The 121,896-nt window shown below is 39.8% G+C and overlaps 3 protein-coding genes and 1 long non-coding RNA gene across 6 annotated transcripts; 2 read left to right on the top strand and 2 right to left on the bottom strand.

Moving 5' to 3' along the window:
• Positions 1 to 14,344: 14,344 nt before the first annotated feature.
• On the bottom strand, positions 14,345 to 21,843 carry MSTN (myostatin). Of its 2 annotated transcripts, none has more exons than XM_063342007.1 (3): positions 21,414 to 21,843; positions 18,875 to 19,248; positions 14,345 to 16,455 (listed from the first exon to the last, which is right to left on the bottom strand). In XM_063342007.1, exons 1-3 carry the CDS (start codon positions 21,784 to 21,786, stop codon positions 16,075 to 16,077), a joined length of 1,128 nt encoding a protein of 375 aa, XP_063198077.1. In that variant the 5' UTR covers positions 21,787 to 21,843; the 3' UTR covers positions 14,345 to 16,074. The 2 variants fall into 2 exon arrangements, with proteins under 2 accessions (XP_063198077.1, XP_063198078.1); XM_063342008.1 differs by having other exon boundaries at positions 18,875 to 19,116.
• LOC134518798 (uncharacterized) lies at positions 21,682 to 44,805 on the top strand. The gene is made up of 6 exons (XR_010072064.1): positions 21,682 to 21,753; positions 23,432 to 23,499; positions 24,023 to 24,137; positions 34,659 to 34,806; positions 35,122 to 35,202; positions 42,875 to 44,805. It is a non-coding gene; the product is annotated as an uncharacterized LOC134518798 (long non-coding RNA).
• A 4,875-nt stretch (positions 44,806 to 49,680) lies between these two features.
• On the top strand, positions 49,681 to 60,161 carry C7H2orf88 (chromosome 7 C2orf88 homolog). 2 transcript variants are annotated; one of them, XM_063341299.1, is made up of 5 exons: positions 49,681 to 49,819; positions 50,125 to 50,294; positions 54,818 to 54,891; positions 55,187 to 55,263; positions 58,890 to 60,161. In XM_063341299.1, the coding sequence occupies exon 5, from the start codon at positions 59,056 to 59,058 to the stop codon at positions 59,317 to 59,319; it is 264 nt and encodes an 87-aa protein (XP_063197369.1). In that variant the 5' UTR covers positions 49,681 to 49,819; positions 50,125 to 50,294; positions 54,818 to 54,891; positions 55,187 to 55,263; positions 58,890 to 59,055; the 3' UTR covers positions 59,320 to 60,161. The 2 variants fall into 2 exon arrangements, with proteins under 2 accessions (XP_063197369.1, XP_063197368.1); XM_063341298.1 differs by having other exon boundaries at positions 49,729 to 49,851.
• A 4,320-nt stretch (positions 60,162 to 64,481) lies between these two features.
• On the bottom strand, positions 64,482 to 106,669 carry HIBCH (3-hydroxyisobutyryl-CoA hydrolase). The gene is made up of 14 exons (XM_063341297.1): positions 106,546 to 106,669; positions 105,519 to 105,561; positions 104,607 to 104,747; positions 103,051 to 103,135; positions 102,068 to 102,148; positions 99,929 to 99,981; positions 86,570 to 86,648; positions 81,448 to 81,593; positions 80,460 to 80,546; positions 79,270 to 79,328; positions 78,402 to 78,483; positions 71,092 to 71,211; positions 69,853 to 69,886; positions 64,482 to 65,103 (listed from the first exon to the last, which is right to left on the bottom strand). The coding sequence occupies exons 1-14, from the start codon at positions 106,575 to 106,577 to the stop codon at positions 64,988 to 64,990; spliced, it is 1,158 nt and encodes a 385-aa protein (XP_063197367.1). The 5' UTR covers positions 106,578 to 106,669; the 3' UTR covers positions 64,482 to 64,987.
• Between the last annotated feature and the right edge of the window lie 15,227 nt (positions 106,670 to 121,896).

The raw sequence follows: 121,896 nt of genomic DNA, 5'->3' as shown, positions 1-121,896 counted from the left end.
AGGCCATAGGGATGGTGATGAAGATGTGTTATCCATCCTTGTCCCGTCAAGGAGTGATTCATATTCTCTAGATATTTTTCCCTTTCTTCTGTATGTTTCACTCGAGAGGAGTAATTCTTCCAGAATTAAAGTGCATTTTGTCCTAAAAACAAACATCCACCTGCAGAGGACATTCTGAAATAGCCCTTCAGTAATGTTTTATTCTGAAGGAGCATTTGCAATTTGTTGTCTTGACAAGTATCACTAAATCTCTGCTATTAGTAAGCCACTTGCAACAGTGTTCTTGGAGCAGTGGGGCTTTTTTTATCACTTGATAGTTTTTAGCTCTAGGAATGGAAATTGAATTTCCAATTGAATATAGGATAGTCATCACTTGGTGACAAACAGCTTCAGAAAAAATGGTCAGATTGTAAAATGTTTGGCACTCCATGCTCTGAGATTAGGTGTCGACAGCATTCCTTTGGGGTAATGTGAATCTCGCAGAAAACCCCCTGGCAGGTTTTTATCTAAATCATAAAGGAGCGTTTGGAGGCAGTGCAAATCCCGGGGGAATCTTTGCTGGTGCGCTCAGAGTAGATGTATTGCTTCAAGGAGAAGTATTGGGCTTGCCCCGGTCGCAGCTTAGTTCAGGTTACTTGATTTGAAATTGGACTTCCACAGATGGGGTCCCATACGTTGCCCTACAGGATGGGTACGCTATTGTAAATTATATTGATGTGGAGGGAGAAGGGAAAAAAAAAAAAAAAGTGTTTTAGACAGGGTATTGCAGTTTCCTACTGCTCTTGGAGCCAATTCACCTTCTGGAATAGTACTTGCAAAAGCAAGCGTTGTATTTCCATTATTGGTGTATCCTCACTGAAATGCTTAAGATATTCCAAGTTTCTCATTCAGGTCTATGGTAGGGAATTTCTTTTTTCTCAAAGGCATCCGGTCGTGTAGGATGCTTCTGCTAGAGCGGTGTGTACATACAGTAGGGAACATAAATTAGTTAAGAAGTGCAGAGCTAGTCAAAGCTAGCAAATCTTAAATGTGCTGTGGAGTGTGCATTAAAAGTTGGAAAACTTATTTCATTTTTATTTCTTTAGAGTTTTCATCGCTTTGTGGTATTACGAAGTTATATTGTGTATCGTGTGGTATAGCAGGTACGTTTCTAAGATGTGTAAGTCACTGTGCTGTATTTTACAACTTCTTTGCTCTGGAATTTTCACATATGTGCACATCTTTACCGTCATACGGGCTTTAAGAGCTGTATGCGCTTCCCGATGTGGTTTTTTTTTTTTTTTAGTACCAATATTTTAATGCATTTTGAAAGGATTACTTTTTTGTTGCCTGTCCTCCACTGTCTTGAAGATGAGAAAGCTTACTAGTATTTGGGTTTTTCTGACTCTGCTTAATGGTCTCCAATCTGTTTGCCTTAACTTTTCTCCGTCTTCCTTTATATTGCTTCTTCATTTTTCCATGTACCAACAGGAATGGGGATGTTTTGGGGTGTAGCTAATTAGGATAAAATCTTCTGTATACACAAATACTTTCTTTAGCTTTAGGAGCGGTTTCTGACTTGCCTGTTGCAGGGCAAAAGGAGATGCAGTTGTCCTGGGAAACCTGTCGAGTGTGTCACCAGAAACTGCAGCCAGAGGGGAGGCTGTTTGTGTCCCACCCCTTCCAGTGTCACAGTTGCCCAAAAAGATCATGTCACCCAAAAAAATCAAGTCTGCAGCATGCAGTAGCTTTTAACCTACCTTTCAACATCCTATGGTCATCATAGTTTCAAATCTTTATATGATTTAATCACGAAGGTAGACTTTTGCATAGTTTTGCTTTAAAAGTTAGCTGGGAATCAAAGTGTGAATTAGATTAACACAAAGGATGCTGCTTCTAATTTTTTAACACTACTGATGGGGTTAAGAACAGCTACCGCAGCCAGAAGTACATTTCCAGACCTCAGCATTTCACACAGGGTGCTCTCATAAGAGGAATGGAAAATCTTCAATAAGACTGTTTCAGTGACTGTGCTGTTGGTATAGGATTGTCACAATTTCATTGTGAAATTTCCAGTTGGAAAGAGAAGCTCTTTTACGTTTCACTCTTTCATTAATTAGTGCCATCTTGTGATGATGATCTGTATTTGTATCTAGGTGACCCATTTAGAAAGGATGGACTTTCTAAACAAGTAACTTACAGATGTTCTCTACGTGAATCAAAACCTAGGTATCTAGTGTTTTTAGTTTTCAACAGGGAAATTCTTAGACTAATTGTTGGTAAAGAGAACGACACTGTTAAGTAATTTGTGAGTTATTTGAAATTACATCTCTGTTTCTTTGTCCAGGGCTTCATGTGGCTCTGCAGTCATTAGTACTGAAGTCTACTTCTAGCATCTGGCAATAGTCTGGAGGTTTTGAACAGTGGCACAGAAGACAATGGGGTTATCCCTTTGGTCAGAGTGCGTGTGCAACCCAGCCTGTGGCAATGGAAGTTCATGCCCACAATGATATGAAAAATATACCCTTGAAATTTTCAACTAGTTATGTTTATGATTAAGGAGTAATCGTTCTACTAATATCATATGCAGTTTTAGTGCAAATGTGAGTTGTGGGTGACAAATACACATTATCAACATTATCTTACAATATTTATTTCAAATCAAAGATGAGTCTTTCTTGTTTTTTTTATTTGTGTAGCACCGTTCAGGGTAACGGGAACAAGAGTTCATTGGTTTTCCATTCTTAGAGCAAGCCCTGCACTGATGAACGAGGCTGTGCCTTAGCTGAGAAAAATCTTCTGTAGTTCTTGAGGGGTGCTTGGTCAGCAATCTCAGAATGGGGTCATTTAGTGCATTTAACAACACAGGAGTAAAACCGACAGAATTTTGCACTCTTAGAATAATTGAATATAAATTATAGCTGGCTCTGGGTTGAACTCTTAAGCAGGAACGAGACTATGGAATGATGCTGAAGTAGACGTTTCATACTAAAGCCGCTTCCCCACCCAGAGGTTTATGTGCAGTCAGACTTCCCTTTAATCTCAAATATGTGAAATGCAAAAAAAACCCCATTAAAAATATCCAACTAGGAATTTCAACTTTGAACAGCCAAATTTCACTACCTTGCTGGCAGCAAGAATGAGTGGAACTTCTTTTTTTGTTAACAGGCGTACCTATGTCAAAGTAGAGCTAGTTGAGAATAGGTATACGAAGAACTCAAACCAGAAACCTAAACTCCTGGTTTCTGAATAGCAGGTCAAGTAAAAGTTTTTGCGTTTTCATCCAATTGCCCATGTAGCTTTCTTGGTATTCCCAACTGAATTGCTGGGATGAAATATATTTATTCGTAGTAATCTCTGTAGTGCGCTAAAGCAAGCCACCATAATGGCAATATTATCTTACATTCTTTCCACGTGTCTAGAATAAAAATTACTTGAGTATTTTAGCACAACTGAAATCTGGAATTGAATACTTTCATCTCGCTTATGAAATAATGGTCATGAAATTCAGATTCCAGTCTGTGATTTTGTCATTGAGTCCAAGGAGGTTTTATTCATTGTTTTACTGTTTCCTTAAATAAGAACATCTGGGCAGACAAAAGAAAGAATCTTTCTGTGACTTTTTTTTTTTTAATAGCAATGCCAATAACTCTTCCAGTTATTCATGCTGGCCAAGCATTATTGGAAAATGTCAAATATTTAAAAAAATAATAATTTAAAAAATTATTAAAGGACATAATTAGACTGCAAAAATTTCACTGGAAGAGTTTCAAAATTTTTTTTTTTACAAAAAAATCGCAGAACATTCTTTACTGTCTGAAGCCCACATAACTCATGAGTGGGGGGCTTGTTGGAAGTCTTATGACCTGGACCACTGATGAATGGTGAGAGAAGACTTAAAAATTAACTGCAACAAAGGATGAAAGTATTATTCCTCCTCCTACCTGGTAAATGAGTCTATACCATTCTCTCCTTGCCCCATGTAATGTATAATTACTTATTCCACATTGGGTAGTAGTGCTTTAGTAGAATTATCCCATAGCTTGAGAGTGCATTCATCTAGGAGAAAAGAAACACAGAATTTAGAAGGCTTCCCAAACATACACACGCAAACCAAATTATCAACAACAACAAAAAAACAAAAAAAACCACACAAAAACCCAACCAAACCACACACACACACAGAAAAAAAACACCAAAAAAAGCGAACAAAAAACCAACAGCAGCACAACACAGTTAGGTAAAAGGGAAGGAGGACCAAATAAATTTTGTGTTATGTAGTTGTACCTTTGCAGGACGGATTTGGTGTTAGGGTTAACAAGGCTTAGGCAGTTGTGGATCCTGACAAAGAAACGTAGATGCTTGTGAGTTAGACTTAACAACCTGAAATGTCTATTCGGAATTTACTGTTTAAATGTTGTCAGGTTTTCAAGGTTTGGGTTGAGAAGGGGATTTTCAGGGATGTCTTTTGGAAAGTATTAATCCACTGTATCCCTCTCCTGTAACTTAGAGAGTGAATATTAATGCCAGGAGACATTCAAAGATGCTGATCCATGAATCATTCCACCTTCTCAGAAGAAAAGTTACCAAGTTACTTATTCTCCAAAAGATCATCCTGTTTGAGATAGTATTTGCCTGATTTTAGAGAAACAATCATTTTTGGTGTAAGACAGCAATCAGTTGTCTCATGAATTTATTATACTTTTTTCATATGACCTTCTGAATATTATCTGTAGGATACTTGAAAACTTACATTTTGTGTAGAATGTAAAATGTGTGACTCTGTTGAATACAAGAATTTTAAAGCCAGATGCCTCAGCGTGGTAGGAGGACCAGCGGAACAGGGGCTTCTCAGATCCAGTAAACACATATTTTTCCTGTCATCATTTCAGTAATAATCAAAAACGTTGCCAATTCAAGGTGTCTGACTCCTTTTTCCATGAACATAACCTTGACTTTTACCAAAGTTTCACAAGCTTTTAGGAAAGCAAGGGTTGATAAAGTTGTGCTTGGCTTTTGGGTTTTGGTGTGGGGCTTGATTTTTTTTTTTTGTTTTTTTTTCCTTTGTTATGGTAAGTATTCGGCGCTTATAGAAGAAAATCTGGCCTTGGCTACGGATGCCTACAAGTCTTCAGTAACTCTGGAGACATTTACTGAAATTCTGTTAAGTGAAGGGTATCTAATGTTAGTGTGATTGCAGACCGAATGCGAAAGAAAAGGTCTGAGAGCGGTAAAGGTTCTGGATGCAGTACAGTGAAGTGCAAGAGGTGCTTTCATGGAATGATAACTTTCCGTTATTGTCATGTCATACTTGCATGGATGGTTGGGAACTGCTCTATGCATGAGGCCTTGATGGTTTGGCTCAAGAAAGGGTCATTCTTGAAATAATTCCCTTTGACCTTATCTGTTTCTGTTTTCCAGCTTCACACTTGTTTCAATTTGTTTAGCACTCTTGGACAGGTGAAGCACATAGAAAAAAATACTCTGAAAGAAAAGGTTTTAAATCATTTCACTGACTTGAAACATCAGTTCTGCCTCCTTGAGTTTGCAAACAGGACCCAGAAATGTTGCAGCTAGAGGAACACCTGTCAAAATATTGAGTCAACGTTTTTAATTATGTGGTTATGTTCTTTTCTGCTGCCTGCACTCATAGTAGTAACTCTTATCTAACAGAAACATCCCTTTCCGCTCACCGGGTGGGACCATTCCCAGGTTGTGCAGAGGTTGTCCTTGGGGATCAGTGAGTTCTCCTCAGACCCTTTGCCTCTCAGGGCAGCTTTCCACCATGATCTCACCAGCTGGCTGCTGAAACAAGCCATAAGCCCAGGGCTGCTGTTATTTTGCCTACCTCATGTCCCTTGCCCTGCCATCTCATAGTCACTACAATGGTTACCTTCAGTCATCGCGTTCCAATCCAGGTGTGAGTAGCGGAGCCAGTGGAAAATCTCTCTCATGCAGCCCATCCCACACCCGTCTCGAACGTCCTCCAGAAATCTCTAGGATTGCTGGTGCCCTGCTGTGTTGCCCTTCCAGCAGGTGCTGGGGTGGTCAAAGTCCCTATGTTAACCTGTGACCATGCAGTTTCATCTAGTTCTTTAAAGGAGGCTTCCTCATTTTTTGATGAGATGTTCCATAAGAGACACCCACCACGATGTCTCCCTTGTTGGGACACATCTCTTTGATCCCAATGTCTCTGCAAATACTTGGAGAATCCTAATTCCTCCTGCAACTTTCCCACTATGTGTGATGTTTTGTATGGGCTCTGGAGATGGACCTGATGGTTTTGCAGCTTGCCTGGGGGCAGTACCACCCCTCTGTCCATGCATAGTTCCCCTATTCCTCCACTCACCGAGAGGCTTGGGCTCCACCCCTCAAATAACCTGTTTGCAAGCCTGCTGGCAAAGATGCTCGTAGCCACTTTGTCAGATAGGTCCCACCTCTCTCCTGAAGTGCTCACCCTCAAAGATGGTCCTGTCATCACAGAAACCAATGCCCTGCCTGCAACCGGCCATGCAGTCAGTAACAGCAAAGGAGGCATTTGCAGCACTCTTGCTACTTCTCCCTGTTCGACCTATGTAAGCCTCATACAAATGCAATCATCTTCAACTGTTTAAATGAAATGTTAATAGTTTGAGTTTTTTAATGAACTGTTTATGAGTTGGCGTCACTTCTAGAACCATGCAGTAACTATGTCGGTCCAGTATGTATGCGGAAGTCAGGTCCTTATCTGCACACGGTGACCCACTTGGGAATGAAGCTGGCTTTTGAGACCTGGCTTCCTTCCTGCTGAAGTACCGACCACGTTGTCTTGCCTTTGGTACGTGCCTTATACAACAGGGATGGTTTTGTCTCTGTGCGGAAGAGCGGGAAGAGCAAGCTGCGATGCTTGTGATGCGTTAGATCAGCCCAAGCTGATTGAACCCCAACAGCTCTAGTGAGAGAAGCTCAAGAGCTCGGTCCTGGTCAGCTGACTTTTTGCTGCTGCATCTCGACTGTTGCTCTCCCACCAAGTAGGTTATGCTTAGCTCAGGTATGTCTGTGTCGTCTGTAACCGCATATTCTACTTACAAGAAGCTTTAACTTTTTATTGTGAAAATACAGTATCGGGGATGGTTAGAATAGCTCGATCTCAACTGACACAGCATCCCACCCTTCCCGTCATTGTAATGGGCAGGATCTAATATGGGTAACTTACAAATTGTGGTTTAAGCAAGTGGTGGGTGTACTGGAGACGTTGGTGTTTGCTGTAAGCCGGTGGAGAAGGTGTTGCTAAATCTCTGAGTGAGATCCATGGCAACGCTGCCAAGGAACAATTGGCTTCTGAACCAGAATTAGGGTCCGTGGGAGCGGATCTGGAAACGCCTCGTGAAGGCTGCATGGCCAAAACCGAGTAATTGCATTTTGTTCTAACTAAGCTCCTTCTTAATCACAGTTGAGAGAAATTTGTGGAACCAATTTTTGGTTCTTTTTCAGCGAAAGATCTGAAGTTTATCCATATCTAATCCAAACAACAGATACCCAGCGTTTTGCCTTCTGGAGGGATAATTTGCTTTGAGATCCACTCAAAAACAGGAGAAAAAAAAAAAAGAGGACTGGCGTATAGGATTACGTGGTAGGAACAATTAATGCAGATCTAGTCAAATGAGATCTTGTACAACTGAGGTGGGAGAGTTAAAGAAGTGGGCAGTTATGGACAGCTACAGATTTCTGAAGCGTTTTGTAAAGGCCAGCGGTTTTAACACAAGTGCACAGATAAACGTAAGGTAACAGGAGCGTCACTGTCACCGTAACAATCTGTTACTAGACCAATACCTTGCTGCCTAAAACTTGTGCCCCCAAATAAGAACCAGTAAAAAGTCATTCTCTATTGCTCATTACGTATGATGAAATATGTAAGAATAAGTAAGAAAAAAGTCACCAATAAATATCTTGTTCACCAATGATTACGATGGAAAATGTCTTTTACTGAAAAATACCTTCCCCCCCCCCAGTGTTCCTAAGACTGCTATTTTTAAACATAAATAAGTAAATTAATTCCTTCAGAAGTATTTTTTTAATATGGATAAAGCACTAAAAAGATAGGATCTTTTCTGAATACTTTCTTCCCTGGAGTCTGAAAAATTCTATGTACTTTTTAAACTTTACTATGAATGTTTTCATGAACAAGGAAGGAACTTTAAAAAAAAAAGAAAAGAAAACAAAAAAACCACAAGGAAAAAGATCGTTTCAATAGCAGATAAAATTTTTGACAAGAAACCTAAGATGATAGTAAGCCCAAAGATGACTATTGTTTTGTGGCAACGTGAGCTTGAGTTTAGATCTGAGTTGGTTGATAAGGAAATTTAAGACAATTGTTTGGGAGCAAGGACAAGATGCTCTTAGAAATCAGAAGAGAAATCTGTGAGGATGCTTTAAATAACATTTGCAGTTTTGATAAGATGTTGGAAATCTGAAATAAAGAGAGATCAGTACAAAAGAGTAAATCAATAGGTGTGTAAGCCACAAGTTATACATAAAAGCTAACAAATAAAAGGTGAGACAAGTAGAATAAGAATATTTCAGAGACACCATGGCGACCTCAAAAGAGAATATTTTGGGCAGCTGCATTTTCTGTCTCCCTAGGAAAGAAGCATCACTATAAAGGCAACGTTCTGTCTGAATGGGTGTCTCCTCTGGAGGGAAAAAACAACCCCAACACCCCAAAACCAAATTAAATGAGTTTTATTAGTTTGATTTATCGAGTTTTTTGGTGGCTGTTGATATATGGAGTCTCATGGACGCACATCCATGATATCTGACTGTGTGTAAGTGTGTAAAATTCTGATGCTGTGGCTGTATATTGTGACGTGACTTTAGGGGAATGCTTCTGCCATGGGGAAAAGCCCCGTTTTAATGTGCTCTGAGAATAATTCCTGTCTAGAAGGAAAATACTCAGTAATGATAAGGCAACGCTGCTGTTAGTTGGAGTAACCCGTGCTCTTTGGCACCTCTGGGCATACTGTGGTCGCTGCTGCAATCTGATGGCGTTTGTTGTTCCACGCTGCAACGGGTGAGCAGTGCAGCCGAAGGGAAGCCTCAGGCCAGCTGGGGAGGTAGCTCTCCAGCGTATTGTGGGCACCTATAGCAGCGAAGCAAGGTGCTTTTTTGGGGTTGGTTCCCCACCCCCCCCTCCCCGGACTAGCACCTAGGCCGTGCTATCCCACGCGACAGCAGCGTACAGTAGGCAGCTGAGCTCAGCCCGAAGGCACGCGTTTGACGTGCCTCCCGCTCCTCCGCTGCTGCGACCACCTGGCGCCGCGGGGCTGCAACCTGATGCTATAATGCGTGACAGCCAGGTGTTCAGTTTTGCTGTTTCATATGTCAGCCTTACCAAACTTGATGAATAACAGCATGAAAAGCATTGACAAAAATGCTAGCAGGAGGGCGGGTCGCTGCTTGGCTCAAATCAGAGTAAACCTCTCATTCAAAGGTGCAGATGCTGGAGATAAGGAAAGGCTTTGCTCTACGTGCTCTTGTGTGCGGTGCTTAAGAAAGAGCCTTGCTTTAGAGTGCTTTATGGCACTTGAATTTGCAGTTCTAGCTGCCTAATACTATTGCTGGGTTGGGAAGGTAACTGCTCCTCTCCTAGGTGAAAAGCTAACGAGGAAAATAAAAATTTTGACTGCATTTCTGCAGGAAGAGTTCATGAATTCAATAATCTTAACCGCAAGCTATTAGCCAAGTCATCAGCAATTATATTTTCGATTGCTTCATATTCAGATTATGACGTGAAAGATTGCAATTAAGTTAGATTTGCCTTAAAACCTCTTTTAATCTTGGCAAAGAATAAACCTTTTCAGTTTAAGCATTTTTATGGTAGAGGTAGTCAAGGATTAGCAAATACCTCCAGTATCATCCTGAATTTGGGAAAATAAAATCTTTCTTGCTGTCTTGGTTACATCCCATCAAATTATTTATCTCCTTTAAATTTCTGGTTTTTATATTATGCTCAGTTCATTGAAAGTTATAGAAGCAGACCATCCTTTGCACATGACTAGTTTACCATAAGTATGGTACGCTTTACAAACTGCCTTTTCTAAGTTTTGCGGAAGCTGCCTACTAAGTAACGCCTCCGTAATGCTTTCCGGGCCAGTCTTCCCCGGAAAATACCATCATACCATCATAATCTTTAAGGCCTCTTGTTAATTTTACTGGTGAAACATGGAACACAAGGTGCATTTCCTGCCAAAACCGAACATCAGTTATTATGCCTAACCAGATCTCACCCAGAGGTCATACAGCATCCATCAAGAGTAACAGAAAAGACAGTGCTGAGCCAGGACTTGTCCTTCTGTCTTTCCGCAGGTGGGATTCATTCGACCTGAATCCTTTGAGCTCTTGAAGAGGGATTGGCTTTACTTTTGCGGACTCAAGATAGTATGATAAATATAATGGAAAAGCAACAGGTTTGAAATTAAACTTGTTTATTGACTTGTAAGTGAAAGGCATTTCTATAGGGAGAAAAGGTAATAGCTTTTAGGGTCACTGGTTACTTTGGACACGTAATTAGATTTAGAGCACAAATAGCCTCTAGGTTAAGAACTGATGCATCACAAGGTGATGGACACTAAGCTATTTTATTTTCTCTGGAAACAACTATTTTGAAAGCAGGCTTGGTGTGAATTATGTCCACTTCTGAAGAAAAGGAATGGTCTTTCCTGAAACCTCAGAAAGCTTTAACAATCAAGGCTGGTGAAAGTCAGCCAGTTTTACAGCCAAAAGGCTGTAAAGCTTGTGGCTGATCTTGTCACCTCATCTACAGAGGGGTTCAAGGCTGTCGTCATCTGTACTTCTGGAGTAGTGAAAAACAGACAGCAGAATATCCACTGTAACAGTTCTTCATACCTCAGTTCCCCCTGTCCAACTGTCAAAGAGAATGATTCTGCTTTATCTATCAACACATCCAGTAATTAATTGCAGTAGTTTACTGTTGGAGGAACTGTATGTTTGCACTTCGCCATCACTTTTTTTCCACAAGATTGTTTGCAGCAGATGCTGGCACTATTGCTTATTTTGTGATTATTTAGAAATAGCCAAGAGTGAACAGAGCTGCACTTCTTGCCTATTCATATTCAGAAGTTGGCCTGTAGCCCTAACTTCTTCCTTTGGGTCATGTCAGGCTTTTTATAAACTAACCATAAGAGTGAATTGGCACTTTAGTGTTTCCAGAGCTTGTTAACATCTTGTTTTTATGGATTCAAACAGGCTACACGTGCATTTCAAGGGAGAGTTACGGTCTTGCTGCTTGCAGGGGAAGATCGCATAGAGAAGCAGATACGGATGCATTAGTGATTTACAAAGTGCTTTATAAATTTTTTAATTTATAAAGTGGTTCTTTGCCGTGTGTCTTGGTATTAAATCAATGCGTAGATAGATACTTGCGATGTTAAGAGACATGCTGTTGCTGTAGGTAACATTGTTGGGATGAAGCTAAAGTGCAAGCACGTGGCTCGCTGGGATCATTAACGACAGATAACTAAGGTTCTTTATGACGATTTTGCTGAAGTACGTAGGTACAGTGTTATTTTGAAGTAAACCTGTCACATAAGTTTAGTGTCTTCCATAACCTATCTCTTAACTTTTAAAATTATTATTGACTAAATTTATAAGCGGAGGTGGGATTGTTTGATTAAGTTTGTCCAGTACTTCACATTTTAATACCTTGCTTTGTCTTGCTGTAACTTTAACAAAATGTAACTGCCTGGACTGAACTGTGCAAGCCTAGTCTCAGGCCGATTTCTTTTCTAAGACATTTAGCCAAAAGAGCCCATTCGCATCCAAGAATGAGTCAATTCAATAATCTCCTTGATTAAAAAAGAAACCACCCAAAAAAACCTACAAAAAACCCCAAAACACCAACGAACAACCCCAAACCTAGACTCTACAGAACTGAGGAAAAGCTACCTAAAACTGTGAATGGATTTGGCCTTTGGTTGTTCCTTTGAAATCTGCTCGCAATTAGCAAACCAGTACATCTGTGAGAAACTGCAGTTCACATGTGCTTAGTGGTGATGACTCCTGTGTCAGCTGTTGAATTCCCCAAAGGCCCCATTCGAGCACATTGCAAGACTCTCCCTCAAAGCGCAGCTTTCAGCAGAAGCAGGATGTGTTGGAACTGCTTAACGGGCAGGAGGGCAACGCTGCAGGGGGGGCTTTTCCTTCCCTCTGCCGAAGGGGCCACGGGGCAGAGCGTGGAGTGTGCTGTGAGCTGGGGAGGGACATGGGCTGGGGTGGGGTGGCACGGGACGGGGGAAGCGCTACTTCAACCCCGGTGTACTGGAACAGGGTAAGAGGTAGGGGTAGAACAGCATGGGCAAAGAGATGGGCTGATGTCACCTCGAGTCCTGTGTTCAGTTCTGGGCCCCTCTGTACAAGAGGGACATTGAAGTGCTGGAGCGTGTCCAGAGGAGAGCTACCAGGCTGGTGAGGGGTCTGGAGACCAGGTCATATGAGGAGAGGCTGAGGGAGCTGGGCATGTTTAGCTTGGAGAAGAGGGGGCTGAGGGGAGACCTCATGGCCCTCTACAACTACCTGAAAGGAGGTTGTAGAGAGGTGGGGGTTGGCCTCTTCTCCCAGGTGAATAATGACAGGAGCAGAGGAAATGGTCTGAAGTTGTGGCAGGGGAGGTTTAGATTAGATATTAGGAAGAATTACTTTACTGAAAGAGTGGTCAGGCACTGGACCAGCCTGCCCAGGGTGGTGGTTGAGTCACCATCCCTAGAGGCATTTAAGAAACCTCTAGATTTGGCACTTCAGGGCATGCTCTGAAGGGCAGAGATTGTAGGGGTTTTTTTTGTGTGTGTATGGTTGGACTCGATGATCTCAAAGGTCCTTTCCAACCATGAAGATTCTATGATTCTATGTTGGGAGGGGGGCTGGGCAGTAGGGCCGAGAAGATCTGAAGCAAAACTGAGATGAGGGACCGCCCCATTGAAGGTGCACACACGTCTCAGGGCACTTGAACACTGCCTTGGAAAGCTGGATTCTACCTGTGTCATTCCTTTGGGGTTCTCAAAATGCTCGGCAAGGAAAGGAGGCTGTTTATGTCTTGGAAATTATCTCTCATTGCCTATCTTCCTTTTTCTGGGTACGCAGCTTAACAGTGATATTTGAGTGACACATAAAGCTGAAGTCTCTAGGACCTGAGCCTTGGAAATATAAGGATGTAACGATAAGAACTGAATGAATCATTGACATCTCGAGCTGTTTGCCAATAAACACATTAATTATGAATCATTTGGCAGCTAAAATCAACAAGGACAAAGCCCAGTGCGTGTTCCTTGAGGTGCCACTTGCATGAGAGGTCAATATTAGAAACATGGGAGCCAGGACTGTTCTACGATAACTTCCAGTTTGGCAAAATACAAAGGGCAAATCCTGCATAAAATTTCCATGGAATAAAATTTATCTGAATGTCAAGATGGAATGATGTTTGGAGTAGATGCTTTTGGAAATTCATATTATTTCTTTTCTCGGTTTTGGTTTATTTTTGTTTTCAGTGATACCAGCAAAAAAAAAAAAAGTCCCATCACTTGTGCACCGCATTTGTGCAGGGTACAGGTATCAGTAGGCAGACAATTATGTCACTTATATGGGGGTAACTGAATTTGTGTTAGCTTTAGTTTAGCTATCGGGAGTAAAAATAATCATGCAGGTGTTGTAACAGGACTCTGGTGCAGAGTGGGGATATATTTTATTTGCTATCAATCAACTCCAAAATCCATGCTGCTGCGTCTCTGCCGCTGTTGCTGTATGAACTGACCCAACTAAAGCGAGTGAAGGTGTAACCACACGGTATATGATGGAAGTTCATTTGAAGTCTCCGAATGGTTTAAGAGGCTTTTGGTATGCCTGGTGCAGAGAGATACTGTTCACAGTTCATATGAGCAGGATGGTGCCTGAATGTCACAAGTTAAAAGTCCAAGGGGCAAAGTGTTGGTCTCCCTTAAAGCCAGTGGAAGTTTAACTTCGACAAACCTAGGTTTTCTCCCATAATTCTGTAACCTTGATTTTTGGAGAGGAAGTAATCGAGTTGTACTTTTACTTCTTGTGGCTTCACCAAGACTCCGTATTCCTAAGCGTTTTTAAATTATCTTTTATTTACTCTGATTGTGTTTTGTGGGAAACTAAATTGAAAGTGTATTTAAGGGCCCCAGAGACCTGCTCTGATGAACTCCATCAGGAGAAGCTGAACATCTGCTTGATGCTCGGACACAGCTTTAGCAGAACTCCTAGTCATTCAAAAGAAACTGCAGAAAATCTGTTTGCTTTTAAGTTTCAAACCTCATCACTCAAATTTTAAATTTTAATGTCCTTGCATACAAATAAAAAAAAGTAGAAAACTCAATACAAAATTATTACCACCTTGACAGAAAATATATAAAAGAAGAAGAAGATCAAGCATTTGTGCAGTTTTAGGGTGGTTTTACGCAAAGCAAAATTCAAAACTGAATTCTGGAATATAAGAAAATATGTATCGTACTAGCATGAAGATGTTTTAACAGTGATTGTATTGTCTTAACAAACACCTGTTTTATCAGTTGTCTTTCACATGTGAAATGAAATGGACTTTATAGTAAATAGAGTTTTTAATTTCAGTTAACAATATTTTACCATAAGGAAACTGTACAGAATTTGTGTGGTAATCCATGTACTATGTTTACTCAAATAAAGGTAATACTTTGCTGCAAACTTTTAAATATAATAAAATGCATTTAATAGCAATCTTTTGTGGTATCATCATTATTTATGGACGTAACATTCAAAGTACAGAAATTAAGTTGTGGATCAAAATGACCATAAAAACAGTAACCCAAAGAACCTTATAAACATGTCAACACCCATCATTTATCACAGATGGCTCATACCAATGTAAAAAACATATAAAATGCAGTATAATTCTCAACATATGGTTTACTTTGTTGCATTGTTCCTACATATTATTTGTGTTAAAATCCAGGAAATTATATTAGGAAGAGAATATTGGTTTTGTTTATTAAACTAAAGTACAGGTGAAAGTCATTCTTTTCTTGCGATGAACATATACCAACAGTGATTAAAAAATAAACATTTATTTACAAAATATTGATGCATACATATTACACAAGTCAGTTATATCAAAGTGGTTTTTTAAACAATATCTGTAGCAACCAACTATTTGCATTGGTTTATCATAGTGCAAATGGTAATGTTGCAAAGGCAGGTTATAATGCGGGATTATGATTTGAATGCTAGCCTTCTCTGCTGCCTTTTGTTTTACTACATCTAGAAAACTATTCCCTTTCATTTAAAAAATATCTATTTCTTGCGAATGTTGAATAGTGTACCTGAGGATAGGGCAAATTCATTATTATTCTAAATTCTTTCACTTAGATAACTATCTCTCGATTTACTCAGCCTGCTTACATAGCACCATTGCCATTGATTACTAACATACTAATGAGAAAAAGGAATGGAAACACGCTAAATACACTATGCCATCCCTAATTTCAGGATTTATCCATTTATGTGGAATTTCACAATTCTGCACTATATATTCAAGTGTTTAAGGATGATTCTGGTGGTATTGTGTGGCGGTGTATATGTTACCGGTATATATTTTCCTGTAAGTACAATATTAAGAGAAGCTGTGAAGAAATGGACTTAAAAGCCCGCTCCTTCTGTCCTCAGGTGAGAAGGAACTTGCTTTTAATTACCAACATGTACTGAAACCTGCATATAAATTTGCGTCTGAATGACTGAACATTGATTCCCTCGCAATGTAAGAACTTCGCGTATTAAATCCGGTGATTTTGATTGTAGCTTTTCTTTTTCCCTGGCTCAAAGCCAGCCGTTAGGTAACTATATCGTCCTTTAGTTCATGTTCTGTAGCTGGTGCTGCACTAAATCTGTACGATTGTAGGATAGCCTATCATACAGCATATAGGATGTCGGCAATGCCTAGCATACGTAACTTCACAGTTTCAAAGACTGGTAAGTGGGTATAACTTTTTTTTTTTTTTTTTTCCCCCCTCGGTAGCTTCCACAATTTACGAAGCGGTGGATCCCACGACGATCTCATGAGCACCCGCAGCGATCTACAACCATGGCCGGTATCTTGCCGTATATTATTTGTTCTTTCCCGTTGAAGTACAGCATGTTTATGGGGGACATCTTGGTGGGCGTGCAGCAAGGGCCTGCCGAACCTCGGGGGTTTGCTTGGTGTACAAGGTGAGTGTGCGGGTATTTTTGTAAAAATACAAATTCGCATTCTCCGGAGCAATAATTGGCTTTGTATCTTTTAGGTGCGATAATCCAGTCCCATCCGAAAGCTTCAAAATCCACTGTCAGCGGGTAGCGACAACATCGGGATTCTGTCGAGTGCTCATCGCAGTCGAGGCCAAAATCTCTGCGGGACCGTTTCGGTGTGTCTGTAACTCTGACCTCTAAAAATGGGTTCTGTGAGGAGAGGAGAAGGAATCAGAAGCACTACGGAGGTAAACCTAAGTTCAGTAAGAACATGCAAACAGATAATATCTCAGACAGATGTATCAAATTAATATCCTCAAATAATTTTTGTGAACAACACTTTGTCCTCCTGCAAATCTCTGCCACAGCTGATCTCTGCTCAAGGATTATTCCTCTTTTTCATGCTGAGGACCAGCATTTCCCTGCTGTTTCTCTATAAAGAGCTGTAATTTCTGAGTATCTCTTTCTGAAATCACCATCATCTCACTGCTAGCACCGTTTCTGTTAACTGCTAAAAGGTTCCAGAAATTTGGAGGATGCTGAATTTTTATTTTTGATGTGGGTTTTGTTTGTTTGTTTTAAATAATAGTAAGAGCTACTTTTTTTTTTTTTTTTTTTTTTTCCTATGGAAGAACTCCCAAAAGGAAAGAAAGAAGTCCAGAAACTTTTCAAGGGCAAGATCAACTGGTGTTGGTCTCCCTTTTGTGAGTCCTTCTGAAATTCCCTCCGTTAAAGTCATATTCAGTTCAGGCTCTCTGGATAACCAAGGAAGGCTTCTTGTCCAGACCAAGGAGGAGAAAAATCACTCCATAATTGCTGTCGTTCTTGAATGACTGCAATGGCAGTAGAAATGAGCGTTTCACCTGCTGGTACAGGTTACTTGTACTTCACAGCTTTCCCCTCCACCAGAGGGCTGAATTTGCCGTACTGAGTCTGGAGGAGCAGCAATATTTTGCCTCCTGAAAGAGCCCTGTGGCCAGGAATGTACTTTTGGCAGATCTCTGAGCCACGTGCTTCCTAGCGAAGGTGTGTTTCCACAGTCACCAACTGAGAATAGAACGAAATTACAACCTTCACAATCACGAGTTTGAAAAAGTTCCCAAAGTTTCCTCCCTTCCACTCACTGGTTTCAGCCCCGTGTGCCGGTTTGGCACTGACCGGGCTGTCCCATGAAGGAAGAGCGTTCCTTAGGAGTAAATAACAGCCCAGCTAACTTTGTTACATGGATTTGTCCCTTCCAAGATACCCGCCTCTACAGCTGCAAATTGTCCAGCTGCTGGAGATGCTCCTCCCAAAGGTAAATGATATGGAGCGGGGCTTGGCGAGAGGAGCATCCCCTTGCTGGGAGCTGCCGGAGAAGAGAGGAGCCAGAGGGAAGAGAAGTTTCCTCTCCCGTTATCAGCTGTGCATCTAACCCTGCCCTGCTGCTGAATCGGTTTGTTTTTACAGATGACGATAACCATGGATTATCCACACGTGTGAAAACACAGTGTTGCGTGTTTGAAGGGATGGAGGAGGTGAGGACGTTCCTTATCCTGATATCCAGCCGGCCTGTTTCAAGTATGGGAGATCCACATCTATACTGGATCTACAATTAAGATACCACCGAGTTTTTCCTTAAGTTCTTTTATCTGCATTATACTGCTATGAAGTTAAACATTACATAGCTACATAAATGCAGTTGGACTCGATGATCTTAAAGGTCTTTTCCAACAGAAATGATTCTGTGAGTCTATGATATACAGATTGATTTACTGCATAGAAGCGAAAATACAATAATATTCTTTATACTTTGTTCAAAGGAGGGATTTCTTGGTTGTGATTGTTTCAGCTGCAATAGGTTCAGGAATTTTTACAGGTGGTCGAGGATTAGTGATTTGCAGAAACAGATAACGAGGAAAATGCTGTAGTTTAACTGGTACACTTCAGATTTTATTTGTTCATCTATACTTACAAAAAGGAACCAGATAGTTATTTTACGCTCTTTCTCACGATTATGACCCATTTATTGTAGCAGGCAGAATTTCTCTATTCAGACATTTCTAAAAGGTGGAATGATGCCCTCCACCACATTATCACACACACTCTATGTACTGAAAGGTACACAGCATTATGAAGAAGATCTGTTCTCACATTCATTAACATAGATAATTCTGGCTGTTGTTAACAGAAAACATATGCATACAGAATAGGGAGAAACTCCCGGACAGTTTGAATGCAGAAAGCTTCCTCAGCACTATCAGAGGCAGCTTGCCTATCAATGAAATTATCCAATGACTACACTGTTTAGATTTACTGCTTATTAAACAGTATTTGCTCTCAAATTTGAAAACAAGGTTACTTTTAATATTACCATCCATCAATAATTACCAAAGTATTTTCCAGTTAATGCCTCTCAATGTCTTAGTGAAGTACTGCAATTTTTCTCACTTTTTCAAATAGGAAACAGAGGCACAGGAATGCTATCGATTTTGACACGATCAGAGAGCAAAGAATGAAAGATTTGGCTATACAGAGCTTGTATCTTCCATTTCCTATGCAATGCTTCCATTTTATCCTTCAAACACAACTTAAATGCTTTCCAATAAAATGCAAGATATTTAAATGGGATTTTTCTGAATAAACTTACCAATCCATCTTCACCTGGTCCCGGGAAAGTTACAGCAAGATCTCGTCCATTCTCATCGAAAGCTTTTATTTCGATGCCTAAATTGGATTCAGGCTGTTTGAGCCAGTTTTGCAACACTGTCTTCACATCAATGCTCTGCCAAATACCAGTGCCTGGGTTCATGTCAAGTTTCAAAGATCGGATTCCAGTATATCTTGTACCGTCTTTCATGGGTTTAATAAGTCTCAGGATCTGCACAAACACTGTTGTAGGTTTTTGGACTTGCCTCAAGTATATCCACAATTGTGCCTTTACTACTTTGTTATATTGTATTTTAGAGCTAAACTTAAAGAAGCAACATTTTGGTTTTCCCTCCATTTGTACAAGAAAATCAGCTATAAATGAATGGAAAGAACAGATTACTGAACAGGGAACAGAAAGAAATAGGCATATATAAACCCCATTATTTTTTTTTTCTAGACCATGTAGGAAGTCTTACAATAGGTTATAAACAGTATCAGTAACAAAGTGGATTTAACATAGTTCATTTTCTGTGGTTTATGCTCTATGGCAAATTTAATGGATATCAACAAAATCATTACGCTACCCCCTGAAAGCAACATCATGTGACAAGGAACCGACGATTGCTTTGTAAACAGGCTAAAATGAGGTTTGGCTAATCATTTTCTACATAATTCTGGTTGCTGTCTTGTGCTCCGTGGGCTAAGCCGAGCGGAGCTGTGCTCGGGCTGAAACTCGGAAACGACGGGCAGTCAGGAGAAGGTGCACGCTGTGGGGGACCTTGGCGGTCCTCGGCGTGCTCGGGGCCCTGACCAGTGGTACCGGTGCCGTGGGCTGACCCGCACAGCTGCAAAATTGCCTCTTTCCCAAACACAAACTGCCCGGGGAGGGGGCACAGCCTATTCCACTTCACAGCGGCTACTACCCGCTCGCTGCTGGTAGTCATCCCCTGAGGACCGTCACAAAGCATGCAGAATAGCAACTTTGCATAAGCTGACTCAACATGTATGTGGTGATCCAGCTATTTCTGGTTTACTAAGTAGCCTTAGTGAGCTTCCCATCGTACGGAGACAGCCATGGGCAAACTACACGAGCACTTTAATCTCTTTTCTAGATGGTAAAACAAATAGTTAAAAGAGGTTTTGCTTTCTTTTAATTTGAACAATATTATAGCAAAGTCACGTGGAGCGCTGCGTTCCTCCTTCCTGTGGACTACGATGCAGCTGTCATACCTAGTCATGGCCATATCTTTCCATGCCAGGATAAAATGGGTAATACTGATCTTTAACGGTGCGGGGCTTTGACATTCATAAATCTCACCACTTAAGATACCTGTCTCTTTAGTGCATTTAAAATAGTTTGAGGGCTTTTTATAAAAAGCAGGACATGAACTCGGATCAATGAAGTATAATGACTTTTTTTTTCAGTCATTGTAATTATATAATGGTTTAATTAAAAATAGTTATAAAGCCTTGGACGTAATAGGCTGGGATGAAACTGCTGGCAGACCTCAACTTTGTGATAAGGCTGCAGTAATATATCGCTATTAAGTACACATCTTATTAATGAATAACTTAAAAAATTTTACAGATGAAGTTACTTTTTCATCAATGCATACGTTTTTAGCTGGCTAGAGCAGCTGGTATGTTATTCCAGTGTGTGTATTGTAACAATATCTGTAACTGCTAACATGCCTTGTATGTCCTGTCATCTTTTTCCTTTTTGACATCATATTCGTAAGTGTTATTTAAAAAAACAGCTGCCATAGCCAAATACTTTAGCTGATGAAGAACACGAGATACCGTATGTATTAGCCGTGCAAAAGATACTTGATAGGAGCCATAGCAGATGTTTAGCACTCAGAAGATAACTCAGAATCTGCTCATTCAGTAAATGCCTTCATTCTTCCTTGGCACGACTACTGGAGCTGAGTGCTATAGCATGGACATTTTAACACTTAAATCCGTTACACACATATTTGCTTTAAATATATAGTTTTAACTCAGAGGTAGGTGGTGCTAGTTTATGGGATCAGCAAAGCAGCAAGAATTTAACTCTATACTTGCACTTGCTGCAACGTGTTGCAGTGAGGTAGCTCTGGTGCTCTAAGCTGGATTTCTGCTGATTTCTATTGCTTCTAAAAATACTGGCCAGTGAAACCTCCCTCAGGAAAATACAGTTACCTCGTTATCTGCACTAGTAGTTCATATTTGTGATAGGAAATGCCCTGCGTACCGCAAATAACGCAGTCAACTAAACTGCGGATCTCCCTTTGCTTTCTCAGGCAACGGGCAAATCCTAAGCGCTACAGGGCACCCGCGTTATAAGGAGCCGAAAACCGAACAGTAAAACAAAGGATCACAACAGGGTCATCTGAACCTGGCTCAAATTCTTTAGAAATAACGCTCTCCTCCCTCCCTCTAGCAGAGTTCAGCCAGCAGCCTGTTGGGAGAGCCCGAGGAGGAGTTGCGTGGCTCTACAGCAGGGAGACAACTCTCTCGGAGGAGCGGTGGGAGGTGAAAGCAGCAGGGTTACTTACACTCCGTAGGCATTGTGATAATCGTTTCGGTGGTGGCATGATAGTCATCGTCTTCCAAAGAGCCATCGCTACTGTCGTCTCTCTGGACGTCATACTGATCAATCAGTTCCTGTAGTGGAGGAGCTTTGGGTAAAAGTTGTTTAATAACGTCCCTGCTAATGTTAGGAGCTTGTTCCAGACGCAGTTTGCTGAGGATTTGAATTTTTATGGCTTCTATTCTGGAAGATTTTGTATTCTGTCTCCACATACAAGCATTGCACAGTCCATCTTTTTCGGCGTTCTCTGTGGGCTGACTACTGTCATCCAGAGCCACCGGATCAACTGAAATCAGCATGAACAGGTAAATATAAACATAGATCGCTAGCTTTTGCATGATCTCACATTCAGTGCAGCTTTTTTCTTTTTTTTTTCTTTTTCTTTTTTTTTTTTCCCCCCCTCCCCCTTTCCCTTTTCCCTTTAGTACTAAACAGATCCGTGGAAGCAAATGCAATCTGAGAGACAGCTTGCCACACTGGTGTACCTTATATATTCCAAGGGGGCTTTTTATACTCCAACTTTGATTAGGCTCATGTCGTCAAACCCGACGATTGGTTGCTGTCCCAACAATGAATCTGGCTGTCAGAGGGTAAAGCCCTGTCGATCACAAGTCACTAGACAGCATTTAGTTACAGCCAAGGGTGAACTGATTTATCTGGGTGATTCGTAGAGGATATGTCTTCGCATATTGAAAGGATATATTTCCAAGTATTGTGGGCAGCAGTACTGAAAGACAGCACTGTCATTCTTAAATATATACCAACCCTGTATTTGTACTATGAATCAAGACAGGCATCTCGCTAAACTTGCTTTAGGCTTCTACCAGGTTTTTTGGACTTGAAAGTTTGTGCTATTTTAAAGAAAATCCCAGGGGATTCCTGTTAGCAGGCAGGGAAGAAATGCTTTAGAAATGCAGTGTGAACAGTGCTAACTTAGGTTGTTCAACAACTAAAATATATAGAGCGGTTCAAATTTCAGAAAAAACCTTAATGGGTTTTCCTGCTAGGTGCTTGCTAAAGCAGTAGTAAAGATTTTGTGCATGTATGACTCTATGTAAATGCATATCTTATCTGTTTGTCCCTTTAGCATATAAAAAAATCAACAGAACAAATCCCTTACTGAATTAACAGTCAGTTATGAAAAATGAGTCTGTCCTCTTCATACTGTCACTAGGTCAGCAGAATCCTGGGCAGTAAATTAAATATTGAGAGATCTTTAGTAGCAAAAGTATTTTTAAGGAATATCTTTAGCTACTTACTGTAATATTATACAGAAATAATAAAGCTTGCTTTTTCCATTAATAGTGAAAGTATTAAAAGATTTAAAACATTTAAATCTCTACTCTGACCATTTCTTCTTTTTGCATGTCATCCTTTATTTTTGTTCAAAATGCCTCTGTGTTATGCCAGTGTAAGTGATACCTTTCTGTGCTTTCTTTTGCTTTCTGCTCAAATATTTGTAAGTTCTCTAGATAAATTACAGTTTTAATATGCTTTCTGCATGAGGCAGATACCTCTAGGCATGGTTTTATACTTCCAGGTTATGGCTTACAAAAATCTTACAGCAACGCAGTTCACATTTGATGTGCTCTTAGCAAGAATTATGGAATTCATGGTTAGTTGGGGAGGTGGGAGGCTGGGGGTTACTGTTCAGCATAGGCTGTATATTGCAGCAAGAAGAAACCCTGGAACTTGTATATGTTGTGTATATTTGTGTATTTGGAATCGGTATATTACAGCCAACAGAAATCCTGGTATTTCATGCGATATGCCAAAGTTTGCCTATCTAAGTTAGGACTGAGTTGTCAGTTTCTCATTGAGTTTCTCTTCTTTTTCCATTTTCAGTACATTTAAACATGTGGCAAACAGGGTTTGGGGTTTTTTTGGCATATGTTCATGCAGGAAAAATGTTGGTATACAGGAAGATGTGGGACAGAACTGTTTTCTGCCTGGTCATTCATATGATTTGTATCACCTCCCCAGGGCGTGCAAATTCACTGCCTTGCACACAACTGAGCCTAACATTCAGCTCATGACCAGTGATGTAAATCGTGAGTATTCAATTGAAATTGATTTTCCTACCCTGGTGTAAAGTTGATGCAAGCAATAGATGTATCACGCTTGCACGTTCCAGACCTATGGCTTTAGGGTCAGACCCTGATATTCTGATTTCAGTCAAAATCTGTGTTTAAAGCAAGCAGCTGGACGACTTAGCTCCTGGGCATTTGCTTTTTACACAAGATACTGGTGCAGCTACTCCCAACGTGTGGCAACATCAATGGGCTCGTGGCTCACTGGAACTAGAAGTCAGGGTAGATCCGAGTTTGCAGTGAAAACTGCCTGCCATGTCTATAACATGTTTTAAACAGATTCTTAGGGCATTTCAAGTGCTGGAAATGTATTTTTATGGAAGATGCATAGCATGATTCACAGTAAGAAGCTTTTTGAAAAGCACTGACCCTGTTGGTGAATTTCTGGGGGGTTTATGTTGGGGGGGTCTTATTTGCTTGTTTACTATTATGACAGTGAATATCATAATAAAACTATTTTTAATTCTTTTTTATTTTAAACCAGAATGATTTAACCAGTTGGGTATAAAAGGATATCCACCCCGAGCGGAAACCTTGACAGGCACCAGGCTTCACACCAGAAATAGTTTTAAAGAGAACAATGATCCACCAGTAACCAGGTGGGAATAATGATGCAGTCATTAATATGAGAGTAATTAAATGCTCTGGCAGGCTGTGGCTATAAGCCACTCATGTTGGAGAGGGGACAAGAGAAGTGCTCAGCAAAGCGATGTCCCTCGCACCATGACTCCTCTTTGAATGTGCTCTGCAGCAGCTCGCCCAGTGCCCGCGCTGGCACCTGGCCTGCTCCTTCTTGTTCCAGGTCTTCCCACGGGTACTGTGGCTCATCACGAGCATGCAGAACCTCCATTTATTTTATTTTTCCCAATCTTCTGCAAGGATTCTGTTGGTCTGCAAAAAAGGGCCCCTTTCGCATTTGGTGGTGGCTGCAGGACCAAAGTCCTCTCTTGTACGCCTGAAACCCCAGTGAGCTCTGAGCAAGAGCTGAGCTTGCTCTCGGCCACCAAGGTGACAAGTGGTGGTGAACAGACCCTGTGGAGCACCATGCCTCTGCTCCCTGGTTAGAAGGAGGAAGCAGCAACAGCAGCTGGAGTGGTGGCATAGGGACTACTGACCAAGGATGACAAAAGGGCCCCAGAATTCACCAGCAGCCGCATGACCAAGAGCAGTATTTTTCCAATGTTTCCCTCATAAAATGCACTTCGTATTGATGCACTCTGCATAACTCTAGGCTGTCAGTAGAATACCTTTCTCTTCCTCTTTTGCTGTTGCCGGCTTTTTCTTTTCTATGAGGCTGCAAGAACTTGGAAGAAAGCTTAAACAGTTGCACTTGATCAGGAGCCTATTGCAGGATCTAATTTATTTAATAGTAATTATAATACAATATGCATTTTGCTTTTCTTTCTGGCTTTCATTGTAATGTTTTCGGAAAGTGATGACTACAAAAGTAGGTGACAGAGGTGTGAGAAGTAAGCGATAAAGTGACCAGGCAAAAGTTGTTTCAAAAATCCATTTGGCAAAAAATAATTTAAACAAAAAACCCCACCAGCAAAACTAAAGAAGAGTTAAAAATGAAATGCATATTTTACTGAACTTTATGGCATTTTAATATTAACTTTGGGATTTGTGTCATTCTACCCGCCGTGCCTGCCAATAGTGAATAGTATTCCCAACCCGAACTATTCAAAGATCATGGCTCAGGCCCCCAAAATCAAGCAATGTAAGAATGTTCCTTTCTGAAGGAAAGGAACTGTCTACCTGTCAACTTCTCTCCTTTCCCTCTTCCACCAGCAGCTTTTGTGCTCGTTGGAAAACCTAAAAAAAAAAGAACGAAAAAAACCCCAAACCCACCCCCAACAAATTTGACCACTATAGAGGTTTCAAAGACACTGCGTTACTGTGAGTTTTATGGAAAAACAGTGACTGTGTAGAGGAAAAGGAGATTACTAATGCCCTCCCTGAGGAGAAGGCAAACGGAGCCCAACTATTACCCATCCTTTTTGGCAGCCTCTAATTAGCCAATCAGCTTGTGCGTCTTCGTCATTAGTCAGCATGCTGATAGCTCTGGACCATCTACAGTGTGTCATCCCTTGCTGGGCCAGCAACCCAGAAAAGACAGATAGGGAGCAGGATGGGATTTGAGCTTGTTTTGGAGGTGGACCAAGTGGACATGGAAGGAAACCAGGACGTTTCTGAGAAAAGGGAGAGTTACAGGGGTATGGAGGAGCTGCTCTCATGGCAGGGAAGGAGAAGGACATGGGTTATAACCCTGCCAGAAATCAGACAACTTCATCCTGTTGTAGGCTAGATTTCCAAACACATCCTTACAGCCTGCAGGACCAGAAATTCACTCTGCTTTTTTCTGTTGTTTAAGTTAAATGGAATAGTTCCCATAATCGATTCTACCTCCGAAGGTAGCACTTGAAGAAAAAATCAGGTGGTGTGAAATGCACTGCAAATCTGTGATTCCTGTTTACATTGATGTCAAGTCCTACCTCTGAAGCAGCTGGCTTCTCTCCCGGCTTTATTTTATAAGGAAGATACAACATTCCTCTTGAGCCACTGAGGACGATCCTCTTTGAGTCACCTTTTCTCTCACTGTTGTCAGCGCAAAGCCTGATTTCTAGAATAGCGTATTGAAATGGATAGAAAATTCCATTTTAAATATTTTTGGGCCAGATTCATCTCTCACTTAGCTGCAATAAGTTGGGAATAATGTTTGTGAAGTAATTTTGGTTGGTTAAATTTGAATAGAAAAATTCAGACATATAATTAAATGCAATGGAGTTAGGGTTTTTAAGTGTTTAACTATGAGCCCAGCTGCCTTAACTTACCAGCTGCTTGAATTGCAAGATAAATGCATTGCTTTGAACCTCATAGCAGATATAAGGTCATGTCTATAAAACACCTAGAAAGAAATCTTGCAATAACAAAAAGCCTATGAAAACATCATCCCAATCACGTTATGAAAACTAAAGCTGCAGCTACTGTAAGGCTAAAGTAACCACTTTTAAAATTCAACTTATTGCCATGAACTAAAATATGAAGACTGGAAGTAGTATGAACTCTTGCTCTGTAACAAATGCCCTGAAACAGTTTGTCCCCTGCTATACTTTTTTTTTTTTTTCCTAGAAAAGTAGTCACATATAACGTTCTAAACGTTGTGCTGTATCAGCTACTGAAAGTCAACTTTATTTTTTTTATTTTGATGGTATGAACATTTAATTACTGCAACTTACCAAAAAAATAAGTAAGTTCATCTTGTTTTCACCAGTTTTGAGTTCCAGGTATCGGAGAGCGTATTTCACTGAGGAGAAGAGTGTGCACGGGGCAGGGCACGGATGCCCTGTACCCTGGCATCTGGGTGGGGGTTCTCAGCCCCTGTTCTCAGGTTGTTTTCCCAGGAAAACCCTGATGTTCAGGGATTTTGAGTGGTCTCCCCCAGGGTATGCTTGGGTCTGTGTCTGCAGTTTGAGTACGAGGACAAAACGTCCCTCTGTCTGGTGGATGACTCAACTCAGGAGCTATGGGAGACAGTAGTGAGTCCTACCTGCTAAGGAGCTTCTTGTGAGCCATGGTATGTAAGCATGTGATGGATAAAATGGGAGAAACAGGTAAAACTGATGGCAAACTGGCGCTGTGGCAACTTCAGCCCCTGCTGCACCTCTTAGCTTGGCCAAGAGATTCTTCTGAACCTCTTGGGCAGGGAAGTCATATGGGGTCCCCTTCAACTTCTGGCTTACTCTTGCCTTTCTGGCCATCTCCTTCCTGCCCACAGCTTTTGTGCTGCCATGCATAACTGTGCCTGTGGAATGGGCCAAAAATGCCCCGTCGCTTTTTTCTCTCCTACGTATCCCAATACTTGTTAATTCGTGTTGCTCCAGAACCAACGTGATACACTAATGGAAATGAACTTTAGAAACAGACAGGAAAATATATTCCCATTAGGCTCATTAAAAAAATTTAAGGAAGGATGCAATTATAGTAAAAGATGCCAGTTTTTCTGAGCTCTTTTGTGTTTGGTATTTTATTCTGTAGCCTTCGCTATGGCATCTAATTACCAGTCTTATAATAAATCTTATAAAAGAGCCCTGTTAAATACCTGTTTAAAGGCTCTACCCTTGCTGCAGAATGCTGTCTTTTCTTTAAAGATGTAGCTTTTACGCTTTTACTCAGAATTTCTGACATTCATCCTGACATTCATCTTCAATGTCTTTTAAAATAGCTGCATCAGCCGCTGCATCGCCGATGGGAAACCTTGAATTCCGCTAAGGAGCTGTTACTCTACTTGGAGAGGTTTCACTTCTGCATTTGCACAATCAAAGTGCTTGAAATACCAAAATACTTCGTCTTGGTATTACTAGCTACAAGAATGCTTGCGTTCTCTCTCAGGCACAACTCTTTTGAAGGGGATTTTGGGCCCCGGAGGTCAGAGATTTGGTATGAGTGGCCTGTCCTCTGCTGGGGTGTTCGGGAACGGCATCCACTGGGAAACGAGGGCCACAGCGCTGAAGAGTCATTTTCCTTTTCCTCCTTTTCTTTTTTTTTCTTTTTCTTTTAAATACACGATGGGTTAAAAGCTAACAGATGTTCTTGACAAAAGCAGAAAAACGTAGTTTTGCAGGATGCAGCAACTTTGACTCTGCTTAATCTTGCCCAGTGCCATAACAGACTGAATTAATCAACTTTTTTGATCAGAAGATAGCTGTTTGCGGGACGGATTTGGCTCCTCGTCCAAACTACCCCTTTGCTGCCCTCCCTGTGCGCCTCTTTCACTTTGGTCCCACTCCGTGGTTTTGCCTCTACGGAATATAGGTACAGGCGGAATGGGAACAACCTGTAACACCTGGTGCCCGCTTGCCTATAAGCGACAAGTAAAATCACAGCAATATAGTGATATACAGGGGTACGAATAGCATTTTTTTTCCTCTTCTGATTTTTGTAAGCAGAGGGGCTGGCTTTGAAGTAACATCTTCCAAAACTCTTAGTGTTTGGGACAGTGAGTTCATAAATACATGGAATTCTAATGGTTAAAATAAAAGCACTTTTCCGGGATTGCAAGCCTGGCACATCGTTCTAGCAGCATGCATCTGCAGCGGCAACGCATTTGCTGAACTCCTTTTAAGGTGGGACATAATCGTCACACCGTAATACAGCTGATAATAATGTAGCGTAATTATTTCACAATGAAATAGATACTGAAAACGTACATTGGTGTTCTCTCCTGGCTGCTGCCGTACCTACCGGGATTGGCCAACCACACTCGCACTGTGCATTTCTGCACACACGGCAAAGGTGTTAGTCTTAGGTTTTTATATATAGTGTTTAGGTCCATGTTTAAGTGTTATAAACACAAATATTTCAAAAGTCAAAACAGATCCAGAAGTTGTAAGGCGTTTCTTCTAAACACTCTAAATGTTGTCTACTCTGTATAAGCGTAAGAATTTTCAGTTGCGCCAAATGATATAGACATTTTTAGGCACCTACTTTAAACCTGAGACAAAAAGGAAGATTACCTTTCAGACTGAGAGCGGCAGGCTGTTTAAAATGCATACCGAGAGAAAGGAGGCGATGAGAAATGTCACAACATGATTTTGCCCATGAAACTTCTTTCAAAAACGTCCACTAATGAAATCCCAGTAAAGAGCAGTAATATCAACCTTTTCCTTTGCAAGGTGGTACTTCATACCTCATAGCAACACAGGACTGACGGTTTTTCCTACTTACAAAGTTCATTTAGGAATATGCGGATCACAGTTCTTGCCCAAGGGTGTGCACTTTAGTTGATCTCCTGTCATTGCTCCAAGCGAGCAGAAAGACTAAGATAAAATTGTGGTACAGCTTCTCCTTCCCTTGCCGCCACATGCTGGAGAGGGTGCAGCAAAGGGCTACCGAGATGATTAGGGGGCTGGAATATTTCTCTTATGAAGAAAGGCTGAGGGATTTGGGTCTCTTCAGTTTGGAAAAAAGACGGCTGAGGGGGGACCTTATCAACACTTAAAGGGTGGGTGTCAGGAGGATGGGGCCAGGCTCTTTTCAGTGGTGCCTGGGGACAGGACAAGAGGAGACGGGCACAAATGTGAACATAGGAAGTTCCACCTAAACGTGAGGAGGAACTTCTTTACTTTGACGGTGGCAGAGCACTGGAACAGGCTGCCCAGAGAGGTGGTGGAGTCTCCAACTCTGGAGACATTCAAAACCCTCCTGGACACGTTCCTGTGCCACCTGCTCGAGGTGAACCAGCTCTGGCAGGGGACTGGACTAGATGATCTCCAGAGGTCCCTTCCAACCCTACCACTCTGTGATTCGGTGATCTATAGTCAGTTTTAGAAAGGCTAATTTGTGGGAAGAGCCTCTACGATGGAATGGAAAGTGGTGATAACATTCTCAAAGGAATCAAAGAACGATATTCAGATCCATAGTCATCCAAGGTGGCCTTGGAATCTGGCATATTCATCAGCAAAGTTGTTTAATCGACAGCTTAGAACTAGGTTACCTGATTTAACCCTGCTGTTAAAAATGCTGGTAATTTAAATTTGCAAAAACCCTGTGGAAAAAAACTAAAACAGGTAATTTTTGATGATAAAATACATCATATTAAAGCCTTCAAAGTCATTTAATAACAGAAGTGTGTAATGGCAAAAAGCAGGCACAAAAGGATGTAGCTTCTGATGAAGCTGTTTCTACTGAAGTAAGACCCCAAAGAATCAGGTGTTGTCTGGGCAAAACCCCCTACAAAATAATGCAGAGACAGGAGGTCATATAGGCTGCTTCAGGGTTTTAGAAGACAAAGAGCAGATCAGAGACTGAGTGAAATTTCTTGATGATTTTGATCCTCGTTTGGAGGAGAAAAACATAAATGATAAGTTTTGTAATAAGTGAGGTAGCTTTGGAGTTGCACGTACTAGTGCAACTGTTCAAAGGGGTTGTGCCATCCAAGGGAAGAAGAAACACAGCTTTTACTCCCTCTCCTTTTTTATATCTTTCCTGATTTGTTGTTTGCTCCCTGCCGATGTGGTAAAGATGTTTTGTATTTATGAGCTCCATTATGAAGCATCACAGAAGAGCATCAACTGAAGGAAAGCGGCCTATACTGGCTCAAGCATTAGCTTTACTGCCCTTTCCTCCTGGGGAATTGTCTCTGGCTCCTTTAGCAGACATTTCCAGTTCCTCACAATTTAAAGGCTGACGCTTTAAAAATTTACAAGTTTGCGGTTTGTTTTTTTTCTTGGGACTTGCAAGCTTTTCTCTCCCATCAGCCTGCTAATTGGCAGCATCAGCCAACTAGTTGATGAGAAACAGGAATCAACCACAAAGGAATTGACTCTTTGGGGTTTTTTTACCTTCAGCAACAGACTTGCGAACCCCCTCTATCATTCTGCAGGTATAAAGAGCCGCTTAGGAGTTAACTCTTCATAGTCTTGTAGCAAAGAGCCTGACTATCACTGTATCAATGGATATATGCCCTATACTCATGGAAATGACGTAAAGCTTTCATACTCTTTACTGACTATGCAAATGATCAAAAGGATTATGCAAAACATAGTTCATATAATAGCTCTGAAATATTACATTGCTTCAGAGTTGAGTTTTAAGGAGTGCCGGTGTAACATTAGCTGGAATAGGCATGCTCCTATTAATGTAGACCAGAGAATGGCTTTTAGTGAGTAGATCTGGAAGAGTTAATAGAAAAAAATATTCCTAGGATACTCAGATGAATAGATATAGAGTAATTTGTATGCTATTGACTTTCTGATAACTGCACAAAGCTTTTTTTATGTCAAGTGAACTTTGTACCAGGATATTTTGAGTACACAAATCTGAGGAACTTCAAGCAAGTGGCTCACGATCGTTTCTGAAGTTTTAACAAGGAAAAGAGTCTCTTGCTGCATACAAAAGCCAAGCTTATGATCAATTAAAAATGTAACAGTTTGACCAAACCTTTAAGGCTTTCTGGAGCGTGTTGATTAAAATGGACGGATGATATAATTAGGAACGCAATGCAAAATGGAAATAAAATTGACTATATCAAATTACTTTATTATACTTTCTACAAATTACCAAAGTAGCTCAGCATTAGGAAATTGCAACATTTTGTCATTTTGTCCAAAGCCTCTAGAAGAAAGGAAAATTAATTAATTACTACTGAATTTGCAGTTGGCTGCTTTGCTAATTCTAAAGTTTGATTGATGTAAACTAATGACTTACATCAATAACTCTGAGAAAGCTGTGCGGTACATTTTAATATCCCAGTAATAACTCAGTAGAGAGACATTGCTGCACTAGATCCTAAACTGTGTTAAAAATATTATGTTTGTATTTATATAGTTGTAGGGGTTTTCTGTACATATAAATATATGTATATATATATAGGTTTTGATTGGACATTCAACAAAAAGAGCAGGTCTCTGCTCAAAAGTTTGCTCATTTTTTCTTACTACACTGTCCAGCTTAATAAAAGAGACTGCCTTTCTGTATGTCTCTTCCCTCACGTCAATCAATCAGGCATTAGCTGGGAGGACCATAAAGTCACTAAATACTTTCCAGAATTGTGCTACAAAATGAATGGTATGTATTTCTTATAAGAAATAAGGTCTATCAAAATGATGAGAAGGAATTACTTATTTCAGCATGTATATGGAATTGGATAAAATGTATATCTGTCGTGTATATAGGAAGAATGTTGTACTTAGAAATGCTAATTATTTAGTGAGAGGCACACCTTCTTGCACTTCCAGGCTAGGATTTGGTGTCAGCTGATATTGATATAAGTTAATAATCTAATCTATTAATCATAAATCAAATTTACAGCTCATTATCTGAGCGTTACTGTATAGGGTTAAATTTGTTTTTCTGTTTCAGCTGTTCAGCACTACTGAAGTGTAATAAAACGAGGAGAACTGATAGCCAATTTTGTAGCCTCTACTGTGAGTCATAGTGAGCGCTGAAAGAAGCGTATTACCCTGGAAAGGATGTTATTTGCGTTACGATGCTCTGTGCTTCAACAAGCTGTTTTGGAAGGCCTCAAGCTGTGTTAGCCCAGAGCGAAACAGGGCAATGCAGCAAGTACAAACTCACGGGGACCCTCTATAATACCAGCAACCACCACTGCATAGCACAGAATTTAATTTTGATTTTCAAGAGAGAATCTAATCAAAAAGTGTTTTTCAGTATAACGGTGTCGTCCGTGGTTTATAGATAGTGAGGAAGTCGCCACCGTCAGTAATTTCTCCGTACAGCTAGGTATGATGCCTGTTCTCTGTTACATTATCTAGGATAAGAGTCCTACAATGCCCTGAATCTTTGCAGCATTTACAGAGAGGCCCTTGCTTCCTCAAAAATAGCCATCTTTCTAAGCTGCTGCGTTAGAGCCAGTCGTTGGGGTAGAGTTGCTCTTTAATTACTGCTATTAATATGCCGTTCCTGCAAGACATCCATCATGCTTTATGAACCTCTCTCTTCTCGAAGGAGCGCGTTTGCCGTGCACAGTACATAAACCACAGCAAACCTTTCCCATATACCTTCTCTGTTAGGAAGGTGACTTCAAGGCATTGGGACCAAAGCGTGACTGGATGGATGCTGGTGCTGGAAGGAAGGGCAATGGCACACTTACTGGAGCCACGCTGACGGGTCTCCCGCACAAGAAGGAGCAACTGCTTTAGGGTTATGGTGGCCCAGCCAAGCCTTTCCTCCGTCCATACAGAAAACCAAAAATCAGCCGAGGGCACGAGGGTGCTTTTTCACTTCAGCTTTCTCGCAGCATGGTCCCTGGGGAGTTTTTCATTCAATAAAAGCAGACAACACAAGAACACGCAACGCAAGCATTCCTAATCACGGGAATTAGCGGAGGGTGAGGGGAGACTGGCAGGCATTCCGCAGCTCCCTGCTTTCTGAAGGATGGCTACTGAGCACGGCAACGGCAGCGACTTTCCTTCCAGCCGCAGGTTGCGGTGACGTTAAACAGACATTTCTCCATCTTCCAGCAACGGACTGAGCTTGAATGTGTCGTGTAAGTTCTAAGCAGGGTCAGAGGGGGTGGGCTAGATTTCCTCTTAGGATAAGGCGTATATCTGAGCTTTGCCTTGGGAGCAACTTTCCTCACCTTTTTTCTTCCCGAGAGGCACAAAGCGGGTGCCAAAGGCAGGGGAAAGGCGAGGAGCTGGAACCAGTTTGCCCAAATGCACTGGCGCTGCCTTGTTTCAGCTGGTGTTGGAGGTTGGCTCTGAGACACGGCTAAAGAGCTCAACTGGTTTTATCTTATCTGCAGTGGTTCGTTTGCCTCCCACAGCAACGTTGAAATATCTGTTGCGGTTTGCGTCCAGATAACTCTGTTCACAAACTTCCATAGCAGCAGCCATCACAAAATATTTTGGGGGTTTGGTTTGGGGTTTTTCTGGAAAAGCTCTTTTGGCATTCTACAAATGATCAGAAGAAGAGCAGGTGTTTCAAGAGAACCACAATAAACCACAAATCTTGTTAACGAGTAGTAATCAATAAGAAAGCTAATGAGGCTCAGGACAATTCTTGTGGCCCGTCAGAGGAGCCGCGTGCCTCCAGAGCAGGTTTTGCATCTGTATGACCAAATCAGTCAGGACCCAAGAATCCAGGTTATTTTCATTCCGATTCAAACGAGCCTGGTAAGCTTTCTCTGCTTTTGTAAAGCTATAATGCAAATATCTTTTAAATATCTCATTGTTGACTGTCAGGGTTGTATTCTTGATGTAATTCAGCCATTCGGTGTCCTAAGCGTTAACGTTCAGTTAATTTATATTTCTGCGCCTACTAATAGCTAGTTCCTTAATATTTATGGGCGTGTTTTTCATCACATCCGCGTGGCTATACCCAGAGGTGTACAGGGAATTCAAACTGTGCTTCTTGAATCCCTGTTCCCCCTCGTGTCTTTCCATTCTCTTCTCTGGTTTTCACCGATTTCTTTTGTTTTCCAGTGAGACCGTCATTAAACTGTGTGTTCCGTGAAATACGTGCTTTTCTGTTTTCTGCTGTTTAATTACTAATCCACCAATTTTGGTTGAGGCTGTGAAATCAGAGATAACATGCATGTATTTAGCACACACCCAGATCCTTCAGGTCTGCTGTAAAGTTTGTTTCCTTTACCACAGTCACAGGGACCAGGAAATGGTATAATCCTCAAGAAATCTCCGAAAGCCTGCAAAATAACCTGCCACCTCGCAGCTCTGCACCTTGAGCAGACTAAGGACTGGCTTCAGTGTCAAAGCATGAGATCAGAAATCTTTTCCAAACTTTAAGGTGCGCATTACAGTAAATCTAGGTGTTCTGAATCCACTATAGTGGTAGCATCTCCTATGGGCTGACTACGTAAAGAGATAAGTAAAGAGATTTCTCCTTTTATCACTATGGAATTTCCTTCCTTTCCTTTCCTTTCCCTTACACGGTCTGTTGTACTTTTTCTATGAGAAATAGAAAACAGCAGTTTCTTATCTGCCTCCTCTCTTCCATGCATACCTTTAGATAGATTATCATGTTCTTTCTTTTCTACAGTAAATAGCTCTGCTTTTTCAATATTAGTGGTTTAGCCCTGTATCATTTTTTCCCCTTTTCTAGGGCTACGCTGTGAGGAGTTTGTTTCTCTTAACAGAGAGTAATCAACAATATTCTACAAATGTCTACAATACTTCAGTCAAGGTAATGTACTGATTATACAGCTGTAGATAAACTATAGTGGACTTTTATTTACCCATTCTGGTATTTGGAAGTTACAAAAAACACCTGCACATTGAACAGAAGTTTTTAACCGAGCTATTCACAGTGGCGTTCTCTTTAAAAAATAACAATTTTTTTACAAAAGTATAATAAACACAAACGCCTGTAAGCTTTGCAAGAAATTCAGTTCTTCCTTCTGCCTGGCTGCGTACTCAGTAATCCCAGCGGAACGGTCTGCTCTACGCGGCTGTTTGACTGGAAGGCAGGACGTGAAGGTATTTTTCCCCGAAGCGCTTCTAGTTTAGCTGTAGTCGAACCTCCTGAGAAGCGCAGCTCTTAAAAGCAATGCTAAATTGTTCCACTTTGGGTGGTTCTGGCTGCTTCCATGACATGGAAGTTTCTTGCATCCAAAAAGAAATTTGAACAGGTTAAATTTGCTTAAACTATGCATTATTAAGTTTTTTAAAATCATGTAATAGTTTTAAGTATTGCACTTGAGTTTACTGGGATGACAATTACAATACTAAATACTTTTATCAGTGACGTCCCTCAAATGTACTTTAACAGTGAGCCCAAATTTTCTCAAAGGTGAGATTATATCATATAAACTTTGATTTTCTATACGACATCATAAAACTACCTTTACTTACAAGATAAAAGAAAAAGCAACCATTATTTTTACTGGTACTTGGTGTATACAGCACCACCTATGATATTGGCTGCTGCACAGCTGAGCAGTCAGGAACTAAGCTAGAATAAATTTACTTTCCATCTGCTCTGTGCATGACTGTAGGAGCGGCAGAAGGATATTTAAAGAAAAAGAGAAAGGGAAAAAAAAGTTTCAGAGCTTAAATAAACAGACTTTGTTCACTTTACTCACAGTCAGTGATGACTTTGAGAAGTGGCTGAGAATCCTCCAAAACCCCTTTTCATGACTGCTGTGGCACTGAGTCTTTGGGGTCTTGATTTTGGGGATGAGGGTGGAGTATGGATGCTATTGCAGTGCATCCACATGCCTATGCAAACGCGTCTAACACCATGAAATCCACTGGGAGGGGGGAGAAAGCACAAAATCTTCTAGTTTTCTGCTAGAGAGAACAAAGAAGCTGTATCAATATCCAAAGAGATGCAAAAATTTTTTGACAAAATTCTTTATTCGTGCCTATAAGACTAACAGATTCAAATGCAGAGATTTTATAGCATGAAATGGCTTTCTTCTTTCAAAGGACAAAATAACAATACTGAACTTGAAGTATAATAAGGATTCAAAAAAAGTCCCAGTGCTGCTTGAAGAGACCAAATCTTGTGTGCAATTCCATTCGCAAATGAGCACATATACAAAGCCATGAGTAATTAATAAAACCTGGCAAAGCATCAGTAAAGACAAAATATTCCAAAGGCAGTGTTGCAGAAATCCTTTGAAACTGAATTCGAAGATCATAGGGACTTCCGAAGGTTGTGTAGATCAAGCCCTAAAAGAAGCCGATGCTTGACTTTAAGTTCCAGTGGCCTTTGCCCTTTTGCATCAAGCAGGAGCTTCTTCCAAAAATAATTTCCTGAATGTAAATGACCTCTTATAGCACTTATTACTTGGGGTATAATGTTCGAAGCAGAAGTGAACCTTAAATTAGTCGAAGAACACATACGAAATTTCCAACTTCTAATAATAGTGAAGCAAGTCTTCCACATGTTGTTATAAATTTAAGTCCAAGATGATTAACGTGGCTCACAGGCTACTCTTGTAAGATGATAGAACAGATATTTTTGCTGCCTCTCCTGAGAGGGGTAATGTTTCAAAATCATTTCCAAACAAGCATCTTCTAAGCGACAGATATTTCTCTTTTTTTTTTCCCTCACTTTAATAAAAAGGTGATGTATGCTCTCTTCTTAATTGTGTCATTATATGAACATCAAACAAATGTCATGACAGCATGATGTGATAACAGTGTGGATGTGATAGCCATGAAATAATATGTTATATTCACTAATACAAGTCATGAATTTATTGTTGCTGTCATTCTGTTTGAAATAGAGTGCTTGTATTGTAAGCATGCAGGGAATCTCACAAGCAAATTCAACAGATCCATCTTCATTCAAAGTTATTTGTACTTACAATAGGTTTCTATCCTAGCATATTTTAATTCAATTCTGTCAAAAGGTTTTAGAAAAAAAAAATATCTTACAAACTCCTTTATTAATTTAAATCATACCAATAATAAATTGGGTAGCGAGTTGTTTACTGCCATAAACAAATTGTAGTGGCCTGGGATCGTTCTTTTGGCACAGAAAAACACGAGTGGCAAAGCTCAAAGGATGGGTTTGGGCAATGAAGAAAGATTATTTAGTTTCAATACCTTAAAACTTGGGTCTTGGCTCTACTGTAATCATCGATAATTCTGTGCCTCACTCAGGCAAATATGAATTCACCTCTTCATTATTTGAAATCTTGCTCAAGGGAGTGACCGACAAACTGGAGAGGCAATTTTCTGGTTCTGTTCTCCAGGTCGTTTGGGTGACCTTGGACAAACCAATTTAGTATTTCCCATCCGCTACCAACAGCAGTAAAAGGACTAATTGTTAAACGGAGACCTTATTCTTTCTAGTGATACAAGTGACTATGTGGCTGCCCGGTTGCTGTGTTAAGCCACCGGAGCCAACCCCAACCGAGCTGACGCATCCCGGCTGTCCCTCCAACGCAGGGCGGTGCGGCACAGAGCAGTGAGGTGTGCCCAGCGCCGTACCCCAGCTTGTCAGAGCCAGCTCGGATCTCTCTGCATAGCCCCTCTCTGCACGCACACACTTAAGCCTACGCATTTTCCAAACTTCCCTACCCATCCCCTCTCATTGTCCCTCGTTTCCCCACCGTTAAAAAGTAAATATAATTTTCCACTCGGAGGATAGTTGCGGTAACAAAATGTACGATGTTCCAAGGTGCTGCCCTGGCGAGAGGTGTGTTAAGCATAGAGGCAGATAGGTAAGGAGATGGCAAGTGGTACAGGTTGCAGGCATGAAGCAGTTATTTAATTACTGATAGTACGTGATGCAGTTCATAGACGAGAGAGATAAAAATACTAAATATTCTTATTTGGCTGAAGCTGTTCATCCTGATTCATCCTCTCTGATTCAGAACTGAGGTTTGCAACGCGTTTCTGTCTGTGTGTACTATTGACGCTTGCTGAAAAGAATTTGTCAGACCGTGTGTGTTTGTGGGCTCTTGGCTGACCCACTCAATGACTCCTCTGGTTCACTAAATGCAGGCTTGTTTTGGAGCTAAGTGACACAAGTTTTGCTGTGGAAATTGCATCCAGTTGTTGGACTCTCAACACAGAGTCTGTTTTTGACTAAATTTTTCCAGCTAGTAAGATGTCATGCCGCATACAAGTAGGATCTTGAACTTTGAACCACGCGAGATGAACAATGCTCAATTCAGACATCAAAAAGCAGAGTTGGGGGCGAGGGGAAGAAAGGAGAGCCAGAAGGAGAGTGAAAAGTTACTCAAGTTAGCAGGAGCAAATTTCCAATATGAAGCTGTTGGCAGACCACCTCAGATAGGGTGGCCCTGGCAGATTTTTGGTGATCCATTTGTCTCCCTGAGACTATTTTGGTGATCCATTTGTCTCCCTTTCCTATATTAACTCCTTAATCAAATCAGAAAACTTAACCATATAACATTGTGCTGCATCTAAGTGCAAGACAGCTCTTATGTTTATGAGCTACTGGATCATCATATACATACATATATATGTACTAAACTATGTATCTGTGTGTGCTACCTTGTTGAAACTTGGGACTACATCCCAAACTGATATGATACAGGATATCTGATGCTTCTTGAAATATGTGCTTTGCAAGAGCCAAAGGCTGAGCCAGGTAGGTTTAATTCTTATATATTACTTTATGACATTTTTCTTGTATACATTTCTGCTCGGAGATCAAAGGCAGCATCAGTTAATGCCAACTGAGATGTGCGTTTTTGTAAGCCAAAGCTTACTGGAAAATGGAGGGAGATTAAACTCCACCATCAAGCTTCCAGTGACAGAATCTGTAGCTTTGGGGGTTTTTTTGGCAGGCCCATATAAGCTTGATTTTGCCTGTTGGTTTTTTTTCCAGTCTGAACCCTGATTGTAGGCCAGTGTTTAGGTGTCACCTCTCAGTGTATTTTGGCAGTGTACTTGTGGGCATTAATCGTTGCTCTACCGTCTGCCTCTCCTCTAGCTCAAGCCCCAGCAGCCCCTGCCAGTCCCAAACCTACAAGCGCACCCACCACCTGTCCAAGGTGAACGCAAGATCTCAATTAACACTGACCATTAAACCTAGGTCTTCATTCTGGCTTTATCCTGTCTCATAGCTTATTCCACAAACCCTTTACTAGTTCAAATCATATGCTAGTGGCATACCAGCTCAATTTTTAGGTTTTTTTAGCAGTAGCTGATCATAATGGGTTGTTTAGAATCATGCATATTATCAGACTAAATATTTCGAGTCTTTTCAGTCATAAAAACTTTTCTATGTGCAATCAAAATTAGCTTTTATTCAAAGCTCTGCTTTAATGAAATAAATGTGTTGCAAGCTTGTGCTGTCTAACTCAGTCATCCAACTAAAATGTTCTTTCCACTGCTATATTTAAGGTAGGAACAGGTATCATAAAACTAACTAGAAACTGGGAAAACTGAGACTTGAAGGCAGAACTCTAGACCATATCCTAGAAAAGGGCTCCTGAAACACGCACTCGCGCTCTGTTGAATCTCTCAGTACAGAGTAACGGTTACACAGACCATCCATAACCAACATTTATTTCAATTTAATTTTTCTGCCATGCTTACAGCGTCCTCAAGGCAGTGGTTTTTTTCACCCAAGAGAAATTCCTTGTACCATGTTAAAGGTTAATTTTTCCTCCTGAAATCAAATTGCAAAGTCAGGGCTATGGGGGCCTACGTATACCATGAATGAAATCCATTCTCTTATTTTCTTCTTTGCCATTATGTGGTTATAGATAATATTTCTATTTATGACTTACAAAAAATTGTTATTGCATCTTGCTGTTTGACCTATGTATGGGCATAAATTTCACTGTGTACAAGGGCTCTGATTTTAGGATTATGCAGCTGAAAACCTCTTGATACAGTGGAAAGGATATCATATATTGTATAGTAGCTCAGATAAGATGAGATAATTAGATCATTAGGGTATTGGATAATACCTGTAGGTATCAAAATATTTATTTTGTGAGGTAATCATGATGACAGTTCTTTGTCAGTAAATTAGGCTCTTCTGAAAATGAATTTCAAATTTATCTTCTCATTTCAGTGATAGCTGAAGTCATTTTGTGACTTTATAAAGGAATTTATTTGACATTTGTGCTGGAAAAGGTGGTGTTGGTATATGAGAGAAAGTACACAGCGTTTGATCTCGGCCAGCAAGGCAATTTAGGGAAATGAAAGAGTCTTTAGCAGCAGTAGCCCTGATTCAGTCACCCATAAATCTCCCCGAGGGATGCGCATCCTCGGCATCCGTATCCGTCAGTCCCCTGTCTTTGCCCTGATGTAGCTTCTGAGGGAGTTTCCACCCCAGCGTCTTTTCAAGGTATCTTCTGGATCATTTCCTATTTGAAAATCCATTTGCTCAGAAGGAGCCGATTTTTCTGCCCATTTCGTTAGTGCACTGAGCGGTTCGGGCTGCACCGCAGGGTGAGTCTCTGGTGGTCCCCCTTGGGCTGCCTGAGCTGGGCAGGCAGCTGAACAACAAAGCAAACAAAAGCTGCCCCTTAAAGTGAGGGGGGGACGCGCGCCTGCCCTCAAGGAAAACCGAGAGAAGTGGGCCAGGCTCTCAAAACAGCAAGAGACGTTACAGCTGCTCTCGTGGCAGCAGGAGTCCACCCTTTCACAAGTTTGTCTGCATGGCTTAATTTCTCAGGGTTCAGAAACTCATCTTCTAAGCAAAGGTAGTTTGGGGACTACAGTTTTGGTTTCCTAGTGCTACAAGTACTACATACCCATTAAGCATCTTTAGCTTTGTCCATAAAAACACATGAAGAGCACATTTTGGGGAACGTATTAGTTCTTAGGGGGGCAGCTGATTCACTCTGAACAAAGCTGGGATGAAATAATGCGATGGGTTGACCCCGGTCAATAGGCAAACACCCACCTGGCTGCTCACGCCTTCCCCTCTCCCGCTGGGTCTAGAGAAAAGAGAAGGAAGGCAAAGGAGACTTGTGGATGGAGATGAGGACAGTTTATCAGGTGACACGGAAGCTAGGGGCACAAGAAGAGTTTGCTCACTACTTCCCACTGGCAGGCAGATGTTTAGCTGCTTCCCGGGAAGCAGGGCATCAGCATGCACGGCCAAGGGGTACTCGGGAAGATGAACACCACAACCACAGACGTTTCCCCTTCCTCCTCCTTTTCCTGAGCTTGTACGGCCGAGCACAGTGTCGTAGGGTATGGGATGTGCCTTTGGCCAGCTCAGGTCAGCTCTCCGGGTCGTGTCCCTCCAAACCCGCTCGCTGTGGGGGCAGAGTGGGAAAGAGAGAAAACACACTTGACGCTGTACAACTCCTGCTTGGCAATAGCCGCAATATTGGGGAGTTATCAACGCTGTCCTAGCCACAAATCCAAACTGCAGCACCCTACGGGCCGCTATGGAGAAAGTTAACTCCATCCCCACCAGACCCAGGACAAATACAAAGCCTCTTACTCTTGTTTCATATTTGTTAACCTTTTTAGTTGTTGCTCATAATGATGGTGATCTCAGCGTGAAAATTTGAAGGTACAGATGTTGGTACAACGATCTTCTGAAGCTCATTGCCTCATATTAAGGACATTAATGTCCACAGATGTTGCAAGATTTGGAGGAGCAGGATCTCGGTGTGTCACTGCTCTGATGATCCATGGCTTTGTCTGCAGCGACGTGTCTTCATCTCCACTTAGAAGCAATTTCCCATTTAATATTTTATTTTAGTATCTTTGGATTGGGAACCCTGGGAGTGAATTTTATTTTGGCAAAGGGAATGTTATGGGAAGATTAGGTCCTTAAATTCCTGTTATTTCCCTGTAATATTTCCTCTTGTGTAACAACTTTTGTACTGCTACTGCTTTGTTGCTGTCCTCAGGGCTCTTAGCTTTTGGCGCGTCAGTGACCGTATTAGATGTGATTTTGCTTTTTTGACAGATAATATTTGACTATCATAAAGCTATAATTTCCAGTTTAGAAAGAAGATGGCGTTGTTTGCAGCCTCATGTCGCAGGAAAGCCTGACGTGACCTATCGCGGCGCACATCCCAAAGTTTGAGTTTATTCTAGGAGAAATCTAAATGTAAAAGATTTACCCGTTTTCTGTCTGGCTGGCTTCTCAGCTGACTATAATTCTGGTGGGTGGCTTTTCAGTCGCAAATCTCTTTTGATCCTCTTTGCAATATTCTAATGCCTCATGTTTGGTTAATCCCCTCGCTGTGCTGCTGCCTGGTGTTTTCAGGGCTGCGGTTTGCATGTCCTCCCCTGCTTCATGTTTTGCTGCCGTTAAGATATTCATTAAAAAAAAGAAAGAAAAGAGGACTCGCATATAAATTAGGAGTATTTCTCTGGCTGCTATATTGCCTTATTAGCAGAAATGTAAGTAATATTTGGTGTTTGCTGTTCTCCTGGTTGATGTTTTCTAGGACCGCGCAGGGGGTGCGGGTGGTCTCTGCTCACAGGGAGGTACGTGTGTGACTGCACAGGCTGGGTGCAAACCCCACCCGAGCTGCTGCCGCCCACTGGCGTGGCTGAAGCCCCGTGCCCACGCTGCCTCTCGCAGACAGCTTACGTTCAGACTCGCTGCTAACCGTCTGCCAAACACCATCTCCAGTGTCATAGACAGACCGAAGCAAACGGTGCAGCTGCCTCTTTCCCCAAAGCTCCTGTTTCGGTTTTCCTTCACGATGAACGCGCAGTGCTGCTTCGGTGATTTAGTGCCCGGCTTCTGTATGCACCACAGAAGGAGCCATCGTTGAGAAAGGTTTCTTAAAAAACCCGAGTTATTGCCATGGCACCAAGATGAGCCACAGACCGAGGCCAGTGTTTGTAATTCCCTGGGGAACACACTTTACTCCTCTGTCAGCGCAGAGCCCAGCTCAGAGCTCACCACCAGTGAGCCTTCATTAGCTGAAACCGTCAACCTCCTCCCGCTGGAAGAAATTCCACTGTTCTGGAAAACTGTCATCTCGAATGAGAATTAATACTCGGAGTTGTTTTTAAAGATTTCTTGGCTGCTTGTGAATTCCTCAGGTGTCTTTCTCTGCCTTTACTCGAGGGCACTGACTTGAGGCCTCTGGGGAGCGGGGGTAACTCAGAGAGTCCCAGGCCACCAGCGCCGCTCCCTGTTGTAGGACACTAAACCCGAAGAGCCCCGGGAGCATGAGGAAACCGTTAGGCTTTTCCAATATAACAATCTTCGAGCTTTACAGCAACTGGGGAGAATCCAGTAAGGTGAAACTACTTCTTATCAGTCACCAGATACTTACAGGAGTCTTGAATTTGGAGTACTTCGGGGGTTTTGGCTTAAAAACATTTTTTCTTTTAGTTACACTTCTAGAGCACGTAGTTATATAAAATAAGGCCTTATGTTACAAAGGTATCTCCGTTTTTGGGAGTAAGGAAGGAAAGATACGCTTGTATCTGGTATAACTAATAATCCAAATGTTAATCAAATCCATGCTTTCTCTTACAGAATTAATGTTCTGTACCGTGTCCTTCTTCAGCCCTGAGGTCTCTTTCTTCTATAATCTTAGGCCAGACTCTGGTCCTGCTTTTACCTCCCTACATATAGGCTACCATGGAAGCGTCTTTTTTCTGTTGTAACAGTGCTACAAAAGATGGAACCTATGTTAGATACTTATGTTTTTCAGTATTTAATATTTACTCTGTCTTATCAATGTTTCTTGATAAATCTGCTCAACACAGGTGTAAGATGGGAGATGTACAAAACTGATGGACAATGGACAAGAGGAGATTTATTACAAACATCCATCAGGTTTCTGACTAAAAAGCAGAAATAAGGAAAGCATTTTCAGGCCTTACCTTGCAGAAAACAGAGGACAAAAGCTTCCGTGGGCTCTCCCTGACTTAATGTTTTCTTGTAAACTTTGTCTTCTCTGCTCTACAAAAACCACCAACTTATTTTCTTTATGGGGTCCTTTTAACAGTATTTCAATGACATGCAGTATGATATAAATTCTTGACAATATTACAGGTTCTATCAAAAAACCAAGATGCGTTTTGTGAATTAACTTTTGTTATAAGGATTCCTAAAATTGCCCAAATAGGCTTCCACTACAAACTTGCTATCAATTTCTGGAACAATGGCTACCACCCATTGGAACAAAAGAATCCAACAAGTATTACACTCAATTGGCTAAAAAATTGTGCTGTACAGAAATGTGTAATTTATTTTATAACCCCTCTTCTGGTTTCTTCTTTATTACTGGTAAGTATAGTTGTTATATGGGAGAAAAGAATTAATACCCACACATTACATCTCATTACGCCTTTATAGCATAACATATTGTCATAATTAACTTTTTAGCACATTTCTAAGTATCTAGACAACTTCTAAGTAAATAATAATATGTCTTCACAGAAAAGTTGGCAAATAAGGTGGTTTAAATAGTTCCAAATGTTTTCACACAGATGTCACTGACTGGATGCAATGAATTATTGCAACACAGCCCCCATCCGCTGAAATACAGCAGCACACGCTGAAGTGTAAGTACAGGAGCGGAACTGAGCCCACGGGCTTCAAGTTCTGCTGCTAAACGGGGTATCTCACCCATTTTTTTTGGAAAAAAACCCCAACAGGTCTTCCTCCAAATATCTCATTGCAATCGTGATGGAGACTGACGATAATAGCCAGCTATTCTCACGTAGTGCTGGGGATTCCTTAATGCGTGCAAAGTTCAGGGAATATACTGATGGTTCATGTTGGTTTTCTCCTTTGAGCTATAGCAGTATATGGACATTCAATTAACAAAAAAAAAAATCAATAGCAATGGGTTAAACATCGTATTTTAAATATTCAGTATATCTTCATACAAGAAAGTGGAATCAGGTTTTACATTTATATTCTGAACTTAAAGTTAGAAACTATCAAACCCTTTTTTGAGAGCAGGAGGATGAGCTGTTCCAAAAATAATTGTAGTCTAGAAATCAATGTTGTGCCCTAAGGTTTGGAGCAAATGTGCAATCACCACTGTCATGTACTTTTGTAGTAACAGAGTTGAAAACTAGGGCAGCCCTGAGTGACTTCTGTGGCCTATGCTTGGGCATACTCTAATCACACTTGTCTTTCTTTACTTTTAATCAACGCGGTTGCAGACACAAAGGAAATATTTTAAGAAAACAGGAGCTCTAAGAAAAGGCTTTGGTAAATCTCAGTTGTGCGCAGAATACAAGAGCAATGCATAATGGACAAGAATTAGGTAAAGAAGAGAGGAAAAATCCGTAGCTGAGGAAAGGAACAGCTTTCCCATCATAAAGTTTTTTAAGAAGAGCATTTATTTAAAAAGCAATTATTTAGCCTATAAAGGTGGTGGTTGCAGTGAAGAAGACCTACTTTACCTCATGGTTTTGAGTTTGAAACTCTACCAAAGTACCTTATTGCAAGGCGGTCAGAGCACGTCGGGTAAAACTTTAAGGCTTTTGGATTGTTAGGAGATTTTAGTTGATGGGAAAACTTTGGGGTTTTTTAGCTCTTCATACTCTATATTGATGCTTTTCAGACTGCGTAACATTTTCCAACCCACAGAGTTAGTGGATTACTGCACATATAAATAGATTTTTGTAGAGTCACCACGTGACTGTGGGCACGCTGGGGGGAGCTACTGGGGCAGAGGACACATGTCCTAGCTTCCCTTCTTTGAATCTTCAACTGAATTAGAAATACGTGCCTCAATAAAGCCCTCCCTAATACAAGTGTACGCATGTATGTTAAAAAAAATAACATGAATTGGGAAACGGAGAAAGTATGAAGTGGTCCAGCCAGCAACCGATGACCAGGGACTGAGCTGGCGGTTGGATTTGGACTGATCCAGTAGTCCTCCGTGGAGTTTTGTAGCCCTTTTTTGAATGCCACCCTTGGACAAACTCGTTAAAAGTTTGCCATCTGGTACAGAGGTTGGTAAGCGACAAATTTTGCACCAAAAGTAGGTTAGCAATTTCTTACCCAAGTTCCTCTGAAACTTCAACGCAGCTATACCTATCATGTAGTCCGGCATCCAGCTACCGTTCCAGCAATGCCAACAGCAGCACCATTCCGCAACTTCCATGGTTCAGTTTGCGCCATTTTCCTCCCATTGCAAATGTGTTTATGCTGCACTTACCTTATTATCGGAAAATGCTTGTATCACTCTGGGGACATCCAAGCGGTTGTCGCCCGCCGGGGTGAATAAGGGCACACAGAGCAGGGCATGCCAAGCGTTTAGAGAATTCGGATTATTTTATAGGAAGATGTAGCAAACTAATAAGTAAATAACTAATAAAAATAGCTAATAAATAAATAGCTAATAATAAATATCAGATCTTATGACAACAAAAACGTCGAACTTGGTTCCAAACTATTTCTTCCAGAGGGAGAGTGCTTTCCCTAGCCCTATAGGAAAGTGCTTTCAGCCACTCAAACTGGGGAGACGGGTGTACGAGGCAGCACGATGTGGGAAGCGGAGTCCCAGGAAAGGCTTTGGTGACGGTGCCTTCCCAAACCAGTCTGTGTGCAGCAGGGGCTCCTGCACCCCGGCTGCTTGGTACCCTGGGGACCCCCGGCCCCGCTCGCTGGGTGACGGGGTACCTCAGATTTGGGCACTGGGGTTTTCAACATCACAGCACCTGTGTCTGGCCCCAGCCCTTCGCGTTGAAATGCTTTACAAGCTAAATATTTCATAGACTGCCTGGTCTCTGCCTGGTGGTAGTCATTTCAGATGGATGCTCTGCATTTAAAAAGACTGACTGCTTTGCTTGAGCCAAACATAATAAGCTGTCTCGCATGCTCCACAGCTAATAAAATATTAAGTATATTTTGGCACCCAGAAATAAATACCGGTTCGAAATTCTCATCGCACATATCTCCCTCTCCTGAACTCCCTGTCCCCCCCGGCTTTACACTGAAGCGCTGCTGCTCAGGCTAAACGGTTTGTTGTCGGGTCCTGGCACGGGCAGGTGAGTGGTGCGCAAGTACTGTACCGTTATTAGCTGTTGGGCTGTAATGAAGTGATGAAACTGGGTGCTGCTGATGTACTCGCAGCCTGTGCCATGCAGAGGAAGGCAGCCCATGCCCCACGTCTGTTGAGACTCAACGGGAACTGCACTCGCTCAAAAGCTGAGGTTAAAAGTGGAGCCTTGCATTAGAAACCTGGCTAGAATAAAAAAGACCACAGTGCTTGTAAACCACTGCAAAAATAGTCATAATTTAGTTATGAAAGTCTTATTTAAAAACTGCTTGCATATAGTTTAAAAATCATTGTTGTAATAATACTACTGTGTTAATGCAAGGCAACCATACCTTTCCAGTACTCTGTCTCGTTTTATTTCTCAGGGCTATGATTTTATTTGATTTGCTCCCCGACCCACCCAGAGAACTAAAACAGTCATAAAAACAACGGACCAAAATCTACCCGTGTCAGCGGGTGCCGAGTCAAAGCTCCTCGAGATGAAAGGATATAGTGCCTCCAGCTTTAATAGGCTTTGGGTCAAGCTCCTAAAACCTGCTCCTGCAAACACTTGCACACACGTGCTTAGCTCCCAAGGGGCTTACTGCTGCCTGGTGAACTCACCCCTTAAAAATCGCAGGTGTGGGGAAAAGAATGGGAGCCAATGCCAATAGCTGAGGTTGCCTGCCCTGGGAACTGCTGCTGTGGGGAGGGTTTGTGCCATCCCATCACCCCCCCAACATTTGCACCCCAGCCCCAGAAACTCTCCCTTTGGTCTCTAAGGGCGGCGTGGTTCCCCTTAGTGCTTTAGGTGAAATGATGCAGCAAACGCTTCTCGTACAAACCCCACGCACAGCACTTGTCAGCTAAATGCCTTCTCTGGACCCCGAAGGCAGTAATTAGTAAAATATGTATTTTTTTCAATTCACGCTCATGATGGACTGCTTGCAAGTAACAAGTGTGACATTGCACGCTGTTGTCGAATGGTCGCAACAGCTGTAGGCAGCGATCCCTTCCCATGAACAGCCGGATGCTGTTTGTGGAGGTGTGTAGGGGCGGTTGCCCACTCCCTGCCCCACAGCTCAGGGCTAGGGAGGAGGGCGTGGGGTTTGCCAGTCACAGAGAGATGTGGCACGTGTTTTTCCATGCCTGTCTAGCCCCCGGCTCTCCTGCACAGCCCCCCCGGGACCTGGTAACAGCAGTGCAATGGACTCACTGTGACCCAGCAGCTACATTTGTAATAGCATTTTTCTTTACTAATATTACCAGTGTGGTGTTTTTGTTGGCTTTGGTAGAGTTGCAATAAATTCCTTGGCTGGCCAATGCCTAACTGGAAATATGTTAGAAACCTACCTGACAATAAAACTGTGGCCTAAATCCATAGGAAGACTTCACCACAGGTCAGCAGCAGGGTATAAAGCCAGTGCTACCTCTGCCAAGGGGCCTGAGACCCCCGCCTTTGGACTGGGGCCCAGCGTGAGCTTCGTGTCCTGAAGCACAGAGCCGGTCATCGCTGCCACCAGGAGACCACTGCCACCTCCTGGGGTGCTGCTGGCCAGCCCCAGCCAGGCGTGAGCCCCAGTGCAACCTCACGGAGGTGACCGACGTCCACGGTGCGCCCCCATGGCTTTGATGTCAAGGCTCCCCGAAGGCAGGAGGAACCCTTTACCCGAGACATCTGCCCACAGCCTCTCTTGAGACATATTTATTTCATTTTTAGCATCGCTTTTATTTTAGAAAAATTAAAAGCGTTATTTTAGTTTGCTGAGCTCCTTCATTCAGGAAGCTTTCCTTCAGGGTGGGGGCATTTCTTAAAAAGCTGTGGTACAATTGCTATTTTTCTGTCATTGCGCACAATTCGATGCTGCCTGACAGGACAAAATCGGAGGACCATCACCCAGGCCTCGCCCCTAGTCGTTCCCACAGTTTCCTTCGCTTGAGCACTCGCCAGCACTGAATCACTCCCCGTCCTGTGGCACGTCTGCGTTTTGTCACAGGGACTAGCCAAATGTGCGACTTCGATAGCCATGAGCTTTTTATGCGGTAACTCCGTCCTTAAAAAGCGCTTCCCATCGTTTAAAAGAAGGAGAAGCCAATGAAAGGCGATTTTCCTGCGTGATTTTTTTTCCTTCTTTTAAATTTTAAACCGCAGGCCCCATCCCGGCGCCGATGCGCGTCGGCCCCCGCTGCCACCGGCCCCGCCGGGCGCGGGGGGGTCCCCGGGGGGAGGGAGGGAGGGAGGGAGGGGGCGGGCGGTGCGGGGCGGCAGGTGCCGCTGCGGCGCGGGGCGGGGCGGCAGGTCGGGGCCGCTGCCGCGGCGCTGCCGAAGGGGCCGGCGGGGCGGCGGGGCGGTGGCGGCGGCGCCTCCCCGCCCCGGCGGTGCCGCGGGGAGGGCGGAGAGCGCCCGGCGGAGCGGCGCGGCGCGGCGTGAGTCGTAGTGGCGGCGGCGGCGGCGACGGGTGGGGGGCCCCTCCCCGACCGGTGCCAGTTCGAGCGGGGCCGGGCCGGCTGCCCGCTCCCCCGGGAGGTCCCCGCCGTGCGGGGGGCGGCGGTGCCGTCGGTGCGGGGCGGAGGCGGGGCGGCGGCGCGCCGGGAGCGGGCGGCTCGGCCCGGCCCTGCCCGCCGGGAGCCCCCGCCGCGCCGGCTGGGCGGGGGGAGCTTGCGGGCAGGTTCCCCGAAGTGTTCGTTGTCAGCATGGACTTTGATGGTGGTTTCGCATCTCTGTGGTTCAGGGAGAGCGGTCTGGAGGACGCGGCGTTGGTGGGACGAGGGCCTGATCCTGCTGGCACCTTTGGAGGAAGGAGCATCCCTCTCCAGGAGTTTCTCCTCGGTGGCCGGAGGCGTGCTGGTGGGACCGCGTTTGCAACATGCTCTTTGCCCTTAAACCACCCCCACCGTGCTGGTATGTCAGACGGGTTTCTTGCTCCCATCTCATCTTGCTTAGGAGGACCATGGTAGCCCGGCGCGGTGTTGCGGGAGGAACAGGCCGTGGCCCCTCGCAGGCGTCACAATGGGTGGTGACCCACGGCCATGGGCAGGACTGGCCTTCAGCATCCTCCGCTCGTGCTGCAAGGAAAGGAAGAAGAGCTGGGCTTTGAGGTGGGGGCTTTCAGGACAGGCAGCAGTGACCCTTACTCCTCCCGTCATCTCGCAGTGAGGTCACTAGCAATAAAGTCCTCAAAACCGAGCAAAACAGAGAGGTGGTGCTCCAGCTGGGCACCCGTGGGGCTGCCTGAGAAGAGGTAGTACCCCATAAAACGATGTGAGTGAGGGAGTGCGGGAAGGTAAATGGTGCGGCTGGTTCTCTGTAAGCCACGTTCCTGCTGGGGGGAAGGCAGGAGACTGGTATTTGCTGGCCGAGGTGGCGTGAGGGCTTCTTGTCTGCCCCTGCTCTGCCACGCTTCAGCTTTCCCAAGCTTCGGCACAGACCTGTACAGGGAAGGTTACCTTGATCTGGCACTTTGTGAAACACAGGTTTAGTGGTGTTAGATCAGCCGCTGCAAAAATTGTAAAACATTCAGAAACATCACATGCTTTCTCATAGTTCAGGAAGTAGGAGTCCACATTAGGTTTCTAAATATAGTAACTAAAAAAAAAAAAAAAGAGAAATACAGGGATTTATACTATAGTCTTAACAAAGTGGTATTTTTAACCTTTAAGTACATCCAGATTCATTTTCTTCTGAACACTTTGTTCTGCTGAGGAAATATTTAAAAATCACTTTGATTTGTATGTGTCACACGAGGGGCTGGGTAGAGCCTCGCCACGCTCGTGTCTCCAGGGACAAGGTGGTTCCGTGGGCAGGGTCCTGGGGGTGGGGGGAGCCGGTGGCGCTGCCAGGCTGCGTGGGGCACGACTGCCTCGCCTGGCTGCCGGCTGCCCCGCTCCTCGGGCGCGAAGGCAGCAGCTCCGTTAGAAGTAGAAGCTGGCACATTAGGAGCGATGAAATTCAAGAAAACAAATACCGGGGGAGAGCCGTGAGACAGTGGTTTTTAAGGCTGATGCAGTTCTCTCTCACGATTCTGGGCAGCTTTCATACAGAGAATCTGGTCATTAACTTCTCATTTTGTTCTCTTACTCCTCGGCTGATTTCTGCCAATCATTAGTGATGTAGTTGTGATTTTAAAATGTGGGGTTGTGTGTTCCTGCGCATTCCTATGTGAGACTTGGTCTTCTGTTGCATTCCTAGTTCTGATTCCCAGTTTTACAGTTGGCTTCTGTATATGGAGATTAAAGAACAGAACGGGGTGTGTGCTGCTTTTCTTGTACTCGTCTCTGGTTGTTCCTGGGCAGATCCTGGCCATCTCCTTCGTTCTGACTTTCATTTGTGTTAATCCAGTGGGACCTTTGCCTTTGTAAGGGCATCACAAAGCAAAGCAATGCACCTCATTCATACCTTATGATCTGCAGCTCCATATGTTCGTAGTTGAATCTTGTGACAGATACTACAATAAAACGCGCCCCTGTCAGACTGAGATACTGATCCACTGTTTTACCTGCTGCTGCTCATCACTTCTGGCTGGCAGGATCCCCAGGCTGGGCAGCAGCCAGAGACAACAGAAGGAGGGGCTTTCTTGCTTGTAAAGATTTGTGCATCTCCGTTTGTCGTCTGCATCAGTCTGTCTTTGGCTGGCACCTGTAGAGGAGAGTAATATGCTTTATTAAGGCTAGATACGAAGTTTTTGCATGAGTATAACTAGCTTAATGTTTTAACTGTTCCTGAAGGTGGGCTGTTAATAGGTAGGGTGTGATACCACGATTGACATACTGGGATAGAAGTTCTGTGCTGTATATAGGAAAATACCAATTTCTGCTTTAGTTCATTGAAAACGGTATCACAGCGCTGTGATCAACGAAGAGGCTGCTTCATTTTGACCCAGCGCCGTGCTTTCAAGCTGTGTAACCTGTGTGTGACTCAGAGGGGCTCTCTGACAGCCTTTGGTGGTACGCCTTGCATTTTCCCACCTGTGGAGAAAATATTTGTAGGGGTCTTCTCCAGGCTATAGCTTTGCAGCTAATACATATAGGGGGTGGGGTGATAATTGCAACAGCTGTGGGCTTTGCTGAAAGATGTGCTGATCCAATATCTTTCCATGTTATGCAGAGCAAGGAAGCAGCTACACATCTATGTTACAAACGTCATACCCATTTGTTATGTCCTGTCTCTATTTACTCACCAGTTCTGAGCATTATTTTGTATTTGGGTCCGGGTTCTTGGAGAGTTTCAGATCTCCTCCATGACCATTAGCTTTTCCTTCCTCTGAACCAAGGCATTTCTCACTAATTTCTGTGGTTGAGTTCCTTCAATTTTGGCAAAGCTTCCTGCAGACAGAGCTTCTGAGAAGCTCTGCGTCTTCTTCATGCCCTTCTTTTACAACCTCTCTCTGAGGCCTCACTTGCTAAGGAAACTCCATTGGTCCACTCCTACTCATCTGGAAAGCAGGCTTTCATAAGCATTAGGCATCCTACTCTTGTTTGTGTGAGGGCACGTTAAGGTAATGACTCTCCCTTGTCCATGGTCTGGCAGAGTCTGTTGAGAAATGTCTGTTTGCTTGTATTCTGGGGCACTCGGGGGAAAAAACCACCAGGCACTGAAAAAGCAGAATTAATACGTTGTACGTATTTTCTCCAAAATAGTAGTAGGATGGGTGCTTGGACAAGCAGCTAAGTTATGCGAGAGCAGAACCCATAAGAAGTTCTCAGCATCCTCTTGCCTTCAGGCTGCTCTCTGAACTGCATACAATTCTGATAAATAAACCGCTGTACTGGAGGGAGGATTTCAGGACAGACTGACTGGGTACAGTTTTACTTTCATGAAATCAGACAGCTACCAAGCACACGATGTTCTTTACTTGTAACATGTCATTTTTCCTGGATGAAAACTCACCTTATGGCTGCTGAGGACTGTACCTGCTGGCATGGCTAATATTGGTATTTTCACCTAAAGGTTCTTCGCTGTCCTTCACCTCTGCTTGCTCCTTCAACTGTCCTTTTACTGAAAAGCCTTTTAAAGTAAGCTAGAGGTCATGCCTGATTCTGAGAAGTGAGTGTGTTGTTTCCCCAGTCAGTTACAAACTGGCTTAGGAGCCTGCAAAAGTTTTATCAATTCTGGCCATAGGTGGGAAAAAACTCAAGCCATTGAAATTCCAGCACGTACCCTGAGACAGATAACCAGGAGACTTTCATTTACATGCTAATCCTGCACAGCAGTTGTTTTCCGTTCCTGCATCCAGCCCTTCCCAATCTGTAGCTCTTATCTCTCGTTGTCAGTAAGCAGCAAGAGAGGGAGAGGACGGCCCTGCGAGGAATGAGAGCTTCGCTTTTTCTCTTGCGGTGCCCGAGTTCTTTTGGGGTATTTAGATATTTTAGTGATTGCCCAAGGTAGCTTGATCTTGGGAATTGTGCTTGTCTTAAAAGAACTCTAGCTTTTTAAAACTTCCTTTTCCTGTGGTTAGAAGGAGACTTTATAATACACATTACCCCAGTGTAGCCGCTCTGTAGGATTTGCATAAAACTGGATGTTAAGGAGAGGCAGAAATATAAAACTGGTGGATTGGACTGCTTTGAGAGCCCCTGCCTGGGGCTGCTCTGCACGGGGAGCCTCTGAGTCCTGCAGCGATGGAGGCGATGGTGTGCGCTAAGTGAATGATTCATCCCTCTACCATTTATGTGCCGTTGCTCTGTTCAAAACTGCAGAATGTACATAAGCATAATATCATGTATCCTCCTGAATAACAACCCACCTTGTTAGGGAGAGGAAAGGCAGACGTAGGATGTTCTGGGTTTCTGTTTCTCTCCATTGTTAGATGGAGAACGTAAATATTTAACGTGATTAGGTGCAGTTCAGAGGTCTGGATGTCTAAATGCTGTTTGGTTTACCTCTGCCGGTATGACAGTTGGGTCATTTGCCTTGAGTTTGAATATCTTTGTTACAAAGGGTAATGTTTATTGTTTCCACGATTATGACAGCGCTGTGATTATCTGACTATTCTCCCTATGTGCTTGGATGATGACGGTCCAGGTCTCAGCAGAAGCTCTGAGAGGGGGAAGGGAAAACAGGAGAGAACTTTTAAGCTTAGGCAAAAGATGGGGTGCTCCAGATGCTGGCGTATTACCCTTCGTGTATCCTTGCTGAAATCATCCTTAACTGGACTTACTGTGGAAGGAGGTTGGCAACATGCCCAAGCAGTGGCCCCTCTGTATGCCTGGGATTAGGAGCTGTGTATAAATGGTTGTAGCCTGCCATTCAATCTGATTTCTTAAGTGCTGTATCATCCTTTTACCTTTGGCAAAGTCAAATACTGTGGGTGAACAGGCAAACAGACTTCTGCAAGGCCAGCGCTACAGGTTCATCTAACTTTGTGATAAGACGTAACTTTGACATCTTCTTGAGTGCTGTGCTGTATTTATTGGTTCCCATTGCAGAGTCCTGGTTGTGAAGCTGTCTGTGCTGTACTGGGGACAAGTGGGACAACTTGCTAAAAGCAGACGTGTTTTTGGTAAGTAGCATACTGACCTTCTCTGTCACAGCAGAAATTACTCGCTGTGTTCAGTTGGGCAAAGCTGCACTACGCTCTTCTTCATCATATTCCAGAGAGGCAGGCGAAACCCTTATTTTTGGATAGCTCACATTTATCCTTTTGTAATTATTTCTTTTTGGTGATGTTAATACCTTAAAAAGTCTTGTTTTTCTAAATAAAACTGCAGTTATGCTATTAATGCTTTCTTCCTGTATTTTATATTGTATAATAGTGAATTGCACGCATCCTTTTACCATTGTTTTGTTTCCTTCAGTGGTTAGAGATGAACTCGCCTTGGCACGAAACACGTAACCAGGCTGGCAAAGAGACTGCTTAGCCCTCTCATGCAAGGTGAGTTCAGCTATGTGGTATGACTCCCTCAATATTTTCTCTCTCCTTGTATTACCACAGGGCACATGCGTAGTAAATAACATAATAGGTGAGACAACACCTGAACTTGTCCTCGTGAGCTTCTGATTCAAGGGAATATGGAATATTCAGGGATATGGAAGGGAATCGATTGTTTGCGGGACTCTTCTTAAAATAATAAACAGTGTTTATAGTATTGAAGTTAAATGAGGTATTTAAAAGCATATTGACTATATGTCCACTGAAATTGAGCACAACTAGGAACCTGTATTTTTCAGATGAATTAAATCAACATTTCACTTACCGTAAAATTGGAATTTAAAAAGAGAAGATACGCTAAAGTATGTGATGGGGCTGCTTTAACTCCTGGTTGACAGTGTACTCAAGCAGATGGCAGCTCCCTAACCTCTGCCTGCAGCTAAGCGCAGCAGCTTGTCACGTGGGGAACTGCATCTGCAGGGGTTTTGGCCTGAGCCTCGAACAGTCTGTGCAGCGGTTTCTGAGACACAACTGGCAACAGAATAGAGCCTGGACACTGAAAGAAACAGACTCCTATCAGACAATTTTGCGTTGTGCAGTTACTGAATGAAACATCGTGCTGGGAGTAAAATGAGCTGCTTTTTTTTTTCACCCCCTCTGAGTGTGTGAGCATTGTGAGGAAAGCTGGAGATGTTAAAAACCCTGTCAGAACTTAACGCTCTGGAGATGAGTTCGGGGGAGAGGATTTAAACAGCGCTTCACCATGTATGTGCAAGCAATGGTTGTCAGAAAAACAAGGAAGCAGTCAGAAGATGGAGGGCAGCTTCATTTGCGATCATTTATGTGCCAACAATTATTAACTCAAGCAGAGCAGGCAAACTATAAAACTTACTGCAGTGACTTGGAAAGTACTGTGCTCTATAAATAATGAAACGAGCAACAGTCAAGAATTTAAACTAGGGTCGATAACCTTGCTTTTAAGCTCAACTAGTAATCAATTTGGAATTTAGTTGTCTTCTGTGCCTTGCTGTCTAGAAGTTTTATAGCCCGCCCCTTCCTCTGTGTAGGACAGCCAAACATTTGATTTAGCACAAATGAAAAGTCAGAGGTAAAAAGGTGGGAACAGAGGTAAATCCTGCAGAGAAAGATGCTGACCTGTGGAATTCCTCCCACCTGCTTTAGGAGATGTTTGTCCTCCCGCTACTCAGTTCCCTCCTCCTTTCTGCTAGACATTAACTCATCTGCATGTGTCCCCTAACAGAACAGGAAAGGAAATCACCAGTTGTAGGACAAAACCATCTTAAACTAACAATAAAATACTAACTGAAGTTGGCTACCATTTAACAGACCTCTAAAAAGCACAAAAAAAGAATAACATGTAAAAGAATATGGCTCCAAACTTAGATAAAAAATCCAAATCTGAATAGTCATTAAATAGTCAGGGATGAAACTCAGATAAAATATGTTGTTATATCAGCAGTGGCATAGAGCATGTTTATGGCCAGGGAATCCGAGGTTTAAATCTACAATATTTACGGTTCTGACTAAGCCTAAGGAGGACACAGTATCGAATCTAAAACTGCTAATTGTCACCAGTAGCATGGTGAGAAGGTATTGGATGGCATACCTGTCTACTTCCCAGTGAAGCTTGCGTATTACCTTGGCTGGATAAAGACTGCAGCTTTCTAGTATCAGCAATGCTGGGTTATAGGTGCTGTTAGTGATTCTTTGCCATATTAGATACTTCGAGCTACATATTTGTCCAGAAGAGCAAGTGGAAATTATTTTTATTAATGTGTTATTATTAGTAAACATTGAAATTAGACGTGCACAAGACAGTAATATTAGAAATTTTTGAATTACTCAGACGTCTGAATTGCTTTCAGACATCTCCTTGGCCTCTGGTCTGTAAGCAAGTTCTGTAAGCGTTTTAAGTTTCATCAATGTATGCAGTTGATAGACATGGGCATAAAGCTCATGGGGTTTTTTATAAACCTCCACAGGGATAAATGTGGTTTCTTGTGCAGTGAAGGGAATCCTTCCTTTTACTCATTTAATCAAGTTGTTACAGTAAAAATCTCACTGATAGCTTAGCTCTCCTCTGTGTTGGGTACAACTACAAATGCTAGCAGCGGGGTTTGTTACAGGCTTGTTAACTACACCGCCGGCTCTAAAATGCACTGGCACATGCTGCAGCCTGTCATTACGCACACAAAAAAACTTCCCTGAATTTTATTAAAGTAGTTTAAAAACATTTCTCTAGAACTCTGAAATGCTCTTATACACACGTTTTCATACCTTTAGCTTTGTATGTACTTTCTGGCTTCAGAAGCCCTTCAGGTCTGGCTTTCTGCCAGGAATATCAGCCACTGCTTCTGAGTGCTGGCACATCAGTCCTACAAATGGCTTTCTAAACAGATAGTGATGTTTCCGTGAACTAGCAGAAAGAGGAGAGAAGCTTGTCACTGTGAACGTGGTTGTCATGAGTCAGCTGCTGGACTGGGGAAGTCCCGTCCTACCTGTAAAACACCATTTACCTGCAAATGGGATCGATTTCCTCTGCAAATATTTGCCTGTCATCAGGTTACTGGATTGGAGCCCCTATTTGCCCCAGCATATAAAGCAAATAAATAAGGCTTAACATCTTTGCCATGATGATGTTTTCAAAGGCTATTTACAAAAAAATCTTTAACTTTGGCTGACCTTAGTATGACGTCATTGGGTGAAGCTGTAGGAAACAGTTGGTTTCTGTGCAGCACAGTCTTTATTTTGGCTGGCAGTCTATTAACTCCGATAAGCGGGTAAGCTCAGCCAAGCAAAGTCAGGCATATCATGAGATTCTGCTTTGCCTGTATAGAGAAAGTAGCCTGAGAAACAGCTTTGTAGGCCAGTAAACAAAAAAACATATACCAGAATTTGGGGCTGACCGGTTCTGATTCTTGAGGAGTTTGACAAAGGGACCCTGTCAGGTGTTTCATTCCTCGCTCTCCCTTCTCTAGATCTTGAGTTGTCCTGCTTCAGTAGGAATGGCGCTCTGTCAGACCTGCCTCAAACGCAGCTGTCCGCAGCTGCTTTAACCTCTCAAGGAAAAACCGAAAAGCAGCTCGTTTCTCGTGAATCCCTCCTCCTGACTGCATGCTCAAGCATCCTTTAGCAGCAGCTGAGTGACACTGAGAGTGAGCGTCACTCCTGCCCAGAGGGTGTAACCACAGCCACGACACAGGGCGCTCTGGTGGTTGTGAGGTGCTTCTGTGGGGTGTTTTTGGGTTTTATTTTTATTTTCTTTAGCAGCAGCAGTCACTGGAGTTAAACAGTATTTGTTTAAAGATTCAGGAAAATAGCACTGCGTTGTCAGTTTGGAAGAAACAGTTTGGGTTTTTTTCTGAGACCTTTACATTCCTAGAAGCCTTACATCACGTACTGGGAATTGCATTCAAAGGCAGCTTGAATTCAGGTCAAGCTTTGCCTACTTGTAGTAGATGGATATTAGTGATAAAAACATTTTACGTGCACACCGTGCAGAGATTTACTGAAGTTGCTTCTACAAGCGTCTGTAGTGAATTTAGCTTTCCTTTGAGCTCACTGAGAATGGCAAACTATTGCATTTATATGAAACACTATTTTGACAGATTTCTTCAGAAGTAAAGAAGCACAAAAGGAGACGTTTTGTTCTTTCAAAATAACTGGAACCACTGGCAAGAAGCAGCAACGCTGTGCATTGAACAAGGGAACCATTTCCAGATTATCAAAACATGCTGTTGAACTGAATTTTGCAGCTGCATTTTCAAATGTACCATGGGATGCATCAAATCCAAGGACGCCTTTCCAGGTTCAAATGCTATCCAGGATGAACGGATCAGGGGAGGTAATGAAGGATGCACTGGGGAGAAATCATCGCTGATAGCGGTGAAGGTGGACGAGAAGGGTCCATCAAGCACGATAGTGCTAGACTATGCACACCGTCTCTCCCATGAGATTCTTGATCAGGCGGTGAAACAGTGGGCAGTGACGGAAAGCAAATACAGCGACATCCCTTATATCGAAAGCGATGTGCCCTGAGCCCTGACTGGCAAGAACTGTCTTCACAGTGGGTGTCCTGGCTGTTAAGCAGTTTGTATTTGGTACCAGTGCAAATAAAGTAAAATCAGCTGTGATTTGAGCATAATGCCACTATATGAGTGTGTTTGCAATGAGAGGCTGAAAAAATTTGCCTTTAAATCTATATTGCTAAGAAACTAATTGGATTATAGTAGAATCTATTAATCAAGTCTCACTTGTTATCAGCCGTATTTTGAGTATATTCTGTCTTTGTATGTGTTGAATGTGATCAGAAATCAGTGTTTAAAAAAAGGAGGAGAAGAACGTGGTTGCCCTGCAACTGTAGAAGTGCTGCCACAGAGGCCCCAAAGATGCTTAAGAACAAAGTGTGGATTATTTTTATGTACTACATAAAAAATCAGAGGCCTCTTTGTAGGTGAAAAGAGAAGAACTCTCTGTGCTTGGTAAATTTGCCTGCATTTTGCTAAAGTGAAACCAAGGTCTACATGTAGCAAAGGTAACTGCTGTTATAGATTTTACTTTGATTCTTTGACCTGACTAAATCTGTAAGCCACAAAATAATGAAGGCGATGAGAAGCATTTTATAAAACCAAGTAGTATTCAGGGAACCATATGGATTATGATAATATTCAACTTCCAGTCTTAAGCGAACCAATGAGAAACATTACAATATTGATGAACAGTGCATTATAATTAACAGATGCTCTGGAGTCTGTAAATGCATGAAGGCTATTCTTTAAAATCCTGCAGTAAGATAGTTTAATTACATCCGATCACTGTGTTCAGCCAAAGCTGTTCGGTTTTTTGGTTTGAGGGTTTTGTGTTGTTTTTTTCTGTCTTTGGTGTTAGGGTGCTGGCTTTGGGAGTTTTGGTTTTTTACTGTAACACAGATAGGTGTGCAAAAACTACTGATGCTAACTAGTGAAATGAACCTTCAAAGGTGTAACGATGTTTCAGGACTATGTATTTCATGGGAAATATGGCTGCATTACACTAAAATTTCACTCTAAAGTAACGCCCTTGGGACAGTATACCTTCCTTAGGTTCTGTAGGCTCATCGCTTACCTACTGGTAACGGTGATGCAAACAAGAGCTGTAGAAACCTAAAGCCTGAGCCGTGCACTGAATTAGCGAATCAGCCTTAGGCCCAAAGCTGAAGGGCTATGTTCTTTACCAGTTTTATCGCGCTTGCATCCACACACTGGACCCTGCTTCTCCAGGACTTGCAGCCTGACCTACTGTGCTCATAACTAGCATTTGAGAGATCAAGAAAGGGATTAATTAATCACAGTCATCTGAAAGCTACAATTTTGCTGACATTTTATACAAAATTAATGCCTTGTAGAAGCTTGGGGTTGTAGCACCTGTTTGTTCATTTTTATTACAGCCAGTTTAAAAGATGCATATTTTTTTCCTAAATCAAAGTGCTTCCCATTTTATGTTTTTGTTTTATAGAAAAATGCTTTCCATACTGGCAAAAACTGTTACTATTTTTAAAAAGTACACATAGTTCTAGTAACTGATATGAAGCATGATTTTTCAAGCCATGGTAAGCAAGCAGAAAGAGGACCATGCAAATCATTATTTTTAGCTTATTCTCAAACATAAGAGAGTCTATGAATTGAGCTGTTTTGCAAACTTTGTGACACAAACTTAGTTATTTGAAATTCACCTGTACTGGGGAAGTGGTTGTATCAAGAGTAAATGGTGAAAAATACGTCTTTGTAACACAGCACAAGACTGCCATTAATTCACACTGATCAGACCCTGTCTGTAAGACTGTTCTCAGCCTTTTGCTGAAAAAGGGAAAAAAACCCTGCTCTTGTTGTGACGTCATCTTTTTTGAAGCAATGTAGTATTCGTTGAAGCCATATGTAAAGTGGGACTAAGGTATTATGGTCCATTTAAATTCCGCTGCTAACGGCGATGTTCCTTGAAGCTCTAAAACATGTAAAACATTAAATCATGCCCTACCTTTGCTCTATCTAAGAAAACTCCATGCCATATACTAGGGTGAATTAAAAAGCAAAAGCAAAACACTGATCAGATCAGTACATGTGAATTGGATATTGCTTAACCACAGCATTAAAAAATATCCCTATCCTTATTATAGCTAAAATAGAGCTTTATTACAAAAAAAGGCCAGCTTTTCTGTAACATTAGTCTTGGCTCAAGAATGTTACACTCCTAAAGACAGTAATTAAAAAAGGTGCACCCAAACTCCATAGATATTATTTGCCAGATAGGCGAAGAGCAGACAGAGAACTGCACTCGCTTAAAGAGTGCATTTAGGTATATCTGTCTTGACCCTTGTACCTTGCTGGCTGCCACGGGGAGTTGGGTGCTGCAGTGCTCACCGTCGCAATGTCTCAAATCCTTTCTCTGGATGTAGCCTTAGCACCTGGCACTCTTCTGGAGGCGGAGTATCGTGTGCACTTTTGAAAGCAGCTTCTCCATTGGCAGGCTGCCACCGTGCGGTCCAACAGTAGCCAGAATTACAAAATAACATGGAATAGCCTCAAGCATCTGTACTGATGAACACCCAAAATTTCCCCAAAGGAGAAAGTTACCCAAGTATAATTAAACGTGCATCACAGTGAGCTTCCTTTTGGAGTACTTGCTGTGTAGGACAGGTACACCGCTTGCTCAGAGAGCCATCCATAACGCAGTAGCGACTGGATCGCCTGCTGCTGGTTATGTCCAAACAGTCACTTACCTGCAACCACAAAGCTTGTCTTCCCTCATTAATGCTTGAAGATTACAGCGACTTCAATATGGCCTGAAGCGCAATTCCAGCTGGTTTACGATGCTTTCTATGACATTGGCACTTCAGGGAAAGCACACAGCAAATGGAAAGCGTACAAGCTTGCAAACAAGCTTACAAACAACAGGGAGACAGCTTCTCACCAGGAAAATAATCTCTTTTACAAGATGCTGTCCTTAATAAATAATGCACTTACCATTAAATAAAAAAAAAAAAAAAATCTGTTCAATACTACAATCTGGTGAGAGATCGAATGACATCTCATTCCAGAGTTCTGCTGTATTTTAATAGGCACAATACATAATAAAGACTTCTTTACCTAAATAAAATTACATCTGCTTATTTATCATTAGATTACTCTAAACTGTGCTATAGTCTTACAAAGCCACTTACAGTGGCTTTCCAGCTAAGTTGCCACTGATTCTTTGACTTGATTTTGTGTCATAAAGGCACTCCAGTATGAGACTGGCATACTCTGCAAAACCACTTCTATTTAGGAGTTAAAAATACATTTGCTTTATATTTTCTGCAGGAAACGTTAAGTATAGTCAGAGTGGGTACTATGTGACTGACAATATTCTAATAATGGTTCAAAACACATTAACTGCAGCACAACTTTGTAAAAGTGACATTTCTGTAGTAAGACACATCAGTATTCCCAAATAAAACACACTACGATATATTTTTACAGTATTTTTGTGGAAAATACTTTCTTGTGGACCAAATAAAATTAAACTTGCCATCTGCTTGTAAGATTCTTATTTCATAAAATACACCAATTGGACAGGGTCCTGTTACCATGAGTTTGGGATAATTCCTGTTCACATAAACTTTGGAAGCAATTGGACGTGCAAGTCAAAGTTTACTGATTCAGAAGTATATTCTTGCTAAAATGTTTTATGGCCTTTTCAGTCAGAGAAGGCATGATCCCTACTCCCTGGGGATTACTGTGTTTTTTATTAAATATAGTTGCTGAAGATTGCTTCTTTTGTACAAAAATAATGGAATGAACCAATTCTTAAAAATAAATTAAAAATAGCCATTTTTTAAGAATCTAAAACAAATAAAAATTTTAAACAATAAGGGGGGAGGTTTACATTCCTTACAGAACCAGCGTGAGGTAGAAATTTAAGTCATTTTTCAGAAGTTACCCTAGAGATATTAATGGAATCTCTCAACTACTTTTGACTGTCTCGTAACAAATACGTACATGGTAACAGCTTAAATTTTAACAATTTTATCTTAAAGATTCTAGTGCCAAAGCAAGGTGCCATTTTTTCTTGATTTTTCTCTCCATTTTGCTCACCTCTAGTTCTTTGAAAGTCACTGCAGTAGTTCACCTTGATGCCTGAATTTCCTGGACTTTGTTTCCAGGCAACAGCTTCTAGGAAGAAAGGAGCCTTAAGCCAGTGTAGACCATTACTGTCGGTAATAAAAACTGCCCAATGTTGAAAACTCCGTAATGGTTCTGCTGTACCTCTGACTTTTTGATTCCCCAGTGCTGATGACTGACTATGTTATTCTTTAGTCTCATTGGTTCATCTTCAGAGAAGCCAAAATTTGTATTTGTGACCTGCCTGTAACTGTAGAAACAACTAGGAAGACATACTGACGTATGACTTGATTAACCGTAAAAAAGCGCGCAGGCTTAATGTTGAAGAAAGATTAGTAGCTGTGTGTTGCATACACAATAGAAAAATTAATTTTAACCCCCCAAAAGATTATACTTTTATCAAGGGGCTCTGGTTATGTCATCTAACTTCCAAGTATTACTGGTATCAGAACCCAGCAACCTTTTGTACATATACGACCAGGGTTTTTTGATGTGTATTTAAATTTTGATCCTTACAAATACATTTTTTAGGATATGTGGTGTTAAAAAAATTTATGATCCATGTAGCAGCAGATATTTCATGTTTTCCCCTATTTGTTATCTTTGGTACTTATTGCTGTGTCCCCCGCTACTTTTCACAAATTTTCCACACAGCGAACAGGATGTTCACGGGCACAAGCAAACGGGAACCCAGACCTGTTGGTATAGATAAAACTCCAGCCACTTGTAGTACGCGGGCCAGGCTGATCTCTGCCACTAAAATCATCAGGCAATCACTAAGATCAACAGGAAATGTGCCGCTTAGCGTTCAGAGGAAAGTCTGAGACAGTTATTTCTTCACCATTGTAAAACCAGGAAAACTAGCAATTTTTGAATCATGAAAAGCTAACGATGCAGTTCAATCAAACTTAATGGCATTTTTAAAAAATTGGGTTTACAAGCAACAGAACTGCGCTCTCGGCTCTGGCAATATTTTGACATTTGAAACAATGTCTACATCACATAGCAAGACTGAATACTGACCAACTGTTAACTCAATAGAACAATTTCTTGCTCTCAAACGGATAATGTGTCAGTCTGACCTTTTATTTAAAAGACTACTTAACACCATGGATTTAGCATGCCTTGCATTTTCCTTTGTAGCTCTGACTGTTTTAAAGCTTTAAGTATATTTATTTTCATTGTTTAAAGAAGAATCTGAGGCACAATCCCAACTTAACAAATCAGTGACAGAGCCAGGAACACAAAGGTCTCCTGACTTCTTGCTTATTAGGTCATCCCTTAACTATGCTGTCTCCCCAAAAGGTTCCTCCTAAACTAAGAGTTGATGCAAAAAATTACATGTTAGTCATTGTGTAAAGCAGTAAAAATAACAATTTGCCTTGAAGTCATTTTCCCCCTTATTAACCATCATTATGGCAATGTAACAAAAAAGAATGTCCCTGAATGCAAAAAAACAGATTTACAAATCTCAGGGTAGCTAAAAGAGTCTTGTCAAACTTCATCATACTACTATTAACTTTTATATCAGAGAATTAAGCAGATGTATAAGATGTCAATAGGCTTGATCTTTACAACTTGAGATCGTTGTTTCCCAATGGCTTAAAACAATCGTTCACAAATTCATCACTGACTTCTTCTAAAGCAGCTGGCTTCCATCTGGGGGATTGGTCTTTGTCAATCAGCACTGTCAGGTGGAGTATAAAAAGACAAAAGTTACTTGTAAACTTTCTCTAATTAAGATTACTTTAGATTGCATCAAGACAGACATATACAGTGAATACATGGAGGAGAAAAATCAATACGCTTTGGAGAAGATGCAGTTGTTGAAACATAGATATTTCTACTGTAATAAAAATTATGGAGTTGTGACCTGTCTAGAGACATATCGGGGAACCACCTGATGATACAAGGCACAGTGGATCACTTCAGAAGTAGCCCAAGCTTTGAAGGAATAGTCCTGAAATTTGTGCTTTCTCTTAGACGTACTATTCTTGCCTGTCTTCTGCTTTTTCACGTGAAGCTGGGAACAGTATGCATGATGATGCTTTTGGACAAGGGCTTTCACATCTCTGTGTAAATCTGACTCTTTGTAGAGCATAGGAAAAGACTCAAAGTAGGTGCTAAATGCCCAGAGCTAATTTAAGTGCATCATATAAACTAATAACGAAATAACTAATGATGAAAGAGTAAAGCAGAGTATCTTTGCGGGAAAATCAAGAATATTCATTTGTAAATACTGACAGATACTGCAGACCTATGAAGATTTAACTGTGAAGATTTGTATAACCTTAGTATGTATACTTTACTCTGTAGGCTGTGAAACACACATCACTGAAGCTAAAATCATCAGTGAATGAACTGCATGTTAAAACTGTAACAAGAAATACCAATGCTCAAAAAGCATTCCTTGTATCATAGGAATGTTGAAGGCACGTCAGCAGGAACAGCTGCACTAGCAAACAACAGTAAGACAAGAAAGATTTTATTTGTGCGTAAAAATGAGCAATATGAATGGAATTCCAGAGCACCCTTCCGAGCACCTTTGTGGCTCCAAGAAAATCCATAAAGGTGCTATTCAAAATGTGAAATTTTTATAATTTAAAAAAGAATAGCTTTAGTAACTGTAGCTGTCCAGGATGCACTGACTACCCAACATTCCTCCTCAACACACCCTCTCTTCAGATGTGTGATATCAGCACCTGATTTGGAGATGCACCTGTGTCCTGGGAGACCTCCCGACTGACACAGCACACAGCATATAAGGGAGGGTGGGCAGAAAGTACCTTTCAAGTTTCTCTGTTGAGAATAGAATTAATTTGTTTGTCCTTTCTGGCAAAGACTTCAGAGTAAGGTGGTTTTAAAGGCACACAGACAAAAGATACTCGCAGGGACTAGATAGTTTGAAGACTAACAGCTAAGGTAAGTTTTCATGTCTTTCTAAATGGACTTCATTTGTGGTGACTAAGCTACAACTATCCAGGATGAGAAATGTATAAAGGAGTTGGATTGTAAATTCAGTGGAAAGAATGCCCACCTAAAGATTGTGTCTTATCAAAAGACAGGCATTAAGGCAGTTTGTGGTAAAAAATGTGACTTGAAATCTTCTTTTTAACTCTTCCCTCTATAACCAACTCTTGGAAAATGCCTAGAAAATAAATACTGTTCAAATTACAACTGCACTAATTAATATTTCTGTAGCTGAAGACATACAGGCATTGCAACTCTTTAGCTTGCATCTCCAACGAGAATCGGAGCCCTGTGTCAATTTACCTGCAAGTACAGGGCTAAGGACTCCCTGGACACAAATAAACACACTTTTGAAGAGAAACCCATTGTAGATATAGAAGCTGCAATTCCATGGAGAGTAGAACCCATGTGGGCAATTCTTTAAAAGAAATGTGCTTTAAGAGAATGATTTTATTAGGCCATTCAACTGGGTAACTTAATGAAAAGTTATGATTCTACAAGTTAATTTTAAATATTATGATGTGAAGCGATTGATTGGTTTGGGTCAAAACATATAATTGTCCCAAATCAACTATGTTTATTCCATCAGAGTAATACTTGTCTAATGACTTCAACTGAAGTTGAAGGTCATGATCTGGCCAAAATAATCTTAACTGTTATCCACAAAAGACAACACTGACTAGAGACGCTTTAAATAAGGCGGGGTGGGGTGGGGAGGGAAGTCCATGTGTATTCTATTCTGAAGACTTCCAAGATAAATTAAGGGATGTTCATTAAAATAACAGTAACTGAACATAGACATTGTGTTCAGGGTTTGTTGTTGTGGTTTTTTTACCTCTTCAAAAATAAGAAACAATTCAAAAACCCCTCTGTTCAGTAGCAGTGACCTCACCAGAGTTAAAGTAGTGTTCTATTTTTCAGCTTCATTCAGCACAGTCAAAACAGTGATATTTCTAAGCACCTGAAATTCTGTTGGTTGCAATGAAATCTCTCTACCTACTTGCTGACTGCAGGGGGTTTGCGTGCCCAGGGTAAGGCTGCCAGCACTGCAGGAGAGAGGGCAGAAGCCATACAGAAGTAAGATCTTTGCAGGGTCAGCAATATGCAGAAGGCCTTTACAATTCCATTTGAAGTGTACATTCCTGCACAAATAGTTAGGAGGCTAATTTAACAGATTTCTGTACCCTCAAGCTGCTGAGATTGTAGCGTACCTGGATATGTTTGAGCCCAGACTCCAAAAATGACACTTTTCTTATGCAGTAAGAATTAAAAAACAAAATTGTTGGAAATTACCCAAATCTTTGCATTTCTTAGTTTATGTATTATTCTATAAATCAAGGTGAAAAATGGATCTCTAAAGTATTTAAAGACCGCATTTACCATTATATGGGAAAACGCTGATGAAATATGATCTTTGTATTTTATGCTTTAAGGGTTTAGGCTTCTACTTAGTAGCCCCAATCACAAGTGGGGAAGTAGATTTGGCAGCAGAGTTTCAGTCTGGATGAAAGAAAACTGGCTAAAAGAAAAATGAAATTTTGACCTCAGGTCAAAGCAGGTTTAAAAAGCTTTTAAACAAACTCTTTCCCTAGCATGCCTATTAAAATTACGGTTTGAAGCAGATAAAAACTGTTATTAAAACCTGACCAATGGCCATTGCTGCTGAAAAAAATCTTCAAAAACTAAAATCTGATTATTATATCTTAATTTTGCTTTGTGGTAGACAGTCAATAGCTGGCTCTTAAATGCTTGGAATATAATGTTTTAATGAAGAAAAAGCTAATACTTAACACTTTTATCATTTTCATTTTTATTCATTATGGTTGATCCTGTGAAGTACTTAATAATTTTACTTCCTACTAAAAAGGATGCTCAGCACACTGTTGGATAATGATTTCTATGAGATTAGACCCAACTACAAAAATGATTTTTGAGTCCGATTCTGCACCACTGTTAAACAAGAGAAACAATTTTAAGATGACAAATCTGAGAACAAGATATATGCAGTAAGCAGAGAAGAAAAGGGCTTCAAGAACAAATTATTATTCTTAGCAATCCCCCCAGTGCAGCTGGATCTCTGGTGGGGTTTTTTTCTTCCCCTGATATAGTTAAGCCTTTGCTATGCCATCCTCTGTAAAAGAGGAGCTTCCCAACTGCTGTTCTTGCAGGTTCTTTCTTTACAAGCAGTTTGTATAATATACTGACATGTGACTTGCTTTTGTGTTCTACTGCATCCCCAGATGGTTTAATGACCTTGTGCTTTACGAGTGAGAATTTGGTTTGTTGTTCATCTGACTCTCAGACTTTGAATTTGTCGCTTCCCAAATAACTACATTTCAGCAGTTTATATGGTGGTTTAGAATATATCCTAGGAATATTCTTCTTAAGATATCTTTGTCCCCATTACACAATGAATGTACATGTACTTAATGCATGTAGTAAACTCTTCAAAGGAGTCTCTGCTAATAAGTGCTAAAGATTAATTAAAATCAGAAACTTTTTCCATGTTGTACAAACAAACTTTGCATCTCTCACCCCAGGCTATCTTTAACACAATATTATTAATAGTGAATGCTCAAACGAATATCCACTACTTTATAAAGACAGATATAAAAAATGAGGAGGAGGTGATAATACATACTCAAGTATGTAAATGTGTGACTTACAAGCCAGGTTCCCTCAACCCCAAAGTGTTATTCATCCAAATGTTTTGTACTGTAAGCTCCTTGGAAAAGGAAACGCCTCTGTTTTGTTTCATCTTGTGCTGTATAGTACATAAATAATTACTACAGTTTCCAACAGATGTGACACTGGGTTTGACAAACTGCATAGTGAATCAGCAGTAGAATCAAGGACGCAATCTAAGTTTGTCCCCTAGTTGAACTTGCTGAGCTGCTGCTCTACTTTTACCACTACCTATTTTGACTAATGCCTTAAAATGCTGAATTATTTAAGTTTACATATATGACTTTTTAATAGTAAGACACCTTTATACAGAGATATGTTGGACATGGGTGAAAGTAGTCTCTGTTCTAACAACTTTCTAAGCAAATAGCTGTTCCTGACTTTGAGTCTTAAACCATCTTACAGCTGGTTGAACCAGCTATGTGGCAACACTAAGTCTAGACACATAAATGATACCCATAGCTACTCACTACTACCAGCATTAAATATATTTTGAACTTTCCCAATGAACTGGTGAAACCTTTTCACGGTGCTGCATTACCAGGTGGATAAGTAACACCAGGAAACTGAGATTACACAAAGGAAACAACATGGCTGTTACACTTTGGAACAAATAATAACTTTTGGCCATACAAGAGTCCAATGAGCAAAAACTGCAGCAAGCTGGGAAGTGTTCTCTGGGCTGCTGCTGCATGTGCTTTTCTTAACCTCTAGAGAAGCAACACAACAGTGAGTTTGCATATTATTAAATTTGAGAAACATTTCTGGTGTGCATGCTTACCTGCTCGAACCCCTTCATAGAAGTCGTGGCCTCTCTGAAAGACACAAAAACAAGCTGTAACGTGACAGATTCTATTTATTCCGTCTTTCCCTATCCCACTTCTGCTTGAAATGTAAATTTTCAAGATTTGGTTAAATCCCACTTGTACTGTTCTCATCTAGTTCTGCTTTCGCCTTACTTTGAGCTCTCTATGCTCTTGCTTAAATGCACCCACAACTCTTCAAATCAGTGTGTTGAACTGTAGTTGATCAGCCAACTTTTATGCAGTGCAAGCTCTCTCTCTGCGTGACACTTCATAGATTTTTCTGAAGAGTTTTGCATGATGAGGGCTAAGGTGTGTAGGATTAGAAATTCCTCAGAGAAAGGCCAGTTTTCAGGAATTGTGATGTATTCTGTATACATGAAACAAGTTGCAGTTAAATGGATTCCTGGAAACATCCAGTTTTGTTTTTTTATAAAGGTAAACCTAGCATTTAAATCCCTAAGGATGCTTCACTAGCAATGGAGCAACAATACTAGTTTCAGGAAAGATATGGTAAGGACACTGTCAGGATCTACAACATATCAGAATGATATACATTTTCAAACTTTTTAAAAAACATTTACTTTATCACAAATCATTTAATCAGATACATAAAAATCTTATTTTAAAATGTGACAAAATTAATAAGGGTGCCACGGGGAAGCTTTGAGGAATCTGCTCAGATAATTCATTTAGCAACTCTGTTCTACTGAAAGGATTGCTTCCTCATATGTTCTCCAAGTACTCAGCCCCTACTACAAATAGTACTAAAATCTCCTGTTTCCTTTAATAAACTTATCACAGCGCTCCTGAAAGGCAGTGATACACAGCTATTCCCACCCTGCTGACAGGAACTGAGGCACTGAGAGCAAAGTAATGTAAATAGGAAATCCGGTCAACAACACCAGAGTTCTAAAATTATGGTCCAAATACAAAACTTCCTAGATTGTATAACATTATCATGGTTTTCTTAACAAGTCCTCTACCATTCCCAACTGACCATCATTACTGTGATCTTCTTAGAGTTGCATATAAATATGTGGAACTGGAAAAAAGAAAGTGACAGCCTAACAAACAAAAAGAAGATACTGGAAAAAAAATCCCTATAAATTTTGAGCCCTTAATGTAAAGTATAGAAAACCTAAGTGTCTGACAGGCTCACTGCCCCTCCATGGCTGGAAAGAGACAACGGGCTCAGCGCTCAGCTGCCTGCTTACCATGCATGCTTGGCTCAGTCTGTATTCCATTGTGAGTACGTCTTGTAAGCTCATGGAAGCTCCTTCTCTGAGCTGTCTGAGAGTCATCTTTAAGGATGTAGGTGACATCTTATTAATAGTCTGGGGAAGATATTAAAAATGTTTTTTATTATCTTCAATTTAGACACTTCTGTAAGTCTCTCTTTTTTGCATTTTAAATTTCAAGTAAATGATGGTACTCTTCTCTCTGAGCTCACTTACGTGGTACCTATCCCTTCTGCTCCCTCCCACCATGCTGTCATACTAAATGAACTTACTTGCATAAACTTTTATCAGCAAGATCTTGTGGAAGCATGCCATCACTTGTGGAAAGCCTAGAACTCCTAAGGTCACGTCATTTATTATCAAATTACTACTAGTCAGAGAATCTAACGCAGCTTAAATGATTTCCAAACAGATACTTTTGTAAGTGAAGGTGAGCGTTACAGGCAATTATACTCCATTTTTAAATATAAATGTATAGTCTGAATTGCTCTTAGATGTTACCGATATTGTAGCTGATAATACTATTGTACAGCACTTACATTTTATTTAGTACAATAGTCAGAGTTTTAAGGTAGCAGTGGTGAGAATAGCCACAGACTTTAAGTAGTTGCTTTATGATCATCTGCAAAAACCAGACAATATACTGAGAAGAAATTTGTGGAAGAAAAAAATATTAAAAGAAATCAAACCTAAATGCATATTTGTCCAGGCTTCTTGTCTGGGATCAACAGATACTGCAGTAATTTAGCCTTACATAGCTCTGCTGATGGGAAGCCTGGAGGTCTTGCCTTCTTTTGACAGAGCTACAGGCTATAAATATTATGCAACAAACAGGATCTGTTTACGGCACACAAACAAATGCTGTAAATCTGGCTCTCATGATTATCCTTCAATTAACAGCATGCCAGTAAACAGTAGGGGGAGGTGGGGAGAAAGATGAAAACCTAGTTAAGAAAACAGAGCTGAGCTTTAAAGCTTTCAGGGTTGTGGGAGAAAGGAGCTAAATCTTATTGTTGTTGATCTTTGTTTTCTTACTCTAAACAAGACTACTCTTTCCCTGTAAACCCAACTAAAAGCTCTGTATTATTCACAGTACAATAGACATTTCCTGTTAATTAGGACATTTTTACCACTACCAAAAAGTGGCAGATGGTAAGATTTGCCTCTTTACATTATTTTCATTGCAGACATTAGACTCCTTATTCACAGACTGAAATGGCAGGTTTCCAGTCATTAATGTTTTTTCTGGCTCCCAATTACTCTTCATGCCTCTTCAGACACCAGCTGATACAGCAGTGACCCATTTTGCCTAGTTAAGCTGGAAAACATGCTATTGCTATACAAGCAGGAGGCTGTGCAATTGTACCTTAAAAGCACTGGTTCTGTCATTCTATTATTTGCATGTTGACCACTCGCTTGAGAGAGAAGCTGGTTTAGAAAGAATTAATGCTGGCTCAACCTGTCAGCATTTCCTGCGTTCTGGTAAACCTCTCTAACAACAAGCTACCTTTCAGCAGATAAGGAAACCAGCTATACCTCTAATTACGTCACTATGTATGTCTCAGATGGATAGCAATTTTTAACTGGATCCCTTATTTCCCATAAGATGCTCTTGCTGGCTGTACCTTTGAACTGGACCTTTTCTCCTTTGAGTTTTACATTCTGTCGTCTAATTAGAAAGTCTTTGCTCAGACCAGGTTAAACAGTATGCACAGTGCAACCAGATGGTTTCCTAGGTGAAAGGGTAATGGCAACTTCTTTCTGGTCAAAGAAAGCACTGAAATGGGGAAGAACTGAAACTAGCACCTAACTAGTCTAGTGCATCCAGCAGCTGCCTTATCTTGGCATATCAATGAGGCTGAAGGTGGAGGAGGGACTGCCATAAATGAAGCTGAAGGAAGAGGAACAAGGAAAGAAAATGGGTAGGTGTAATTGCAGAAAAATGAGTCACCAGTGTATCTATAAATAAATTCTCCGTACGAAGAGGAGGAGGGGATCGGTGCTAGGGAACAAGCCTGAAAAGGAGATAGGATAGGCTGAAGTGGGGAGTACTAAAATGCAAATAAGTCTTCATAGAAGTATTTGACATCTATTCCAGTATCTTTCACACCATCTTGATTTCAACATAATGATCCTGAAAGCTACAAGCTGAATTTGCAATAGATCTGAATTCCAATAAGATACTGTCAGAAGGTGACCAAATTAAGTGTCACAGACTCAATGGAATCCCTTACAAGAGTAACAGCTGGAATAGTGGCTGCCTCTTGTCTCCACGGCCCATTGAAGTTTCTCACCTGAGCTGCTTAGGGTCCTTGAGGGAGGCTTTCTTTAAGTTAAAACAAAACAAAAAAAACAACTCCCAGAGGTCCAATGTACCAGTTCCCTTTCAATAGATGAAGACACCCATCACTTACTCTCTGAGATACCAAAGCATTTGTTTGTCTGCAGCAAGCAATGGTTCTGGACGAGCTTTGATTAAAATATGAGCATCTAGCTAAAGCATCACAGGAAAGCTACTTAAGGACAGACATATCATTCTCTTACTGGTCTGTTAACAGAGGCTTCAGAATGCATCTTTACTTGAATTCAGCACTACCAAGATACCATCCAGCTTCGTTCCTGTCATCTATCATCTCACCCACTTGCTGCACGCCCATTTAAAGTTTCAGGAGCTAGTGTCTGCATCCCAGCCTGACCAGTAGATCTGGACAAGGTGTCTTATAATTCCTAGCCTCTGCAGTGTCCTTCACAATACACTGGAATTCATTCAGTAACAGTGAAGGCTAGTAAATAATGAAGTATCAGTGCTCAGAAGGTGCACTGTCCTGCCAAAGAAAGCTGTCAGAAAGCATCGTGTGAAAGCCAAGTCAAACATCAGATGCTTTTCAGGTTTTGACCCTGCATGTTTACTTCATCCAATTAGAAGTGGTACTTCTGTCACTCAGATCAAAGCTTTATGGCTCATGTAAATCCTGAAAACAAAGTAATGCTATAAAGTAAAAGATTTAAAAAAATATTTCACTACGAATTCAAAAAGTGTGTTAGTACTCTGGCTTTCTACCTATTTGTAACTGGATTCAAAATATGATTTAAATCGTAAAGCCATTCTCAAGTAGAATTTTAACAACTTTACATTTTTCTTACTCGTGCAAACCACTTCAGTATCAGATGTGTGAAAGCCTGCCAATCAGGCATGTTTTGAAAGTAAAAATCGGAAGTACTGTAAATTGAACAGAACAGGATACCTAGGATAGCATGGCTCACAGCATACTTGGATTATAGCAGAACTAGTGTTCTGTTTTATTAATGCTAAAAGGTATCCGTACATCCAAGGTGTACCTCCAAGTTAGGGTATTTGTATTAGACTTTCAGTTAGGGCTTATTCCATAAGCTTATTAATATATCATAATAAATACACAGGGAAACAAAAAAAATAAGCATACACATTGCTGTTACTGAATCCTTTAAAACTTCTATATTTATCATTTGAATGTGCTGTTGTTCCTGTACCTGGACACTAAAGTAAAAGCTTGGTTTCACAAAGTGACAGGAAACATGCAGGGGCATACTCTTGGTACTGTGACACTACTGATGAGGAAAATTACTTGCTTCACACAAGTCAGCAAACTGCTATCAAGGATAATGTCTGATAATCTCAGACTGTTGTGGTTTTGTTACGTGTTCCCTGCTCTAACCAGTTCTTTGAACTCTGCTCCTCTGAGCAATGTGAGAGCAGGCTCGGAGTGTGGGTGTTGTAAGTTGCTCAACTGCCAGGGTGCAAATGACCATTCTTCCTCCAGCTACAATTAAGTTTAACTACAATTCTGCTTCCCCAGTAAAACAAAACCTCCAGTTTAACTGGCAAGCATTTCCTGGAGAAATTTATATTCCTGGAAAAATTTATACCTGAATCCCTTTTTAACACACACACACCTGCCCCAAATGCATTTTCCTTCTTTGGTTTTATGGATCTTTTGCAGAAGAAATTAAGTATCCAATCCTACAAATTTACTTAATCCTACTGGCTTAGCACAAAATGTGTGCTGTTAGAGACTTGTCTGAAATTTACATACTTGTTCACACTAATAAGCCTTGTACCTGCTAGAAAATATTAGTGGTGGGTTTTTACCACAAATTTCTGGGTGGACAGAAGCCACTCATATTCACACAGTCTCATCTCTTGAACAGATAATTGTTTGGGAACTTCTGGCAGCTCCAAGGACAGTCTTTCATTTACTAATCATATGAAAGAAAAAGGCTGCTATAAAGTCCTACTAAAGATATGAAATAAAATTAAAAAAAACAAACCTGAAGAAGCAACAAAAGATCTTTATTTTTGTTCAGGAATTAAAAAAAAAAAATCAGTTGCACAAAATCATAACTTTGAAGTAGATGACAGTTTTCAGTTCTAGACTAAAAATATGAAACAAATGTATCCCCCTAAAAAGAAGGAACAAGAACTTTTTTTTAAATAGGAGGGATTTGAGTTAGAAGGCTGCAGATGGAGGAAGCAAGTCAAGCCGGGTCTGGGTAACTAGAGCAAATGCGGCAAACAAATTATCTAGTTAACATATTTCAGTAATGAAGTGTTTCCACACTCCTTGCACCTTTTCTAGTAGAAACTGTATTTTGAAAAAAGCACCCCTTAAGGGTTATAAGCCATTTTTAAAAGTTCCACTAGGTCTGATTATGTTTTAAAGTGCCATAAAATTGCATGAAATTAACTTAGGAAAAGCTGTATGTAAATAATTCTTGATTGTTTTCAACCTCCACTGAAACTAATCAATATAATATGCCTGCAGAATTCTATTAAACTTTATAAAATCTAGAAATAAAGTACTGCCTTGTAACTCAATACTATAAAGAAATATGAGCCACTAAAAGTGACTGCTATTAACATGCTGTCAAACTGTTTCAATAGACCTTAATATTACTGCTTACCCTGCCATCTATAACATAGGGAAAAAGTGAAGAACTGAATCATACAGCCTTTACAGTTTGGGGGAAAACCATGATGGTAGCCTGTGGTAGAATTCAGGTCTACAAACATAAAATTATTCTTCTGGCACTAGCTCACTTGACTACTTTATTCAGTGAAACCTGAATACTAGTTGCGAAAAAAAAATTAGCTTTCCCTTTCATTCAATTTTGTTTTGTAATACATACGCTGAACTTCTTGCAATGTACTAGGCGTACTGGTTGGCACAAGGATAATTTTAAAACTTCCTTTCTCAAAAACTGTTTGAGAGTTCCAGTGACACAATGTTAAATCTTTAACCAAAAACTAAAACCAAAAATGTGTCTGTGTTATCTGGGACAGGATGCCTAATGTTAGTGATACTACATTATAAGATTATATTCCTTCTGCTCAAATGAAAGTCCAAAGATGATGGATGTTTTCTTTTATTGAAAGTGCAGGATTTCTTCTGTGATCTGTTACCAAAGTTAAAACAAAGCTTTGTTGGACAAATGCTTGTGTGCTATCCAATTTTAAGTAATATTTGAAGAGCTCCAAGACAAACCTTTACAAGGCACCAGAATACAGATACTTCAAAGGAAAAAGAGAAAATACACACATTACTTGTAAATGAAAGTAAGTGGCTTCTCGCTTCTGAGGCTGAAGTGTGTAATATTGCTGTACATTTTTTTGAGTAGTGACTGTATCCAACACTCAGAAATGCATTAAAAGGATCAAAAAATACTTTGTGATGACAAGTTGCTTGCTGCTTACCCAAATGAGATATCTAGTATGGAAGAAAACGAGCAACACTGTTCTGGCACTGTTTTATTTCAACCCTTGGCACTGAATGAGAAGCTATAAAAGGAACCTTTGTCACCAACAATCCCCTGCTCATGGGGAGGGGAAATGGGAAAGAGTTCTTGTTTTTTTTACTAGATTACAATTTCATGCAACATATGATGGTATTCACGTTGTATGCTTTTACAGAGGAATATTCTTGTCTGAGTGGAACTACTGGCAATCCCACAAGACTGTCCAATGTCGTATTGGTGTTATGTAGTATTAGTTATGTTAATAAGGTGACTAAAGTCTGCCCCATGAAAAGAAAGTAGAAATCCAGACTTAACAATGTCGGAGCAACTGACATAATCTAGCTGGACTTGTGCAAAGCATTTGACACTGTCCCACACAACATACTTGTGTCTAAATCAGAGACGTGAATTTGATGGATGGACCACTCAGTGGATAAGGAATTGTCTGGATGGCCACACTCAAAGAGTCAATGGCTTAATGTCCAAGTGGCGAGCAGTGATCAGTGGTGTTCCTCAGGGGTTGGTACTGGGACCGGTGCTGTTTAACATCTTTGTTGGTGACATGGATGGTGGGATTGAGTGCACCCCCAGCAAGTGTGCTGATGACACCAAGTTCTATGGTGCTGTTGACATGCTGGAGGGAAGGGATGCCATCCAGAAGAACCTGGAGAGGCTTAGAAAGTGCGCCTGTACAAACCTCATGAAATTCAACAAGGCCAAATGCAAGGTCCTCCACGTGGGTCAGAACAATCCCAAGCACAAATACAGGCTGGGCAGAGAATGGATTAAGAGCAGCCCTGAGGAAAAGGACTTGGGGGTGTTGGTGGATGAGAAGCTCAACGTGAGCAGGCAATGTGCGCTTGCATCCCAGAAACCCAACCACATCCTAGGCTGCATCAAAAGACGTGTGGCCAGCAGGGTGAAGGAGGTGATTCTGCCCCTCTACTCCACTCTGGTGAGACCCCACCTGGAGTACTGTGTGCAGCTCTGGAGTCCTCTACACAAGAAAGACATGGACCTGTTGGAAGGTGTCCAGCGAAGGGCCACGAAGATGATCAGAGGGCTGGAGCACCTCTCCTATGAGGACAGGTTGAGAGAGTTGGGGTTGTTCAGCCTGGAGAAGAGAAGGCTCTGGGGAGACCTTATAGCGGCCTTCTAGTTCCTAAAGGGGGCCTACAGGAAAGGTGGGAAGGGACTCTTTATCAGTGAGTGGAGCAATAGGATGAGGGGCATCAGTTTTAAACTGAAAGAGGGGGGATTTAGATTAGATATTAGGGAGAAAATCTTTACTGTGAGGGTGGTGAGGCACTGGAACGGGTTGCCCAGAGAAGCTGTCAATGCCCCATCCCTGGAAGTGTTCAAGGCCGGGTTGGACGGGGCTTGAAGTAACCTGGTCTAGTGGGAAGTGTCCCTGCCCATGGCAGGGGGGCTGGAACTAGATGATCTTTAAGGTCCCTTCCAACTCTAACTATTCTATAATTAAATAGCTAACAAAAATAACACAAAGACATTACCTCTAGCTGCTTAATGGCAAAAGGAGAACCATCTTGCTTTAATTTTTTAACAATTTCTTCCATGCTATTTGCTGAAAAAAGACTAAAAGGAAAAAAAGTAGTTAAGAAATGAATGAACTGCTTTAGCCTTCCTCTTCCCTATCAAGTGCTAGTAACACAGAAATTAGAAACAGAGCGTAACCCTCTGATTTGGCTTTTCTTAGCAATGCGTTCCCTGTTCAGTTTTAAGTAACTCAGTTGACAGGCATCTCCTCTTCCTTTACAGATCTCCAGCATTTCAATAAACTTCACTTACAAACTCTGATATTTATCCAGAAACTTTAGTTACTACCATCGGTCTTATCTGTGTTTTTATAATACATCAAATGTTTAGCTATCAGTTCTGTTCTATTGGTTTGGTGTCAACATCTCTAAACTTGCTTATTGCCGTACTTCTTCAAAAGTTTTAGGTGCTTCTTATCACTCTTATTCTTCCCTTTCTGACACACAGAAGTTCCAAACAATCAAAGAAATGGCCTTATATCAATGAGTATAAATGTGCTATGTAACATTTCCTGTCCAACTGAACGATTACTCTCAGAAATCCCCATCCAGTTTCTATAAAAAATGTTTTTTCATGTGCCATAGGGTAGTTTAATATAATGGTCTGTGAATTAGGCAAATATGCTCAAGTATTCAATATACTGATGAGTGAAATATTTACTGAGCTTCAGATAAAGCTCCCTAAAGACAAAAAAGTTTAAATTACTACCTTGAATGTAATTTCTATCACCTTATCTGGGGAACACTGATACTGTTACTGGATTTAACTTCATGTTCTCTATCCAAGAGAATAAAAAAAAAAAAAAAAAAAAAAATTACTGAATACCTGTTAATCTTCTCCATATGTTCATTAAGTACAAACTCCTTTTCTTGATCAATTTTGCTCTATTTAAAAAAAAATTACATATTTTACTTGGGTTTTTAGAGTGAAAAACTTATCAGTACTGAAAAATTCCAATGACTTGTGTTACAGAAATATCATATCGTAAAAGAACATTAATATTCATAGGACACTGAAATTTTTAATGAGTTACAGTTTTGTTTTACAAAACATTACTGTATTTTTTACAGTAATGTTTTGTTTTTTTAAAAAAAGTTTGGTTTTCTTAAAAAGCAAACAAACACGTATATACATTTTTTTTTAAATGATGAAACAAAAAAATGCATTTCTCTTCTTTATCTTTTCTCTGTTGTTTTACAAAATTTTATTTAGAAAACTGTAGTGTGAAAAATATGCTGGCCTTATGTGGAAAGGCTGTCAAATGTTTCAGATTTCCTGGGGTTTAGAATATAAGCAGATGTTTTGGTAACAGCAGCTGACGCTGGGAAAGGTTCCCTTCAGCTCTGATACGTAAAAATACACAGCTTCCTTTTCCTTTCCATGCCATCTTGTAAAGCAGTATACTGCAACATATAATCACTCCTATTTCATAGCTTTCTATTTTGTCAAAATAATCAGTACTACTATGTAAACTGGCTTATCCCATTTATTTTTCTAATTAATCTTTATATATGAACTTAGTAATTCCAAAACACAAATAAAAAGAGTAGACACTGCTCATTTTAAAGCCAAACAACTGAGGAGTACTACTCAGATTGACTGAATATATTGAATCCTGATTTGACTCCAGAAGTTTCCTTTCTTTTGCAATAAAATTACAATGCACATCAAAACAGCTAAAATAGCCACCGAGTAAACTGACTGTAAAGCCAAAACCTTTTATTTTCATGCCCATGATCATGCTACTGGCTGAAAACTTACTTCCACACATAGAAGAGAGAGCAAGCTGATCACAATTGGAATTTGAGGATTATCCAAAACAAATAAAAAGTGAAGAAAGACTTTTAAATTTTAATTTTGACCACTGTAGGCCTTAGTGCTGCAAATCAGTGCAAAGAGTTTGGAAACCCATTATTTTTAAACATAAAATGAAAGATTAGTAGCATGGATAAAAAATAATTTGGTTTTACGTATATTTAACAATTCTGCTTGATTTCAGTAACTCATCAGATTACCTTCGCATGGTAGGAGTTCAGTAAGTCTGCAATATTTTCTGTTGAAGGAGATTTCAGTGCTATCAGGTCTTTCTCTAAGGCAGGTAGCTATTAAAAATAAGATTTAATGAACAGTAGATCAAACAAAAATGTACTTATTGGATTGTTACTGCTTTGGTAATAGTACTACACAGTACATATGTATATAAACTTTCAGACAGATCTTAAAGAGGTACCAAGTAAACAATAAAAGGAGCCATAGTTCACTTTTTCAGTGTTGAACCATCTGGATTTAATTATGTTTACAGCAATCAGCAAAGAACTCTGCTTCCCAAGCGGATCCCCAGTGCAGTGCTACAGCTGCAGCAGGTAAAGCCAGCCTACAACAGTCTGAGAGGAAAAAGCAGGTGCCTGGCAACCATGCTATGCTCAAAATAGTATCTAACCAACTCCACAATGACAGTCATGGGTCTTTCCACAGAGAAGGAAAGCAAGTCATTGTTTCTCCTTCACTTATGTCCGTGCGAGTTACTGGAACATTATGAGTCTGACTTTATCAAATATATGAATTTTTAGACTTTCTTACAGCAACTGTAAGAAACAAATAGGATATCTCTTAAGGAGATTGAAAAAGACCACGTTAATGGGGTGTTACCTAGATTAAAAACTTCGCAGTTGTATAAATCTCTCATTTCAGGTATTGTTCTCTCAATTGTACAATCCTTCAAACAACTTCAATTATGCTCTGTAAATCATGCCCTTCAACAGTAGAATCATGAAGACAGCAACACTTGCTCCCTATTCCAAGCAAAGCTGTCACTAGCTGGAATGTGTTATAGTGACAGCTTGGGAATATCTTATGATCCCCGTTCACAGCGTACGGACGGCTAATACAATTGCACCTCTGCATACACTCAAGTTGGTAAAAGTATATTGGTGTGCAACACAACTCAACCTTGTCTCAAATGGTTGTAGGCTGCGCCCTTGCTAGCACTGGTTAGCAGCTTACCTTTTCAGATTCTACAAAATGTGTAGCGATGCCAGCTTTCAGTACATCTCTTCCTTTCAGCCTAAATCCTGTTAGCGCAAGGTAATAGCCAATCCTTCCTGATAGTCTTGGCAAGAAATATCCTCCACCTACATCAGGAAAAAGGCCTGTAATAAACAAAACAAAACAAAAAATGTCAAGGGAAAACAACTTGTCCTACTCATGCACGTAACTTACTAGCTATTTCTTCTTGTCTCACTTTCATCTCCCTGACTTAGGCACGGCTCTCTTGCCCGTTTCTCCTTGACTTGGTTTGACATTCCTGTCATCAAAACCCTTCCTAAAAGCAAGCTCTTGAACACCTTCCAAACTGTATCCTTTCCACTGGCACGTAATTTACAAACATATACCAGACAATATGGTATTTTCATTCTATTTGCCAACAACTTGAGATGTTTTTTAGATGCCTGAAGAATCAAGCGTGCTCTCAGCAAAAAACAGAAGTGACACCAAGATTTGTGAAATAATCTGTGCAAGCTCAAACTGCATGCTGCTCTTTCTCTGAAATCTTTTATTATGATAAAAATATCAAACAATGAAGAAATGCCTCTTTCACAGCTAAGTTTGAACAAATTTTGGGGCTGAGAATTCATTAATAGATCAACAGTATTGCTAGAGTCTTCCTGAAGGTGGAGGCACAAGATGCTGACTTGGCTCTGACAGGAGTATGACTAACCTGCAATTTAAAAAAATTATAAAACTTCGCAGTTTAGTGACTGGCTTACACCTATATTTTTTAAAAATCTAGAGTCATTTTTAAAAATTCAAATCTGTGAATAAAATTTAGAAGACTTATAAAAGTTGTAACTGAAAACTATAACTACTTTTATCAAAGTTTAAGTATTTAAAATCATCACTTTGTCAATATCTATTTATTCTATTATATACATTTATCACCTACAAAATGAATTCAAACACTTTTTGTAACTGTTAACATACTTAAACTTAAGAAAACTTAAGCATAGCTGTATCATTCTCAGAAATCAAAAGGAAAGAAGCAGTGTCCGGTTACTACTTCAAAATAATCCCCAATGGAGCATTCATGAAACTGAGTCTTTTGAAGAAATTAAAGGTGTGTTGGTGTTTTTTTCACTTTGAGAGAATAAATGAAACATGAAAATAAATGAAAAATAATACAAATGAGCAATAAGAAGCTCAGAAAACACTTGCCAAAGCGCAGATATTAACTGGGAAGACTAAGATGTACATAAAGAGTTTAAATGGGGTTCTGATAGAATGTGGTAATTTTTTACTAACAAGTAATTGCTTTAAATCACGTACGATTCAACGTAGTTTAGAAAGAACCCATTACAGGTATTTTAAGATGTGGGAAATTAGTGGTCCCTGAATATTCCTCCCCCTCGAACGGAATCAAGGGGAGGTTTCTTTCAGATAGCTTCTCTTCAGTGTTTTCCTTTTCTCAATAATCTTGAGTTCATCACTGCCTTATGTTCTCACCCATCTCTCAGCTGCTCCTCTGGTTCCTTCTTGGTCCTCCCTTAGTTCTGCTGCATCTACTACATCACTATAGTTGTAATGTTCTATTCCCATTCCCACTGATGTGTGTGTTGCCATTAATTGATTTATTCCTCATCACACAGGCTACTGAGACGTGCAGCTCTTCTCCTAAAATGCTGAATGTCTTCTTGGCACCCTTTAAAAGCTCTAAGCTGTATTAACCCAAATTCATCACTTACCTTCTTTTTCATCTGCACTCACATTCTGAATAGTCTACTCTGCATTTTACCTTCTCAGTTTGAGACATCATAGCTATAATGTTGATGCCAAGACTGTCATTTAGTTTTATGTTTCCATTCATCTGTCTCCACTTGGATATCCTACTACCGCAAAACAATCCCTCATTTCAAAATGAAACTTCTCTTACAAACGCCCTCTGAAGCAAAAAGTCAATTACATTATTCTCCCAGTCCACCAGGACTGCAACAGTAACAAACCTTTTCCTCTTTGCTCTAATGAAAAGACTATGCTGAAGTACCGTTCTCCCCACGCTCCAGTAAGTTTCCAGAGGGAAAGCCATCTTCCTATTGAGCCATATAGGGCCCTTCCACATGGCCATAAACAGGGAAATTAGTTCTAAATAAGCTGTGAAGTTGATTAGCTTAAGCTGATTTAGAGGTGAATAAAACTAAACTGAATGAAGGTTGCTTTAATTACTAAGGAATTTACAAACAAGATTAGTGAAGGTGTAACTAATCCACTTTACACTTACTTGGTTGCATAAACAGAGTCCACTATAGCTTCTACTGTATCCTTTTCAAGGTCCCTGTTTTCTTCTTACAATTTTACTCCTCTTGTTCCTGTTCTACGTATTCCTCTTAATTCTCTCAATAATGCTTCCCGTATGTTTCTGCTTGCTACTGCGTTTCTCTTAACATGTTGCATATACTTGATTTTTTTCCCTTTTGATAGCATTTAAGAATTATTTCTCAAATCCCTACTTAAATAAGAGAAGAACTGAACGTCTGCTGCGCTTACGAGGCTAAATGCTGTAATGCTGACTTGCAGTTTATGCTCTGAGACAGATGCAACACACTTCGCTGTTATCCCAAATTGTGAAACTTTGCAGTTGCCAAGCATAAAATAAAGGTAGCTACCGCATTCCTACCTTATCATGCAGAGGTGGTTGGAGATTTATTATTAAATGACTTATAGAAAGCTAAAAACTTAGAGTGATATACAAGAAACTGTCCACATTGCCTTAAAGCCTACCTCTTAAAATAAGCTTTCATCTTTTGTTCTTGTCACCAGTGGTTTTTCCACGCCTTCCTACATCTAAGCTGTTTTCCAGTGCTTTATCTTATCTATGTCAGTCCCAAACTCCTACAAGCTAGAACTGCCTTTATTTCTATTTGCAAAGTGGCATATCTATCTATAGCCTTTATTTATGGTTGTGTATAAATGCAGAACAATTGTGTGAGAATGTAGCAGCTGAATGAACGCTTTGTTTTCATTGCTCAGAAAAGGTGTAACGCCTACTGAAATAAGTGAACATATGAAAAATCAATTAATACAGTATCTAGACAGCTAGACATTTTAAACATACACCACAGAGATCAGAACAGCTAAGCCCTTAAATCCAGATTTCAGTGGTTTTACTTCTAATTGATCCTAAAAGGGTTTTAATTACTTTCTCTCCTAAGCAAGTTATAAGATTTTCGTTTACATGTCTTCACAGTCTATTTTTGTTTAAATAATTCCTTCCCAACACAAGAAATGTATGTAAACTACAAAATTTTTAATACAAGACTACTCATATCTTTACCTTTAAAGAAGAAAGCGAAGCAGGTATCTTTCTTATTAGAATGATTTTATACGCCAAAGAACTTCTCCGCTTAGTTTTTAAAAAAAATAAATGTTTTCTTCAAATAGTTTTATTGTACAACAACTGATTATGAACTTCAGGAGCTTAGCAAATCCATGTTGTATTAATGCTTGAGCTATTTCATTTACTCACTTTTCCTTCACCAGAGAAAAATATCTGGAGAGCTGCAATAGTTTTTGGTTTTCTCCTTCTAAACTTACTTGTTCAGAAAAATTACATGACATTTATCAGCTAGCAGGAATTTTCTAATATTTTTTTTCAGAAGTTAAAATTATAATCAGCTTGTTTATATTTGGGAGATTTATTATGTTTTATTTGACTTGACACAGCTCATTTAATATTTTAAGAATTTCAGAATAAGTCTTGTGAAATGTTTCATACAGGCTGGATAGCAATAAACAACAGTATGTTTAAGACCCTTTAAAAATATGAAAAATGCTTTTAAGCACTACTAACTGGGGGCATTGCAAAAATCCAATCATTAGCTAAGTGTGCATTTTAACTTTAGTTGTGATGACATTATTGTACTTTAAATATTCTCAACAAAAGCACAATATTATAACTTTTATTCTCTTTTCAGAACAGAGTCCTGGTTTTTGTTTTTTTTTAATTATCTCTTAGTTTTAACATTACGTTACTGTTTGGAAATTCTTTTAAGAAAATAACGGTCACTACTCCTTACAACTAATTCTTTGAGGTGAAACTAAGATTGAACCTAATAGTGCCATATCTGATGCCATTTAAGCTGTTTAACCACCAGATAAGGTTCTTTATTCTGAACAATGTGTTCAACAGGGCCACATATTAGAGAGTAGCCTCATTCTCCTGCTTGAGGACATAAAGATAAGAACAATTGCAATCATCCTTCAGCTGCGTTGCCTTGGAAAGATGTAGAAACTAGAAATTTTGCAGGAGAGAAATGCAGGACAGGTTACAGGTTTTGAGCATTCTTCTTAAACATTCCTGATAAGCACGGAGAAGGGACTTGGACAGTGATGAAAACATTAATGCAGTATACATGCTAAACAATAATAGGTTCAACGTGGATACCGTGTTGGTGCCAGGATTTTCTTGAAGGGAAACGTGAATGATTTCCCAGTAGGGTTCACTTTAATCTTACTGCTTCTTCTTGAGCCACACCACCATCTTTGTATAGCTCTGAGACACAACATTTTCTTTTGTACGTATCAGAGTTGACAAAGAAGCTGTATGATCAAACATTAGAAAACACAAGGTACGTGTTGCTATTAAAAAAATAAAAGACAATGACGCTGTTATCTCCCCTGCACACAGTCTTTGCACAACTGTAATGGGCCTACATTAATAATCTACATGAAAAACTGGAATTTCAAAACCTGTCTCATTAACATTGCAGATCAGCTTGTAGTACAGCCAGTTTGACTCATACTGAGTTGCAAATGTAAAGCTGACATACTCACACTGGGATTTTCAGACTTCATCTGCCTACAGCTGTAGCAAAGACTTAATTCCTCAGATCTACTTCCATTTTAAAAAAATTGTATGCCCACAGTCTTTGCGTCAGTCTAGACAGTAAACCCCAAGTTAAGAACTTCAATGATCAACCTCCCATAATACAGAAAATAGTTTCTATATATGTCATCTCCAGTTCATTTTTAAAATTATTTCATTACCACCACTGCTTTCAGTCAAAGACACTTCATCCTTATTACACAAACAGTGAAACTTTAAACACTAATAATACGTGTGTAAAATACTTACCTATTGCTGTTTCTGGCATTGCGAAAAGTGTCTTCTCTGTAGCAACTCGGAAATGTCCGTGGACTGAGAGGCCAACTCCCTATGCATGCAGCACAAGCAAAGGACACAGTTGTAAAATTACCGGTAAAACAACCATAACCATAATGCTATGTAACACACCTCTTCCTTTGCTCTACAATTAGAAACTACTAGATTTACTATGCACCTCTCAACAAAATATTAAAAGGCCTTTTACGGTTCAAACACTAATAAAGCATCATATTACCTTCATGATTTGGCTGAAATAGCATATTATGCTTTAAAAGGTTGATGAGTTATACAGAAATTAACTTCAAAAACCCATGAGTGACAGCAACAGAAACGAGTGACCGCATTTTCTCCATTAGTCTACTAAGGGAGTTGACATCCTTTTGCAAATGTTACCCCATCTATAATTTTTGCACGTACTTCAAACCACCAACAAAAAACTGCCAGTACATTTGGAATATACATAAATTGCACAAAGTTGTAATTATAATACTTTAAAAAGAATAATGAACTATTCTCATAATGTGATAATTACCTACTTTATCAATACAGAAGCATTTTAAGCAGGAAAAGCCTTTGGCATTATTAATTAAAATTCAAAATATGTGGTTAGAAACTCGCTTATTTAACCTGGGGAGTTTTGTTCTCCAAGTCAGAGAAAGAATTCACATTTCTAAGTATTGAGCCCTCTTCTCTAGCAGTCCTTCCTGATGAGACACTTCCTTCAAAAGCAGAAGAGTTCCTGGTGTTGTCTATCAAATATTTTCTGATTTAGGCAGTAAGCGCAGCAAGACCCAATAAAAATACATTTTTTCAGTTCACACAAAATTAATTTAATTTAGATAAATGCTCAAGAGGCAAACTAACAAATTTAAAGAAAAATGGTTATCTGACAAAGTTATTATTATTTAGTAATAGTATTTGAAGTAATCCAAGAATATTTGGATTACTGGGCACAGCCATAACATATGCGTAAAGGAGTCGCACTTCTCAAAGCTTATCTACATGATACGTGTCAATGAAATGCATGTTAGATACTACCTACAGACAAAACCCTCTACTGAGTATTTCACAAGAAGTTTCTTCATACAATTATTTTCTCTGTCTTCCTTTCCAGTACTTCAGCTTACTTCCTTTCCTCACTGTTAAATTTCCCTTTTCTTAGTCCTTCCAACCATCCAGTTTTTCTATTAACACTAAGATATGTTAAATATCATTGGCCAAATGAAGTCAGTGTCTAATGAAGATGTAACAGATTTTTAAGTAACATTTCTAATTGTTTAGATACTAGAAAAATGGCACTTTACACAACTAAGGCTACTAGTCTTCACAGAATTTCATACTTCCCACCAAAACCAGTGGGATTAATTGGATGATACTTGCTTGGACCTGCATTATATATTTGATAGGCTTTTAAGGAGAGAGCAGAACATAGTAGAACATTTATTCATTTAACTTATCTACAGAGATCTTTGGGTGGGTGTCACATTAAAATTTCAAAAAGTTATCTCAATTTAATATAAAATTACATCCATTTCCTCACACCATTCTCATGCATTCTTCCCTGGCCTCTCTTACAATTCTGCCCAGCAACAAATTAATTGTCACCATTTATTCCGTTAGGGTGATACACGACTAAATTTGAAAATATCTTCAAGTTTTTTTTCTGTAAAATGAGTATCTGCCAGTGTTGGGTTTTAATATAGATGTATGAAGTTTTTAAGATTCTAATTTCCTGAGAAATGGACGCTTAAAGTACCTGGTTATCGTACTTGATTTTATATCCAGAGACTAAGCCAAATCTATATACATGAAATACTGCTGTTTCAAGGAGGCAAATGGGCTTTGAGCAAGTATCTGAATCTTATCTGCATATGGTACAATCCGTTATCTGTCCTTCAGCCCTTTGATTGAGGACTGGTCAGAGGCCGTAGATCTCGTCCAAGCTGCATCAAGGGCAATGGCCCTTTATTTAGTTCTCTTGCAAATGCAAAGCTACATGTAAAGCTACATTCACTCCTAAAACAGCTCTAGAAATCTTAAATGAAATGGAAGTGTGACTTCATCACTTCCAACTTTTTTTTATATTATAACAGCATATTTTCACTGCATTTGGTAAAGCCTGCTGTTATTTTTATACGTGTTCAGCAATAATGACGACCTTTTTATAAAGATAATGAAATATAAAAAAAATCATGCCCATTTTGCTCTTTCTAATGCTAAAATTAATTTTTTCTAATCCCATATCTAAGAATACAAATATTAGCTCTCATAAAGTATTTTTTCTGGCTTATTCTCTAGAGAATCAGAAGTTTGTATAAGGACTCAACCTCAGTACTCAATACTCAGCCTCAGTATGAAATAACAGAGTAGAGTGTGAACTCCATGAAGAGAGCTTCTCTTCCAAGCTTGTTCTTTTTTATAGTGATAAAAATAACTGTAGAGTTTTAATAATAAAAAGTTGAAAGAGGTAATTTTCTTTTGAAAGAAGTAATTAAATCAGATTTCACTTTCTCAAGTGCTTAAGCTGTAATTGGATTTGGTTTCTAGACAGCCTTCCAGTTTTGTAGTATAGATAAGAGCTTAATTTCAGATGTACATTTAAAAGACTAAAACTGTATTTTCTTCTTATCCGTTGTATCTTATCCTTATAAGGATATTCTTATCCTTATAAATAAAATCATGCAAATATGTGCTTACTTCTTTGAAGATCATTTCTAAATAATCCAACATCAAGATAAAATTAGGAGAGAAAAATGAGTTAATGCTTTGAGGGTTCAAACCTCAGTAATTTATTAAACTGGTGATCGTATGTTTATTTGCAACTTCCCAAATGGTTATTTTAATACATTCACTGTATGTATTTACCCTTCTCCATCTAATACAGAGGACAGATGCTTATTAGTTTAATAGTATCCTGTATAAAAAACAAACTCTTCCAGTCAGAAGTCTAAATGCATTCCTCCTACATTTCTGGATTTTTTAATTATTTTTTTTTTAAATTTAACTGAAATCTTACACAGCTCAGGTCCCACCTAGGAGGCTCTTCACACTGTTAACTGCAGTTGGGCTGTGTTCACTACACCAAATAGTCTCAGCATTTATACATACAAGTCTTGATGCTATAATGTCTTTGCTAAAACACACTAAATCCTGCACTGTCAGAGTCCTACCTTTCACGATCTTAAAATATATACTAAACTTAATGTCTTCCTTCAGACTTTTCCAAGATAATAGGCTCCTATGGTAACTCAGGCTTGTCTTTTAATCCAGATAGTTTATCTTAATACTGGCATGAAAATTTTTTTCCACTGATGGCTGAATGTTTGAATTTTGTAAAGGATACTCAAAGAACGAGACTAGAAGTTAAGGAGTTAAGAAATTAACAATCAATCAATTTAAACAATCTTCCTGTAGGGTTTATATATGAATTAATTAAAAATATAGGTAAGAGATGAAATGGTGGTCTAACCATGTATTACTGGAGACTGATTGGCTGTGAAGGTGTTTGGTTACAAATTACAGGTTTATTATTACATGGATGTTAAGATATTAATCTTAAAAACAGAATGTTACAACAACTGTTAAACTCAGCGCACCTCAAGGAGGCACATAACATTATAGGCAGTTCAGTCTGAATTCCTCAACAAGCTTCTGAAAAAGTCAGTAAAGTATCTGAATTTTACTTCACATACACCTGATTTCCTACCCAATGCCATATTTCAAAATTAATTATGTGACTGTTTATAGAAAATTTATTGATTTCCATTTTTTCCTCATGATGAATACAGAACTTTATTAAAAGTATTTTTATAATGAAAAACAAAGTGCAAATTACTGATAGATGGAGAAATGGAATACAGCTACTATAAATCTTAAAAGTTGTAGCTGTAAGGCTGCATTTTCTTACACTGAGAATGACCCATATTAGTAAATAAAAGAACTCATCACATCTAGGGAAGTTATTAAGAAATTTGAGGGCCACAACAGAAAACCATGTAGAGCAAAATAAATACGCCCTTCCTGAATGACATACATAAACATCTGTTCACATACAGAAAAGCAGATCTGTGTCACAGCAGAACCATAAATCACGCTTGTCTATTTACTAATAACCTAACTCAGACTGTAAAAGAATCACTGCCTACGAAACTGTAAGTGATAGAATACAAGAAATAAACAGAAAAGGCCTTCAGGAATGTAGTATCATCATTGGGCTGATAAAGAATTTTTAGCTGTTCAAGTAAACAATTTTATGATAATACCAATATTAGTATTGTCTGCAGTGACAGTCCTGTTGTTAACAGTTCACATCCAATGATTATGCTCATTTTTAACTTCATGAGAATACAGTTCCTGGTAGGGCTAGAACCACAAAACAAATGTGGCAATCAACAAACAAACAGTGCGTAACACAACAAAGGGCAAATATATCTGAATACAGATGTGTAAAAATAGCCAAGGTGCAGCAAAAATGTTTTCAAAAGCTTTAGTTGGCAAAGTAAGCGAGTGGAATTGATTCAGGAAGCAGCAGGAGCTTGTAGCTATGTTAGATCAAAAATCACTGATGTAAGAGCAATACCCACTGCATCCAGACACAGCAAATCTTAAACTGAATCAAAATTAATCTTCGTTCATCATTAATGTAATGGACCACTCCGAAGAGTATAATCCATTATTATCTGTAGATAGTAACCGACAAGATTAGTGAACCACAGCAATGCAGCATAACAGATCAATCTGGACTAGGAATCTCTCTTTCTTTGGTCAATGACATATAAATCAACTCTATACAGGTATCTAAAAAATTTCACTAAAAAACAGTGCTTTTTGTGAACCTGTCTATCATTTAGTGTGGTATTTTAAAAGATATAATATTAATGTAATCTAATTTAAATATAAAATATTAATTTCCACATACTGATTATGTATTAGAGATTCTCAGTCCAAATTCTACGGACATACAGAAGCACAACGAGCTGACTGGAGATGGATTATCTGTAATAACATCCGATGTTTCAGTCTTGTTCTCCTGACCCCTAATTATTTAAACAGATTTGATACAACTACATTAATAGCAATCATTTAGGTCAGGTTCTTCTTACAGTGAAACTTGGAAAAAAAAATACATAGGCCATTCTGTGCACTGATGCTGCTACAATGAGTGTCCTTTATCAACAGAATTTAGTTGAATTTTTAAAAGCCCTGTTTTGATTTTTCTACTACCAGCCAAAACTTATCAATGATCTCAGACTTTTTTTATTAGGGTAGTAATCTGCAATAGCCATATTTTTTCCCCTGCGTAATCTGCAGGAACTGATCTGGTCTTCTGACGGTGAGCACCCGTGCTGGTGTGATCCCACCTGGCAGACTCTGCAGTGGCAGTTAAACACGTGCCTCTGCAGCAGGGATTGAGCGCCTGCAGTTCATGTCCTCCCTTTCCATGTGCATTGGCTCCTCCAAGGTAAAAAGCAGCAGGTTGAGCAGTTTGGTTTCACGGTCCAGTCTGGCTATGGACACTGTGGCTCGACAACCATGACACAAACATAAAAACTTTTACCAATAATTCCTTCTGATTACTCAGAATTTTCTGAAATACCTTCTTTCCAGAATTAAGAATGTTTTCTTTGTTTCTTTTTCACTACTGTCTATTACTTCCTAAGACTTACATTTAATAAACCTACAAAACTTCCTGGCATCAGCAGTCAGCTGTGTCTGTTAAAAAATACTCTTTCACGTCAGAGGAAGCAGAACTTTTTATGGACGCAAGACTTCTGCTGCAACAGAAAGGGAAGAGAAGATGTAAGGAGATTTAGATCTGAAAAGCCTATAGCAAAAGTAATTAATTGCTAGACAGTGAAACTTTTTCTAGTGTTAAATTTGAAAGCATTCTTTTTCCCCCAGTGCTGTTCCCCAGTGTTTTCCCCAGTGTTTTCCCTATACATAACTGGCCACATATGTTCAGAAAAAGATAGTGTGGGGTTTTTATTATTTCTAAAATTCTGGAAGACAAGCTCTATCCCTTTGTCCCTCTGTATCACCTAAAAATGTAGCTACTGCAAGAAATCTGTTATGTCCAACTCATCACATCTTACTGTCTGCAGGCAAGCAGGAGGAAACCCGCTTCAGCAACTCGCATTGACACAAAACTAAGCTTTTGGGTTTTATCTTAAAAACAGACAGGCACATGCAACATAACTTTATTTAAACAGGGGCATAGTTATTTGGGATGACAGGAGTGAACTGAGGGGATTTTGTAATGATGTTCTAAGCACTATTTCTTAGGAAAAAGAGCTTAGAAAGTATAAGACAGATTAAAACTAACTCAAGGAGAAAATGAGCATTCAAATTCTTCTGGCAACGAGAAAAAAATAGCAGAAATATGAAAGGATGGAAAAGCAGGCAAAGATAATTCTCTTCAGAACTCTTTTTCCTTGATCTATAATAAAGGGAAGGAAAGGGAAATAATGAGATAACTCTCAATGTGAGACTAGGCATCTACATGAAGGCCTAGAACTAGAAAAAACAGTGGAACTTTTCGCAAAAAAAGAGTCTGGTGTTAAATGGAAAGAACAAATCTGTGCAGAAGCCTGCAAAAATCTCTGCAATGACAGTCAACAGTGCAGGGGTAGAAAAAGCTTTCCATGAAACCACAAATAAAACCTCCCTTAAACATACACAGGTTGCAGAAAAAAAAATAAAGTACAACTTAAAACTTCAACTTTAATCTCAGAGTAGACAAGCGATGTTTGCTCTTTGATGTGATCCATGTGTCATTACATTGCGCAGGAATGCAAACATTTATTCTGTAATTCTAAAATACTAAGCGTAGTATGACTGTGTAATACTAACATCTGTACAACGTACATTCAGGAAGTCTGCCTTTCTTTTCTGGATGTAAAATAGTGGCATCCATTCCTTTTCATAGTCTACATTAAACAACTCAGTCACTGCAGAGTTGGGAGAGGGATGGGAGAGGCCTTTCACTTGCTGCACCAGTACTGATTCATAATTTAAAATACTTGTTTTCAAGACAGTGCTTTATGATAAGCCTTTTGGGGAATAACATCACATGTAAATCGTTGAACATTCAGTGGTTATTTTTTGTTGATGTCAAGAGCTGCTGATATTATAGTCCGATTAGCTATAAATGAAGTGTGCCATTCGTCCCTAGGATCACTCGCAGGAGCTTAGCAGGCAGACCAATGTGCCAGATGGTAAATATACTGTAACATCAGCAAAGAGCGAATCCTTTCTTAGTACTGCCTCAGCATTGTTTTCAACATCCTATATTACAAAAGCTAAGTGGCACACAAGTCAAAGCACAACAAATAACTACTTGCAAAATCTGTATTCTGTTCTACAGTAAAAGCTGCCTTCAGCTTTCAAGCATTGGCAACAAACCAGAACACAGGCTTCTATGTGGTATACATCCATGAGTTTCCAGAGGGACGGGCAGGGGGGGAGAGGAAGAGAGAGAACTGGAAAGCAGCTTATCTAGGTTTAGTATGACAATTACTTTTACTTCAGGGCAGATTTTAGAGCATAAATTACAACAAAACCAAAGATTTTCAAGTTTCAGAGCATGATGACTGACCAGAGGCATGACATATTTATAAAAAGGAAGAAAAAGAAAAATCAGAAGTCCCAAGAAACACTGACATTTCTAAGTTCCAGTTTCCTGGCTGTAAAAATGGGTTAAAGGGGTTAATAATGTCCATTACAAAACAGAAGTGCTGTTCTATGTAAAATAATAATTTTTCATGAAATTTTATATGCTGCAGTTAGTAACCCAAAGCAAATGATGTGTATATATATGTATATGTGTATTAATAACTAATAAGCAGAATTTATATAGTTTGCAATAAAATTTGCACCACACATTAAACAACAAATGAATAGCTGTTTTTTCTGTTAGCAATATCCACCTGTGCACTTCATGAATGCACATTCCTCTAAAAATTGTATCACAAGTGGGCAAAAAATGTGAGATTTTACAGATACGGTTAATTCTAATGTTTCCTAGTTTTTGAATGTTAGTCTCAAATGCTGCTATCTACACCTCTGTATAAAAACTATATGCACACAACTTGTATGAATACATCCTAAAAGCAAATAAATTTAAAACAACGGACGTCAAGACACCTTATAATGTGGAGGAAAATGGGGAACTGCCCCCCTCAATTGTATTTTATATGCCTGAGGAATATCAGAAGACACCTAACAGACATTTACGTAGCAGCTGCAATTATTGCATATTTGTCTGGCTTCTTTTTCTGCGCATTTCTTATTAACAGCTCACAGTTCAAGTGAGATCACAATGAAGTAAAGCAGTTGGTTGTCTTTACACTTCCCACCTTCCTCTTTCAGTCTTCAGTCACTTCAGCTGAACATATTGAAACGCCAATATTCAGTAGTTTACAAGATTTAACTTTGGTGTTAGATACAGGCTCACAATGTTTATGTAAATACTTTTTATGGAAAAGAACAGGCAAACATCAGGTGTTATGGTCACAATGATTTTGTTTCCCTAGTCCGCGAGAAGAGACAGCAATGCCAGGCAACTTGCTTAGAAAGAAAGACTCTGTCTGCATAGATGTCCATACCCACAAACGGCACAGAGAGCAAGGGCAGACCCTTCTCTCCTACTTCTGCATCACTGGGAAATGGTTTTGGCAGTGGGCAGATTCAGACTGTGGGCCACTGGATCTTTGCAACGTTCCCTCCCTTTCCTCCTCCCACCTACAGCTGCAGTCCAGCTAGCTGTAACTCAGAGGCTAACTCGTGAAGCCTGAGAATAAATAACTTTATTTGTAGTAGCAAAGGTGTGTTTTTCCTTATGCTGCTTTGGTCATGACCGCAGAACATCAGGCAATCAAAAAACCAAATAATTCCATTTGGGAAGAAACAAGGAAAAAAATGTTATTTGCAGATATATGCCAGAAATTTTATATGTATGTTGGTAGTGAAAGGAACATTCCTAAAAAGTTGCAGCCACACAATCTGGATAAAAAGGGCACAGGATTATGACAGCTACTGCTCAATTCCAGCCCCTTTGTGTACTGGAATTCAATTGACTAAAATGTCTAACATACAAGCTGCTTATGACATCACTACCAATTTACTTTATAAGAAATATTAATGTAATGAGAGCTGTTGACCAAATCACACTGAAGTGAAAGTTCAGACATTTGTAACTATATTGATAGAATCCCCATGGTATCTGTAGCAAGCCTCTAACAACATTGTTCAAGAAAACATCATATTAATTTAGCTGTCGAAAGTGTTTGCTAGAAACTGCATTTCTAGTCTGTGCAGACATTACAGTTATGTTTTTTATTGAACAAATGCCTAGACATTTTTCAGGGGTTTATAGCAACCATGATATAGTAACTTAATACAAATAATAATGCAATGCTGTTGCAAAAAGAACTACTTAATGTATCATGCTAGAGCCAAGTCTCTACCAGCAGGCACCAAAGGGCTGAAGTGTAGCCACTCAGCCTAGATTCAATCCACCTGGGAAGCCTAATCAGACTGATGCAGTGGAGCTATAAAAGGCAATGCCAGCTGATATGGCATTCAGGTTTCTTGAAGGAGAAAATGAGTACTTTTTTTTTCTTTGTAGTTTTTGAGGAAAAATGTGGCTCCACAAGACTGACTCTCTGACAAACAAGTGCTGTTCAAGGAAGAAGATTCAAAAAATTGGTAAAAGGTAAGCCATAAATAAATGTACTGCAATGGAAGCTTGTTATGCAAGGAGGTAAGAATAATGGCTTTAAGAATAACTGGAATTGGTGGCCTCCTAGCACCTGATGCTTTGAGAAGCTGCTGTTTGCATGGACTACTTGTGACAGAGTATCTCTGTAATATATGGAGGATAATTATTCTGCTCTACTTGGTGCTGATGAATCCTCCAGCTGAAATATTGTCTGGTCTCTGGTAATGAACTGTGAAGTACACAAACGGGAGAGATTCCAGGGCATCGCAAGAAGACCAAGAGACTTAATCTATAGTAAAAGCTGAATTATTATCCTTACCTCTATTAAAGAGAGATAGCTAGGAGCAAGGAATGCAAGTATCTCAAAATGTTCTTAGAGAGCTGTGACTAAGACAGGAATCTATTGATTACACATACTAAAAACTTAAATTAGACACTAGGGAATCTTAACTTGAAAGAAGAACTAAGTACTAAGGTGGGAAATCTTGAAAAAACAGAATTCCTGCTGTCAGAGAGTTCCAAATGTATTAGGTGAAAATCTGCAATCATCTAGCTATATTTAACCCTACTTTGAGTGCGAAAGAATAATCCTAAGGTTCCTCTCAGCTCTATACTTCTGTATAGTCTAAAGCTTAACATATTTGACATTACTACCCAAGTGACTAACAGACTCAAACAGTTATTTTAAAAAAATTCCACTCTCTAATAGTCACCTTAACGATACTCTATGTAAGTAACTTAGATGTAAATGAATACTAGATGAATAGACAGGTGAGTGTGATTACTGATTTAGCACCATGGTTCTGAAATAAAGCCTAGCTCAGAAAGTTTCTGAATCATGCATGCTCCTGAATACAATACTAAGGAAGAGTGTACTTTGTACACACTGTCACAAATTCCTCCCTAAACTAAAAACAGTGGCCTTTGCTCCTGAAAATTATGTACTTCTGCTTTGGCAATATGCCACTGAAGTTTTAAATAGGCTTTACGTAAAGTTAGTCCAGTGACCCAGGCCACATTCATTAACTTCCAAAGTCTGTGCCCTGTATTTTTTCTTTTTTTTTTTTCTGTCAAATATTCACCTTGAATTCTAAGACAAATCATCCAAAAAGCCACCACTCAAATCTGTCTAGTGTACTTTATTTGGCTTTGAAAGAGGTTCAAAATACATTTTTATTAATCCTTTTAGTCTCTTAAGAGAGAATATCTGACACAGTAACATATTTTGTGCCAAAGCCCTATTTAAAACTGTAGGTTTAGAGTGAGCTTATAAAGCACACTTCTATTCATCTCCCAAGAACTCAGGAAAAGATTGTGACTTTTCTAGAACCAAGAAGCCTAAACTTAGGACCTCATTTACAAACAATAATATTGAAAAAAAAAAAAAAAGTTTAAATACTCTGCATTTCTTGTCTACTGTTCAGGTGTTTCATTTAAAACAAATAAAAAAATCTATGGATAGAGGTCAACTAAAATAATATGAATAGTAGTTTTTAGCAATGAAAGGGTATGTGCCCAGTGTTCCCTTCAACAGCATACACCCTTTAGCAGTACATGTGGTATTTATAACTTGTTTCACTATTTTTTAGCAACATGCAGTCATCTTTGCTTCATCAAATGTACTTGTCACTTTAACTTACTGCTCTGTATAAGTACAAAAAGATGAAATGATACACTTATATTGAATATCAATTTTTGATGAACTTCGGGAGTATAAACACGGTGCATAAAACAAGCTCCACAGCCCCATCTGTTGGCTAATTAAGCTCACAAGAAAGCCATCTACCAGTCCCTAGTCAACAATGCTGAAGTGGAACCAGTTCACTTTTTTGACACAATTCCAAGTTTTACCATCATAAATCTATGGTTTCTGTGGATCAGTAGCAACCTTTATTACCTAAGCACATAATAACTGAGTTTCTAATACACTTGTGTGATTTTTCATTTAATTTAAATTAGAACAACAGAGTACTCCATGTGCATAGTGCTGCTTTTTTGAGCAAGGTTGAGATTGACTTGCTTGTATTTTCATTCACAGATAAATGGTTTATAGTGAAATTGCAGTGTTTAAGAGGTGTCCCTTGATTTTTAAGCCCAAACTAAAACCACTTGCTTCTAAAGCCAAGGGCCTGAATGTAGATTTTTTTTTTTTTTGAAAGACATTTACTGTATTTTGTAAGTGACAAATGTTTCTAGCTCCCACTGACTTGTAGGGACTAAGATAGCCAGATCCTGAGCATATGAAATATGACCTGGTTGTGTTAAAAACAGAGAACCTAGCATATGATCGATTTAAAACAAAGCATCTAATTATACCATAAGTAGAATAACTCCTTCAGATGAATGCAGTTCTAGTGAATAATTACAATAATTACAATAGAATGTAGTACTTCATACAGCAAGCCAAAAAAGATCACAGTATGACCATGACAAGTTCAAGGGATGTTCTAGAGGTCCCAGTCTTGAAAATGGTGAGAGAAAAGGGTGGGGGATAGATGGGATCTAATGCACTTTTCCTATGTAAGCATTGGTCCATTTAGAGGAATGAAAACAAATTTTATAGTCGAGGGAGGTGGCTGAAAGGAAAAGCGTAGAAGACAACTCAAAGCTACCACAAAACACGTACATAAAAATTAATCAGCATTGAGAAATGCTACTGCTGAACTCCTCCGTTAAGTTATCAGTAGATACTTCCATGTACTGCCAATGGTGGGGCAGAAGTATGTTGATGAAAACATGCACTCCTGTAGGAAGGACATTATCTCAGAGTAAACTGCAGCTGTATTAACAATTGCAAATTAAATAGCACTCAATGTTAAAAAAAAAAGTTTAAAAGTAGTCTGGAACCTGAGACCTACCTGCTTGTTCTGCTAAGTTACGCTGCATACCTCCTCAATCAAAACCTAGTCCCCTACTGCCAAATGAAGATAATTGCTACTAGTATCATCAAATTGAGGATATGCAAGTAAATTGTCATTCAAACTCTAATGACAGCTAAGCTCTGTCAAGGTCGCACTGAAATTTGCATAGCCTATACTAAAGTTTGGGTATCCAACTAGTTTCAGATTAACTGTAGTCTTTTAAAAGCCCTTTAGAAGAAAGGGAACTATTAAAGAGTCTTAGTAATGCAGGATCACCTGACTCCATTATGATCTTTTCAGTCCAAAAAAATACTTTCCTTTTAAAGTATAGCTTAGAATGATATTTCTCCAATTTTTCAAAGAGTTATCCTTTAGTTGTATTTTTTTATAGTTCTAATTTTTAATACACTTTGAGTGGCAAATTATTCTCAGCTCTTGTATGATCTACAAACTCACGCTTCAGTATTCTGAAAACTTTTGTGAGAAGCTTTTCCTCAGTGACAGGATTTTGCTCTTTTTCTCAACACAACCACCAGATCTCAGAGAAAGCAGTTGCACTAGCTATCAAAGAACAGCAGAAGCACTAGAAGAACACCTATCTACCCTGACAGGCAAGCAACAAAGGTTCAGATTATGATGCTTGTTCTTGAATTGAGATGTTTGAAATGTCACGTGTCCGTTCAATCAAGTGCAGATTACATTACTTTAAAATAAACTATGTCAGATATCATACCAAGGTACTTAACTCACCCCTCCCATTGTAATGCCATCGATAAGTGCCACATATGGCTTCTTGCAAGTCCCTGTAAGAAATTAAAAAAAAAAAAAAAAATTGAGCATTTTTTCAAAAGAGTGGATCTGTGACTAACTGTGTATATGACACGTTTCCCCATGTCTTACTTCAGCAAGTGCAACAAAAAATAACTGGGAAATTAAACAGTAAAACATCAACTTAAAATGAAGGTACTTCATGTAATTCTTAAGCAATGAAAAAAAACCACCAGCTACAGACATACTGCATTCTGAGTGTTCTAAGAGAACATTATATAACCGCCAAATGTCAGATTGTTTCCTGCCTGAGTACCTGACAATTTATCTACATCTGGCTATCATAAATAGCTTTGTAAGATGTTGGGACACAACAGTTTCCCTTTCACCTCATTTCACAGCCTGGATTAACAGCACAGAGTATGCACCAGCACTCCAGTACTTAAAAAGCCAGATGTATTGGTAGGTTTCAGCCAAAATGTGACTATAAACTACTGCAATGCAAACATGTTCTGTCTTGCCAACCCTGTTGCATGTTACAACCCTGAGTGTGGCACAGGCAGCTCAAGATGATAATGTTCTAAAGTACCACAGTTTTATCTATCAGCTTTATCTGTTAGGCCTTTAGGAGGTAAAAAACTAAAGACCTGATGCTTTCAATTACCATTCATGGAAATATTCAGAAGTTCACTGTGAATGAAACTGCTGCTTCATATTCAGTGTTTTCAGGTCAGACTGAAAGTTCAGTCAGATTGCTGATATGGGTATCCACTGCAATCATGTTGATAGCTTTTCTGCAGCAACTAGAGATCCTTGTTTTAAAAAAGTATTATTTTAAAAGGCAGTTCAATTCTTCAAATAGTGGTTAGAAAATATAAACCGAATTGCATTTTTAACTTTGTTCTTACATGAACATATGGGCTAATGCTTGGGCTCTAGATGCTAGTCTTTGAAATAAATTTCTATAGAATTGTGCCTCTCCAAGTGCAAATGCTGTGAAAGCAGCTCCCCTGTGTATTTTTAAGTTGTAAAATATAAGATATAAATAAATCTTTTTGGCAGACATCTCAAAGGAATACACTCATACCAAAGTTATCAAAAATGTAGGTTTTGTAATTACATGCATTATAGACATAGAAGACACTGATCTTTTTAAAAAAAATGCGAACTTTTAAAGTATGTACCCTTGCAATATTTGAATAGACTAGTTAGTTGGAAGGGACCTACAACGATCATCCGGTCCAACTGCCATGATAATACTAGTTTTTCCCCAAGCACATGAAACTTAAAATATTTTTCTTGATTAAGGCAGGAAAAGTATATGACAAATATGCTAAAAGTGGAAATTCTGTCAAATGAAATAAAAACAACTTTTCAGAAATTACTCTTATTGTAATAACTCTATGCTCTTCTGTCAACCTAAACTGATAAGCAACACCTTCACGTCTCCTCCTGTAATGACCACCAATAGATACAATGTTTAAAAACTCAAACTGTATTCAATTAAAGTATGTTTGGAGAAGTTTCTTCTCACCAAAACATTCAACTCCTGACTTTTACCCTAAAGAATTAGTATCTTTTACCCCAGTAAACCTTACACAGTGTCTTTGCTGTTAGTTATTTTAAGACTACAAACTCCTAGGTTCTTTGCAATAAACTAAGACAGTTAAGTCCTAGCTTGAGTATTCATTTATGCAGTTTATTTAAATGGAAAGCTTGAAAATAACTTGATCATCTGCTTTCTGACTGAATACTAATGATTTTCCATGAATCTATTTTTATCTTGGGTCTTCTTTGGAGTAGATCAATGATACTTAGTCCAGAACTGCACTGTCTACATCTAAGACTTAATTCAACCATAGCAGAAATATAACTACCCAGAACAATGGGATGGGATAAGGTAGCTATCTTAATAGCTTAAACAAAAGAAACAAATTCTGTATGCGAGTTATAAAAGTGAGATATGCTACACTACTGCTACTGAACTTGATAAAAAAAAATATTACTACTTCTATTATGTTATCACAGTCTTTTATAGATTAGCAAAGAGAAAAAGTGAATTTACATTCAAAGCCACTATTACAAAAACCGTACTGCTTCAGAATTTGCTATGAAACATACCAATGGCATTGTTCAGCATATATTCTTCTCTGAAGAAATCTTGTGCCAGTCTATCTCCAGTTTTTCCTGCATCTGTGATAGCTTAAGAGAAATAAAAATTCTAGAGATAACTGTAAGTTTAATAGAAAACACAAGTAAAAAATTAATATCATGTGGTAAGGTTTTTTTTCCTACAGCAATGAAACAGCAACTTAATCCTGCTTTATTTTATTTGAGAAAATTTGCTCAAACTTAAACATGACCGCAAAGCTTCAAATTTGAGTCAATTCTATTACGCTGGAGACTCTGTCACATACTTCTAAGAATGCAGTCCATTTTCTACACTATGGAACCCCTCTTATTGTCTGGTAGTCTCGTTTGTGATATTTTTTATCAATACATAGAATGGTCACTTAAAACTGACTATACTGAAGACTGAATACTAAAAATGAGAAGCCAATTAGAGTAGGACATAATTTAACAATAACCCAGGCTGCTTATTTACCTAAAATTTAAAACAACTGATAATTTTCAGTTTGGAGATTCCCTACAGTTCATAGTTACAAAATAATCACAGATACATTGATCACCATTGTCAGCTCTGTATCTAGTCATCTCAAACATCAGACACAAGTTATCCAATGGTAACAGAGCTACCTATTAGGATCTGTCAAATTTCTTGTAAAGAATCTGTCAGTAATGAAAATCTGGGAAGAAAAAGGTAGAGAGAAGAACCTTCTCTTCTCAGGAATGACTGGCTGCTATTAACAGTTATTCATAAAACCCCAATTTTTACTCTTCTACAATGTTCCGACAGCTCTCTCCTGACAAATAAGTTAAATAGCATCTGTACATCAAGGTGCTGTAAGAAGTCAGCACAATTAATGTCTCTTACTGTTGTGTAGAAAGCATCTGTTTAACTGACTTAGAGTAAATAAAGGAAATCAATGCAAAGTAGTAACAGGCAAAGATATTTCAAATGTTTAAGTGGCTATAGTCCTTACCTCTGATGTCACCCCCAGCACAAAAAGCTTTTCCTCCAGTTCCCTTTATAATTATTAGAAAAGTTTCAGGATCTTTCTCCCAAGTCTAAAAAGAAGTAAATGTTTCCATGTAAGATTAAAGTCTGTACAAAAAATGCTTTATCTGTATACTGTCTGTAATTCTTATTTTACTTTTTCAAAAAGCAATCAAACCAATACTTAAAATAGTTTGTTTTAAGCTGAAGTTTGAGAGCTACATGTCTTTCTCCCATTCCTGTGTCCTATTCAACCTTGACATCAGAGATCAGCAAAGCTGCCTTGTGTCTTTTGGAAAACTGCCTATGCAAAGCTCCCAATCTCTGAAGAAAGGTAGCACTCCCTAAAACAGTGTCGGACATAAATCTCAATGCGAACACAATGCTGGGGCAGGAAGTTGGGAATATGGAAGATATAATAACTATGTTTCAGGCCAAATAATGAAAGTTGTGTAAACCTAAGATGCATGGCAAGGAAAATGGCATTTAAATTGTTGATGGATTTTGCAAAATGACTGCAATCAATGCCAATCAAGCATTGACTGGATCAAATCAATCTGTGCACAGATGTTCTGTTAGGTACAAAGACCATGGTTTCGGTTTGTTGTTTTTCTTCTGAATTAAATATACTGTTACAAGATCTCAGCAGTGCTGCAGCCGTATTGAGAAAAAGATGCCTTTTACAGGGCTTTCCCCCCACCCTTAAACTATGCTTATATATCCCTTATTTAAGTAGGTGTACCAGATAAGACAAGACATTTCTGTATACCAGCAACTGTACTTAAAATTATGCCACCTTTTAAGGTTGTGCTTCAAATAAAGCCTGGTAGTCAGCACTATAGAGTAAGCATTTCTTTCTTTAATTGTTCTTTGAAGAATGCATAAATTTGCAACACAACTGTCTACCAAAATACCAAAAGGCAGCCAACTATCCCACAAATACTGGTATCTAATAAGTTTGACTTTCTGCATATGATATATAATATCATTAAATTAAAAGAGGACTATTTGCATGCTTAAAATTTCACATTACTTCACTAGCTTTATTGGGTAGAAACAGTGCCTGTATAACCATAAAGAAGTTCTTGAAGGAATGACACTAACAGCACCATGCTTCATAATGATTTGTATCCTTTATTTCAGCCCCGCAGCCTCCCCACAAAACATGCACCCAATCAAGAGGCAACACCACTTCATAGCTTGGAATTTGTGCATGCTCACTGACAAGTTGGGTGTTGCCAAAAGGAACATATAAACACTGAACTTGCTTTTAATTCAGTTCTGGTTTTAATATGGGTGTCTCTTTATCTATCCAGATGTTAAATTTAACTTTGTCTGACAGCTTGTTTCTCTGACATGTCTCCTATTTCTAACTTGCTTGAAACTGACTGTTCTTTACTATCCTATAAATCTGAGCTCATTGGATGACACACTCACACAGACTTTCATTCTTCAAATCAGTACATTAAATGTCAGACTGAATTTTAAAATTGGTTTTGGACAATGTAGGTATAGTGTATGGGTGGAAGCAGAGCTACTAACCTTTATTTGTGGATAAATTCGTTGGATCATAGAAAGATTTAGTGCATTGAGAGCCTTGGGCCTATTCAGAGTTATTATTCCTGCACCTCCTCTCTTTTCCAACAACACTTCAGCTGTTGAATCTGTATGCTTAGACATCTTCTGTATATGCAAAAACAAATAAAAAAAGCCAATGTCATCAGTTAGATACCTGGAGTAGCATGCTTACAAGAGTGTTTATGGAAATATATTCTTGAAGCGCGCTACTTAAGATCATAAAACACGCACTTCAGAATTACTTGATAATTCTTCCCCACTGTACTTCAAGATTTATTTGCATTTGCTAAACAGTTCTTTTGAAACCACTTTATGTTTGAGTCCTTCAGAGTAATAAACCTTGGTCAAGTTTTCGAGCCACACACTCTTTTAACAATGACATTTGAGTTCATTTAAAAAAACCCCACACAACAAAACACAAAGCCATGTTTCTTTAAGACTGATATTCTGAAAATACCTGCAACAATTATAACAATGACAGTTCCATGCGTCCTTACTGGCAGTTTGACAAAGCAAAACCAAACATATACATTGCTTTGTCTGTAAGTAACTTTTAAGAGTAGAGAACAAATCACTAAATTATTTTCACAATTGATTTCAAACTCACAGTTGAATGATATGTAAGAAATATATGGAAGCTAACCTAGAAACTAACTGTAAAAGTAAATAAAGCCAAAATAATTAAGCTTTAATTTACAGTATAATAGAAACTTGTAACAAAGTGCACAAAGATGTGGGCAGTGTTATGCCTGAGCAATAAATGATGGCATTCATAACCATTGTCAGCAGACGCGTTAGAAATTGCATGTGCTGTCTGTCTCAGGGGGGTTGAGTCCTAAAAGCTTCCAACTTAGTCAAACAAGATGCTGTTCTTACCAAATGTTGTAATATTACTTGCAGTCTGTTGAATGGCCTCAGCCTGAAAAAGAAATATTAAAGACAGCTAAAACCATAAGCCAGCTACACAATCCCCAAATGTACGACTGCTGAGTTAAGCAAAGCTTTGTCAGAAAAATTTCTAAATGCAATTGTTTTACATTCTCCTTTTCAAAATCAAGTAAAATTAGAGTACAATTTTGACATCAAAACAGTTGGAAACTTCTTTGCTTACTAGTAAATACGTAGCAGATACCAGTGCCAACTACTAATGTTTTCAATGTGTTCAAGTTAGAAGGTGAACCTGGAAATAATAAGACAGAGAGTTTGGGGGATATGTTTGATACTTAGCAGTGTATGTCTTTTAAGGATTTATAGCCCTTTTCTGGATGTTTAAATACTAGTACTTTTTTTAAATCGTCTTGTCAAAAACGTGTGCATTTCCAAAGCTTCCATTACACCAAACCTGCCCTCATGTCCTTGTCTGTTTGCACGTTTAGGTAGGTTTATGTTAAGGGCTTGAACATGGCTCGTGCTTCTATTGCTGACAGGAGATACCCATGCTGGGACGTTTTGTGAACACATTACTCAGTTTAAGTAATGAGGCACTTATTAATTGCCACTGCATTCTATTGAGGAAGACAGTTAAGAACAGCATTTGCTGCACTTCAGACACCAGGCTTGCGTCTGCGTTAATGCGCCACTTTTATCTTTCAGCTACTTAAAAAGCACAAAACACAGCCAATTAACGTGTTACATGCTGACGTCCCGGCGTCCTAGCCTAAATTTTTAAGTACACGCTCGAATCAGAATGTGAAAGTTAATCTAGGCCTAAACTATATTTTTATACAGCTTCAGGGCGTTACAGTCCCCGGCACTAGAGGCCTCCCCGACCCATCACTCCCTGCCGCGAGGCACTGCCGGCCCGCCGCCATTTAAACCCCCTCAGGCGTGGCGGAACCGAGAGGGGGGGGAGCTTTTCCGCGCCGCGGGGTGGCCGCTATCAGCACGGCCGCCTTCCCGTTACCTGGGCAGCGGCCTCAGCACTCGGGCCGCCATGTCGGCAGGCGGCGCGGCCGATCGCCGTCATGGGCGTAAGCAGTACGGTGGGGTAGGGCGCATGCGCGGGGGGTGGCCGGGCCCCGTTCCCCTTAGAGCCCCCCTCACCCTTCGCTGGGTAAAGGGGAGTCTCTGAGGGGCAGCCGCCTGCCTTCGGGCCCCATTCCCGCTTAAACACGCCTTTTGCAGTTAGCGTAGCGACTATGAACGGTATAAAAGGCTGTTAGGCCCCTTGCACGGTAGTTGTATGAAGGGTTTTCCTTACCTTGACAGGATTTGGGCTGCTCCCCGGTCCGGGATTAGGTGTGAGGACATGAGGTGAGGCTGTTCCTTTGTGGGTGAAGCAAACGATGTCGCGTGTAGTAGTTAATGGTGGTTGCTGCCCAAGGTGGAGAAAGCCGCGTTTCCAGATTAACCTTCAGAGCCGAACTCTGCCGACCGAAACTGCATTTTGACGATGCATTGTTTTCAGCAAGCAAAGCCACTTTCTTAATTTCAGGCCTCCCTGTTTCTCCTCATCTCTTTTACAGCTGCTGCCGCACCTGTGCTGCTCTCTTGGCTACAGAGACACAGATGAGCGAGCTGGTCTAATGTAACATCCCACCAAAACCTGGTTATTTTAGAAGGTAAATGTGGGGATTAAGCAGCTGTCGTGGTTACTGCACCGACAGTAGCTGGGGACTGAACTGTGAGCTCAAACGCAGCGTATGTTCAGCGTAGATAGACTCAGAAATGGCAACCAGGAAAATTGCCATTTTATAAAAAAACAGAAGATTAAGGCTTTTGAGAATTAACGGACATCATAGTAGGAGTCCATAATACTAAATTCACTTTTATTTCAGTAACTACGTCAGACCAGATATTTTTAGGCTGCCACATACCACCATGACACTGATACTGCAAAGTGTGATGAACCATAGAGTAAATGACAATACAGTCCATTGGACAGAAATATAGCTTCATCATTTCTTAAGGTAGCAAGTGCTTTGCAGTGGCTGTCTTGATTCACATTCGTATTAAAAAAATATATAATAATTATCTTAAAATCTTGTAGCGAAATTATTTTTGCTGGAACAAAAAAGTGCCAGCTCTCGGAAGCACTTCTATAGGAGTCCCCAGAGGGCAACCTTGCTCTTTATTTCAAGAAACGATTCAGCCCTTGCTTACACCAGTGTCATCCGGATTGGCATTTCTGTTGCAGTAACTCTCAGGGTATGTTAAATTTGGTTGTAAAAATCTTAATCAAAGTAAATGGGCACACAAAAAACAAATAAGCAGAACACTTCTGTACTATGCAGTCTCAATTTTCAGTCTTGTACACTGTGAACAAAAAATAGAACAGGACATGAGGTGCTTCTGCAGGCATTGGGAGACTGCCTACTGTGAACTAATTAATTGCAGAATTCATTAGGCAATCCAGAGTATTCAAACTTTTACCTACAGATTATATGATCATCAAAGATGCAGTCTGTTAGTGTCATCTTGGGTATATACAGCCCTATATCCGGTTTTACAGCAAGTACCAATTAAATCTAAAACAGTATAAATGACACCAAATTATCACAATTGCCAAATATGAACCCTTATTTAGATTTATATTTTAAAAATGATTTTTGAGGATAAGTCAGCATCTCTCATCTAGGCATAACCAAATTATGGTGAGTTTGATTAGCGGGTGACATTTTTGTACTTCATCATCTATGTCTGAAAGTCTATATATTTCACAGACAAAAATGAACAGAACCTTTCTGTAAGGTAATCTTTTTGTTAGTGTCGTAGAAATGAAGAAATCAGTGTGTGGAAGCTAACCTTGGGTAAGAGCAGGTGGAAGCTGTTTGGAACCCCTGGAAATCTCTTAATAAATTCCACCTGCACATGGTGTGCATGGGTAAGGCTGTGATCAGGGCATGATTACATAGGATGTCTGTTTCTAGAGTCCAAAACAGAAGTTAGTGGTCTGATTCATCTTTTACTTATGCTGATTCAATCTGTTTCCCCCATCTATTCCCTCCCCGGCTTCAGTATAAATAATGGTGTAGACCCTTTCTTTGTTGTCTTCCAGCTGTATGTCTGATTTAGAACAAGAGTGGGTTTTTTTCGTTTGTAAACAATGAAGTAACAGCAAGCATTGTCTTGCAACAGCTACTGATTTCTTCCCACAGTGCTGACGCTGAATTTATTCTTAATGTTTAAATTCTCCCCCCCCTCCTTTTTTTTGTAATGGATTTCAAGAAGAAGGGGTGGTGACAGAAGAGACATCTTCCTTGAACCTAACGTTCTACTTCATTTTAAAACATGCTGGTGATGGCTTGAATTTACCTATAGTTTGGGCGGAGAGTGGTAAGTGTTAGAAAATTGCAATTTTCTCACAGCCAGACATTTAGTGACTGAAAGCCAGTCCAAAAAGTAATTCAGATATCATCCTAATTTTTAATAGTCCTCCTGCACCCCCCATTTTCTGCAGAGTGGAATATCAAAGTGAAAGTGTTTTCTAAAAAGTAAATAATAGACTTCTGCAAGTAGAAGTAGGAAAAAGAGTGAAAATAATGGAGTCACACAAGAATAAGCGGAATGAGGTGACCTTTAGCCTGGGAGTTTATGGATGATACTACTATTAGCAAAGAGGGCGGCAGGAGACTAGATATGCTAGGGGTGAGCAGCAGGCCTAGTAACCAAGCCAGGAACTCGGAGACTCTTAAGTGCAATAGCCAGAAGGATAGGCAGGTTGTAATTCCTCCCCTTGGAGAAATTTCCTGGCAGTGTGTTCAGCAGGTTTGGAAAGAGAAAACAAATTGCAGACTGTAGGAGGACTTTAGAGTTGAGCAGATGTTTTCGGGTTTTGTTTCTGGGGTTTTTTGGTTTCTTTTCTAGAACAACATAAAACTTCAGGATGTGGGAGCTCTCGCTCCCAAGGATTCCAAGAGCTGCTCAGCTGTGTTCTGTATGCCACCTATATACCACTAATTAATCATTAATTTTTACCTCTCACTTACTTGCCTCTGAGAGCTCCCAGTATAGTTCACTGAGACCAGATAATAAATGGTACGAGTACTTCATCATGTCCCGTGCTCCTGCATCCTGGCTTGCTGTAAATTTAATCTTTTCCTCTGCTGCTCTAACACCTAGCATCTAATTTCTCTATGTGTGGGTAGCAAGTGAATCCTTACAGTGTATGAAGGTTAGGAAAAATGAGTCTGTGAAGGCTTGAGGAATAGAACGGGACAATTTTCAGTTCATCCCTGCTAACTGGTTATTACTGTACTGACAAGCAACCCTCAGATTGTTTTTAATTAGTTCAGTCTCAGTTGACAATATTCTAAAACACCTCCACAGATGACACAGGTTCAAATTTCATTACTCCAGTGTGGACACCTAGTACTGCCGTGGAGAGTCTTCCATTGATGTCAGTGAAAGTAGAAGTAGACTTAAAATAGTGGAAAAACCAATCTGTTTCTCCACTCTAACAATAAGGCAGGGAGGGAAGGACTGAAACAGAGGAAACACATATGTAATATGGAGAAGCAAATTTTTGCTTTTGTCTGTAACGTGAGCAATCCCATGGGAAGAGAGTGCCTTCCCCAGGGCTTTCAGTCAGAGACTTTTCAGATAATGCATCTATATAACATCTGAAGTCATACATTTGGGATGAGGGTGCAGCTAATGGCATGCAGTAGTGAATATTCTCCTGTAAGAAGAAAGTGGGTGAAAGGTAGAAAAAAAACCCAACCTCTTTTTCTTTTTTCCCTTTTTTTTTTTCCACCAGTTAATTTGCATCTTATCAGTGGGGAACCAGAAGTGTTTGGAAAAGGATGAAAGCAAATCCATAATGAAACTGTGTGAGTGAAGTAGTTTCCATTTTCTTTTGGCCTCAGAGGGCACGGGGGAAAGTGTGGGGGTGGCTGGGTGCTGCTGCAGATGCTGTCGTGTTGGTGAGGCCAGGAGAGAGGCCCCAAGCAAGGTCCATCCACCAGTGGGTTCCTCCCTCCCCCCATCTCGGCTTAGACAAACCACTTGTGCTGCATCCACCCTGCTGCCAGTACCCCCTAGGTTAGACGGGACCCTGGGCAAACACCCTCCTACATCTTTCTTCCCTGCTGCCACAAGCAATCTGTCACTCCCCCCCTCCAACCACCCTCCACCTACGTACAAAACCATAACTGTAAGGAACGCCCGCTTCCCTTCCCCCTTCCCACTTCCCTTCCCACATGTCTGTTTTTCTTTGTGGGTGAAAAATGCGAATTTCCCAGAGATCTGGTCACCCCTGAATTTGGCTTTGAGACCCAAGCTGTTTGATACCTTTTAGGGCCACAGCTTGGAAAGCTCTGCTTGCAGATCTATTGTGTTCGTTTTTCATTTGCATATAATTGCACATGTGCAGGTGGGAAGGGGCTATTTGCTTCCCACTTGCTTTGATATGCCTCCCCTCCTAAGAGGACTGCTTCCTTCCCTTCCTGCTCTCTGCCTCCCACGTATCCAGCAATGAGAAATGCTGCAGAAAACTGACCAGCTACCAATCCGCCCACCTGAGGAGGAGGAGCACTAGCAGCAGCAGCACATTTCTCTCAGCTTTTTAAACACAGTTAAAAAGAGCTGTAGTGTGGGTGGAAATAGCTGTAGGGAGTGTGTGTGGGAACGGGGCCAGAGGAAAGTGAATTTTCTGTTGGTAGGACAGTTACTTCTGGTGGGCCAAAAAAATCCCCCAAGGATATCTTACTGCTGAGGGTGTCTTTGGGTGTATAATCGGTTCTTAAGGTTGAGTTTCCCAGGTCTGGAAAGAATGAAACCGAGTTTCTTTTTTCCTGGTAGCGCAAGTGATGGTACAGTGGCAGCCAGCACTCCTCACTCAGGGAAGCTTGCCTAGATGACTTCAGGAGTCTGCTTAGCAAATGATATTTGTATTTCATCCTGTTGTATCATCGTGTCTCTTGTTCCGCTCACGATGTATGTTCTTGATTCCGTGAGAGTGAGAGCTGCCTGTATGTAGGAAGAAAAAAAAGCATGTGGTTTTCACACAGTGTGGGTCTGTATTTCAGAATACCATTCCTGTTGGACCTCTTGAAATAGCACTGTCCCAGAATATCAGTTAATTCAAGATTTACTCTAAATTTGTGCTTCTATAAGGAATTAAATTCAAGTTTATTTATGTTAACAGGATGTTATTTGAGGTGCTTTGCTTCCATAACATGAAAATAGCAGTGAAAGTAGTATAGGAAAACGGAACTTGTAAGACTAGTGGTACAGAGTGCAAAGTGGTACTGCTGTTTCTTAAGAAGTATCACTGATAGACTCCAAGAACCAAGGGTACAGAACAGTTTTCATGTTCTGACTTGGTTTGACTTAGATATCTGGAATACAGGTTTTAAAATATGTAATCCTAATCAAATTTGTCCTAACTTGAGTTAGTTACATGCATGCTTCTCAATCCAAAACTCTACCCATGAATTTATTTTGACTATATTTCTCAGCAGCATCAGATTTCCCCTAGATATTACTGATGCAGAATCTTATAACAGGATGGGGTCTGTAATGATTCAAAGAGATGCAGTAACAGCCAATGAATGAAATTTGACTCTCAAAGTATAGGAGATTTTTAAAAAATATTGCATAGGGTATGTAATTTTCTCCTAGTGAGTAGAAACCTCAAACCTGGTATTTGAATGGCTTTAGCCCTGTGAAGTAACTTTCTTCATGGAAAAGGAGTGCACACTGGAATACAAATTCCGTCACACAGCAACTTACCCTTCCAGTAAAGACACAGCAGTTTGTCAGACCCATTTCACAGACCAGGACCGCACAGATACAGTGCAGTAGGGAACTGGGCTCACTGACTTCAGTGCCTCCCCCCTGCCAGCCTGTCTCCTGTAGCTCTGGGGATCTTACCCTAGAGTAGGAATGAAAAATGTAGGCATAATTCCTTACACCGATCAGCTCAGAAACAAAGGAAGTTGTGAATAAGCCTAATTAACACATTTGCATGTGACACAACAGAAAGATCAGCTGATGGACTTATGTTAGCAAGAGCCAGAGCAGTATCAATGGAGATGTCACCTTAATGGAACTAATTACCCTGATGATTTAAAAGTCTTATTTCTGAATGGTGATTAATATTTTAAATATATCCTTGTAACCTTCCACTGAATCTTATGTAACTCATAATTATAATCTGCTGGAATTACATACCCACCCTGAGGAGGAACAATATTCCAAATAGTAAGTTCCCATCACTTGACTGATTTACTTTAAAACATTGCAGTAATTCCTGTCAGTAGCATTTTGAAGCACTATTGGCCCCCTTGTAATTGTCTCGCATTTAGCATTGGTTCAGTTAACTTTAAAGGTGGTGCTTTTCATACCTTTTATATCAATGAATATACATCAGATTTTAAATGCAGATTATATGCTTATCTTGCCAACTACTGTTAGCCTGAAATTTTCCTCATGTGATCTACTATGGTGGAATGATATTATTCAAGAAGCAGTAAAGAAAAAAAAACACCAAACATTTAGAATCATTAAAAACCTCTTTTAGGAGCTCAGTCCTGCATGTAACATTCCTGTTGGCCTCCCTGTTTTATCTGTTGTTCAGCTGGAACGTCACACGCTTTGGTCTTGAACCATCTGGTACCATTTCTTCTCAGGGGTCATAGTGAATGCCTAGTTACCTCATTTTGGTTCAGTCAAAATCGCAGTGAATTAAGCACAAAGGCTTTTGATGCTAATTCATAGCTTTATGATAGTCCAGGGATTTGATGTGTACAGAGAGCATCTTGGATGTTTATTTTAAGAATTTGTTGCTCTAAATCTAAGCGAGGCTCTTCAGCAGGGCAGTTTGGCTGACAGCGTGACAGTCAGTATCTTATTAAATGGATCTGCGTGTATTCAAACCTTTCCACGTTCCTCATCTGACACCTCACACAGGTATTAATTTTCCATTTGAAAAGATCTACATTTGATTTTAAAAATCAATATTAAGAATATTTTTCAAAATTTCTTTCTGTTTTATTTAATTCTGGAGTACAACTAAAACAGTTCATAAAATAATTCCTTTGAAGCACATTGCCTAGGGAAAGATATCTCATTTAATGCCACAAATGATGCAAAGGACAGCAGAGCAGATTGGAGAACGTAAAAATGAGGAAAAAAATTAGATCAGCAGAATAAATAGAGGCCTTTAAGCTATTAAAAATTAAGCATATATCATTCATTGCTGCAAATATATTCTGTTTGTAGTATAAATTACCAGCCTCCAATATGGGGTAATTGTGACCAAATGCTAGGTTCAATGCAACTCCACTTAGCAGAACTGTGTGTAATTATTAACCTGGCGGAAAGCATGTGTAGCAAGTCAGAAGGGAAAGTGTCTGTGTGTGTGTTTGTTTGTTTGTTTTTTAAAAAGAAGTATGGTCATCCTGGATCATAAACAAACTTGCAATGGAAGTAACAGGGACAGAGTACTTGGTTCCTGGAGCCCTCATTCAGTGGATATACTTGCCCAGGGATACGGTGAAGAAAGGCAGTGGCAGCTGTGGCAGGGCACAATGTAGATCTAAATTGTTCACTGGTATCATTAGTTCTGCTCTGTAATCTCAATCTTCCGTCTGCGCAGTGGATTTCATGATGCCACTGGTTCTGCTGTCCAGACCTGGGCAGTCCCACCTTCTCTCTTGCTCTCTCTCTGTCTCTGCAATAGCAGCCTGGGACAGAGGTTCATGCTGCTAAAAGCAGTATATGGGAATATATAATTATTTCAGAAATAACATGCAACACAGTGTGACTTAGTCATACTTTGACACACCTCTGTCTGCCAAGAAAAATGCAGGCACTACCTTATAGAACTGTTGCTAAAAGCACTTCTTCAGGCTCTAGGAGTGAGAAGATGCTTTATTGTATGGTTAACTGCAGGAGTTAACCGCAGGGTTTCAATCTGGGACCTGCCAAGATATTAAAGCACACAAATCTGTTGCTTGAATTAAAGGCTGTGCTTCTGCCTAGGAGACGTAGCACCATGTAGAATTAGCCTGGGACATTATTTTGCAAATTTAAGACACTTTGAAAAGTGATTTTATTGACATTTGTAGCCTAAAAGAAATAAAGAGAAAGTTCTGGACAGCATCTAGAAGAAACATCCTTTGTTTATTTTATGCTAAAGTTAAACAAGTTTCTAAGAAAGCAGAGACTTTATGTTTAAAAAATAAATAAAGAAAAATCCATTTTCAATCTGAAATGTTAATGGAAATCTTTTTTTTCCCCTCATGAGTGAGCAGGAGAATCATGAAACACATTCGGACTGTGCATTCCTTTCCCTGTGCCACCACTAGCATCCCTGTAGCTTTTGCAAGCCTTTTGGAACATTCACCATCGACCAGTTTCTTCCTGGTAAGAGACAGCTGTATTTTGCAGGTACAGCTGTCTGGCATCTTAATTACAATAGCAACATACAATTTTCAACATACTTTAAATAGTCAGAAGCAGACATTGAGAAGTAAGTTTGTCGCTTTTTCACTATTCTGCTGTAATTTTCACTTCTGTAAAGTAAAGAGAGTAACCTTTACCATCTTATTGTAATATCAACATTATAGTTGAAACAGTAAGATGCTCTACACTGATGATAACAAATGGCATCTTATTGCACAAAAGATAGCTCTTATTTTTGAGCTAAAGCGTAAATATAGTTTATATGCTTGCATTGTGTATACCAGAAAATGCCACGTAGGACAATGGCCCAGGATTATGGAATCCAGAGGAAGACGATTCAGATACCAAATGCTTTGAACTTCTGTGTTGCTTTACAAATCAACACATGGAATATATTCTCCGCTTCTCTAAAAAAGAAAAGAACACCTGTTCTGTAAACTGTTATAAATAGATATCCAACCAGGGTCTTTTATATATGTTAGAAGGGATGCATGCTTTTGCTTTCTAAACCAATAATCTGACTACTGCTTCACATGCAAGCCTGTAATGCTGCCATCTATCAGCTGTTACTCAGCTCTACAGAAGGAAACAAGGATTCTTTTTTAGCGCAGGACAAACAAATCCATGATGTATTAAAATGTGCTCACTCAGTCACACTCCTTTCCTCAGCATTATTTCAGTTATCTTTTATTCTGGGGAAATTTCCCACCTATCCAAGAATTTCCTACCTTCTTCACTTTTTTAAGTAAAAAAAGCCTAGTATTTACTGAACTAAAAAGCCAAAAATTCTGTCAGGTCCTCCCATATGCAATTTCAGGAGTTTTGTAGTGTATTTGCACAAGCAGTCAGCTCTCTGTTTCGCAGTAATTAATTTGCTTTTGTTAGTTATTGACAATAAGCAGTCATAATGCTTGTAGATAACATAGCTGTTACAAAATGACTGCAACAATGGGTTGTGACTTTGTCACTGCATAATAACAATGAGAAGCAGATCTCTCAGGAACAGATGGAGTTGAAGGTGAAGGAAAATGTCCTCCCTAGAAGATGTCACTTCATCTTAAATACCTGGAAGCTTTTTGACAAAGATTTTGGTGACCCATGCTGTGTAACCTTCATCTTTTCTGTACAGAAAGGGGTAACTGTTTACAGATCTGTGTTAATCTAACATGTAGAATGTGGGCAGCATTTACCTATGTCATAAAAAACTATAGCTCAGCCATGTTTTTAAATTGTTTTAGCTCGGTAGATAGCTAAATGAAAGTTCAACTCTGTAGTTGAAACCGTAGTTTAGTTCACTTTCTATCTCTGTTTCCCAGATAGGCCTGAGTTAATTAGTAGCCAGCCTTCCAATACCTGTTTCCTGCGTTTGAGCCCTTTGTGTATAAACCATGTATATTTGCTCAGCCGCTGTTACTGCAAGGAGATCACCCCCACCCAGCTCAGAGTCCACAGGTTTACGAGTTTTATTTAGCTAATAAATTTAAAGTTGGGTAAGATCAGAGAGGTTTTGTAAACCAATTGCTGCATTCTGTGTTAGTGATACTGCATTTTAAATGCAGTAAATTTTTTAAAAAATTTAAATTTTAAAATAATTTAAAATGTAGTGTTGTTGGGTCAAAACTTAAAATATATTGCAGTTTGAGGTCTTTAAAATTCTTCACCAGTGTTACATCTGGAATGCTAGTTGATGCTTAAATTATTAATTTAGAAAGTAAGAGAGAGATACAAGGTAGACAGGCAACCTATGTGTCATGTACTCTTATGTCCATACCTATTTTCATTTTTGCCAAAAGAAATTATAAATAACCTAGTTTACCAGAGAATTTTCAAGATTTGAAGTCTTCCTTCTGAGAGTGGTTTCTGAAGGGTTTTTAGGCATCAGGAAGGCTGATTCGCAGTTGTCCTCCATAGTGATTAGGACAATTGTTTATCTTTTTTATTTCACTACAACCTGAATAATTAAAAAAAAAAACCCTACAGTTCAGAGCTGATGGCATTTGCACTCTTCGTAGTGATGTTATTCAGCACACATGCTACAAAGAAAGAAGAAACTGAGACTTTAGGCTTTCCTTAACCTTCCCTGCTGCTGCTTCTATCAGCGGCCAAGGCTATGGAAAACACAAGGAACATCTGACTTCTGCTTTTCTGACTTAGATATGACTGATGTCAAGAAGGAGCCAGCTGCTGACACCTTGCTCTGGCTTCTCCTGTCACTCATATAATGATGGCCTGCACTAGTAGGAAATGCTACTGTTTTAAGTACATTAGAATGGCTTTGCAGAATAGAAAAAATGCCTTCCTAACTCAGAACATCTCTAAGCTATTGTTTAAGGCAAAGCATGAGGGTTAGTAGTACTTCTTACATGGTGGCCTAGGGAATTTGAGCATCCATGAAACCATCAGTGGCCCAAAGGTGATCTGCAAAAAAAAAATTAATGTTTGCTCAAAACAATTATAAGAATGCACGACATTGTGAAAAACTTAAGAGAAAATAAACTGGGGTACAAAATGTTTGAGAACTATTGATTTATTGTTATTCTAATCTCTTTTAATTGTTCCCCAGAAGATTACAGCTCTTAGAAACAAAAGACGTAAAACCAACCACGCTGAGTCAGACAGAAGGACTGTCTCCCAAAAACGGCCTGGAGAGGCTGCAGGGGGAAAAGTAAGAACAGGCCAAACATGTCTCATACTCTGTTTTCAGCTCAGGGGACTCCTGAGTTGGATGTGGTGGCATTTTTAATTTTTTTTTCTATGTAGTAGCCTGGGGATTTCTCTTCCATGTGTTTATCCAGCCTCCCCTGGAACTTGACAAACTTTTAGCATCCACAGTATCTTTGCAATCTTTGGACATGTCTCCTACTAGCTTCGTTTGATGTGCCCTAATCCATGTATGAGACAAAAGAATAAATTTATCTGGTTTCTCCAATTCATGACTTTGTAAATCTACACCCCTGCTATGTTGCCTCTTTTCCTGACTAGGCTACTCAGCTGTTCTGGGTAGAGAAGTCATTCCAAACTTTTGAGCATCCTTCTCAACTCTCATGTATTCTTTTTAAAATGAGGAGACCATACTGCTTTTTTTCCTAAAATTCATATGGGATCCATGTCTGAATTTCTCTCCATGTGAAAAAAAAAAAATCCATACATTATGCTAAAATAGAATTCTTACTTACTTTGCAATTGGTTTAGCACTTACAATCTTTCTTTTTTTTTCTTCTTTCTTTCCGCCCCTCGTAAGTACTTCGACAGTTTTGAACGTTCTGGTAATAAACAGTTAACAGCACATTGTGGCAATATAAGGAATCCTCAGGGAGCTAGGTTGTACATCCTAAAAGCAGATAAAATTGTCCAACCCTGCAGGCAACAGACCTTTTCTCAACTATTAATAGAACAGGAGAAAGAGAGGGGAAAGAAGAAAAGGAATTAGTAAATTACTTGAAAAAGCATAGGTACTTAGAATTCGTAGTTGATGTGCTGATTTAGGAAGTCAAAAAAAGGCAAGTAATTTTAATACTGTTAAATAGACAAAGACTATTTTTCTGCTTTTGTCACCTTCCTGTGTTTTTTTTTTCTTTTTCTACCCAACCATTTCAAAGGCATATCCCTACAATGACGCATCAATTTTCTGTCTGCTTGAGGTTTAGAAATAGCTGAGCTGTTATAAATAGATCACAATCTGCAACAGACAAAGAGAATGGAAATACTGTAAAAGGTTAGCTGAAAAATTTAGACGTGGATTGAGATTTCAGATGTCTCTGAGACTGGAAGTACTCAGTTTGAAATGTTTTATTAACCGCGGCAGAGGAACCCGTGCTCCTTGTGCAGCAGTGGGAACTGCCAGGTGGAATCAGGTGGTACTGCTGGTCACAGTGCCAGGCAGAGAATGACGTCCAGCCCCATCTCCGGGAGCTCACAGTTCAATGACAGGAGAAGAAGGCACCTTGCCGCTCCTTACTGTGAGGCTAAAACAAAAGAGGTGATTACTATTTTATACACTGTAAAGCCACTAAATCAGAAGGCATAACTTCTACACTGTAATTTTACTGGCAGTTCTTGCATACTCTGAATTAGCAGCATTCATCCAGTTTGCTCCCTTTTTCGACTTTGCCTCCAAAACTCCTTAACTTTAGTGAAATGTCTTAGCATATGGTTGAAACCTTGTCCTTGTCCAACAAGGCAGTGAAAAAATCAAAACTTTTTGTTTCTGTTTGAGTATTACATTTTTAAGGTCATTTAGCTCCTGCTGGCGCTTCCAAACAGACTTTGGGAGACAAGTTGTCCTGCACTGAAACCTGATACCCGGGAGTGGTATTATTCCTCCAATCATATACATACAGCTGAGGTCCATTTTCTTACCTTCTGACTATCTAATTCTGTTAGAGTGACAGTGCAAAAGATAATTTGGTGACTGGGTAAAACAAGACATTAAGTGGAAGGGACAAAGTTGCTCTACGATGTGTTTGTTTTGAAGAAGCTGCTTCCTGAAGCCAGGCTGGGTTTTGCAGTAGCTATATCATGGCAACTAGCTTGACATAAGCTATACATTCTCAAACTTTGCCAAATACAATGTCATACCACTGACATGGGTGGGACCTGGTCTTTGCTTGAAGTGTGTCTCCAGCAGTCATTGATTTTAATAGAAGTTTAGGCCAATACACAATGCAGAATCAGGTTCTTCAAATCTAAATTAACATTGTGTTGAAAACTAAACATATGTTGGGTTTTTTTCACTGTCAACAATTTAGTTTCCAGGTTTGGAAAAGAAACATTTCTGGGGAGGAATCCAATGCATTTATTAATAAGCTCAGTAAGTGTGGAACTATTAATATCTTCTGAGATTTTGTTTGTCTTATTTTTATCTTCAACTTCAGACTCTGAAATAAACAGATGTTCTGAAGCTTTGCGCTGAGAACACTAGAGTATGTTAAGTTCTATCGTAAATACATTGTGATTATCAAGATATTGTAGGAAACAGGTGAATAGCTGTGTACAATATTTCTGAAACAATTTGTACCATTACACAAACTCTTTATCTCACACTGCACTGATTGCTCTAAAAAGAATTTATCTAAAACATTTCTTATATGTTACTAATGATTTTTATTTCCAAACAGAAATCCGAATACAAAAATGGAAACATTATTCTCTAGTATTATCAGAGAACATTAAAGCTGCTATTGTTAGTCTGTAGCATGACTGACAACATAGTTTATCCATCCTAAACATATTTTAAATAGACGAGTGCTTCTATTTGTCTAAAAAGGTTCCATTTACTTCACAATCATTTTTGATCAGAGATACTGCTTTGAATGTCAGTGTAACTGAAGTCTATGGCAGTCCTCCTACCGACACTTAAGTACTAAGGTCTGTTGTCCTTCATAGTGAGGAATATCATCTTAAGAATTTGAGAAGGACATTGGTAAATTGCCCATTGTTTTCACACTTTGGGGAGGGGGGACTGTATGAAATTCACCTTAAAACTGAATTCAACTACCAGTATCACTTGGATGTTGTCATATTAACCAGGAAGTTAAAACAGATTAACCAATCAGTTATGCTGGAGGTCCTGAGATGAAATACAAAATAAAAAAGACCAGTCTGCTTTCTGGAGGAGGAGGTTAGATGGCTTGGCTAACTCTGTGACTCCCTTCTGCATGAAAAGTGACATTTACTGCTCCTATTTATAATGAGGCAAATTCAGCCCTAGAGGGAGTCAGATGTGAGGCTTCTGAAGTCAGCAGTTAGCCTTAGACTGAATTTGGTGCAATGTGTCCCTCGGTACAAAAGGTTATTCCACTGCTTGTTTTATTCAAGGAGTTTTCATCAAAAATCACATTTGCACGTGCTAAGTAGAAATGCCTGCTTTGCTTTTAGTTTAGGTTTACAAACCTACACTGTAGAAGCCCTGAATGTAATTGGGGAGATAAGATGATAAGACTGTGCTTGTACCTGATTCAAATAAACCTCAGTTCAGTTAAAAACTGTTTTGAGCTATCACCATTTTTTTTTTAGCCATATAAATGGTGAGAGCTAGTCCTTGGATTAAAGGAGAATAATATATAGTGCTGTGTAAAATCAGAAGTAATTCTCTTGAATAATCTTTCAATATGTAGAATACTGAACCTCAAGTAAAATTTCATAGAATCATAGAATCGTTTAGGTTGGAAAAGACCTTTAAGATCATCGAGTCCAACCATTAACCTAACACTGCCAAGTCCACCACTAAACCACGTCCCCAAGCGTCACATCTACATGTCTTTTAAATACCTCCAGGGATGGCGATTCCACCACTTCCCTGGCCAGCCCATTCCAATGCTTGACAACCCTTTTGGTGAAGAAATTTTTCCTAATATCCCTGTTTTGGTCAGGGAATATTTTGCTGTGCGGTGGTATTGTATTTCCTTTAAAAGCTATTCTCAGAAACTTAAATTAGCCAAAACCTGAGAACTCAAATTCCCATTGACCTCAAGTCATTGACTAGTAATTAGGAAAACAGGGACATCTATATGCCATTTTTTGCAGATGTAAAGGACAACAACAGAAAAAAATTTCTTGCTTGAATGCCAATATTTGCTCATCCCCTTGCTCTGAGAAGGGATACAAGGAACTTCCTAGGGATCAGAAAGAACTGGTCAGTTTGCTGTGCCTCAGTCAAATACCTGCAGTTATTAAAAACACGTTAGGCTCAATGGTTGTTCAGTACACTCAGAACATAGCGTAGAAGGCATACGTTTGCGTTACTGAAGCTAAGTATGGAAGCAAGGACCCATCCTGCCAGGACATAGTGGGCAGAGGAGGTGGGTGTACATGTCATATTTTTAACTATTCTGGCTGCCCTAGCCATTTTGCGTTTTTATTTTAACATTTCTGGTTTTTATTTAGGATAAAATGCATGTGCACG

This window comes from Chroicocephalus ridibundus, chromosome 7, assembly GCF_963924245.1.
Source record: "Chroicocephalus ridibundus chromosome 7, bChrRid1.1, whole genome shotgun sequence".
NCBI classification, from domain to species: domain Eukaryota; kingdom Metazoa; phylum Chordata; class Aves; order Charadriiformes; family Laridae; genus Chroicocephalus; species Chroicocephalus ridibundus.
Note: the sequence above shows the minus strand (reverse complement) of the source record. Positions and strands in the feature narration are given on the sequence as shown.

Bases quoted from the DNA above. Each gene is read 5' to 3' on its own strand.
- MSTN (XM_063342007.1), bottom strand. From the start codon at position 21,786: ATGCAAAAGCTAGCGATCTATGTTTATATTTACCTGTTCATGCTGATT. The intron at 19,249-21,413 runs GTAAGTAACCCT...ATTCATTTATAG, and splicing joins TATCACAATGCCTACGGAGT to CTGATTTTCTTGTACAAATG. The intron at 16,456-18,874 runs GTAAGTTTATTC...CTCTCCTCACAG, and splicing joins GACCAGGTGAAGATGGATTG to AACCCATTTTTAGAGGTCAG.
- C7H2orf88 (XM_063341299.1), top strand. From the start codon at position 59,056: ATGGGATGCATCAAATCCAAGGACGCCTTTCCAGGTTCAAATGCTATC.
- HIBCH (XM_063341297.1), bottom strand. From the start codon at position 106,577: ATGGCGGCCCGAGTGCTGAGGCCGCTGCCCAG. The intron at 71,212-78,401 runs GTAATGTCTTTG...TATCTTCCCCAG, and splicing joins TTGCCATTAAGCAGCTAGAG to ACTATTAATAAGATGTCACC. The intron at 69,887-71,091 runs GTAAGCAGGCAG...TGTGTCTTTCAG, and splicing joins GACTGAGCCAAGCATGCATG to AGAGGCCACGACTTCTATGA.